The following is a 110,095-nucleotide window of genomic DNA, read 5'->3' as shown; positions in this document are numbered from 1 at the left end:
AGTTTACTGGCTGAGACAGAACGTTCTAAGGAGGAGGCAGTCTGCGAGGGAAGAATGTGGGCAAGATGGAACTTCAGAAGGAGGAGCAGAGAAAAAGATTATTTTTAAACTGTGAGAAACTGGTGTGTGAAATGATCACCTCTTGCCAATTCCCATGGACTCGCCTCAGTGCATCCGAGGTTGGCAGAACTGTGGAGACCTGCAGGAGAACGCCGGGAGGAGGTGGACAGATATCTTCAGCACCCAGGGGATCCTGCAGCCTTACCCAAGTGGTCAGCCGACACTGCTGTTATTCTAATGAACATTGTGGGAATGCTGTGTCGGAGCCAGATTGTGTGGCGACGCTAGTGGGCTGCCCCAGCACATCCTTGGCACAAACAACGTATTCCCTGTGTGTACATGATTAAATAAACCTGAATCTGATTGTGACCCAGTCACACAGGAGGTCGACCCTCTTCCTGGGCAACTTGCTGCAGGTGGTCCAGAAGCCAAACTCTGTCCGGACCGCATTGTACAATAACATCGTCTGTGACTTATTTCACCTGCAAGGTTCTGGAGGAGAGATCACACTGAGTATCAGGAATCAGACACCAAAGCTCTACAAACATCTGGAAAACTTACATGAAACTTACAGACCAATCACTCGGCCCCTTGCCCTGTGTTGAACCATCACCCGGCCAAGACATAATTTCTTGTGACCGTGTCGTCATTTTCTTAATCACAGAGGTACAGCATGGAAATAGGCCATTCAGCTAATGCCCACGGTCACTTCATTAATGCTAATCCTACACTAACCCCCACGTTGCAGATCAACTCTTGAGATACTATCACTTACCTACACACCAGAAGCAATTTCCAGTCATTCCAACTCTCCCCTTTTCTGTAAGCCCCCAGCACTGCCAACACTGCCAACCCTTCCTGTCTCAGTAAACCCCTCCTCTCTCGACAACCCTTCCTGTCACTGAAAACCCCAGCAGCACCTTGACCTCTCCCTATCTCTGTAAACCCCTCCAATCCTTATAGCTCTCGCTTGCTCTGTAATCCTTCCATGTCTCAGTAAGCCCCTCAAGCCCAGATTGCCCTCCCCGTCTCTGTAACTCACTCTAAACCCTACACCCCTCCCTGTCTCTGTAACCCACTCCAGCCCCGACAACCCCTCCCTGTATCTGTAACCCACTCTGGATTCAACACCCCTCCCTGTCTCTGTAACCCACTCTGGATTCAACACCCCTCCCCATCTCTGTAACCCACTCTGGATTCAACACCCCTCCCTGTCTCTGTAACCCACTCTGGATTCAACACCCCTCCCTGTCTCTGTAACCCACTCTAGATACAACACCCCTCCCTGTCTCTGTAACCCACTCTAGATTCAACACCCCTCCCTGTCTCTGTAACCCACTCTAGATTCAACACCCCTCCCTGTCTCTGTAACCCACTCTAGATTCAACACCCCTCCCTGTCTCTGTAACCCACTCCTGATTCAACACCCCTCCCTGTCTCTGTAACCCACTCTAGATTCAACACCCCTCCCTGTCTCTGTAACCCACTCTAGATTCAACACCCCTCCCTGTCTCTGTAACCCACTCCTGATTCAACACCCCTCCCTGTCTCTGTAACCCACTCTAGATTCAACACCCCTCCCTGTCTCTGTAACCCACTCTAGATACAACACCCCTCCCTGTCTCTGTAACCCACTCTAGATACAACACCCTTCCCTGTATCTGTAACCCACTCTAGATTCAACACCCCTCCCTGTCTCTGTAACCCACTCTAGATACAACACCCCTCCCTGTCTCTGTAACCCACTCTAGATACAACACCCCTCCCTGTCTCTGTAACCCACTCTAGATTCAACACTCCTCCCTGTCTCTGTAACCCACTCCTGATTCAACACCCCCTCCCCTTCTCTGTAACCCACTCCAGCCTCTACTCCCCTCCCAATCTCTGTAACCCCTTCCCTTCTTGACATCACAGACCTCTGTAACACCCCCACCTTCCTCACCTACACCCTCCGTATTTCTAAAACCCCCTCTGGCCCCTACTCCCCTCCCTCTCTCTGTAAACCACTCCAGTCCCTATATCCCCCATCTCTGTAACCCCCTCCAGTCCCTATACCCCCATCTCTATAACCCCCTCCAGTCCCTATACCCCCATCTCTGTAACCCTCTCTATCACCGACAGTCCTCCCTATCTCTATAGTTCCCACACCCAACCCCGTCTCTAACTCCCTCCAGTCCCTATACCCCCATCTCTATAACCCCCTCCAGTCCCTATACCCCCATGACTGTAACCCTCTCTATCACCAACACTCCTCCCTATCTCTATAGTTCCCACACCCCACCCCATCTCTGTAAACCCCTCCAGTCCTTATACCCCGTCTCTGTAACTCTCTCTCTCTCTCTCACCTTCACTCCTTCCTATCTCTGTAATTCCCACACCTCTCCATGTCTCTGTAACCTCCCCCCCACACACTGCTACTGCACCCTCCCTGCCATTCTGTACCATCTAGGAATGGAGGCGAGCGAGAGAGAATTCAGAAATACAAAGAATTTATGAAAACTATCCAGAAACAAAGACTGACAACGAAGGTGTGGAAGGAAGATAAACTGAGCAATAGTGAGAACAAGTTGTCAGATCCTTGAAGGTGAGCCTGTTGGCTATGGAATCGATTCAGTGTTGAGCTGAGTTGTTCTGGAGCTTGATGGCTGCAGGGTAACACAGTGGTGCTAGAAAGCCTGTGAACTCCACAGAATTTTCTCTATTTCTGCATAAGTATGACCTAAACTGTGAACACATAAGTCCTAAAATTAGATAGAGAACCCAATTAAATAAATAGCACAAAAACATTATATTTGTTCATTTATGCATTTATTTTCCTCAATAATTAAATGAATAAGTTAAATTATTTTTGTGTTATTTATTTGATTGGGTGCTAGCTTCAGGACTTACGTGAAGATCTGATCACATTTTATGTCATATGTAGAAATAGAGAAAATTCTGCAGGGTTCACAATCTTTCTGGCACCTGAACCTGGTTGTGTGGGACCTAAGGCTCCTATACCTCCTGCCCGATGGTAGTGGTGAGAAGAGAGCCTGGCTCAGTATGTTACAGAGTCAAAGCAATTGAATAAGGCCCATATGTGAGATCTGGCCCGAGTGAATTGTACTCAAGACTTGGACGGTAAAGGTATATCTGAACAATGGGAGGCCTTTAAGGTTGAAATGTTCCAGTTCACTTCCTACAAGGCTAAGGGATTGAATGAATCTTTCTCCACATCTCTCCCTTTCACCATCTCGTTCTCATTCTCTCTCCCTCTATCTCCCCTCTCTCTTACCCCTCCCTCTCCCCCTCTCCTCCTTTCTCTCTTCCGCCTCTCTCTTTCTCTCCAGTCTCTCTCTCTCTCTCATTCTCTATCTCTTCTTTCTCTCTCACCTCTCTCTCTCTCCTTCTCTGTCTCTCTGACTATCTCATTAATCCATTTAAAAGGTGGCTCCATTGACTGGTCACCAGGAAAATCCAGGACTCAGTCAATCAGAGATATTCTTGTTGCCCTGGCCACCCTCATTGGATAACTCGGGCTTCCCTCAGTCAATCAGAGATATTCTTGTTGCCCTGGCCACCCTCATTGGATAACTCGGGCTTCCCTCAGTCAATCAGAGATATTCTTGTTGCCCTGGCCACCCTCATTGGATAACTCAGGCCTCCCTCAGTCAATCAGAGATATTCTTGTTGCCCTGGCCACCCTCATTGGATAACTCGGGCTTCCCTCAGTCAATCAGAGATATTCTTGTTGCCCTGGCCACCCTCATTGGATAACTCAGGCCTCCCTCAGTCAATCAGAGATATTCTTGTTGCCCTGGCCACCCTCATTGGATAACTCGGGCTTCCCTCAGTCAATCAGAGATATTCTTGTTGCCCTGGCCACCCTCATTGGATAACTCAGGCCTCCCTCAGTCAATCAGAGATATTCTTGTTGCCCTGGCCACCCTCATTGGATAACTCAGGCTTCCCTCAGTCTATCAGAGATATTCTCATTGATCTATCTATCCTTGTTGGATAACCATCCTGGCATACTCCTTTCTCCCAGATCTGATAAAGGATTTTCAAACTGGAACATTATTTTTCTTCTGTAGTGGATGCTGAGGCCAAACCTAACAAGTTTAGAAGAGAATGAGAAGCATAGACAAAGTAATCTGTCGATAGCTTTACCTCAGGGTCGGAGTTTCTGATACCAGAGGACGTGTATTTAAGATAGGAGGTGGCAAGTTTAAAGTAGTCCCGGTGAAGAGTCTCGGCCCGAGACTTTAACTCTTCATTCCTTCCCCTGAATGCTGAGTCCCTCCAGCATCTTCCGTGTTACTCTGAATGTTACTCTTAAGACAAACATTTGCATCTTTTGTTGGACTGGGAGATGCCGCTGTGACCAAGCACATCACCGTCTTACCAGATGGGATTAATGGCATTAGTTTAATTAGTTTGGTGCAATACCATGGGTCAGGGGGCCTGTTCCTGTGCTGTACCATTCTATGTTCTGTCTTCTATGATCTATGTTCTGTAAATAACAGGGATGTGGATAAAAGAGCCTTAATGGACTGAATGGCCTCTGTTGTCTTGAAATGTCCCCAGTTCTTAGTATGTTGAACGAAGACGGATATTGTGGTGATGTTCTGTGGGCTATGTACAAAACTTCTTTTGAAAGGGTCCTTACATTTAAATCAACAAAAATCCAAATAAATTCACTTCTCCATTGCAGGTTTGTTGTCATAGGCATACATACCCAGGGTATAAATATCAAGAAAATTAGATTGTTGTAGCATAAGCAGCAGGACAGTACATTTTAGACACAACAAAGATGGTCTGAAGGGTCTGTTCCCGTCCTGTTCTGTGTTCCATGTTGCAAGTACTGTGTAATATGTTCTAGATGTTGTGTAATATGTTCTAGATGCTGTGTAATGTATTCTATGCGCTGTGTAATGTATTCTATGTTCTTTCCACAGATTCTGACCTGCTGAGTGTTTCAAGTATTTTCCATTTTTGTCTCAAAATCATTTTCAGACAAGGATAGTGTCTGCAGTCTGGTCAGCTACTTACAGGAAAGATATCAATAAGATTGAAAGAGTGCAGAGAAAATTTACAAGGATGTTGCTGGGTCATTGAGGACCTAAGACCATAAGATTTAGAAGTCAGCCATTTGGCCCATCAAGTCTGCTCCGCCATTCAATCATGGGCTGATCCAATTCTTCCAGTCATCCCCACTCTCCTGTTTTCACCCCATACTCTTTGATGCTCTGGCTAATCAAGAACCTATCTATCTCTGCCTTAAATACACCCAATGACTTGGCCCCCACAGCTGCTCGTGGCAACAAATTCCACAGATTTACCACCCTCTGACTAAAGTAATTTCTCCGCATCTCAGTTCTAAACGGATGTCCTTCAATCCTGAAGTCGTCCCCTCTTGTCCTAGAATCCCTTACCATGGGAAATAACTTTGCCATATCTAATTTGTTCAGACCTTTTAACATTCAGAATGCTTCTATGAGATCCCCCCTCATTCTCCTGAACTCCAGGGAATACAGCCCAAGAGCTGCCAGACGTTCCTCATATGGTAACCCTTTCATTCCTGGAATCATTCTTGTGAATCCTCCCTGAACCCTCTCCAATGTCCGTATATCCTTTCTAAAATAAGGATCCCAAAACTGCACACATTACTCCAAGTGTGGTCTCACGAGTGCCTTATAGAGCCTCAACATCACAACCCTGCTCTTATATTCTATACCTCTAGAAATGAATGCCAACATTGCATTCACCTTCTCCACAATGGACTTAACCTGCAGATTAACTTTTAGGGTATCTTGCACAAGGACTCACAAATCCCTTTGCACCTCTGCATTTTGAATTCTCTCCCCATCTAAATAATAGTCTGCCCATTTATTTCTTCCACCAAAGTGCATGACCATATACTTTCCAACATTGTATTTCATTTGTCACTTCTTTGCCCATTCCCCGAAGCTATCTAAGTCTCTCTGCAGGTTCTCTGTTTCCTCAACACTACCTGCTCCTCCACCTATCTTTGTATCATCGGCAAATTTAGCCACAAATCCCATAATACTGTAGACCAAATCATTGACATACATCATAAAAATTAATGGTCCCAACACAGACCCATGTGGAACTCCACTAGTAACCGTCAGCCAGCCAGAATAGGATCCATTTATTCCCACTCTCTGTTTTCTGCTGACCAGCCAATGCTCACCCATGCTAGTAACTTCCCTGCGATACCACGGGCTCTTATCTTGCTAAGCAGCCTCATGTGTGGCACCTTGTCAAAGGCCTTCTGAAAATCCAAGTACACCACGTCTACTGCATCTCCTTTGTCTGCCCTGCCTGTAATTTCCTCAAAAAATTGCAGTAGGTTTGTCAGGCAGGATTCTCCTTTTAGGAAACCATGCTGGCTTTGGCCTGTCTTGTCATGTGCCTCTGGGTATCCCATAATCTCATCCCTAACAATCGATTCCAACTATTTCCCAACCACTGATGTCAGGCTAACAGGTCTATAGTTTCCTTTCTTCTGCCTCCCACCCTTTTTAAATAGCGGAGTAACGTTTGCAATTTTCCAGTAATCCAGAACAATTCCAGAATCTATCGACTCTTGCAAAATCATTGTTAATGCCTCTGCAATCTCTTCAGCTACTTTCTTCAGAACCTGAGAGTGCATTCAATCAGGTCCAGGAGATTTATCCAACCTCAGACCATTAAACTTCCTGAGCACCTTCTCACTTGTAATTTTCACTGCACAAACCTCACTTGCCTGACCCTCTTGAATGTCCGGTATACTGCAGACATTTTGTTCTGTGAAGACCAATGCAAAATACACATTAAGTTCCTCTGCCATCTCTGCATCTCTCATTACAATATCTCCAGCATCATTTTCTATTGGTCCTATATCTACCCTCGACTCTCTTTTACCCTTTATATACTTAAAAAAGCTTTTAGTATCTCCTTTGATATTAGTCAAACCTGAGTTATAAGGAAATGTTGACTTTATTCCCTGGAGCGTAGGAGAACGAGGGAAAATTCAGTGGAGGTATACAAAATTTTGAGGGGTATAGATAGGATAAATGCAAGCAGGATCTTTCCACTGAGGTTGCGCAAGGCTACCGAGGGTCATGGGTTAAGGGTAATTTGAAGGGGAGCTTTTTCACTCAGAGATTGGTAAGTGTGTGGAATGGGCTGCCAGTGGAAATGGTGGATGCAGGTTTGATTTCAACATTTAAGAGAAATTTCGTTAGGTTATGGTTGGGTGGGTTGTGGAGGACTATGGTCTGGGTACAAGTCAGATTAATGGTTTGGCATGGACCAAATGGGCCCGTTTCTGTGTCGTTGCGTTCTATGACTCTATGACACTTTGAAAAGTGCTGCAGATGAGAAAGCTCATCTCCAGTGAACAAGCTGTCCATGAGTGAGTGTTGAATAGCAACATGCGAAAGACCGAGCTCTACAGCAAAGTGTCTTCAACGGATGCCTATCCTGGAGAAGTTTAAATCCTCTCTTCGACAGGTGTTTCGTGAGACCCACTCTCACTGCTCCCTCTCTGTGGCCCTCCGACTCTTTGATCACGTGCTCACCCAGACTCACTACCACAGCCATATGGAACAAGATGGCAGTGAACTGGTATTCACCACCATCTTATTCCATGTAGTTTCTAGCTCTGTTTTCAGGCCCCCCAGTTTAGACGCATGGAGGATCCCAGGTACCTGCATTTGATTCCCCACTTTGGCCTCTTACCTCCTCTCCTCACTTGCCTATCACCTCCCCCTAGTGCCCATCCTCCTTCTCTTTCCATTATGGTCAGCTCTCCGCTCCTATCAGATTCATTTCTATTAGCCCTTTGCTTTTTCCACCTATCACCTCCCAGCTTCTTACTTTATCCCTTCCCTGACTCACCTGGGTTCACCTATCACCTCCTAGTTTGCCCTCCATCCCCTCCCCCAACTGGGTCTTACCCCTTCCTTTCCAGCCTCAAGAAATCGACTCGGCCCAAAATGTGGACTCTTATTCATCTACAAAGATTCAGTCTAATTTGCTGAGTACCTTCAGTACTTTGTGTGTGTTGCTCCAGACTGGAAAGAAGTAATTTAAAATGAATTGGAATTCTGAGCAAGAAAAGAGAATTAAAGCAGAGAAAATTGTTCCTTCTGGTTACAAGGTGATATTGAACTTGTGGTTGATAATGAACATTATCCATTACCTATTTCACAAGCTGTTGCTAAGCTGCAACAGTAGTGAATTAATAAAGCTGTTTATTATTGTCACATGTAATGCTCTATGGCTCTGAGCGTTGTTTGATATAGCTGTATGTGTGTGTGTGTGAGTGTGCACGTGTGTGTGTGTGTGAGTGTGTGTGAGTGTGTGTGAGTGTGTGTGTGTGTGTGTGTGTGTGTGTGTGTGTGTGTGTCAGTGTGAGTGGTCCCCGTCTTTAACCCAGTGTATGGTGGATCACACTGCCCCCTGCTGGACATTCAAAGTTATTGTTCCATTTCAAACCAACACCATTAAGTCTTGCATAAAGGCAGAAACTACATTTCTGGTTTTGATTTTCAATTTAGCATCAGAAGGTCAACCCCTCTCTGCAGAGCCTCATGCCATTGGTTATACACAATGGTATCCACATCATCGTCGGTAGGTCCAGTTGGCGGACGATTTCACTTTGACGTATTGGGAAATCACATACGTGGCAAGTTACAGCAGTGGTGTTTGCCTTTTCATTCTGCCGGGTGAGTTTTTTTAAAAAAAAGAGATCACCAGCTCTTAGCCCAGCACAGATGGAGAGGGTGCAAGGGAGCTGGCCAGATTTGAGAATTTGGGACCTCTCGCCCCAAAGTCCAGCACCGATGCCTCTAGGTTACATCCACATCAAAGAAACATAGAAACCCTACAGCACAATACAGGCCCTTTGGCCCACAAAGCTGTGCCGAACATGCCCTTACCTTAGAAATTACCTAGAGTTACCCACAGCCTTCTATCTTATAAGCTTCATGTACCTACATAGGAGTCTCTTAAAATACCCTATCATATCTGCCTCCACCACCATTGCCAACAGCCCATTCAACACACTCACCACTTTCTGCGTAAAAAAAAACTTACCCCTGACATCTCCTCTATACCTATTCCCAAGCACCTTAAAACTGTGCCCTCTCGTGTTAGCCATTTCAGCCCTGGGAAAAGCCTCTGACTATCCACACAGTCAATGTCTCTCATCATCTTATACTCCTCTATCAGGTCACCTCTCATCTTCCGTCGCTCCAAGGAGAAAAGGCCGAGTTCACTCACCCTATTCTCATAAGGCATGCTCCCCAATCCAGGCAATGTCCTCGTAAATCTCCTCTGCACCCTTTCTATGGTTTCCACATCCTTCCTGTAGTGAGGCGACCAGAACTGAGCACAGTACGCCAAGTGGGGTCTGACCAAGGTCCTATATAGCTGCAACATTATCTCTCAGCTCTTAAACTCAATCCCACGATTGATGAAGGTCAATGCACTGAATACTTTCTTAACCACAGAGTCAACCTGCATAGCAGCTTTGAGTGTCCTATGGACTCGGACCCCAAGATCCCTCTGATCCTCCACACTGCCAAGAGTCTTACCGTTAATGCTATATTCTGCCATCATATTTGACCTACCTCGCACTTATCTGGGTTGAACTCTATCTGCCACTTCTCAGCCCAGTTTTGCATCCTATCAATGTCCTGCTGTAACATCTGACAGCCCCCCACAACACCCCCAACCTTTGTGTCATCACCAAATTTACTAACCCATCCCTCCACTCACTTCCTCATTCAGGTCATTTATAAATATTAGGAAGAGCAAGGGTCCCAGAGCAGATCCCTGAGGCACGGCACTGGTCACTGACCTCCATGCATAATATGACCCATCTACAACAACTCTATGCCTTCTGTGGGCAAGCCAGTTCTGGGTCCACAAAGAAATGTCCATTTGGATCCCATGCTTCCTTAGTTTCTCAATCAGCCTTGCATGAAATACCTATCAAATGCCTTGCTGAAATCCATATACATGAACTCTACTGCTCTATCCTCAGTGTGTTTAGTCACATCCTCAAAAAATTCAATCAGGCTCATAAGGCAGGACCAGCCTTTCACAAAGCCATGCTGACTATTCCTAATCATATTATGCCACTCCAAATGTTTATAAATCCTGCCTCTCAGCATCTTCTCCATCAACTTACCAACCACTGAAGTAAGACTCACTGGTCTATAATTTCCTGGGCTATCTCTACTCCCTTTCTTGAATAATGGAATAACATCCCCAACCCTCCAATCCTCTCTTGTCCCCACTAATGATGCAAAGATAATTGCCAGAGGCTCAGCAGTCTCCTCCCTCACCCCCCATAGTACCTGGGGTACATCCTGTCCAGACCTGGTGACTTATCCAACTTGATGCTTTCCAAAAGCTCCAGCACATCCTTTTTCTTAATATCTACATGCTCAAGCTTTTCAGTCCACTGTAAGTCATCCCGACAATCGCCAAGATCCTTTTCCATAGTGAATACTGAAGCAAGGTACTCATTAAGAACCTTCACCATCTCCTCCGGTTCCATACACACTTTTCCATTGTCACAATTGATTGGTCCTGCTCTTATCCTCTTGTTCTTCACATACTTGTAGAATGCCTTGGGGTTTTCCTTAATCCTGTCCGCCAAAGCCTTCTCATGTCACCTTCTGGCTCTTCTAATTTCTTTAAGTTCCTTCCTGCTAGTCTTATAATCTTCAAGATCTCTATCATTATCATGTTTTTTGAACCTTTGATACGCTCTTTTCTTCTTGACTAGATTTACAATAGCCTTTGACAACCATGGTTCCCATACCCTACCATCCTTTCCCTGTCTCATTTGAACGTACCTATGCAGAACTCCACACAAATATTCCCTGAACATTTGCCACATTTCTTCCATACATTTCCCTGAGAACATCTGTTCCTGCCTCATATTTCCCCTTATTCCAATTAAATGCTTTCCTAACTTGTCTGTTCCTATTCCAATGTTATGGTAAAGGACATAGAATTATGATCACTATCTCCAAAATGCTGTCCCACTGAGAGATCTGACACATGACCAGGTTCATTTCCCAACACCAGATCAAGTACAGTCTCTCCTCTTGTAGGCTTATCTACATATTGTGTCAAGAAACCTTCCAGAACACTCCTAACAAACTCCACCCCATCTAAATCCCTCACTCTTGGGCGATGCCAATCAATATTTGGGAAATTAAAATCTTCCACCACGACAACCCTGTTATTGTTACACCTTTACTGAATCTGTCTCCCTATCTGCTCCTCGATGTCCCTGTTACTATTGAGTGGTCTATAAAAAACACCCAGTAGAGTTATTGACCCCTTCCTGTTCCTAATTTCCACCTACAGAGACTCCATAGACAATCCCTTCATGTCTTCTTCCTTTTCTGCAGCTGTGACACCATCTTTGATCAACAGTGCCAAGCCCCCACCTCTTTTGCCTCCCTCCCTGTCCTTTCTGAAACATCTAAGGCCTGACACTCAAAGTAACCATTGCTGCCCCTGAGTCATCCAAGTCTCCATAATGGCCGCAACATCATTCAAATATGTTGACTAAAGACTAATGAAATTTGGCAAGGTGCTATTGACTTTCACTAACTTTTATAGACCTACCAGAGACAGCATCCTGTTCGGATGCACCACAGCCTGGTCTAAGACTACTGTAAACTGCAGAGAGCTGTGAATACCAGCTTCATCCCCATGGACTCTGTCTACACTTAGACCATAAGACATAGGAGCAGCATTAGGCCATTCAGCCCATCAAGTCTGCTCCACCATTCCATCATGGCTGATCCCAGATCCCACTCAAGTCCATACACCTGCCTTCCCGCTATACCCTTAGATGCCCTGACCGATCAGGAAATGATCAACTTCCGCCTTAAATATTCTCATGGACTTGGCCTGAAGACCTGACAGAGCATTCCACAGATTCACCACTCTCTGGCTATAAAAAAAAATCCTCCTTACCTCTGTCTAAAAGTCGACCCTCAATTTTGAGGCTGTTCCCTCTAGTTCTGGATACACCCACCATAGAAAACATCCTCTCCATATCCACCTTATCTAGTCCTTTCAATGTTTTTGTTACACGGGAGCGACGGAGGAGAACCCAAGTGCAGGACACTGGCACATCGACTCAGTTGGGGAGGCTGGCGTAGACTTGAACGTAGAGCTGGAAACCAGAGGGGAAACAAGGAGATGGGATTCACAGGGACTCTCCAGAAACTAGAGTGGAACTTAGAATCACCGGTTCTAATCAGAACAGGGAAAGAAGTATCACATGACAATTGACCAACAAACTGGCAACCTGTGATAGAGTTGACATTGTATTCATTTCCCAGTCTCTGATGAGAGCCAGATGTACGGTAATTGGGTAACTAGCAGCAATTGACTGAAATTGGGGCATAATGGGGGAGAAAGTAGTGTTAAAAGGGAACGGCCAACCAGAACCATGACAGTTTGGTACGGTTCAATGAGATTCTTCTAAATTCCATTGAGTCAGGCCCAAAGCTGCCAAATACTCCTTATATGTTAACCCCTTCATTCCTGGAATCATCCTTTTGAACCTCCAATGACAACACGTCCTTTCTGAGATATGGGGCCCAAAGCTGTTGACAATATTTGAAGTGTGCTTTACTAATGTCTTACAAAGCCTCAACGTTATCTCCTTGTTTTTATATTCTATTGCCCTTGAAATAAATGCCAACATTACATTTGCCTTTTTCACCACTGACTCAACCTGGAGATTAACCTTTACGTTGTCTTGCACAAGGATTCCCAAGTCCCTTTGCATCTCTACATTTTGAATTCTCTCCCCATCTAAGTAATAGTCTGCCCATTTATTTCTTCCACCAAAGTTCATGACCATACACTTTCCAACATTGTATTTCATTTGCCACTTATTTGCCCATTCCCCTAAACTATCTAAGTCTCTCTGCAAGCCCTCTGTTTCCTCAATACTACCCGCTCCTCCACCTATCTTTGATCATCGGCAAATTTAGCCACAAATCTATCTTGCTAAGCAAGATAAAGGCCTTCTGAAAATCCAAGTACACCACGTCTATTGCATCTCTTTTGTCTACCCTGCTTGTAATTTCCTCAAAGAATTGCAGTAGGTTAGTCAGGCAGGACTTTCCTTTCAGAAAACCATGCTGGCCTTGGCCTATCTTGTCATGTGCCTCCGGGTATTCCATAATCTTATCCCTAACAATCAATTCCAACAACTGCCCAACCACTGATGTCAGGCTAACAGGTCTCTCATTTCCTTTCTGCTGCTTCCCACCCTTCTTAAATAGCGGAGTAACATTTCCGATTTTCCAGTGGTGTGAGTGTAGAATGAGCTGCCACTGGCTGTTGCGGTTGCAGGTTCATTTGTAACGTTGTGAGAGGAAATTGGGCAGATAGACGGATAAATGAGGTATCGAGGGCCATGGTCCGGGTGCACATCAATGGGTCTTGGTAGAAGGTCAGATCTGCATCGACTAGATGGGCCAAAGGGCCTGTTTCTGTGCTGAAGTATCCTACAAACACCAGTGAAACCTGTGACATTGCACATTTTAAACCAAGTTCTTTTCTGTGCACTTTGAACATAACACGCTGGGTAAAGGTTGATCTTGGGGGACGTGGAGTTGCAACCAAAAAGACCTGATCTCACTGAATAACCCGAACTCTCACCGTTCATTCACCCACCCGTCTTGTTTGCTGATCTGTACTGGCACATTCTTATCTTGTTGTTCAAATTCTTTCACTGACCTCCCTCCCAATGTTACAACTGTCAAGTATACAGTACATATGTTTAGTTGCTCGCAATTTGAATGTGCCGTGTATGTTTTGCACCTTGGCCCCAGAGGAACGCTGTTTCATTCAGCTATGGTTGATCGATAATTAAACTTGACTTTGATTTTATTTGAAATACACTTTTTGGACCATATTGGATGAAGATTCTGGGGGAGTTGCAGCTTAAAAATAGAACATAGAACATTACGGTACAGTACAGGCCCTTGGGCCCACAATCTTGTGCCGCCGACCTTTAAACTTACTCTAAGATCAATCTAACCCTTCCCTCCCACATAGCTCTCCATTTCTCTATCATCCATTTACTGATGCAAGAGTCCTTTAAATGTCTGCAATGTATCTGCCACTACCACCTCCCCCAACCCTACCCCCAGCTCCAGCAGTGCATTCCACACACCCACCGCTCTCTGTGAAAAAACAGCTACCTCTACCATCGCCCCTGTGCTCTCATCCAATCACCTGATATTAGCATTTCGGCCCTAGCTGTCCATTCTACCTATTCCTTGTATCTTGAACACCTCCATCAATCACCTCTCATCCTCCTTCGCTACAAAGGGAAAAGCCCTGGCATGCTCAACCTTTACTCATAAAACATGCTCTCTAATCCCCACACAGCATCCTGGAAAATTCCTTCCACACCCTCTCTGAAGTTTCCACATCCTCCCTGTAATGAGGTGACCAGAACTGAACACTATATTCCATCTGTGGTCCAACCAGGGTTTGCCCCACTTCATCAGACGCAACTTTCTCATCCAACCAGCACATCTCTACATTCCTGCTCTCCTCTTGCCTTTAAGGTTAAGAGAAGCTTCCATTCCATGTTGCAAGGGTTACAAATCCCAGAGAAGGTACTAAAACTGGCACTTTGGATGTTAGATTTAATCAGAATAAGCTTTATCATCATTGACCAATCGTGAAATTTGTTGCTATGTGGCCACAATACAGCACATGACATTGCTGGCCAGGAAGGACTACAGACTGCAAATCAGTGAATTCAAATGAATCAAGAACAGTTGAAGCAGATGACCAATTGCCTTTGTTCTTGCCATGAGGGAGGAGATGGAGGCGGCCATTTTATGAAGAAGACTGGGTTCTCCATTTTGTAAGTCAGTCTCTTGACTTGATCAATGTCTTAAAGGAGACATGATGCCTCAGGTAATCTGCTGAACTGGGGATCATTTCCAAATCATTTGTCACTTTTAACAACCTGACTAACCATGAACCTATCAACTTCCATTCTAAATACACCCATTGACTTGGTCTCCACAGCCATCTGTGGCAATGAATTCCACAGTTTCACCACCCTCTGGCTGAAGAAATTGAGGAAATTCCTCCTCGGCTCTGTTCTAAAGGGACGCCTCCTATTGTGAAGCTGTGCCCTCTGGACCTAGACTTTCTCCACTTTCGGAAGCGTCGAGCGGGCAGCGGAGTCCGTGGAAGCAGAGTCCTGGGCTTTGGCTAAGTGGAGTCCGTGGAAGCAGAGTCCTGGACTTTGGCTAAGTGGGCTTCGGCGTAAGGGGACTTCGGTAAGCCTGTGTGATTGCTCGCTGAGGGGAAGAAGGTAAGGTCGCTAGGTGCTTTTTAGACTTATTCTATTAATCCAGTTCAGGTAATGGGGGAGACAGTCAGAGCAGTGGTGTGCTCCGTATGCAGTATGTGGGAAGTCAGGGTCAACACAGTTGTCCCTGATGACCACACCTGTAAAAGGTGCGTCCAGCTGCAGCTCCTATCAGACCGAGTTAGGCAGTTGGAGCAGGAGCTGGATGAACTACGGATCATTCGGGAGGTGGAGGCAGAGATAGATAGGAGTTATCAGGAGGTAGTCACACCAAAAAACCAAGATTTAGGCAGATGGGTGACGGTCCAGAGAGGCAGGGGGAGCAGGCAGAGAGAGCAGAGCACCCCTGCGGCCATTCCCATTAACAATGTATACTGTACTGGATACTGTTGATGGGGATGACCTACCAGGAATGAGTTGCAGTGGTCCTGCCTCTGGCACAGAGGTTGAACCCTCAACTAGAAAGGGGAGGAGGGAAGAGAAGAGAGCGATAGTTTTAGGGGACTCTATAGTTAGGGGGGCAGATAGGAGATTTTGTGGGGCAGATCGGGAGTCTCGGATGGTATGTTGCCTCCCTGGTGCCAGGGTCCGGGACATCGCAGATCGGGTGCAGGCTATTCTTGAGAGTGAGGGCATGAACCCAGATGTAGTGGTCCATGTAGGGACCAATGATGTAGGTAAGGTGAGTGAGGGGGTCCTGCTTAGAGAGTTCAGGGAGTTAGGAGGGAAGCTGAAAGGCAGGACCTCCAGGGTGACAATCTCAGGATTGCTACCTGTGCCACGTGCGAGTGAGGCAAAGAATAGAATGATTATGCACATTAATACGAGGCTGAGAGCATGGTGCAGAAAGGAAGGGTTCAGGTTTTTGGATAATTGGTCTTTGTTCCAGGGACATTGGGATCTGTTTTGAAGGGACGGTCTACATCTGAACCGGAGGGGTACTAACATTCTTGCAGGAGTGTTTGCCAGTGCTGCTCGGGGGGGTTTAAACTAGATGTGCAGGGGGCAGGGATCCAGATTACGAGAGAAGGTGATATGATGAAAGATAAGGGACAGGTGGGGAATACACGTTTCCCAAATATTAATTGTGTAAAGGTGAAAGGTGAGACAGAACATGTGTTGGAAAAGTTACATGTACAGAGAGTTGGTCAGAAGGAGCATGAAGTTAAATGTGTAGAAGGTTTGGGTGATCTTGAGAAGGTCATCAAAATTCAAGGTGCAATTAGCCCGATGGAAGTTCAAGGAGCTGGGTTAGGTACAATAGACAGTGTTTTAAGCAAAGAGAGGAGGAATGGGCTAAGAATTCTATACTTGAATGCGCGTAGTGTCAGAAATAAGACAGATGAGCTTGAAGCTCAGATGAAAATGGGGAACTACGATATTGTTGGGTTAACGGAGACATGGCTGCAAGGGGATCAGGCCTGGGAATTGAGTGTACCAGGGTATACGTGCTATCGTAGAGACAGAAATATGGGAAGAGGGGGTGGGGTGGCCCTGTTGGTGAGGAATGAGATTCAGTCCTTAGCAAGAGGTGACTTGGGAACAGGGGAAGTAGAGTCTGTGTGGATTGAGCTGAGGAACAGTAAGGGTAAAAAGACCCTAATGGGTGTTGTGTACAGGCCTCCAAACAGTAGCTTGGATATTGGGTACAAGTTGATTAGGGAGTTAACATTGGCATGTGCTAAAGGTAATGTAGTCGTTATGGGAGATTTCAACATGCAGGTGAACTGGGAGAATCAGGTAGGTGCTGGACCCCAGGATAGGGAGTTTGTGGAGTGTCTGAGGGATGTATTTTTGGAACAGCTTGTGCTTGAGCCAACCAGGAACGAGGCTATTTTGGACTTGGTGATGTGTAATGAACAGGAATTGATAAGTGATCTTGAAGTAAAGGAGCCATTAGGAAGTAGTGATCATAACATGATGTTTTTATCTACAATTTGAGAGGGATAAGGGCAGATCAGAGGTGTCAGTGTTGCAATTAAATAAAGGAGACTACGGAGCCATGAGGGAAGAGCTGGCCAAAGTTAAATGGGCGGATGCCCTGGCAGGAAAGACAGTGGATCAGCAGTGGCAAATATTCTTGGGGATAATACAAAAGATGCAAAAGCAGTTCATTCCAATGAGAAGGAAGGATTCAAAGAGGGGGAAGGGGCCACAGTGGTTGACAAAGGAAGTCAGAGATTGTATAGCATTAAAGAAAAAGAAGTATGACAGGGCTAAGATGAGTGGGAATACAGATGATTGGGAAAGTTTTAAGGAACAGCAGATCTTAACTAAAAAAGCAATACGGAGAGAAAAAATCAGGTATGAGCTCAGTCTAGCCAGGAATATAAAAGGGGATAGCAAAAGCTTTTTTAGCTATGTGAAGAGAAAGAAGATAGTTAAGAACAATGTTGGCCCCTTGAAGAATGAATTGGGAGAAATTGTTATGGGAAACAGGGAAATGGCAACAGAATTTAATGCGTACTTTAGATCCGTCTTCAGCAGGGAGGACACAAGCAATCTCCCAGATGTATGGATGGGCCAGGGTCATAAGATATCAGAGGAATTGAAACAGATTGACATTAGGAAAGAAACTGTGATGAGTAGACTGGTAGGACTGAAGGCTAATAAATCCCCGGGTCCAGATGGTCTGCATCCGAGGGTTCTAAAAGAGGTGGCTCAGGAAATTGCGGATGCATTGGTAATCATTTTCCAATGTTCCTTAGATTCAGGATCAGTTCCTGAAGATTGGAGAGTGGCTAATGTTATCCCACTTTTCAAGAAGGGAGGGAAGGAGAAAACGGAGAACTATCGCCCTGTTAGCCTAACGTCAGTCGTGGGGAAGATGCTTGAGTCCATTATTAAGGACAAAATAGTGGCATATCTTGATGGCAGTAATAGGATTAGGCCGAGCCAGCATGGATTTACCAAGGGCAAATCATGCTTGACTAATCTGTTGGAGTTTTTTGAGGGTGTAACAGGGATGTTAGACGAGGGTAAGCCAGTGGATGTTGTGTACCTAGATTTTCAGAAGGCATTCGATAAGGTGCCACATAGAAGATTGGTGAGTAAAATCAGAGCTCATGGCATTGGGGGCAGGGTTTCAACATGGATAGAAAACTGGTTGGCAGATAGAAAGCAAAGGGTAGCAGTGAATGGGTGTTTCTCGGACTGGCTGGAGGTGACTAGTGGGGTACCACAGGGCTCTGTATTGGGACCACAGCTCTTTATGATTTATGTCAACGATTTAGATGAGGGCATTGAAAACTATATCAGCAAGTTTGCTGACGATACTAAACTGGGTGGCAGTGTGACATGTGAAGAGGACGTTAGGAGAATACAGGGAGACTTGGATAGGCTGGGTGAGTGGGCAGATACTTGGCAGATGTCATTCAATGTGAATAAATGTGAAGTTATCCACTTTGGAAGCAGGAACAAGAGGGCAGAGTATTGTCTGAACGGTGTAGAGTTAGGTAAGGGAGAAATGCAAAGAGACCTAGGAGTCCTAGTTCATCAGTCAATGAGGTGAATGAGCAAGTGCAACAGGCAGTGAAGAGGGCAAGTGGAATGTTGGCCTTTATTACAAGGGGAATTGGGTACAAGAGCAAGGATGTCCTTTTGCATTTGTACAGGGCCCTGGTGAGACCACACCTGGAATATTGTGTACAGTTTTGGTCTCCAGGTTTAAGGAAGGACATTCTGGCAATTGAGGAAGTGCAGCGTAGATTCACTAGGTTGATTCCTGGGATGGTAGGGCTGTCTTACACAGAGAGGTTGGAGAGATTGGGCTTGTACACGCTGGAATTGAGGAGATTGAGAGGGGATCTGATTGAAACGTCTAAGATAATTAAAGGATTTGATAGTATTGAGGCAGGAAATATGTTCCAGCTGTTGGGAGAGTCCAGTACCAGAGGGCATGGATTGAGAATAAGAGGTCAGTTATTTAAAACAGAGTTGAGGAAGAGCTTCTTCTCCCAGAGAGTTGTGGAGATGTGGAATGCACTGCCTCGGAAGATGGTGGAGGCCAATTCTCTGGATGCTTTCAAGAAGGAGCTAGATAGATATCTGATGGATAGGGGAATCAAGGGATATGGGGACAAGGCAGGGACTGGGTATTGATAGTGAATGATCAGCCATGATCTCAGAATGGCGGTGCAGACTCGAGGGGCCGAATGGTCTACTTCTGCACCTATTGTCTATTGTCTATTGTCTAAGTGTCCACATAGAGGTTGATGTAGCCAGTGATGCAATCAGTAAGTCCATTGATGTCCTCCCCACATGGTTCACAAAGCACATTTCAGTCAGTAACCTCAAAGCAGCCCTTCAGGTGTCAATGGGCTTTGGAAACCATTTCTTTACTATCTTGGTGGTAGTTAGCTGTTGTTGTACTTTGGGCTTGTACAGGTTGTGATCTGACCTTCCAAGTGGTGGGGGGAGGGGGGAGCTGTGTGAGTATTTAACATTTGCAAACAAGATCCAGTGTTTTATTTTCTCTTCATCTATTACTCCTGAGTGAGTTTTGTTGATGAGCTCCTCTCTCTTCAATATTAAAAAAATTCCATGTTTTTGCAGTTGGTAGAGGTGGTGGGTTTGAAAGGTGATGTCTCAGGCAGCACGTACGGATTCAATCAAAACCTGTTGAATACTGAAAAGTCTAGATTGAGTAGATGTGATGATGTTTCCTATTGTGGGGAATCTAGGATCAGAAGGCAGAGCCTCAGAATAAAAGGACGTTCTTTTAGACCAGAGAAGAGGAGAAAGGAAGTGGTGAATCTGTGGAATTCATTGCCACAGACAGCTGTGCAGGCCAAATCATTGAGTATATTTTAAGCAAAGGTTGATAGGTCCTTGATCTGTCAGGGCATCAAAGGTTACAGAGAGAAGCCAGGAGAATGTGTTTGAGAGGGATAATAAATCTTCCATGATGGAATGGCGGAGCAGACATGATGGGCCAAATGGCCCAATTTGATCCTATGTCTTATAATCTCACATCTGGTCTTGTTACCAACTTGCCAAGCTGTGTCAATTATTTTCTCACTTTACCACCTCAGAAAAATAATCATTTGAAGCAGCCATCAGATTTCCTAGTCAGTGTAAAGAGCTCCAGTTCTTTTATTGTAGTCCAGGTCAGTTACATTCTTCAATGATCAAGTGTACTCGCCATGTATGTTTACCCTTGTGTAAGGGTGGCCTTACTGAAGTACCTCTGTGGTCACTGAGTCATTGTACAGAGATGATCCACCCGCAAACAATCTAAACCTTTCAGACTCCCTCACTCCCTGACTACCACCTTGACTGTACACCCTGAAATGCTTTTTCTTCACAACCACCAACGAGAACAGAGGAGTGCCCCAAAGAATGAATGACAGTTAAATGTTAGAACCCCAAAGCCTCCTCAGCTCCCCCCTCCTGCGCGTAAGCGGCAGTGAACAACCATCCCCCTCCCCCCAGCAGCAAAAGAAAAGTGCCCCTGTTACCAGCACTCAGGCGTGAGCAAAGCGATAGACTTGCAGTTACCCCAAAGACTACATTGTTCACCCGATAATTCGACATCTGCAAGAAGGTGGGGGAGTGGTCGGAGAGGAAGAGGAAGAAGTACTCGGTGGTAGGTGATAGGGGTAACTGGGGGGAGGGTTAAGTGAACAGCTGGGAAGTCATTTGCTGAACGAGATGAAGGGCAGAAGATATGAAAGCACGGAAATACGTACCACCAGACTCAAGAATAGCTTCTATCCTGTGGAAATGGAATTTAAATTGGTTCATTACTGCCACATATACAAGTACAGTGAAAATAACACACACAAAATGCTGAGGAAATCAACAGGTCAGGCAGCATCTATGGAGGAAGATGAACAGTCGATATTTCAGGCCAACACCCTTCATCAAGACAGGTTTCGGCCCGAAACATCAACTGTTTATTCCTGTCTATAGATGTTGTCTTACCTGCTGAGTTCCTCCAGCATCTGTGTGTGTTTCTCTGGATTTCCAGCATCTGCAGAATCTCTTCCAGTCTCTCCAGAACCTGATCATGATTCAAGTCCTCCTGTACCCACAGCCTCTCACTCTTATCACACCCCCTTAACTCATTTTCCAAAAGATGTTACACAGAACAGTTAAGAACTTCACGATGAATCCAGTAATCACTCATCCAGTTGGGAAATACAGAGGAGGCTTGGCCCAGAGGCAGAGCAGAGGAGATGATTTAATGGTTAGTGATGACTTTATTAATTGACAGCAAAATAACAAGCCATGAGGGGGCACAAAACAGGAGGGACAGATACTAAACTAAACAGATACTAAAGAATATTAAAGAATGAATTGCCCTCACAGCTTATCACTGGAAGCAAATCCTGACGTCATGTAAATGGTGAAGATGGCAAGGAGCTGTAATGTCCATCAATGTTTTGGCTTGAACTTGGTTGCGTTTTAGGTTCGTGGGGATGGTTTTGAGGGAAGTGTGAGGAATTCTATTCAAGATTATTTATCTCATGTACATCAAAACATACAGTGAAATATGTTGTTTGCATTAACAACAAACACACCTGAAGGTGTACTGGGGGCAGCCTGCAAGTGTCGCCACTCATTCTGGCGCCAACACAGCATTCCCACAATGCACGACAAAACAACAAACAACACAACAAGCATCAGAACAACACAGAACACAACAAACATCAAAACAACAACAATGAAAGAAGCCCCGTTCCTCCCACCCACACACACCGTCCTCCAGACCCAGGACAGTCCATATTCTTCAGCCTCAGATTCACACTCACACTCCGGGGTCGGTTAGCATTTAGGGACAGGGGCCGAGGGGAGTTAGAGGTCAGGGGCAGTAAATGAGGAACGGGGGCAGGAACAGCAGTTTGGAGTTTGTCTGCCAGTCCCAGGTCAGAGGTCAGTATGGGTGGGAGATATGAGGATTGATGCCACCCCTCCCACCTCCCACCTCCCCTCAGGCCACCAATGTCATAGGTCAGTGCAGTTTTGGAAGTTGAGGCCCAAAGGTCAAACCCATGAGCAATGAGTCCTGTCGCTGATATCCAACTCAGCTAAAATCAGAGGGCAAAGGGCAGGGTTCATCATGTGGAGACAGAGGCCCAAAGGTTGAAGTCCTGACTGGGTTGGCTTGTCTGCAATTTAGAGATCAGATGCCTGGGAGTTTGTCCCAGGGACTGAAAGTCGCAGACCCAATGTCTGAGAGTCTGGGGACAAGGTTTGGAGGCCTGGGGATGACCTGTCCTTGCGTTGGAGGCCTGTCTGTCTGAGTGGGTGAGTGGTGGGGAGGGTGGGAAGGGGCTTGCTTTGTCTTTTGTTTTGTTCTTGTTCTGTTCTGTTGAACATTGTGGCCATGCTATATTGGCACCAGAACCTGTGTTGACACTTGCAAGCTGCCCCGAACACACTCTTGGGTGTATTGGTTGTTAAAGCAAACAACACATTTCCCAGAAGACATGGTCCATTCAGCCCATCGAGTCTGTCCACCATTCCATCATGGCCGATTTATTATCCCTCTCAACCCCATTCTTCAGCCTTCTTTGGTGTCCTAATTGATCAAGAACCTATCAAACTCTGTATTAAATACACCCAATGACTTGGCCTCCACTGCAGCCCATGGTAATAAATTCCACAGACTTCACTGAATGTCTGAATGTACATGTGACAAACCTGAATTTGGTTCAGATCTGTGGTGGCAAAGTCCATGAATGTATGATAATTCATGTTTGTCCCACTCCCATCGGGGAGGAGGCTGCGTAGCGTCCACGCCTGGACCACCAGACTCGAACAGTAACCAGTACCATCAGGAAGAATCCCAGCCACCCTGCTCATGGACTGTTTGTCCCTCTCCCATCAGGGAGGAGGCTACGTAGTGTCCACTCCAGGATGGCCAGACTCAAAAACAGTTACTTTGATCAACACCCCCGCCCACTAATCCGCCCCTCCACACCCCCAGATACCACCATCTCTCTTCACCAGGAGACATCCCTCTTGCCTGGCTGGTGTCAGTGGTCTTTATCACCACTTTATCACTTCCTGCCGGTCACCTGACGTACAGACACTCCTGCGCCCAGCGTCACTTTATGGACATACAATCAGACTGTGTATTTAAGCTAATTGATGTATTTACATTGACTGTGTTTTATTATTATTATGTTGTTCTTTATTTTTTTGTGTTTCTTGTTCATTATCGGGTCGGGAGTAACAATTATTTTGTTCTCCTTTACATAGATAGATAGATAGACAGATACTTTACTCATCCCCAAGGGGAAATTCAACATTTTTCCAGTGTCCCATACACTTATTGTAGCAAAACTAATTACATACAGTATTTATATGCATCTAAAATCACCCTCCCAAAAAGCATTAATAAATAGCTTTTAAAAAGTTCTTAAATAGTTTACTAAAGTGCATTGAGTGGTAACTTAAGCTCAGTTCTAACCCCGGCACTTAACATGTCTTGCCTGGTGGTTGAATTGTAGAGCCGAATGGCGTTGGGGAGTAATGATCTCTTCATCCTGTCTGAGGAGCATTGCATTGACAGCAACCTGCCACTGAAGCTGCTTCTCTGTCTCTGGATGGTGCTGTACAGAGGACGTTCAGGGTTTTCCATGATTGACCGGAGCCTACTCAGCGCCCTCCGCTCTGCCACCGATGTCATACTCTCCAGTTCTGTGCCCACGACAGAGCCCACCTTCCTTACCGGCTTATTAAGACGTGAGGCGGCCCTCTTCTTAATGCTGCCTCCCCAGCACGCCACCACAAAGAAGAGGGCTCTCTCCACAACTGACCGATAGAACATCTTCAGCATCTCACATTTGTGTGTTTGTTTACTGGAAGTGTCTCTGAACAATCTTGAAACGTGAATCTTTTGTGTGTGTGTGTGAGTGTGTACGTATATGTTACAATTGAAGGCTATTTTTGAAATAAAATTGAAAACTGAAAGTTTGCTCGTTTTGCAAAGTCCGTTCCCCTTTCACAATCGTCCGTTTCGGACTTTGCCGGGTCCAGCTTTGGGGACTGTCTCTAAGTGTTTTCGTTTTCGGCTCCGTGGTGAGCGCTGGCGTTTTTCGTCGGCTGACAGAACAAGATTATGCCGACGCTCCCTCCCGGGCCGGTATATCATCCGCCGCCGAAGCCGGCCACCTGCAATCGGCGAGATGCTGTCCGGCTGGTCGGTGGCGCTGCTCGGCGTCCTGGTGGTGGCTTCGGCCGCAGGTGAGGGGTGAATCCAGCGGGGAGCGGACGCACCTTCACCTCTTTGCTCCTCAAGGGCCCCGAGCAGGTCTGCGGGCATTCGTCCTGCTGGTTCGAGCAGCCTCGTTGTTGACTTGCTGGGGTCCGAGGCGGGTCCGGTGCGGTGGTGTGAGGGGGTGATTGTTGAGCTGACGGGCCCGGGTTGGCATGCAGTTTACTCTGGAGGAGTTATTGAGTATATTTAAAGCGGGGTTGATAGATACTTGATTAGTCAGGGCGTCAAAGGTTGCGGGAAGAATGGGGTTGAGAGGAATAGTAAAGAAGCGCTGATCGAATGATTGAGCAGTACTGATGGGCTGAATGGCCTAATTCTGCTCCTATCGCTATGGTGGACTGGGAGTAAAATCGGAAACAATCCGAATGTTTTTTTCGGAGTTCAGAGTCAAAAATCAATATTGGATAATGGGATCAGCTGGCAGAGAGCCCCAGCGTGGGGATAGGAACTCACTTGTGTCTAGGTCCCAGCAGGGCACTGGTGAAGGTTGGGGTCTATTCCCAAGGTTCTGTCATTGCCTTCAACTGAATTCTGGTCTCACCTTGCAGTCCTGGTTGCCCATGACAGGAGAGAGTGCAGGGGAGTTTTATCAAGATTGCTGGGCATTATTGGCGGGGTGGAGATATGCCTCTACCAAAGGGAATTTAAGGTGCTCTTGCCCTCCGTAAGCCTGCAGGTCACACCTGAGCACCTGCTTAGCCCCTACCCCGATGAGAGTCAGGTGGTGGATGGTCATATGAGTAGCTAGTGTGCCTCACAAGTCCTGGTTATGCGACCACTGACACCAGGCAGACAATCTCTGAAGCGTATTGATAATGGTTGGGTCCTCCGTCACTGACCAGAAGAAGGCAATGGCAAACCACTTCTGTAGAAAAACTTTGCCAAGAATAATCGTGGTCATGGAAAGACCACGATCGGTCACGTCATACGACACGGCGCGTAATAATAATGATGATGATGATGATGATGCATTGTTTTTGTAACTTGTCGTATTTTTCTCTTGCACTGTACTGTCACACAAACAAACTTAGCAGTGACAGTAAACCTGATTCTGAATTTCCTTTCACTTTCAACTTCAAGCATCATTGTAGATTAGAAAGCTGATGGAATCCCAGATTCCTTTCTTTGAGAAAAATAAACTAACCTGTTCCTGCACACCTCCCTTAAACTTAACGAATTTGCCCTTTCAACCCAGGGAAAAGTACTATCTGCCTACTCTATCTATGCCTCTCATAAGCTGAAGAGGGATCTCTCCCGGTGAAGAGGGATCTCTCCCGGACAAGAGGGATCTCTCCCGGACAAGAGGGATGTCTCCCGGACAAGAGGGATGTCTCCCGGTCAAGAGGGATGTCTCCCGGTCAAGAGGGATGTCTCCCGGTCAAGAGGGATCTCTCCTGTTTACTTGGCTCGGATGAAGAGTTTTATTTCCTAACGCACAAGATTGCAAAATCACTGCTTGGCAGTTCTACGTGTTCTCTCGTTTCACGAAGGCCTAAAGTTGTTTCTGGCAAATGTTCAGCTTATGTTTTGTTTTGTGACAGCAGTACATTGCAATGCAGGATAATAATTACAAAATTTAATTACAATAACATATATAATTAAATAAAGTGAGTAGTGTGAAAGGAGAATAAAACAAGTAAAAGTAGTGAGGGAGAGTTCATGGGTTCATTTTTCATTCAGAACCTGATGGCGGAGGGGAAGAATTTGTTGCTGAAGTATTGAGTGTTTCTCTGGGCTCCTGATGGTGCAGGAGAAGAAGACGCGTCTCACTCAGTGTCTTCGAAAGCCTCCTGTGAATGAAGTGTGGAATCATGGCCTTTCCGTCTCGTGTTTCCAGACTTCTGTTACCGAAAGTTTGTGAAATCACTTCTTGAAAACTGAACAGACGTAGCAGGATGCACTCATCATCACGGGAGAGCAGATTGCTATGTTAGATTTTTAGGAAGTTCCTCAATAGTTACAGGAGGAATCAAGGATTGGTTTCAATCTGTTTCGGGAAACCAACGACTATTTCAGAGTCCCAGGAGTTTGCTGTACAATTGTGCAAAAGTCATCCCATTCTTTTCCTTCCTGGTACAGGTGAATTTCCTGCTGTGAGAACAAACTCTCACCTCTACTCTGAACTTTCAACAACTCGTGTTCTCTGTCTGTGTCTATCTATTTTTCTATATGCATTTTGTCCTTTGCTTATTGGTTGTTTGTCCGTCTTTGTGTGTCATGTCATTAATTTTATTGTGTTTCTCTGTTGTAATGTGAATGCCTCTAAGGGTAGAATATGATGGCTTTGATAATAAATTTACTTTGAACTATGAAATTAACTTTGTAGATGAAAACACTGATTCAAAAAATTGGAAACTGGCTTCTGTAGCATCTGCCTGAACTAACTAACCCGTTCGCCAGGCCCATGGACCACCGTTGTTGTTCTTGTCCCGCCGATACGTGACAGACACGTTTCACTGCGGAAGTTCGGAAGCATGTTGACGGGAATGCTGGGAGGATGAGGTCAGATTTGAAGGTATTTGCCTTCTGTCCGGGACGGAGGCCGAATGGCTCTGATTCTATTCTTTGCATTTCAGATTCAAGTTACCGTCAGCAAACTCGACGGGCTGAATGGCCTAATTCTGCTCCTAATTCTTATGGTCCGATAGGATAAATGCCGTAAAAATGTGATTTCTCCCAGCAGTAGTACAGTACATCACAAATATGACACTTATAAATGACATCAACTGAACGTAAATTACGCACATACAACATAATATATAAAAATATAGGTTACGGGGACATTCCTATGAGGAGAGGTTACGTGAGCTGAGCCTTTTCTCTTTGGAATGAAGGAGGATGAGAGGTGACGTGATGGAGGTGTACAAGATGATATTGGGCGTAGGGCAGCCAGAACGGGAGTCTCTAACCCTGTCCTGGTCTCTCAGATGCAGATGATGGACCTCCGATTGTCGTCACCAAGTACGGAGCCCTGGAGGGGAAGCAGGTGTCGGTGAAGGGAATGGCCAAGCCCGTCTATAACTACCTCGGTATCCCTTTTGCGAAGCCGCCAGTTGGTCCCTTGAGGTTCTCCGTCCCGCAGACTCCAGAGACGTGGACAGGAACACGAAAGGCGACGACCTTCGCTCCAGGGTAAATATTACAGATCAGTTTTATTTGTCAGATGTACATCAAAACATACGGTGAAATGTGTTGTTCACAGTGAATTAAATCAGCGAGGATCGTGCTTGGGGTATCCCGCAAGTATCGCCATGCTAAGGCAAAGTAGCGTGTTCACAACTTACTGACCCTAACCAGAATGTGGGAGGAAGCTGGGGCGCCCAGAGGAAACCCACACAGTCACAAGGAGAACGTACAAACTCCCTACAGTGGCACGGATTGAACCCCGGTCCTACAGCTGGCATTGTAAAGTGTTGTAGTCTCCACCTTGCTACCCTGCTGACAGGGTTGGCAGCAGTGGGAATGGCCCGTCATTGCCAGCTCTTGCCATGAAATCTCACCAACACCTCGACTTCCTCCGGGAGCTGAAGAAATTAGGCAAGTCAGTGTCGACCCCACCAATTTTTCATTGGTGCACCATAGAGAGCATTCGATCTGGATGTATAATACAAGGGGCATAATTTTAATGTGATTGGAGGTAAGTGTCGGGGGACGTCAGAGGTAGTTTTCTTACATGGTACATTCTGCCAAGGGTGCTGGTGAAGACACTTAAGAATCTCCTAAATAGGCACATAAATAAAAGAAAACTCGTGGGCCATGTGGTGGGTGGGGGTTAGTGTTTGATTGATCTTGGAATAGGTTAAAAGATCAGCACAGTATCTTGGGCTGAAGGGCCTGTGTTGTGTTGTACTGTTCTAACAGTACGCACAAAAAGACCCCAGGAGGAGGGTTCGGCCAGTCGGTCTATTGTGCCTGGTCTGCCATTCCATCACATCAGATTTATTGCCTTCTCCCTGTAACATTTGACCCATAACCCAGGTTTCTCAACCGGGGTTCCGCAGAACTCCAGGCTTCCATGAGAGGTCGCTCGAGGTTCCGCGAGAGATCATGATTTTTAAAAAAAAACATTTTTTTGAACTTCGTGCATCACGCAGTACTAGCGCTCGCCCTCTAACTTATGGGAACGAAGAAAGTTTACCGGTGTAGTATGAAGTTGGAGGTAAAAGAAAATTTTACGCGCCGTGACTCAGCTCAGGATCTGCCACTTTGCTGCTGTTGTAAACATTGCAAAGGGTGGATTGTGTAGGTTTGAAGTGAATTGCATTGTGAAGTTTTCGTACTTTTGTGGTTTTGTCCTTTAGTTATTCATAATGCCGCTTTTAAAATATTTTATTAACCCCTGCATTCTTCAGACATGTCTAACGGTCCAATGTCTAATGGTACAAACTTCTGGGTCATTAGCTGGTGCAACAACGGGGAAGTCCCTCTTCACAATGACAACTACTGATCAATGCAGTTTACATGACCCAAGCTGCCCAATTCCAATGTGCCTAGTCTGTGGCAAACAGCTTACAAACGGCTCCAACAGAATTGAAAAGATACTAAACAGTAAATCACAGCCGTATGATATGTAAAAGTGCTGATCATTTTAACTCAAAACCAAGTAAAGTTTTTGTTAATAAAGTCACAGTCAATAAGTCTCAGGAAGCAAGTTGTTTAGTAGCAGACTTATTACCCAGAAAAGGAAAAGTCACACAGTTAATGAGAACCCAATAATGTCAGCAAGTAAAATTATAGTGGATAAAATAGAACCATAGAACCATAGAACATTACAGCACAGAAACGGGCCTTTTGGCCCTTCTTGGCTGTGCTGAACCATTTTTCTGTCTAGTCCCACAGACCTGCACCTGGCTCATATCCCTCCAAACCCCTCTGATCCATATACCTGTCCAAGTTTTTCTTAAATGTTAAAAGTGAGCCCGGCAGCTCATTCCACACTCCTACCACTCTCTGTATGAAGAAACCCCCCCACCCCAATGCTCCCTTTAAATTTTTCCCCCTTTGCCCTTAACCCATGTCCTCTGGTTTTTTTCTCCCCTAGCCTCAGTGGAAAAAGCCTGCTTGCATTCACTCTCTCTATACCCGTCATAACTTTATATACCTCTATCAAATCACCCCTTGTTCGTCTACACTCCAGGGAATAAAGTCCTAACCTATTCAACCTTTCTCTGTAATTCAGTTTCTCAAGTCCCGGCAACATCCTTGTAAACCTTTTCTGCACTCTTTCAACCTTATTAATATCCTTCCTGTAATTCGGTGACCAAAACTGCACACAATACTCCAAATTCGGCCTCACCGATGTCTTATACAACCTCACCATAACATTCCAACTCATTACACTCAGTGCTTTGATTTATAAAGGCCAATGTAGCAAAAGCTCTCTTTACTACCCTATCTACCTGTGATGCCACTTTTAGGGAATTTTGTATCTGTATTCCTAGATCCCTCTATTCTACTGCACTCCTCAGTATCCCACCATTTACCTTGTATGTTCTACCTTGATTTGCCCTTCCAAAGTGCAATACCTCACACTTGTCTGTATTAAACTCCATCTGCCATTTTTCAGCCCATTTTTCCAGCTGGTCCATATCCCTGTGCAAGCTTTGAAAACCTTCCTCACTGTCCACTACACCTCCAATCTTTGTATCATCAGCAAATTTGTTGATCCAGTTTACCACATTATCATCCAGATCATTGATATAGATGACAAATAACAATGGACCCAGCACTGATCCCTGTAGCACACCATTAGTCACAGGCCTTCACTCAGAAAAGCAACCCTCCACTACCACTCTCTGGCTTCTCCCATTGAGCCAATGTCTGATCCAGTTTACAACCTCACCATGTATACCTAGCGACTGAATCTTCCTAACTAACCTCCCATGTGGGACCTTGTCAAAGGCCTTACCGAAGTCCATGTAGACGACATCCACTGCCTTCCCTTCATCCGCTTTCCTGGTAACCTCCTCGAAAAACTCTAATAGACTCTAAAATGCTTGGATAAGATGCAAAACGAAAAATTGAAAAGGTTTCACACCCAAACATGCTGGTGGTTGGTTCTTCGCTTGTGAAGATCAAGAGGGAAGACGAGTCCTGAGGAGCAGTGGAAAGATTGTTGATGACTGTAGAGGTCAATTTTTGATCTGCAGACTCTAGAACAGTAGGGACACGGGAACAGTTGAGATGCAGGTGCTTGAGTAGTAGGATCCTTCTCTACAGAAGTCTCGTCCCTGGATTGCTCAAATTTCTTGTCTGTTCCCTGGATCAGCATTCTCCAGCGGACTCTGTCACAAGCCGGCTGCTGCCAGTGATTGGCCTCAATACCTGCCTGAGAGAGCTGCTGCTTAAGTTGGTCTTTGTAGCTCTTGCGCGGGATACCACGATCTCTCTGGTACTGAGAGTGTTGTACTGCTTTCGTAACCTGGCGTTGTCTATGCGAGACACGTGGCCAGGCCAGCAGAGTTGCCTGAGCACAGAAGTGGCTTCAGTGCTTGAAAGTTGAACCTTCGCCAAGACCTCGTTGTTAAAGGCAAGATCCTGCCAGCTGATACCCATGATGGAGCAGAGAGATGACTTGATAGAGGTGTATAAGATGATGAGAGGCATTGATCATGTGGATAGTCAGAGGCTTTTCCCAGGGCTGAGATTGCTGGCATGAGAGGGCAAAGTTTTAAGGTGCTGGGGAGAATGTACAGAGGAGATGTCAGGGTAAGTCTTTTACAGAGAGAATGTGAGTGTGTTGAATGGGCTGCTGGCGACTGTGGTAGAGGCAGAAACGATAGGGTCTTTTAAGATACTCCTGGACAAGTACATGGAGCTCAGAAAAATAGAAGGCTATGGGTGACCCTAGGTAATTTCTAAAGTAAGTACATGTTCAGCACAGCATTGTGGGCTGAAGGGCCTGTATTGTGCCGTAGGTTTTCTCTGTTTCAATGTTTCTATGTTAAATCTACCAAGCCTATCCTAGAAAAATTAAATCCCATCTTGGCTTAAGCCAGTTATTTAACAGAAATTTATTATGTTTGCCTTATGAGTTCTTAAAATTTATTAAAGATTAATTTCAAGAAAGGTAAGCTAAGCTTAACTATTTGCTTTGAAGAAAGCTTGGCTAAAAATTTATTCTCTACTCAACAGAGCATTGACAATTATTTTTGGATGATTATATCTGCGACTTACTGATCACACTAACGCACCATGAGCTGTAGATATAATAATTTTACGCAGGGGTTCCCTGAGATGTTAAAATTATTTCAGGAGTTCCTCCAGGGCAAAACATGGTGAGAAAGGCTGCCTTAACATATCAATTTCTGCTTTAAATGTGAACAATGACTTGGCCTCCGGAACTGTCTGTGGCAATGAATTAATACAGTGATTCCCTTTGTCTATTTGGGACACTGTGCACTTAATTGGGACAGGGGACTGTTGCCGACAGTTTCTAACTAGCATCAGTTGTGTCCACTTGTGTGACTATTTGACACTACGCTGTGCATTTTCAAATAGTGTCTGTTGTGTGTGCTTGTGTTGTGTTATCCATTTGGACTGATGGATGCTGATTCAAAAAGCAGCGATTTTTGACTTTTTTTGTTATTTGACTTTATTCAGAAAGGCGATGAAGGCCGTCCATATGTGTACGAGGTATTTGTGCTGATTTTGTTCACTTACTGTCGATCAAAAGAACACGGCAGTGTACACTGGATGAATTCCTCCGTGGATAACTATTAGGAACTAATGCACAGGTTTATAGTACTGTAGTAGTTTAGGTAGTATTCTGATTTGTCACTTGTTACTCAGTTAAATAGGAGTTTGTCTTTGTGTTTTAACTGTTTTAAAGAAATTTCGGCTAATTGGGTCAGCCGCTTAGTTGGGTCAGAACGTCCTGATGTGTCCCAATTAACTGGAATCCACTGTATTTATTAAGAAAATAAAGACAAACAATAAAAGATTCACTGAAAATTAAGTTACATAGATGCTTATCTAAGTGTGCACATGGGCCCTTTCTCTGCAGCACATTTCTGATCTTTCTGTGTCACTGGTCGCAACCCCAGTCCGTGGTGAGCCCCCGAAACAAGAGCGAGTGCTCCCATGCGCTATATTTATACTACAGCGGTACTTGGACGCAGGAAGCGGTGCCAGAAGTGTTCTTTAAACAGGCCACTCAAGAACTAACATGGCGGCAGTGGCTTTGGACCGGCAGATGATGTTAAACCTTCCCACTAAAACAAGGTAGATTGGAGATCAAGTTCATTTTCACAGCAGGATAGAAGCTGTCCTTGAGCCTGGTGGTATGTGCTTACGGACTTTTGTATCTTCTGCCCGAAGGGAGAGGAGAGAATGTCCAGGGTGGGAGGGGTCGTTAATTATTTTGGCTTCTTGACCAAGGCAGTGGGAAGTGTAGACAGTGTCCATGGAGGGCAGGCCGGTTCCTGTGAGGCGCACAGCTGGGTGCACAACTCTCTATTACCATGTGAAGCTGAGACGCGTCTGGATAGGATGCTTCAATAAATATTGGTGAGGGTCACAGGGGGCATGCAAAGGATGTGAAGAGGGGTAACGACACACCTACTGAGATTCCAGAAAATGGGAATCAATGGGGAACAAGCTGGGGGTACCCAGTGCCAATTTGTGCACAGCAAGCTCCAGCAAAGTTGAGAGTAAATTTATTATCAACGTACATCTATGTCACCATATAGAACCCTGAGATTCACTCTCTTGTGGGCATCCACAGTAGAAAATAGAAATAAAAATAAATCAGTGGAAATCTACAAAAACTGACAAACAACTGATATTCAGAAGAAGGCAAACTGTGCAACTACAAAAAGAAACTAAAAATAATAATAAGTACGTAAATATTACAGAGAACACGAGTTGTCAAGTTGTTGAAAGTGAATCCATAGTTTGTGGAGTCAGATCAGAGTTGAGGTGAGTGAAGTTATCCACACCAGTTCGGGAGCCTGGCGGGGTAGGGAATAATTTCCCAATCCTCAGGCTCTGTACCTCCTCCTGACAACAGAGATGAGATCTCGGCCTGTTACCGTATCCATGGAGACGAGGCCGGTTTCTTTGATGTGCCCACAACACTGCAGCTCCTTGCGGTCTCAGGCAGAGCAGTTGCCATAACCAAGCCGTGAAGCATCTGGATGGGACGCTTTCTGGGGGAAAGTGGTGAGGGAGGAGGGGGACTGGGTAGAAAGCAGTGATATGAATGATTCATTGTAATGGCCAGCCAAGGTTAACATGATGGCCACAGATTGGCAGCTCCTGGTTATTTGGCAGGCTGAACTGGGTTATTTTACTGACCTCCACTCGTACTCAATCCACTCCTCTCTCTCTCTCTCTCATGTCCCAGATGTCTACAGAATTCAACTTTGATGGAGCTCATGTCAGAATTCCTGAGTATTAATTCAGGACCAGCAATGTACAGTGAGGATTGCCTGTACCTGAACGTGCACACACCTGTCCGGCCCAGTGACAACAAGACAAAGCTTTCCGTGAGTACTGTATGGGGTTTGTGATGCTGTTGGGTCCGCTGACTGTGAATCTCTAAACTCAGACGAAGATCTTACGTTCTATTGGACATAAATAGCAATGGGTATCCTCACTAACGGGAGGTTATACTGTGACTATCCAATCTACAAAGACTAGTCCACTTCCTGTTTATTCTCCACACTGACTTCAGCTGTCAGTACCCACTATTGGAATGGTGGATCCCCTCACCCTACTTACAGCTAACAAAATAGTTTAAAGCACATTTCATTTATTTTCATTGATACGTGTTTAAGTTCAGACAACATGGTTCCAAAAAATGTGGGTTTTTTGTCCGCTTTTTTCTAATTTTATCCTCAATTGGACTGCCCAATCTTTCTTTTTCTTTCCTTTACTTTTTTTCTTCTTTCTCTTTTTTTTCTTTCAGTTTAGTTAGTGGGGTTTTTTTTCTTATCAATAAAATTTCCAATCCTTTTTTTTTATGATTACTATAAGGAGTAGTAGTTTTTTTTAACCATTGTATATATAACAGCATAATATTTTACTGATTTGATTTTGACATTATATACTTTCTGTTTTTACTATTGCTGTTTATATGTCTTTTATATTATCTACTTGTTAAACTCCTCTTCCGATTTGTATATTCTTTATTTGGAAATCAATAAAAAAAATTGATAAATAAATAATTAGATAGAGAGATAGGAGAAAGCCTACAGCACAATACAGGCCCTTTGGCCCACAATGCTGTGCCAAACATGTATTTACTTTAGAAATTACCGAGGGTTACCCATAGCCCTCTATTTTTTTAAGCTCCATGTACCTATCCAGGAGTCTCTTAAAAGACCCTATTGTATTCGCCTCCACCACTGCTGCCAGCAGCCCATTCCACGCACTCACCACTCTCTGCATAAAAAAAAATTACCTCTGACATCTCCTCTGTACCTATTTTCAAGCACCTTAAACCTGTGCCCTCTCGTGCCAGCAATTTCAACCCTGGGAAAAAGCCTCTGACTATCCACGTGATCAATGCCTCTCATCGTCTGAGACACCTCTATCAGGTCATCTCTCATCCTCTGCCACTCCAAGGAGAAAAGGCCGAGTTCACTCAACCTACTCTTATAAGGCGTGCTCCCCAATCCAGGCAACATCCTTGTAAATCTCCTCTGCACCCTTTCTATACTTTCCACATCCTTCCTGTAGTGAGGTGACCAGAACTGAGCACAGTACACCAAGAGGTGTCTGACCAAGGTCCTGTATAGCTGCAACATTACCTCTCGGCTCTTAAACTCAATCCCATGATTGATAAAGTCCAGTGCACTGTATGCCTTCTTAACCACAGAGTCAACCTGCATATCAGCTTTGAGTGTTCTATGGACTTGGACCCCAAGATCCCTCTGATCCTCCACACTGCCAAGAGTCTTACCATTAATACTATATTCTGTCATCATATTTGACCTACCAAAATTAACCAGCTCACATTTATCTGGGCTGAGCTCCATCTGCCATTTTTCAGTCCAGTTTTGCATCCTATCGATGTCCCACTGTAATGTCTGACAGCCCTCCACACTCCACAACACCCCCAACCTTTGTGTCATCAGCAAATTTACTAACCCATTCCTCCACTTCCTCATCCAGGTCATTTATAAAAATCATAAAGAGTAGGGGTCCCAGAATAGATCCCTGAGGCACACCACTGGTCACCGGCCTCCGTGCAGAATATGACCCGTCTACAACCACTCTTTGCATTCTGTGGGCAAATCAATACTGGATCCATCAAGCAATATCCCCTTGGATCCCATGCCTCCTTACTTTCTCAACAAGCCTTGCATGGGGTACATTATCAAATACCTTACTGAAATCTATATACACTACATCTACTGCTCTTCCTTCATCAATGTGTTTAGTCACATCCTCAAAAAATTCAATCCATGCTGACTATTCCTAATCATATTATACCTCTCTAAAAGTTCATAAATCCCACTTCTCAGGATCTTTTCCGTCAAGTTTCCAACCACTGGAGTAACACTCACTGGTCTATAATTTCCTGGGCTATCTCTTCTCCCTTTCTTGAATAAGGGAATAATACCTCCAATCCTCCAGAACCTCTCCCGTCCCCATTGGTGATGAAAAGCTCATCGCCAGAGGCTCAGCAATCTCCTCCTTCACTTCCCACAGTAGCCTGGGGTACATCTCATCTGGTCCCGCTGACTTATCCAACTTGATGCTTTCCAAAAGCTCCAGTTTTTTTCTTTTCTTTCTTTTTCTTCCTTCCTTCCTTCCTTCCTCCCTATTCAATCCGCTGCAAATCATCCCTACATTTGCCAAGATTCTTTTCTGGAGAGAATACTGAAGCAAAGAATTCATTAAATACTTCTGCTATCTCCTCCTCTCATGTCACATCCTCTTGCTCTTCACATACTTGTAGAATGTCTTGGGATTTTCCTTACTCCTTCTTGCCAAGGCCTTCTCATTGTCCCTTCTGGTTCTCCTAATTTCAATCTTAAGCTCCTTCCTGCTGGCCTTATAATCTTCAAGATCTCTAGCATTACCTAGTTTTTTGAACCTTTCGTAAGCTTTTCCTTTCTTTTTGAGGAGATTTACAATAGCCTGTGTACACCACAGTTCCTGTAGCCTACCATTCTTTCCCTGTCTCATTGGAACATACCTACGCAGAATTCCATGCAAATAACCCCTGAACATTCGCCACATTTCTGCCATACATTGGGAATATCTGTTCCCAATTTATGCCTTCAATTAACTGCCTGAGAACCTCATATTTCCCCTTACTCTAATCAACGCTTTCCAAACTTGTCGGTTCCTATCCCTTTCCAATGCTATGGTAAAGGAGATAGAATTGTGATCACTATCTCCAAAATGCTCTCCCACTGAGAGATCTGACACCTGACCAGGTTCATTTCCCAACACCAGATCAAGTACAGCTTCTCGAGACTCTTGTAGGCTTATCTACATACTGTGTCAAGAAACCTTCCTGAACACACCTAATAAACTCCATGCCATCTAAACCCCCCTCTCTAGTGACATGCCAATCAATATTTGGGAAATTAAAATATCCCACCACAACAATCCTGTTATTATTACACCTTTCCAGAATCTGTTCCCCTATCTGCTTCTCGATGTCCCTGTTGCTATTGGGTGGTCTATAAAAAACACTCAGTAGAGTCCTTCCTGTTCCTAACTTCCACCCACAGAGACTCCATAGACAATCCCTCCATGTTTTCCTCCTTTTCTGCAGCCATGAAACTATCTCTGATCAACAGTGCCACGCCCCCACATATTTCGCCTCCCTTCCTGTCCTTTTTGAAACATCTACAGCCTGGCACTTTAAGTAACCATTCCTGCCCCTGAGCCATCAAAGTCTCTGGAATGGCCACGTCATCATAACTGCAAGTACTGATCCAGGCTCTAAGCTCATCCTCTTTGTTCATAATACTCCTTGCATTAAAATGGACACATCTCAAACCATTGGTCTGAGTGCATCCCTTCTCTATCACCTGCCTATCTTCCCTCTTGCACTGTCTACAAGTTTTCTGTATTTGTGAGCCAACTGCCTCTTCCTCCATCTCTTCAGTTCAGTTCCAACCCCCCAGCAATTCTGGTCTCCCCAGTAGCTGTAACGAACTTCCCTGCCAGGATATTGGTCCCTCTTGGATTCAAGTGCAACCCGTCCTTTTTGTACAGGTCACTCCTGCCCCAAAAGAGGTCCCAATTATCCAGAAATCCATGCCCCTGCTCCAATCCCTCAGCCACGCATTTATCCTCCACCTCATTCTATTCCTATTCTCACTGTCACGTGGCACAGGCAGTAATCCCGAGATTACTACCTTTGAAGTCCTGCTTCTCAACTTCACTTGTAACTCCCTGTAGCCTGTTTTCAGGACCTCTTACCTATGTCATTGGCACCAATATGTAACACAGCCTCTGGCTGTTCTCCTTCCCACTTCAGGATATCGTGGACACGACCAGAAACATCCTGGACCCTGGCACCTGGGAGGCAAACTACCATCCGTGCTTCTTTCCTGTCAGAATCAACTGTCTGACTCCCTGACTACCACTGCAGCCATCCTCTTCCTTCCCCTACCCTTCTGAGCTGCAGGGCCAGACTCTGTGCAACAAACTCTGTTGCTTCTCCTAGGTAGGTCCCCCCCCCAACGTACTCAAACAGGAGTACTTGTTAAGGGGGACAGCCACAGGGGTACTTTCTAGCATCTGACTCTTCCCCTTCCCTCTCCTGACTGTTACCAACTTATCTGTCCCCTGAGGCCCCGGTGTGACTACCTGCCTATAGGTCCTCTCTATCACCTCCTCACTTTCCCTGACCAGACGAAGGTCATCGAGCTGCATCTCCAGTTCCCTAACGCGGTCTCTAAGAAGCTGCATCTCAACGTACCTAGTGCAGATGTGGCCATCCCGGAGGCTGGGAGTCTCCAGGACTTCCCACATTTGACACCGAGCACAGAACACCGGCCTGTATTCCTGTCTGTATTCTACACAGGCAGCCTACCTCAACTTGACCCATTATCGCTGAAGCCCCATTGAGCCAAAGCATTCCTACTCTGTCTCCCTCTACTCCATCGCCCGCTCCTCTGACACCCGCCTATAAAGTCATCTCCTTTGTAGTGCTGAGGAAGAAATGTGATTGCAGCAGGACTTAGACAATTGGACGAATAAGCAATAAAGTGGCAGATAGAACACGATATTGGGAAATGTATGATAATACATTTTAGTAAAAGGAAAAATCGTGCAGACTATTTTCTAAACGGGGAGGAGGTTCAAACATCAGAGGTGCAGAGGGACTTGGGAGTCCTCGTGCAAGACTCCCAGAAAGTTAATTTACAGGTTGAGTCTGTGGTAAAGAAGGCAAATGCAATGTTGGCATTTATTTCAAAGGGAATAGAATATAAGAGCAAGGAGATAATGCTGAGCCTTTATAAGACATTAATGAGACCACACTTAGAGTATTGTCAACAATTTTGGGCCCCATATCTCAGAATGGATGTGTTGTCATTGGAGCGAGTCTGGAGGAAGTTCACAAGGATGATTCTGATAAAGCGGTTTACAAATGTGGAGTTTTTGGCAGATGTGGGCCTGGACTCATTGGAATTTAGAATAATGCGGGGAAATCTCATTGAACCCTTCTGAATTTTGAAAGAACTAGATATGGTGGATATCAAGAGGATGTTTCCTGTGGTGGGTATATCTAGAACTAGAGGGCACAGCCTCAAAATTGAGGGGATGACCTTTTAGAACAAAGGTAAGGAGGAATTTTTTAGTCAGAGGGTGGAGAATCTGTGGAATTCTCTGCCAGACTGCAGTGGAGGCAAAGTAGATGGGGTACAGCAGCAGAAGACCATGAACATACACTCAGCGGCCACTTTATCAGGTACAGGAGGTATCGAATAAAGTGGCCACTGAGTGTATATTTTTAACAGTCTGTGTGGAAAAACTTGCCCCTTGAAGTTCAACATCAATTCATTCTCAAAGTAAATGTCACTGACCATACCTTGAGATTCATTTTCCTGCAGACATTTACTGAAAAAAGAAATACAATAGTTTATGAAAAATTATAAAGGCTGACAAACAACCAATTTTCAAAATAATACAAATTGTAAAAAAAATAAAAATGAATAATACTGAGAAAGGGTTGTAGAGTTTGTAGAACTAGCTCAGAGATAAGTTGAATAAAGTAATCCAAACTGCTTCACGATTGCTGTAGGTTATAATTTTTTCCAAACCTGGCAGTGTGGGACCTTGGAACCACCTCTAGATCTTTCCTCTCTCACCCTAAACCAAGATACCTGTGAAGGATCACTGTGCAGAAACAAAGCCATTTGAACCAAATGAGCCTTGTCTCTCTGCTGGCTCTCAGCTGCTCCTGCAGCCAGTTAGTGGAGGCCCAGGTTCTAACCACAGGCTGCTTTGCCCTAGGTTATGGTCTGGATCCATGGCGGGGGCTTTGTGGCGGGGAATGCATTACTCTATGACGGATCTTCACTTGCAGCTTACGAGGACGTGGTGGTTGTGGTGATCCAGTATCGGCTGGGAGTTCTTGGATTCCTCAGGTGAATGGCCTCTCCTCCTCTACAAGCCTTTCTTCATCAACTCCCCCTTGCACTGCTTAATCCCCAAGTAATGGAACAAGGTTCCTCTCCCTCCACGTCCTCCCGTCACACACTCAGGGTCAGACTGAGTGAAATTCCTCCACATCCTCCCGTCACACACTCAGGGTCAGACAGTGAAATTCCCTCCACATCCTCCCGTCACACACTCCGGGTCAGACACAAAGTGAAATTCCTCCACATCCTCCCGTCACACACTCCGGGTCAGACACAAAGTGAAATTCCTCCACATCCTCCCGTTACACACTACCGGATTCAGACCCAGAGTGAATCTCCCTCCACATCCTTCCGTTACACACTCCCGGGGTCAAACCCAGAGGGAATCTCCCTCCACATCCTCCCATCACACATTCCCGGGATCAGGCACAGAGTAAAACTCCCTCTACACTGTCCAATCACACACTCCCGGGGTCAGACCCAGACTGAATCTCCCTCCACATCCTCCCATCACACACTCCTGGGTTCAGACCCAGAGTGAATCTCCCTCCACATCCTTCCGTTACACACTCCCGGGGTCAGACCCAGAGTGAATCTCCCTCCACATCCTCCCGTCACACACTACCGGGGTCAGACCCAGAGTGAATCCCTCCACATCCTCCCGTTACACACTCCCGGAGTCAAACCCAGAGTGAATCTCCCTCCACATCCTCCCGTTACACACTCCCGGGGTCAGACCCAGAGTGAATCTCCCTCCACATCCTCCCGTTACACACTCCCGGGTCAAACCCAGAGTGAATCTCCCTCCACATCCTTCTGTTACACACTCCCGGGGTCAGACCCAGAGTGAATCTCCCTCCACATCCTCCCGTCACACACTACTGGGGTCAGACCCAGAGTGAATCTCCCTCCACATCCTCCCGTTACACACTCCTGGGGTCAGACCCAGAGTGAATCTCCCTCCACATCCTCCCGTTACACACTCCCGGGGTAAGACACAGAGTGAAACAGACAGGAGCCGGCAGATGCACACTAGAGAGACCATAGGAGCAGTATTGGGCCATTTGGTCCATCGAGTCTGCTCTGATATTTCATCTTGGCTGATCCATTTCCCTCTCAGCTCAATCTCTTGCCTACTCTCCATTGCCCTTCCTGCCCTGACCAATCAAGAATCGATCAACCTCTGCCTTAAATATACAAACAACTCCACAGCTGCCTGTGACAATGCTTCCACAAATTTACCATTCCCCGGCTAAACAAGTAATTCATTCCACCCCTCTGTTCTGAGACTATGTCCTCTGGTCCTAGACTCTCCCACCATCAGAAGCATCCTTTCCACATCCACTCTATTAAGGCCTTTCACCATTTGATAGGTTTCAATTAGATCACCCCCATTCTTCTGAATTCTAGTGAATACAGGCCCAGAGCCATCAAACGTTCTTCATATTACAAGCTGTTCAAAGCTGGAATCATTTTCATGAACCTCCTTTGAACCCTCTCCAGTTCAGCACATCCCTTCTAAGATGAGGGGCCCAAAACTGCTCACAATGCTCCAAGTGAGGCCTCACCAGTGCTTTATAAAGTTACAACATTACATCCTTACTTTTAACTTCTCGTCCTCTTGAAATGAATGCCAACATTGCATTTGCCTTCCTCACCACAGATTCAACCTGCAAATGAACCTTTAGGGAGTCCTGCACAGGGACCCCCAAGCCCCTTTGCACCTCAGATTTTGAATTTTCTCTCCATTTAGAAAATATTCTACCCTATTTTTCTTCGACCAAAGTGCCTGACCATACACTTACTGACACGGCAAGTTGTTCCTTCAGCTCAGCGGACGAGCATATGCCGGCAAACCTGGGAATGATGGATCAGATTGAAGCGCTGAAGTGGGTCCAAGAAAACATCAAGAGCTTCGGAGGAGATCCCAACTCGGTCACCATATTCGGGGAGTCTGCTGGAGGAATTTCTGTATCATTGCTCGTAAGCTATTTGCCTTCCAATGTTTTGAGTTAGTTGACATTTCCCCTGACTGGCCCAGGCCAAGGGAGTTCACTGGAATCTTTCTCACTGAACTCTCTCTTCACTCCTGAACAACACACACAAAATGCTGAAGGACTTCACAGGTCAGGCAGCACCTATGGAGGGGAATAAGCAGTTGACATTTCAGTCCAGACTGCAGAGGAAGGAGGAAGATGCCAGAACAAGAAAGTTGGTGAGAGAAAGCAGTACAAACCGGAAGGTAATCAGTGAAAATACCATCTCTGGTGTTTTGTTTCCTAAAAGTCCTGCTCTTAACTCCTTAATAATGCAGTTCTTCTTCTTCTTGTCTTCCTTCCTTCCTTCAGTAGTAGCATTGAGTTCGCAGTTTTCCAGTCCTCTGACACCTCTCCAGAATCAAGGCAATTTCAGTCGATTCCAATTAAGATTCCATTATCTATCACATATATCCCATTACAGCCACTGGGAAATCCTGCTCCAGTGTATCTTAGTACAGCAGTAAACCAACTTAACGTGAGTGGAACAGCGATGCAGCCTGACAGCTCTACATCCCAAGTCAGCCTCTGCTGGTCTGAGGCTGGGACCCAGTTTCTGGCCTGATGTCTCACCTCACACCAGCCACTCACTGTGAGATTCATCCTACAGTAAGAACCAATATTTCACCAGTATCATTGACTGAGGACCCTTGCCATCCAGGACGTGCCCTCTTCTCATTACTACCATCAGAGAAGAGGTACACAAGCCTGACGACCCACGCCCAATGTTCAAGGAACAGATTCTTCCCCTCTGCTGTCAGATTTCTAAATGAACCATTGCACATGACCCCATTACTCCTTTGTTTTAGCAATATTTATTTTGTAATTTATAATAATTTTACACCTCATTGTACTGTCGCTGCAAAGCAACAAACAGTCTGAATGTTGATTTGGATGCTGCCTGACCTGCTGAGTTCCTCCAGCATTTTTGTGTGTGTTGCTTTGGATTTCCAGCATCTGCAGAATCTCTTGTGTTTAAAATGTCATGTCATATAAGAGAATGATTAAAACACCATATTCTAATTCCATATGGTTAGAAATTCCGCTGACAGCAGCCGACCTGAATCCCATCACCACTGCAGTGTTGTGAATCCTGCTGCGATTGTTCCCCCAGGCTGGGAAGGGACACTTTCGGTGTAGTCTGAGCTGCTCGAGGCTCCCTGGTTGGGTTCAACAATGGATGCCGCATCCTAGCAGCCTTATACAGGCCAGTACACAAGCCAGGGCAGTACAACATGGAGAGCAAGAGGGCTGCCCTTCTCCATGCAGCCGACGAATGGCAGAGAAATCTCTGTTTCGCACCAGCAGTGTCACAGGAGTCGCTAGTCAGTGTTGAACGCGATGTATGACTGCCTGAGGCTCTCCAGCTCCAGGTTTTATTTTCGGGGTTTGCTCCTGAAGCCTTCCCCATGAGTTGATACAGTTGCAAGGCTGCAGAGGTTTGAGTTCAGTTGTCCTTCTCCTTGATAAGCTGCCAATCATGGCTGACAAGCCCCATCTCCCTGAAGCAACTTGCGTTAAGACGCCGGTAACCTGCCTTTGCCACTTCTCCTGTCTATAGAAACAGTTCAGCTGGGCTTGGTAGTTCATCCAGGAGCTGGATTTAATTGTCAGAGGCTATATGAGGCAGACACCATTGGGAGCATTTAGTAGGGAGTGAACTTATCCCCACTATCCACTGCCCCACCCACCGCTCTGGCTGACAAAGAACCACCTGAACTGATTACATCTGTTGCTTCCACAGCTTGCTTCCCCCTTGGCGACAGGTCTGTTCCACAAGGCGATATCCGAGAGTGGCACTGCTCTCTACAATGTACTTTTTAACCCTGATCCAAATGCGACAGTTCAGGTAAGTAACTTCTTTCAGAGGTCAGGTTCAGATTGATTTCTCACAGGTACATTCAGTAAAATACACACACATCCGGTGCTCCCAATGCAGTATCCTCTACCCACCCAAAGATTTCCCTTGTCTTTTTATAAAAATGATACATTTTTCAGAGGCACCATTTTGGCTTCTTTATTCTTTTTGTCTGTATTCATTCTACCTCTTAACGTTTGCAGAGTATCTGATGTTTGTTTGTACTCTAAAAGAAACTGAAATCCAGAAGAACTTGCAGAATCAGAAACCAGAGATCAAACAAACCTGATGTAGATGGTGGACACTCTCACATTTCTGGCATTTTGCTAGTGTCTTCCACAGAGACTGTCACAAAATATTTATTAAGTTCTTCCACCATATCTTTCTCCCCCATTACCACCTCTCCAGCGTCATTTTGCATCAGTCTTAAATCCACTCTCATCTCCCTTTTAAGTATCTGGAAAAGAAAATCGGTATCTTTTTTATATTATTGGCCAGCTTACCTTCATATTTCATCTTTTTCTGCTACTGGCTTTTTTAGTTGCCTTCTATTGGTTTTTAAAAGCTTCCCCATCCCCCACCTTCGCACTAATTTTTGCTCTATTATATGCCCTCATTTTTGCTCTATTATATGCCCTCATTGATACATACAATTTATCTGCTTCTCAAACTGAAGGATAAATTCTATCATATTTTGATCTCTGACTCCAAAGGGTTCCTTTACCTTAAGCTCCCTAATCAATTCTGGGTCTTTTCATAAAACCCAGTCCAGAATTGCCATTCCCCTCATGAGCTCAACCACAAGCTACTCTGAAAAGCAATCTCTCAGACATTCTACAAATTCCCTCTCTTGGAATCCAGCACCAGCTGGATTTTCCTAATCCACCTGCATATTGAAATCCCCCGTAATTATTACAGCATTGCCCCTTTTACATGCCTTTTCTATCTCCCATTGTAATTTGTAGCCCACAACCTGGCTACCATTCGGAGGCCTGTGCATACCTCCCATCAGGGTCTTTTTACCCTTACAGTTTCTTCAATCTAGCCATAAGGATTCTATATCTTCTGATCCTATATCAGCTCTTTCAAGGATTTGATTTTATTTTTTACCGATAGTGCCACACAACCTGCCTATCTGCCTGTCCTTTTTATAAGATGTACATGTTGAATGTTAAGCTTCCAAATATAGTCGTCTTACAGCCGTGACTCAGAATTGCCCACAATCTCATCCCTACTACAACAGCAGTAGGTAACCTGCTAACGGCGCAACAAGATCATCTACCTTATTCCACATTCTACCTCCACCCTTTGTGATTTTGCCCCCTATTAAACTTTAACATCCCACTGTCTGCAACTTTGCCCTATCATCTGTCTGTGCTTCCTGACAGTCTCGCTACAGATCGCACCTGGATGCAGCCCCATTGTCAGCCCTATCATTCTGGTTCCCATCTCACTGCCAATTTAGTTTAAACCCTCCCCAACTGCTGTAGCAAACCTGCATGCAAGGGCACTGGGTTCAGGTGTACCCCATCTTCTTGTGGCAGGTCTCACCTTCCTCAAGACATCCCAATGTTCCAGAAATCTGCAACCCTGCCCCCTGCACCAATGCCTCAGCCACGCTTTCATCTGCCAAATCATCCTATTCTTACCCTCACTGTGCCAAACTATTACTCTGCCCAGTCCCATTGACCTGCACCCAGACCATAACCCTCTGTACCCTTCCATCTGTGTACCTATCCAAATTTCTCTTCAATGTTGAAATTGACCCCACATTCACAGCTCCTTCTGGATTATCACCAACCTCTAAGTGAAGAAGTTTCCATCACGTATTCCTCTTAAACATTTCACACTTAACTCAAGTCCTCAAGTCCTGGCAACATCGTCATAAATTTCCTCTGTACTCTTTCAAACCTATTGACAGATAAGTTTCTGTCCTTTATCCAACTGACTAATTGTCAATCTCTCTGCAGTGGATCGCAGGCAAGGTGGGCTGTGGTCTGAGCACCTCACTGGAGGTTGTGACTTGCCTCAGGAACAAGTCTGGAGTAGAAATAATTAACCTCACCGGGACCAAGGTAGGTGAAAGGCACTCTCTCAGCCTCTTTGCTTTGTGAATGTTTTCATTTGTGTATCTACTGTAACATCACCAGGCTCACACATTCTCGGTCTCCAGAGCATTATCTCTGAGACGGGTTGTCCAGGTCTGTATCTATATCCTGTTGTGATTTGGACACCATATCTTTATGACTGTTTGGGAGTCTGTATACAACTCCCATCAGGGTCTTTTTACCCTTACAGTTCCTACCTCTATCCACAAAGTTTCAACAACTTCCGACCCTGTGTCACCTCTTTCTAATGATTTGTTTTTTTTTTACCAACAAAGCAATGCCACCCTCTCTGCCTGTTCTTTTAATACAATGTGTATCCTTGAGCATTAAGCTCCCAGCTGTAATCGTCTTCCAGCCATGATTCAGTGATGCCCAGAACATCATACCTACAAGTTCATCTACCTTATTCTGTACACTGCGAGCATTTAAATATAACACCTTCAGTCCTGTATTCACTCTTTACAATATTGTCCTTCTTTTACATTGTAACTCAGTCTGACTGTCTACAGCTTCTCCTCACTACACATTGCCTCTGTTCGTTAACCAGTTACGTCATCTTTAACACTATCCTAAAATACCTTTTCTGCGATACTTCTTGCATTGAAATATACATAGCCCAGGACACTAGTCACACCGTGCTCAACCTTTTGATCCCTGACTTTGTCTAAACTCTTACCAACATCTGCCTTCACAACCTCTCCACTAACTGTCCTGGCACTCTGGCTCCCATCCCCCTGCAACTCTTGTTTAAACCCCACCGTGCAGCTTAACAAACCTTCCCACTAGGATATTAGTCCCCCTCCAGTTCAGGTGCAAGCCATCCGTTCTGTACAGGTTCCACCTTCCCTACAAGAGAGCACAATGATCCAAAAATCTTATGCCCCCCCCACACCAACTCCTTTGCCGTGTATTAAACAATATAATGTTCCTAATTCTGGCCTGTGATACGGGTAGCAATCCTGAGATCAGAACCCTGGAGGCCCTTCCCTTCAACTTGCACCTAACTCCCTGAACTCACTTTGCAGAACCTCGTCACTCGTCCTACCCATGTCACTGGTATCTACATGGACCACGACTTCTGGCTGCTCGTCCTTCCAGTTAAGAATGCTGAAGTCTCAATCTGAGATATCGGGGATCCTGGCACCCTGTAGGCAACATATCATTCAGGACTCTTGTTCTCATCCACAGAACCTCCTATTTCCCTAACTAATGAATCCCTTATCACCACAGCATGCCTCATCCCCCTTCCCTTCTGAGTCACAGAGGCAGACTCAGAACCAGAGACCCAACCACTGTGACTTTCTTCTGTTAGGTCAGCCCCCCCAGCAACAGTTTCCATAGTGATATATGTGTTATTGAGGGGATGGCTACAGGGGGGCACTGTACTGGTCTTTAACCCCTTCCCCTTACTGGCTGTCACCCAGTCTCCTGCACCTTGGGTGTAACTACCTCTCTCTATAATTCACACATAACACAAAGTATTATTACCACAAATATATTAACAAATAAGAAGATGGTGTAAGACACAAGTTTAAAAAGTAAACAGTTTAACACGACTGTGCTGAGGCCTGAGTGGTGGTAGTGAGTTGAGGTGTCTCACGGCCTGGGGGAAGAAGCTGTTTCCCATCCAAACAGGTCTTGTCCTAATGCTACTGTACCTCCTGCCTGATGGTAGGGGGTCAAAGAGACTGCTGGATGGATGACAGACAGACAGACATGCTTTATCGATCCCAAGGGAAATTGAGTTTTGTTACAATTGCACCAACCAAGAATAGTGAAGAAATATAGCAATATAAAACCATAAATAATTAAATAATAATAATAAGTAAATTATTCCAAGTGGAAATAAGTCCAGGACCAGCCTATTGGCTCAAGGTGTCTGACACTCCGAGGGAGGAGTTGTAAAGTTTGATGGCCTCAGGCAGGAATGACTTCCTATGACGCTCAGTGTTGCATCTCGGTGGAATGAGTCTCTGGCTGAATGTACTCCTGTGCCTAACCAGTACATTATGGAGTGGATGGGAGACATTGTCCAAGATGGCATGCAACTTGGACAGCATCCTCTTTACAGACACCACCGTCAGAGAGTCCAGTTCCACCCCCACAATATCACTGGCCTTACGAATGAGTTTGTTGATTCTGTTGGTGTCTGCTACCCTCAGCCTGCTGCCCCAGCACACAACAGCAAACATGAGAGCACCGGCCACCACATCCTCATAGGATGGGAGGGATCATTCAGAATGTTCAGAGCCCTGTGTACGTAGTGTTCCTGATGAATATCTCTGATGGGTAGAAACGATGTAGCGTAGCTGTTAGTGTGATGTTATTACAGCTTGAGGTGTTCTGGGGTTCAGCGTTCAATTCTGGTGCCATTCTGCAAGGAGTTCTGTACGTCCTCCCCGAGGGAGAAGTGATTTTTCTCTGGGTCCTCCGGTTCTCGTCCGACCCAACCCCACCCCAGCCCAAAGACATACTGGGTAGGTTAACTCGTCGTTGTAAGTTGTTCCATGATTGTTTTTTGCAATTTATTTTTTATTGAAGTTCATTATCAAACAAACATTTCCATAAGATATATTTCAGATACTGTACATGTATATCATATAGTCATGTATGCCACAAATCTCCACATAATATTTATCTGAGGTATAGAAATGAGAGGAAAGAAAGAACAAGAAAGGAGAAAACTGTGTACAAGTAGGGAGTGGTCTTTTTTTCACAACATATTCATTGATTTGTGGGGATAAAATCAGGCCAATGAGGTGTTATGTAGTTAAACCATTTTTCCCCAGTATGAATGAAATTCTTCCAACTTATGAATAACAGATGCTGTTATCTCCTCCATTTTGTAAATGTCCATTGTAATTTCCATCCATGCATTTAAAGTTGGGCTCTCCTGTATTTTACCAGCCACCAGCAGTATATTCATTAAATATTTATCTCTTTTCAACCATTCTTGAGGTATATACCCAAAATATATGGTCTTACTTTCTAAGAGTATTTCACATTTAAAAATGTCTTGTAGGGCATTGTATATCCCACTCCAATAGTCTTTGATAACGGGGCATTCCCAGAAAATATGATAATAGTTTGTATTTTGATTTCCACAATTTCTCCAGCTAATGGACATTACTATCATAACGGGATTTCTGGGAGGGCGTAATAAAATATATTATCAAGTTTTTCCATCCAAACTCCCTCCATTTCTGTGAACTGGTACACCTCCATTGATATCTCCATATTATTGTCCATTCTTCCTCAGATATAATTATCCCTCCTCCCTTCTCCCATTTTGTTTTAATGTATGAAGTCGAATGTGTTTTAAGATTTGACAAACCCTTATGCACACTTGAAATAATTCTACTTCTGTTATCTGAATTATGCTTTTCTAAGTAGCTCTTCCAAACATGTTCTTGCCTTGGTTACATTTTTAACCATCTTATTAACATATTGTCACATCTGTAAATACCGATAAAAATATTGTTTTTCTATTAAGTGTTCCTTTCATTATATTGCAAAGAACTGTTATTCCTTTAGCTGTCCAGTCCTTAAATCTAGCATCCAGTTTATTTGGTGTAAATTCCAAGTCATATGCACACCATTTAAGAATAGCAGTATCTCCTTCTAGTATATATTCTTTTATAATAGTTTTCCATATTTTAAGAATCCATTTCACGCAATGGCTATCAATAGTATTTATGTACTTTTGTTGGTTGTTGTCAGTCAAAATTGCCTAAATGGGGGTGGGAAGTATCCCCTCCTCAATGTTGTTCCTTTGAGCATCATATAATGGGTTGCACCAACATATCACAGCTCTCAACTGTGCTGCAAAATTAAAATCTCCTTTTCCTTGGCTAATTACAAAGTTTGAGATGAACTCTAGGCCTTTTACCTTGCCAAGTATATCTTGATAACATTTTGTTCCATTCATTGAATTGATTTTGATTAATCTCTATTGGTAGGGTCTGAAAGAGATATTGTGGCGACCCATTTCCTGGCGCATCCGAACCGACTCACAATTAGATAGCCTACGGGGGTTTGCGAGCACAGAGCTTTGGAGCCTCTGCGCCATGGGGGGCCGGTTGAGGGAGGCTTAAAAGTGAGGCTGAAGTTTTCGAATAAAGTTTTTTCCTTCAACTGCAGTTACCGACTCCGTGTCGTAATTTTAGCGCTGCGTGTAGCACACCGCTACAATTGGTGACCCCGATGGTCCAAACGATTTTTGGACCAGAAATGACCGACGCCGCCTCTGTTCATGCGGTTTCATTGAAACTGCCGGGTTTCTGGACACAGCGCCCGGACCTATGGTTCCAGCAAGCCGAAGCCCAATTCCACGTTCGCCAGAACACCTCAGAAGACACCCGCTACTACTACGTGGTGAGCTCCCTCGACCAGGACACAGCGGCCCAGGTCGCGGAGTTCGTACAGTCGCCCCCGGCAGACGGCAAGTACACGGAATTCAAAGCCCTGCTCCTCAGGATTTTCGGACACTCACGGCGCGAGCGGGCTGCCCGTTTACTGCACCTGGATGGCTTGGGCAACAGACCTCCATCAGCTTTAATGAATGAGATGTTGTCTCTCGCCGACAAACACACACCCTGCCTCATGTTTGAGCAGGCATTCCTGGAGCAGCTGCCCGAGGACATACGCCTGCTGCTGTCTGATGCGAATTTCAGTGACCCCCGGAAGGTGGCAGCCCGGGCGGACTTGCTGTGGAACGCCAAAAAGGTGAACGGGGCGTCCATCGCACAGATCACCCAGCCACGCTCCCAGCAGCAAACCAGTCCAGGCCCGGCCACAGAGCCCGCCAACCTCCGGCCCAATGAACACTGGTGCTTCTACCACCAGCGGTGGGGCGCAGAAGCCCGCCATTGTCGCCCGCCCTGCAAGTTCTTGGGAAACGCCAGGGCCAGCCGCCACTGATGGCTACGGCGGCTGGCCATCGGGATAGCCTCCTGTATGTGTGGGATAGAAGGTCGGGACGCCGGTTTTTGGTCGATACTGGGGCTGAGATCAGCGTTTTACCTCCGACGAGTTACGACACCCGCAGCAGGGCACCGGGTCCCCCCCTGAGGGCCGTGAATGGCAGCACCGTAAGGACCTATGGCACCCGTCAGGTGCAGCTACAGTACGGCTCCAGCCAGTTCACGTGGGACTTCACACTGGCCGCTGTAGCCCAACTGCTTCTGGGTGCGGATTTTTTGCGGGCTCACAGCCTGCTGGTCGACCTGCCCAGGAAGAGACTGGTACACGCCGAGACCTTTCAGACGTTCTCCCTGGGTGCAGCCCAGTTGCCAGCCCCTCACCTCGGCTCCATCACGCTGTCCGACAACGACTTCACCAGGATCCTGGCGGAGTTCCCATCGGTTCTGGCACCGCAGTTCACAGCGGCCATGCCCAGGCACGGCGTACAGCACCACATCCCGACCCAGGGACCACCCCTCCATGCCCGTGCTCGGTGGCTTCCCCTGGACAAGCTCCGACTGGCGAAGGAGGAGTTCCAGAGGATGGAGGAATTGGGGATCATCCGGCGGTCTGACAGCCCATGGGCCTCCCCCCTGCACATGGTGCCCAAAGCGACGGGGGGCTGGAGACCGTGCGGCGACTACCGCAGGCTGAACGAGGCTACCACACCAGACCGCTACCCTGTGCCGCACATTCAGGACTTTGCAGCAAACCTGCACGGCGCACGGATCTTCTCCAAGGTGGACCTCGTCCGAGGGTACCATCAAATCCCGATGCATCCTGACGACGTCCCCAAAACGGCTCTCATCACCACGTTTGGCTTTTTCGAGTTCCTCTGCATGCCGTTCGGCCTGAAGAATGCCGCACAGACGTTCCAGCGGTTAATGGACGCGGTGGGACGGGACCTGGACTTCGCGTTCATCTATTTGGATGACATCCTCATAGCCAGCGGCAGTCGTCAGGAGCATCTGTCCCACCTCCGTCAACTCTGCGCCCGACTGAGTGAGTACGGTCTTACAATCAACCCCGCCAAATGCCAGTTCGGACTCGATACCATTGACTTCCTGGGCCACAGGATTACTAAAGACGGGGCAACCCCTCTGCCCGCTAAGGTAGATGCGGTCCGCCTCTTTCCCCGACCCACCACGATCAAGGGCCTTCAGGAATTCGTAGGTATGGTCAATTTCTACCGCCGCTTCCTCCCTTCAGCTGCCCGGATCATGCGCCCCCTGTTCGCCCTGATGTCGAGTCCGAGCAAGGACATTACCTGGGACGAGGAGTCCGCCGCCACTTTCGTTCAAACGAAGGAAGCTTTGGCGGACGCCGCAATGCTAGTACATCCCAGAATGGGCGCCCCTACCGCCCTCACAGTGGACGCATCAAACACGGCAGTCGGTGGGGTGCTGGAGCAACTCATCGCAGGTCGCTGGCAACCCCTGGCGTTTTTCAGCAAACACCTGCGACCACCCGAGCTTAAGTACAGTGCTTTCGACCGGGAACTGTTGGCGCTCTACCTGGCAATCCGGCATTTCAGGTACTTCCTAGAAGGTCGGCCCTTCACCGCGTTCACGGACCACAAACCGCTTACCTTTGCGTTTACGAAAGCGTCCGACCCCTGGTCGTCCCGCCAGCAATGCCACCTGTCCTACATCTCTGAATACACGACGGATGTCCGGCACGTCTCAGGTAAGGACAATGTCGTGGCGGATGCACTCTCTCGCCCTACCGTTCATGCCCTTTCCCAAGGGGTAGACTTTGAGGCACTGGCAGAGGCGCAGCAGGCGGATGAGGAGATTCCGAGTTACAGAACCGCAGTCTCCGGTTTGCAGCTCCAGGACCTCTCCGTAGGCCCAGGTGAGAGGACCCTACTCTGTGACGTCGCCACCGGCCAGCCCCGTCCCGTCGTCCCGACAGCCTGGCGGCGCCGCGTTTTCGACTCCATTCATAACTTGGCGCATCCCTCCATCCGGACAACTGTCCGGATGGTTTCCAGCAGGTTCGTTTGGCACAGACTCTGCAAACAGGTCAGTGAATGGGCCAAAACTTGTATGCACTGCCAGACGGCCAAGGTGCAGCGGCACACCAAAGCCCCACCACAGCAGTTCCATCCCGCCCACCGGCTTTTCGACCACATTCATGTGGATATCGTGGGCCCCCTGCCAGTGTCGTGCGGAGCGCGGCACCTCCTGACTATCGTGGACCGGTTCACAAGATGGCCAGAGGCGGTCCCGCTCACCGACACCACCTCCGAATCTTGCGCCCGAGCCCTGATCGCCACCTGGATATCTCGCTTTGGTGTACCAGCCCACATTACCTCCGACAGAGGCGCCCAGTTCACCTCCAGCCTGTGGTCAGCTATGGCCAGCCTTTTGGGGACTCAGCTGCACCACACAACTGCCTACCACCCACAGACGAACGGTCTAGTGGAGCGTTTCCACCGTCACCTGAAGTCGGCCCTCATGGCCCGCCTGCGAGGAGCCAACTGGGCGGACGAGCTTCCCTGGGTCCTACTCGGCATCCGCACAGCGCCCAAGGACGACCTGCACGCCTCATCGGCCGAGTTGGTATACGGCGCGCCCCTGGTCGTCCCCAGGGAGTTCCTACCAGCCCCAAGGGGGCAAGAGGAAGAACCCGCAGCAGTCCTGGGCAGACTACGCGAGAAGCTCGGTAACCTGGCCCCCATACCCACTTCACAGCACAGGCGGCACCCGACCTGCGTACCCAAAGACCTACAGAACTGTAAGTTTGTGTTTGTACGAAGGGGCGGGCATCGGCCACCGCTGCAGCGGCCATACGAGGGGCCGTTTATGGTGCTCCGGAACAACGGGTCCACGTTCGTGCTGGACGTTGGGGGGAAGAGGAGGTTTTCACGGTGGACCGCCTCAAACCGGCCCATGTGGACCCGGCGCAACCGGCCGAGTTTCCGGCGCCTCGGCGCAGAGGCCGACCTCCCAAGCAGGTTCTGGCCCAGACTGTGGACATTGGGGGGTGTATCGCCGGTTCTGGGGGGGGGGGGGGGGTTTATGTGGCGACCCATTTCCTGGCGCATCCGAACCGACTCACAATTAGATAGCCTACGGGGATTTGCGAGCACAGAGCTTTGGAGCCTCTGCGCCATGGGGGGCCGGTTGAGGGAGGCTTAAAAGTGAGGCTGAAGTTTTCGAATAAAGTTTTTTCCTTCGACTGCAGTTACCGACTCCGTGTCGTAATTTTAGCGCTGCATGTAGCACACCGCTACAATATAATAGTCTGGGCAGTATATTCATTTTAATAGATTCAATCCTTGAACTGAGACTGAAAAAAGGTTCCATCTTGTTATGTCTTCCTTGATTTTTTAACATATAGGCTGATAATTGCATTCTGATAATTTTGCCAAATCTTTTGGCATAATGATGCCCAAATATTTGAAAGACTCTGTGTGCCATGCCCAGGGATATCTACTTTCAATTTCTCTTGGTGGGCTATAGTAATATGAAAGTAATTGGGTTTTATCTATGTTGATCTTGTATCCTGATAATTGATCATATTGTTCAAAGAGTTGCATCAATTTAGGTAAAGAGTATGTTGGTTGCCCTAGATAGATCTGCGTAACAGCCAATTTATGCTCTGTCCCTTCAATAGTAATTCCCCTGATATCTTCATTTTGTCTGATGTATTGAGCTAATAGTTCCAGATATAATGCGTAGCGGCGACCATACACAACCATGTCTCATGCCCCTTTCTAGGGTAAAACTGTTTGATAAGTATCCATTGATTTTAATCCTAGCAGTAGGTGCCTGTATAGTTTTAATAATTGTGTCATGGAAACCAAATCTATGTAAAACTCTGTAAAGAAAATTCCAATTAACCAATTGAGACCACACCTGGAGTATTGTGTACAGTTTTGGTCTCCAGGGTGAAGGAAGGACATCCTGGCTGTAGAGGAAGTGCAGCGTAGATTCACAAGGTTAATTCCTGGGATGTCTGGACTGTCTTACGCAGAGAGGTTAGAGAGACTGGGCTTGTACACGCTGGAATTAAGGAGATTGAGAGGGGATCTGATTGAAACATATAAGATTATTAAGGGATTGGACAAGACAGAGGCAGGAAGTATGTTCCAGATGCTGGGAGAGTCCAGTACCAGAGGGCATGGTTTGAGAATAAGGGGTAGGTCATTTAGGACAGAGTTAGGGAAAAACTTCTTCTCCCAGAGAGCTGTGAGGGTCTGGAATGCACTGCCTCGGAAGGCAGTGGAGGCCAATTCTCTGGATGCTTTCAAGAAGGAGCGAGATGGGTATCTTATGGATAGTGGAATCAAGGGATATGGGGACAAGGCAGGAACCGGGTATTGATAGTAGATGATCAGCCATGATCTCAAAATGGTGGTGCAGGCTCAAAGGGCCGAATGGTCTACTTCTGCACCTATTGTCTATTGTCTCAATCAAATGCCTTTTCAGTGTCCATACTTAACACTATTGCTTCAATTTTACTTTTTGTATCTGATCCATAATGTGAAGTATCCTTTGTATATTGTCTTGTGTTTGGCGTTGTATAAAACCTGGCTGATCGTTATGTATCAGTATGGGTAGAAACTCTTCTAATTGTTTGGCCATGAAGGAGGTAAATAATCTGTATGAAGTTGTCCCAGGATTTAGCTCGGGTTGTCAAGGGTTGCCAGGCGGCAAGGTTCAAAGGTCTGTAGGGCCTAATCCATAGTGTATCGCTGAGGAGCTCAATCTATGATCCTCTCAGGAGTCCTTTCAACCCTTTGTAGGGACTTGTGTTCAGATGCCTTGCAATTCCCAAACCAGACGGCGGTACAGCTGGTCAGGACAGTCTCGATGCTGCCCCTGTGAAAAGTGGTTCAAATGGTGTTGGGGGTGGGGGGAAGGCACCTTCTATGTCTCAATCTCCTCAGCATGCTATTGTGCTTTCTTGACCAAAGGAAGCTTCATATTCAGGGAAGTGTGTAACTCCATCTCACTGTTTTTGACACTGATTGCCCCAGTTAAACTTTTCTGCCTTATTTTTCCAAACAGATGTTTGCACCTATAGTGACAGATGGGATCTTCCTAACGAAAAATGCCGAGCAGCTCTTTGAAGCCAAAGAAATCACTGTGGTCCCCTACTTGTTGGGTATCACTAATCACGAATGTGGTTGGTTAATATCAAGGGTAAGATCAAATTTATCAATTTAACCTCGTTGTAGGATTGCTACCCGAAACATTTACCATCCCTCTGCCTCCACAGATGCTGCTTGACCCACTGAGTTCCTTCAGCATTTTTTTGCTCTACGTTTCAGCACCTGCAGCATTTTGTATCTCCAGATCAGTTTAAGTCCAGATACAGTCTGACCTCTACTGTCACAATGAGGCCAAACTCAGTTTGGAGGAGCAGCACCTCGTATTCCACCTGGGTAGCCTCCGGCCCGATGGCATGAACATTGACTCATCTAACTTTCAGTTATTTTTATACCCCCCCCCCCCCATGTTGCTCTGGTCCTTCCTGTTCCCTCACCTCTCCCTTCCCCTTTTCCTGACCATAATTCCCTTCTCCTTGACCCCTTCCAGCTCTCAGTCCATATTAGTCACCCAATATCAAAATCATGTCTATCATCACTCACACATTCATGAAATTTGTTCTGTTTTTTGCAACAGTATCCTGCAAAACAGTAAATTGCTGCAGTACTCTTCGAAAGTCTCAGGTACTCTAGCTCTGTATGTGTCTCAGACTTTTGCACAGTACTGTATGTGAGAAATGAAACCACTCTTTAAACAAAAGCTGGATCACTGGCACAGTAAAGTGTTAATTAACCGCTTTGCTACTGTGCCACCTCTGCCACGGTGGGTAGTACTGGCTGTCATCTGTTGTCATCCCCGACTTAACCGGCACACACCGAATTTTCTCAAACGTCAACATGCAGTCAATGAAGGACTCACATTCTACCCTTTTTCATCCTCCCAAGTCCATCAGCCCTGTGGGATTAACACCCAAGTACATCACCCCTATCAGTTTCACTTCAAGTACATCACCCTTGTCGGATAATGTTCCAAGTCCATCGCCCCTGTGGGATTGTGTTCCATCACCCCTGTCGGATTAACTCTCAAGTCCATCGCCCCTGTGGGATTGTGTTCCATCAGCCCTGTCGGATTAACTCTCAAGTCCATCGCCCCTGTGGGATTGTGTTCCATCACCCCTGTCGGATTAACTCTCAAGTCCATCGCCCCTGTGGGATTGTGTTCCATCACCCCTGTCGGAATAACTCTCAAGTCCATCACCACTGTGTGATTAAGTTCCGTCTATCGTTTCACTGCCCATTTATTCATTATCATTTGTATCTTAAGTGAGAGTTCCAGTTTGAGATCTAGTGTTCAGGTCCTGTCATTGATGAGTTCAGCCTTTGAACCCTGGAGTTCAGACTTCATTCAGGTTCAATCAGAAGTTCAGATCAGAGCCCAAAAGTTGATCAGAAGTCCAGAAATTGAGGCCCAATGGCTAGGTCTGTGATTTTCTGAGAGACTGCTGGAGAAGTTGAAGGCTTATTTTCTGCCACTCTGCGAGTTAACTGTAGGCTGAAGGCAGAGATGCCTGGAATGAGAGGGGGAGAGAGAGAGAAAGAGAGAAAACGTGGTTTGTTTTGTTGTTCTTTTGCTTGTTATACAAACAGAAAAATCGAAAACCTACAGCACAAAACAGGCCCTTCGGTCCACAAAGTTGTGCTGAACATGTCCCTACCTAGAAATTACTAGGCTTACCTATAGCCCTCTATTTTACTAAGCTCCATGTACCTATCTAAAAGCCTCTTAAAAGACCCTATTGTATCTGCCTCCACCACCATTGCTGGCAGCCCATTCCATGCACTCACCACTCTCTGAGTAAAAAACTTACCCCTGACATCTCCTCTGTACCTACTCCCCAGCACCTTAGACCTGTGTCCTCCGAGTCCTCATTTCAGCCCTGGAAAAAAGCCTCTGACTATCCACACGATTGATGCCTCTCATCATCTTATACACACCTATCAGGTCACCTCTCATCCTCCATCACTCCAAGGAGAAAAGGCCGAGTTCACTCAACCTATTCTCATAAGGCATGCTCCCCAATCCAGGCAACATCCTTGTAAATCTCCTCTGCACCTTTTCTATGGCTTCCACATCCTTCGAGTGGTGAGATGACCAGAACTGAACACAGTACTCCAAGTTGGGTCTAAACAAGGTCTTATATGACTGTAACATTACCTCACGGCTCTTGAACTCAATCACACAGTTGATGAAGGCCAACACACCATACGCCTACTTTAAGTGTTGGTTGTTAATGCAAATGACACATTTCACTGTATGTTTCAATGTACATGTTGTGGCGACCCATTTCCTGGCGTATCCGAACCGACTCACAATTAGATAGCCTACGGGGGTTTGCGAGCACAGAGCTTTGGAGCCTCTGCGCCATGGGGGGCCGGTTGACAGAGGCTTAAAAGTGAGGCTGAAGTTTTCGAATAAAGTTTTTTCCTTCGACTGCAGTTACCGACTCCGTGTCGTAATTTTAGCGCTGCGTGTAGCACACCGCTACAATGTGATAAATAAATCTGAATCTGAAGTTTATTGGCAATTTTGTTGTCGTTTTCATCAGGAATTCTTTGCTTGTTGCTGAGAGCCCGGCTGTGATTCCCACCCCACAGTTCTTTCATCGGCTGAGGCAGTGAAACTTAGCCAGCTTTGGATCAAGCCACTGTCCTTGATCACTGGCGGCATTCTGTCATCTATGCCCACCAGGACCACCAAACTCAAAACGGTTACTTTCCCCAAGCAGTAAGGTTGATCAACACCTCCACCCACTGACCCACCCTTCCACACCCCAACAACCACTACTTTATCATTTCCTGTCAGTCACCTTATGTACAGATACTCCGGTGCTTAGTGTTACTTTATGTACATGGAATCAGTCTATGTGTATAAGCCATCTGATGTATTTATATTTATTGCGTTTTTTTATTCATGTATTTTTTTATCTTACTTGTGTGTTTTTATGCTGCATCAGTTCTGGAGTAAAAATTATTTTGTTATCCTTACACTTGTGTCCAGGAAATGACATTAAACAATCCTTGAATGTTGAAGTTAGCAATGTACACACTGGTCATCAATTTTCACCGTTCTCTCCTTACAGATGATGAGTCCACCAGGTTGGAAGGACGGACTGGACAGGGAGACCTCCAGAATGATCATACGTGCAACACAATTAGTGAGCTTCTATCCAATCTCATCTCTGGACTTCACTCACTTCAACTCCTGAACTGTTTCCAAAACCTACAGACTCACTTGGAACTCACCTTCTCAGTATTTTTTTATTTGCGCAATTTGTCTTCTTTTGCACAAAGTTGTATGTCAGTCTGTGTTTAGACCATAAGACATCAGAACAAATTAGACTATTCAGTCCATTGTCTGCTTCACCATTCCATCATAGCTGATTTATTATCCCTTTCAATCATGTTCTCCTGCCTTCTCTCCATTCCTTTGACATCCTGATGAATCAAGGATCTATCAATCTCCACTTTAAACATACCCAATGACGTGGCCTCCACAGCTGTCTGTGACAATGAATTCCATTCTAAATGCACCTCCCTCTAGTCCTTTTGTCCTACACTCCCCCTCTCCATGTCCACTCTATGTAGACTCTTCAATCTTCAAGTTTCAGCGAGATCCCTCATTGGTTGAATAGAGTTTTCATTAGCGGCCAATCTATATATCTGAAATTTGAGGGAACAGGATTTCACTGAAGTCCACTGCCCAAATAGGAAAAAGCAGCAGCAGGTCACGGCAGAGTAATAGAGTTTTCACCAGTGACCAATCTAGACATTGGAAGTTTGAGAGGAGGGGATTCCACCCATTTCCACTGCTCAAGTAGTAAAAGGCAGTAGGAGGACATGCCAGCGTAATAAAGCTTTGACCAATGATCGATCCGTGTTTGGGATTGATTAACAAGAGGAAATTAAAGGAATGCAGAAGCAAGCACAGTGGCTATCATCGAAGTGGTTGTCATCTGTGTGGACAGAGTCTGTGTGGTGATATTGAGGCTTCTGCAAAGAGAGGCTTCAGTCAGAGAAAAGCTTGACATTAACTTTTTGTTGTTCCCTTCTTTATATCTGCTCAGCTAGGACTTTAGAGATGCCAGGTAGGATAGTGGAATGACCATAAGATATAGGAGTAGAAGTAGGCTATTTGGGCCATTCAATCATGACTGATCCATTTCTTCCAGTCAGATCTAAATGGATGCCCTTCAATCCTGAAGTCTTGCCCTCTTGTCCTGGACTCCCTTACCATGGGAAATAACTTTGCCGTATCTAATCTGTTCAGGCTTTTTAATATTTGAAATGTTTCTGAGATCCCCCTCATTCTCCTGAACTCCAGGGAATGCAGCCCAAGAGCTGCCAGACGTTCCTCATATGGTAACCCTTTCATTCCTGGAATCATTCTCGTGAATCCTCCCTGAACTCTCTCCAATGTCAGTATATCCTTTCTAAAATAAGGAACCCAGAACTGCACACAATACTCCAAGTGTGGTCTCACGAGTGCCTTATAGAGCCTCAACATCACATCCCTGCTCTTATATTCTATACCTCTAGAGATGAATGCCACATTGCATTTGCCTTCTTCACCACTGACTCAACCTGGAGGTTAAACTTTAGACTATGCTGCACAAGGACTGCCAGTTTCCTTTGTATCTCTGCATTTTGAATTCTCTCCCCATCTAAATAATAGTCTGCCCGTTTATTTCTTCCACCAAAGTGCACGACCATACACTTTCCAACATTGTATTTCATTTGCCACTTCTTTGCCTAATCCCCTAAACTATATAGGTCTCTCTGCAGGCTCTCTGTTTCCTCAACACTACCCGCTCCTCCACCAATCTTTGTATCATCGGCAAATCCATTGATCCCATAGTCCAAATAATTGACAGAGATTGTAAAAAGCAGTGGTCCCAACACCGACCCCTGTGGAACTCCACTGGGAACTGGCAGCCAGCCAGAATAGGATCCCTTTATTCCCACTCTGTTTTCTGCTGATCAGCCACTGCTCCACCCATGCAAGTAACTCTCATGTAATTCCATGGGCTCTTATCTTGCTAAGCAGCCTCATGTGCGGCACCTTGTCAAAGGCCTTCTGAAAATCAAAGTACACCACTTCTACTGCATCTCCTTTGTCTACCCTGCTTGAAATTTCCTCAAAAAAATTGCAGTAGGTTAGTCAGGCAGGATTCTCCTTTTAGGAAACCATGCTGGCTTTGGCCTGTCTTGTAATGTGCCTCCGGGTATTCAGTAATCTGATCCCTAACAATCGATTCCAACAACTTCCCAACCACTGATGTCAGGCGAACTGGTCTATAGTTTCCTTTCTGCTGCCTCCCACACTTCTTAAATAGCAGAGTACCATTTCCAATTTCCCACTCATCTGGTACAATGCCAGAATCTATCGATTCTTGAAAGATCATTGTTAATGCCTCCTCAATCTCTCGAGCTACTTCCTTCAGAACCTGAGAGTGCATTCCTTCAGGTCCATGAGGTTTATCCAACCACAGACCCTTAAGCTTCCTGAGCACCTTCTCAGTCATAATTTTCATTGCACAAATTTCACTTCCCTGACACTCTTCAATGCCCTGTATGCTTCAGATGTCTTCCACTGTGAAGACTGATGCAAAATACACATTCAGTTTCTCTGCCATCTCTGCATCTTTCATTAGAATATCTCCAGCATCATTTTTTTTTGTCCTACATCTACCCTCAACTCTGGTTTACCCTTTATATACTTAAAAAAAAAGCATTTAATATCTGATTTGATATTAGACACCAGTTTCTTTTCATAATTCATCTTTTTCATCCTTATGACCTTCTTAGTTTCCTTCTGCAAGTTTTTAAAAGCTACCCAATACTCTATCTTCCCACTAGCTTTGGCTTCCTTGTATGCCCTCTCTTTTGCTTTTACTTTGCCTCTGACATCTGTTGTCAGCCATGGTAGTGTCCTTCTTTCATAAGAAAATTTCTTCTTATTTGGAATATATCTGTCTTGTACTTCCCTCAATTTTTGCAGGAACTCTTTCCATTGCTGCTCTGCTGTCCTCTCTGCTAGTGTCCCTTTCCAGTCAACCTTGGCCAGTTACCCTCTCATGCCATTGTATTTATTCCACTGAAATACTGACACATTGGAATTTAGTTTCTCCTTTTCAAATTTCAAAGTGAACTCAATCATATTGTGATCACTGTTCCCTCAGGGTTCCTTAACCTTAAGCTCTTTTATCACTGACAGATCATTGCACAACACCTAATCCAGCCAGTCGATCCCCTAGTGGGCTCAACAGCAAGCTGTTCTAAAAAGCCAACCCTTACACATTCTAGAAATTCTCTAACTTGAGGTCTAGTACTGGCCTGGTTTTCCCAATCCACTTTCATGTTAAAATGCCCAACGATTATCATGACATTGCCCACTTGACATGCCTTTGCTATCTCCTGCTGTAATCTGCAATCCGCATCTTGTATACAACTGTCATTAGGGTCCTTTTACCTTTGCAATTTCTTAACTCAACCCGTAGAGACTCTACACCTTCTGATCCTATGTCATCCCTTTCTAATGATTTGATATTTCTTATACACAATGCCACACTGCCCCCTTTGCCTACTAATCTACCTTTCTGCTACACCATAAATCCTTGTACATTCAACTCCCAATGGCAGCCATACTTTAGCCAAGTTTCAGAGATGGCCACAACGTCATACTTGCCAGTAGGTAAATGAATTTCAAGATCATCCATTTTACTTCTTATGCTGCATGCATTCAAATAAAACACTTTCAGTCCAGTATTTGTTGCTTTCTGTTTTAACTCTACCATGCCTCTATTGTCCTGTAACTCATCCCACTGGCTGTGATTATGCCTCATCTCCTGTCTCTTTCTTCTATCATCTCTGTAGCACACTATCTTTGATTTATTTCTGTTTTCCCCTTCCTCAGCCCTATCACTCTGGTTCCATTACCTCTGCCAATTTTTTTAAACCCTCCCGAACAGTTCCTTTGGCAGTATGTGGGGAGGTAGGGAGACCTGCAGTATCCCTGACCGCTACAACTGTGAGAAGTGCATCCTGCTGCAGCTTCTCATGGTCCACGTTGAAGAGCTGGAACTGGGTGAAGTCCGGATCATTCAGGAGGCTGAAGGGGTGATAGATAGGACAAATAGAGAGGCAGTTACACGCAAGGTGCAGGAAACAAGAAACTGGGTGACAGTCAGGAAAGGGAAAGAGGTTAAGGAGCCAGTGTAGAATACCCCTGTGACCATCCCCCTCCACAACAGCTACATCAATTTGGATACTGTTGGGGGGATTGACCTAACAGAGGAAAGTCACAGTGGTCAGGACTCTGGTACTGAGTCTGGCTTTGTGAGCCAGACAGGAAGGATGGAGAAGAGGCACACCGTGGTGACAGGTGATTCATCAGTTAGGGGAATAGACAGGAGGTTCAGTGGGCGAGAATAGGTTTCCCAGATGGCATGTTGCCCCCCGGATGCCAAAGCCCAGGATATCTCAGATCAAGTCATCAGTGTTCCTAAGAGGGAGGGTGAATAGCCAGAAGTTGTGGTCCATGTAGATACCAATGTCATGGGTAGGACAAGTGATGAAGTTCTACAAAGTGAGTTCAGGGAATTAGGTGGAAAGTTAAAGGGTAGGACCTTCAGGGTTGTGATCTTGGGATTGCTACCCATGCCACATGCTCGTGAGGCCAGAACTAGGAAGATTATACAGTTCAATACGTGGCTAAGGAGTTGGTGTAGGAGGGAGGTCATAAGATTTCTGGATCATTGGGCTCTCTTGCAGGGAAGGTGGGACCTGTACAGAAGAGTTGGGTTGGTCCTGAACTGGAGGGGGACTAATATCCTAGTGTGAAGTTTTGTTAATTCTGCATGGTGGGGTTTAGACTAGAGTTGTAGTGGGGTGGGAACCAGAGTGCCAGAACAGTTACTGGAGAGGTTGTGCAGGCAGATGTTGGTAAGACCTCAGAAAACGTCAGGAATCAAAAGGTTGAGCCTGGTGTGACTAGTGTCCTGAGATGCATATATCTCAATGCAAGAAGTATTGTAGGAAAGATGGGTGAGCGTCAGGCTTGGATCAACACCAGGAATTATGACGTTGTAGCCATGAGTGAGACTTGGTTGAGGAGAGCAGGACTGGAGGCTCATTATTGCAGGCTTCTGTTGTTTCAGAGTGGAAGGGGTTAAAGGAGGAGGGGTGGCGTTACTCGTCAGAGAAAATGTTACAGCAGTCCTCAGTCAGGACAGTCTGGAGAACTCATCTAGTGAGGCGTCATGGGTACAACTGAGGAATAAAAGGATATGACCACCTGCCGATAACACCTTTCTATCACCTCCTTGCTCTCCCTGACCAGACGAAGGTCATCGAGCTGCATCTCCAGTTCCCTGACTCGGTCCCTTAGAAGCTGCAGCTCGACACACCAGGTGCAGATATGTCCGTCCGGGAGGACGAAGGAAAGAAACTGAGATGGTAGTTTGCCTCCCAGGTGCCAGGGTAGGGATGTTTCCGATCGCATCCAAGATATCCTGCAGTGGGAGGGAGGACAGCCAGAGGTCATGGTACATATTGATACCAATGACATGGGTAGGAAAAGGGAAGAATCAAGTCAAGTCAAGTCAAATCACTTTTATTGTCATTTCGACCATAACTCCTGGTACAGTGTATAGTAAAAATGAGACAACGTTTTTCAGGACCACAGTGTTACATGACACAGTACAAAAACTAGACTGAACTGCGTAAAAAAACGCAGAAAAAAAAACTACACTAGACTACAGAACTACCCAAGACTACATAAAGTGCACAAAACAGTGCAAGCATTGCAATAAATAATAAACAGGACAATAGGGCAGTAAGGTGTCAGTCCAGGCTCTGGGTATTGAGGAGTCTGATAGCTTGGGGGAAGAAACAGTTACATAGTCTGGTCGTGAGAGCTCGAATGCTTCGGTGCTTTTTCCCAGAGGGCAGGAGGGAGAAGAGTTTGTATGAGGGGTGCATGGGGTCCTTCATAATGCTGTTTCCTTTGCGGATGCAGCGTGTAGTGTAAATGTCCATGATGGCAGGAAGATGGACCCCGATGATCTTCTCAGCTGACCTCACTATCTGCTGCAGGGCCTTGCGATCCGAGATGGTGCAATTTCCAAACCAGGCAGTGATGCAGCTGCTCAGGATGCTCTCAATACAAGTGGTCTTGAAAACAGACTACAAGGAGTTAGGAAGGAAGTTGAGAAGCAGGACTGCAAAGGTAGTAATCTTGGGGTTATTGCCTGTGCCACGTGACAGTGAGAATAAGAATAGAAGGAGGTGAAGGATAAAGCGTGGCTGAGGGATCGGAGCAGAGGGCAGGGATTCAGATTTCTGGATCATTGGGACCTCTTTTGGGGCAGGAGTGACCTGTACAAAAAGGACGGGTTGCACTTGAATCCCAGGGTGCCCGATATCCTGGCAGGGACGTTTGCAAGGGCTACTGGGGCGAGTTTAAACTAGAATTGTTGGGGGGTGAGAACCAAACTGAAGAGACTGGGGAACAGGTGGTTCACTCACAAACAGAGAAAGCTTGGCGACTGTGTGTGAGGGAGGATAGGCAGGTGATAGAGAAGGGACGTGCTCAGATGGACGGTTTGAGATGTGTCTATTTCAACACAAGGAGTATTGTGAACAAAGCCGATGAGCTTCAAGCATGGATCAGTACTTGGAGCTATGATGTGGTGGCCGTTACAGAGACTTGGATGGCTCAGGGACGGGAATGGTTACTTCAAGTGCCAGCTTTAGGTGTTTCAGAAAGGACAGGAAAGGAGGCAAAAGAGGTGGGGATGTGGCACAGTTGATCAGAGATAGTGTCACACCTGCAGGAAAGAAGGATGTCATGGAGGGATTGTATACAGAGTCTCTGTGGGTGGAGATTAGGAACAGGAAGGGGTCAATAACTTTGCTGTGTAGTTTTTATAGGCTGCCCAATAGTAATAGGGACATCGAGGAGCAGATAGGGAAACAGATCCTAGAAAGGTGTAATAATAACAAAGTTGTTGTGATGGGAGATTTTAATTTCCCAAATATCTATTGGCATCTCCCTAGAGCAAAGGGTTTAGATGGGGTGGAGTTTGTTAGGTGTGTTCAGGAAGGTTTCTTGACACAATATGTAGATAAGCCTACAAGAGGAGAGGCTGTACTTGATTTGGTGTTGGGAAATGAACCTGGTCATGTGTCAGATCTCACAGTGGGAGAGCATTTTGGAGATAGTGATCATAATTCTATCTCCTTTATAATAGCATTGGAGAGAGATAGGAACAGACAAGTTAGAAAAGCGTTTAATTGGAGTAAGGGGAATTATGAGGCTATCAGGCAGGAAATTGTAAGCTTAACTTGGGAACAGATGTTCTCAAGAAAAGGTATGGAAGAAATGTGGCAAATATTCAGGGGATATTTGTGTGGAGTTCCGTATAGGTACGTTCCAATGAGACAGGGAAGTTATGGTAGGGTACAGGAACCGTGGTGTACAAAGGCTGTAATAAATCTAGTCAAGAAGAAAAGAAAAGCTTACATAAGGTTCAGTGAGTTAGTTACTGTTAGAGATCTAGAAGATTATAAGACTAACAGGAAGAAGCTTAAAAAGGATATTAGGAGAGCCAGAAGGGGGCATGAGAAGGCCTTGGTGGGCAGGATTAAGGAAAACCCCAAGGCATTCTACAAGATAAAGAGTCCTTAAAGTGAAACCATTGGTTGTGGGAACACCAGAAGTAGAATGAGTGTAGTAAATCGCTTTTTGTTCAAGAGCTGATGGCTGGGGGGTAGTAACTGTTTTTGAAGCTGGTGGTGCGGGATCCTGAGGTACTTTCACCTTCTCCCTGAGGACAGCAGAGAGAAAAGAACATGGCGTGTGTTGTGTGGAAGGCCATGTCTAACCAATGTTACAGAGTTTTCTAAGGAAATTACCAGGAAAGTGGATGAAGGCAAGCCAGTAGAGATTGTCTACATGGACTTTAGTAAGGCATGTAACAACATCCCACATGGGAGGCTGGTCAAGAAGGTTCAGTTGTTCAGCATTCAGTATGAGGTAGTAAATTGGATTAGACATCGGCCTTGTGGTAGAAGCCAGATAATGGTCATACAGGGTTCCCTGTCTGACTGGAGACCTGTGACTAGCAGTATGCCGCAGAGATCGGCGCTGGTCCTTTGTTGTTTGCCATCTATATCAATGATCTGGATGATAACTGGATCAGCGAATTTGCAGAAGACACCAAGACTGGGAGTGTAGTGGACAGTGAGGAGGGCGATCATGGCTTGCAGTGGGATCTGCGTCAGCTGGAAAAATGAGCTGAAAAATGACAGCTGGAATTTAATGCAGACAAGTACAAAGTGTTGCACTTCAGGAGGACCAACCAGGGTAAGTGTTGCAGAGTGAACAGTAAGGCACTATGGAGAGTGCTAGAACAAAGAGATCTGGGAATACCGGTACATAATTAAATGACATCGCAGGTAGATAGGATCAGAAAGAAAGCTTTTGACACGTTGGCCTTCGTAAATCAATGTTCTGAGTACAGGAGATGGGATGTTCTGTTGAAGTTGTATAAGGCCTAATTTGGAGTATCGTGTGCAGTTTTGGTCGCCCACCTACAGGAAAGATGTAAGCAAGGTTGAGCGAGCACAGAGAAAATTTACAAGCATGCTGCTGGGTCTGGAGAACCTGACTTCTAAAGAAAGATTGAATAGTTTAAGTCTGTGTCCTTTAGAACATGGAAGATTGAGAGGAGGTTTGCTGGAGGTACACAAAATTATGATGGCAACAGAGAGGGTAAATGCAAGCAGGCTTTTTCCACTGAGGTTGGGTGGGACTACAAGCAGTGGTCATGGGTTAAGGGCAAAAAGTGAGACGTTTAAGGGGAATCCCAATTTTCACTGTGGGTGGTGCGAGTGTAGAAGGAGCAGACAGCACAAGTGGCGCATGTGAGCTCAATTTCAATGTTTAAGAGAAGTTTGGATAGGTATATGGATTGTAGGGATGTGGAGGGCTGTGGTCCTGGTGCAAGTTGATGGGAGTAGTCAGTTTAAATAATTTCAGCATGGACTAGATGGGCTGAAGGGTCTGTTTCTGTTCTGTATGACTCTATGGTTTCAATGAGATTGCTCGTTGGTTTCAGCGAGGCCTCTGACGGTTTTGAGACCTCTGATGGGATTCAGCAAGATCGCTGACCGGTTTGAGATCTCTGGCGGGTTTCAGCGTGGCCTCTGTACATATTTCATAGTATATATGTTAAGTTATGTTGTCTTTCTTAATTTTCCTGTAAATGCCTGTAAGGAAGTGAATCTCAAGGAGGTATTTGGAAACATGTACATACTTTGATCATAAATTTACTGCATGAAGAAGTTTGTTTATTTGTTTAGAGATACAGAGAGGAACAGCCCCTTCTGTCCCAATGAGCTTCACTGCTCAGCAGCCCACCTCTATTAACCCTAGCATACTCACAGGACAATTTGCAATGACCAGTTAACCTACTAACCGTCTCTGAACTGTGGAAGGGAAAAGGAGCAGCCAGAGGAAGACCGACAGAGTGACAGGGAGAACGTAGAAACTCCTTACAGATGGGGCTGGAATTGAACTCCGAACTCCGGAGTTGCACCAGCCACTTCGCCACCGTGGCACCCAGTTGCCCGTCAGGTCTTCTTTCAATCTTCATCCCTTCTTAAATCACACCCTCTAGTTTTTGGTTCTCTTTCGCTGGGAGAAAGGCCATGCATTCAGCCCGTCTGTGCCCCAGTCTGTTAGGAGACTGAGATTTACAAAGTTCTGCTGTACGATGGCAGTTCAGCTGTATGTACACTATTGTTTTGTGAATTTGCTCTGCTAGAATTAACTGTGGCTGTATTGTTCCCTTTCTGAGGGCAGCTGACGGACGAGGAGGTGCAACGAGTCCAGGAAGAGTACATGGGAGACACACAGGACAGGATAGAGATCAGAGATCTACACCTTGAGTTGCTGGGAGATGTGTTTATGTTAGAGCCTACAATCCGAGCTGCAAGATATTTCAGAGGTAGAAGATCCAAACAAGTATCCTGTCTTTAAGTGTCGCACTGTGAATACATAGAACACAAAAGAGTACAGCACAGGAACAGCCCTTCGACTCACAATGTTATGCCAAGCCAATTACGTAAATCATTAATTATCGTCTGCCTGTACAATGTCCATATCCTTGCATTTCCCTCATATTCATCCTAACAAAAAATGTCTCTTTAATGCCCCTAATGTATCTGCCACCACCCCAGACAGCGCATTCTGGGCACGCACCACACATTGTATATAAAAAACTTGCTTCCCTTATCTCCTTTGAAATTTCCTCCTCTTACCTCTCTGTGTGAGAACTTAACGCTGACATCGGCCCTCCCCCACGGAACTGACTGTAGTTAGAAACTGTTCAGCAACACTCTCCTGACACAAGTCAGTGGCACAGTGTCCCAAATAAACAAAGGGAATCCTGGCTATTTTCTCAATTTGTGTTTGTTCTTTCAGAGTTCTCCCAAATGAGCAGTTGCCCTGATTAATCAATGGCTAATTATTTGGAATCCACTGTATTTATAAAAAAAACTTACCCCAGACACTTCCATGAAGCTTCTCCCCTCTCACCCGAAGCCTAAAACCTCTAATATTTAACGTTTGGGAACCTAACCTGGGAAAAACACTGACCGTCTCAAAGAACAAAGAATACAGCACAGTACAGGCCATTCAGCCCACAATGTTGTGCCGACCCTTAAACCCTGCCTCCCATATCACCCTCCACCTTAAATTCCTGTCTATATAAACCTGTCTAGTAGTCTCTTAAATTTCACTAGTCTAATTTAATTACACCAAGCTGAGTGTCTCCACTCAGCCTCCGGCACTTCAGAGGAATTTTTATCCACATTTATTCAACCTCTCCTCACAACTTATACCCTTTGATCCAGGCAACATCCTGGTGAACCTCTCCTGCATCCTCTCCAAAGCTTCCACTTTCTTCTTGTAATGAGATGATTGGAACTGTGCACAGTACTCCAAGTGTGGCCTAACCAAACTTTTATACGTGACTTGAAGTGAAGTTGAGTGAAATTATCCCCTTTGGTTCAAGAGCCTGATGGTTGAGGGGTAATAACAATTTCTAGTTCTAAAAAGAGAATGCACAATATAGTGCCACAGTTACAGAGAAAATACAGGGTGGGCAGTATGCTTGGCACAAGGGCCACAACAAAGTATATTGTGAGGTCAAGAGTTCATTATTATCCATCTGTTTAGACTTATATTTAATGTCAGAGACTGTATATGGTACACAACCTGAAATTCGTACTCTTCACAGACATCAATGAGACAAGAGACCCTCTCAAAGATCGATAGAACATTAAGTGTGGCACGTGGCCAAGTGTTTAAGGGGTTGGTCTCGTGATCTGAAGGTCGCTAGTTGGAGCCTCGGTGTTGTGTCCTTGAGCAAGGTACTGAACCACATATTGGTCTGCGACGACACTGGTCCCAAGCTGTTTTGGCCCTGGCCCTTCCCTGGGACAATGTCGGTGGCATGGAGAGGGGAGACCTGCAGCATGGGCAACTGCTGGTCTTCCATACAACCTTGAAAATCATTGGACAGCCGAACAGAAGGTAGAACATCAAAGCCCTGAAGGTTCCTCTTCCCCCCACCAACTCCTCCCTCCCCCTCCCTACACACCAGAAAAAGCATCAACCCCCCCCCCCCCCCACCCAGAGAATGCTGGAGGAACTCAGCAGGCCAGGCAGCAGCATCTGTGGAAAGAAGTACAGTCAGCGTTTGTGGTCAAGACCCTTCAACAGGACTCTCCCACTCCCCCGATATGTAAAACACAGCAGCAAAGCCTCTAAAGAGACCTTGATCCAGCATTCATAAACCGTTCCTGGAGAGAGCAAGGCGTCAGGCCAGCATGGATCTGAAAGGGTGGAGGGACATGGACCAAATGTAGGCAAATGAGACCAGATAAAGTAGACATCTTGGTCAGCACAGATTACTTGGGCAGAAGGGCCTGTTTCTATACTGTATAACTCCATGACTATGACACTTTGCTGTCCATAGTAAAGAGTCCAATTGCTGCTTAGAATTGTAGATATTTATGGCCATTCAGCCCACACCTGCTAGCTCTACAGGGACGTGTTCAGGAACAGATATTACCAATCGACCATCAGGCTCCTGGACCAGAGGGGATAACTTAACTCATCCCGACACTGAACTGATTCCACAACCAATGGACGTGCTTTCAAGGACTCTACAACACATGTTCTCAATATTATGTAATTATGTTCATAAGTATTTGTTTATTTATTATTTGTTGTGCCTTGTTTGCACATTGGTTGTTTGTCCATCTTTGTTTGTGTGAAATTTTTAAGCTAAAGAAATTTCTTTGCATCTCTACTTTGAAAGAGCACCCCTCTATCCTGAGGCTGTGCCCTCTTGTCCAAGACTCTCCCACCATGGGAAACATCCGTTCCACATCTACTCTGTCTAGTCCTTTTAACATGCAAAAGATTTCAATGAGATCCCCCCTCATCCTTCTAAACTCCAGTGAGTACAGACCCAGAGCCATGAAACGTCCCTCGTATGATAATCCTTTCATTCCTGAAATCATCCTTGTGAACTTCCTCTGGACCCTCTCCAATTCTAGCACATCTCTTCTAAGATGAGGAGCCCAAAACTGTTCACAATACTCAAAATGAGGCCTCGCCAGTGTCTTATAAAGCCTCAGCATCACATCCTTGCTCTTGTATTCCAGACCTCTTGAAATGAACGCTAACATTACATTTGTCTTCCTCACTGCTGACTCAACATCCAAGTTAACCTTGAGGGTGTTCTGCACAAGGACTCCCAAATCCCTTTGCATCTCAGATTTTTGGATTTTCTCCCCATTTTGAACATAGCTCTCACATTTATTTCTACTACCAAAGTGCATGACCGTGCATTTTCCAACATTATATTTCATTTGCCACTTTCTTGCCCATTCTTCTAATCTATTTAGATCCTTCTGAATCCGATCTGTTTCGTCAACAATATCTGCCCCTCCACCAATCTTCATATCATCTGCAAACTTGGTAATAAAGCCATCTATTTTATTATCTAAATCATTTATATACAGCATAAAAAGAAGTGTTCCCAACACCAACCCCTGCGGACAACCACGAGTCACTGGCAGCCAACCACACAAGGATCCTTTTATTCCCACACACTGCCTCCTACCAATCAGCCAATGCTCTAACCATGATAGTAACTTTCCTGTAATACCATGGGCTCTTAACTTGGTAAGCAGCCTCATGTGTGGCACTTTGTCAAAGGCCTTCTGAAAGTCCAAATATACAACATCCATTGCATCCCCTTTATCTATCATAGTTGTAATCTCAAAGAATTCCAAAAGGTTCGTCAGGCAGGATTTTCCCTGAATGAAACCTTGCTGACTTTGTACTACCTTGTCCTGTGTCACCAATTACTCTATCACCTTGTCCTTAACGATTCACTCTAACATCATCCCAATCACTGAGGTCAGACTAACTGTCTATAATTTCCTTTCTGTTGCCTTCCTCCTTTCTTAAAAAGTGGAGTGACATTTGCAATTTTCCACTCTTTTGACACTATGCCAGAGTCCAGTGATTTTTGAAAGATCATTTCTGATGCTTCCACAATCTGTACTGCTACCTCTTTCAGAATTCTAGGGTGCGGTTCAACTGGTCCAGGTGACTTACGTACCCTTCGGTCTTTCAGCTTTTTCAGCACCTTCTCCCTTGTAATAGTAACTGCACCCACTTCTCTTCCTTCACACACAACATCATCAGGCATACTACTCGTGTCTTCCACAGTGAAGACTGTTGGAAAATACACATTTAGTTCATCTGCCATCTCCTTGGCTCCATTATTTCTTCTGCCTCATTTTCTAGCGGTCCTGTATCCACTCTCAGCTCTCTTTTATTTTTTATACATTTGCAAAATCTTTCAATATCCTCTTTGATATTATTAGCTAGCTTGCTTTCATATTTCATCATTTCCCCTCTAATGATCCATTTACTTACTTTGTTTTTAAAAACTTCCCAATCCTCTGTCATCCCACTAATTTTTGCTTTGCTGTCTGCCCTCTCTTTTGCTTTTACGTTATCTTTGACTTCCCTTGTCAGCCACAGTTGTATTATTTTGTCATTTGTCATTTTGTCACTATTTTGTATGTGAAGAGCAAGAGGATAAGACGTGAGAGAATAGGACAGTTGAAAAGTCTGTATAGAATCAGAGGAAATGGCAGAGGTACTTAATTAATACTTTGTTTCAGTATTCACTATGGAAAAGGATCTTGGTGATTGTAGGGATGACTTACAGCAGACTGAAAAGCTTGAGCATGTAGATATTAAGGAAGAGGATGTGCTGGAGCTTTTGGAAAGCATCGAGCTGGATACTAGACAACAGGTGCAGGAGTAGGCCATTCAGCCCTTCGAGCCAGCACCACCATTCACTGTGATCATGGCTGATCATCCACAATCAGTACCCCGTTCCTGCCTTCTCCCCACATCCCTTGACTCCGCTATTTTTAAGAGCTCTATCTAACTCTTTCTTAAAAGCATCCATAGAATTGGCCTCCACTGCCTTCTGAGGCAGAGCATTCCATTGATCCACAAATCTCTGGGTGAAAAAGTTTTTCCTGAACTCCGTTCTAAATGGCCTACCCCTTATTCTTAAACTGTGGCCTCAGGTTCTGGACTCACCCAACACCGGGAACATATTTCCTGCCTCTAGTGTTTCCATTCCCTTAATAATCTTATATGTTTCAATCAGATCCCCTCTCATCCTTCTAAATTCCAGTGTATACAAGCCCAGTCACTCCAATCTTTCAACATATGACCGTCCCGCCATTCCGGGAATCAACCTCGTGAACCTACGCTGCACTCCCTCAATAGCAAGAATGTCCTTCCTCAAATTTGGAGACCAAAACTGAACACAATACTCGAGGTGTTGTCTTATCAGGGCCCTATACAACTGCAGAAGGACCTCTTTGCTCCTATACTCAACTCCCCTTGTTATGAAGGCCCACAAGCCATTAGCTTTCTTCACTGACTGCTGTATCTGCATGCTTACTTTCAGTGACTGATGAACAAGGACACCTAGATCTCGTTGTACTTCCCCTTGTCCTAACTTGACACCATTCAGGTAGTAATCTGCCTTCCTGTTCTTGCCACCAAAGTGGATAACCTCACATTTATCCACATTAAACTGCCACACCCAACCCGTCCAAGTCACCCTGCATTCTCCTAACATCCTCCTCTCATTTCACACTGCCACTCAGCTTTGTGTCATCTGCAAATTTGCTAATGTTACTTTTAATCCCTTCATTTAAATCATTAATGTATACTGTAAATAGCTGCGGTCCCAGTACCGAGCATTGTGGTACCCCACTAGTCACTGCCTTCCATTTTGAAAAGGACCTGTTAATCCCTACTCTTTGTTTCCTGTCTGCCAACTAATTTTCTATCCATGTTAATACCCTACCCCCAATACCACGTGCTCTAATTTTGCCCACTAATCTCCTATGTGGGACCTTATCAAAGGCTTTCTGAAAGTCCAGGTATACTACATCCACTGGCTTCCCCTTCTCCATTTTCATAGTTACATCGGGACCAGATGGGATGTACCCCAGGCTACAATGGGATGTACCCCATTGCTATTCCAACACTGCAGGACATGATATTTCTGAAGAAAAGTGAGGGAGAAGTGAGGGAGGAGATTGCTGAGCCTCTGGCGATGCTCTTTGCATAATCAATGAGAATGGGAGAGGTTCCAGGGGATTGGAGGGTTGCGGATGTTGTTCCCTTATTCAAGAAAGGGAGTAGAGATAGCCCAGGAAATTATAGACCAGTGAGTCTTACTTCAGTGGTTGGTAAGTTGATGGAGAAGATCCTGAGAGGTAGGATTTTTGAACATATGGAGAGGCATAACATGATTAGGAATAGTCAGCATGGCTTTGTCAAAGGCAGTTTGTGCCTTACGAACCTGATTGAATTTTTTGTGGATGTGACTAAACACACTGATGAAGGTAGAGTCATAGATGTAGTGTATATGGATTTTAGCAAGGCATTTGATAAGGTACCCTATGCAAGGCTTATTGAGAAAGTAAGGAGGCATGGGATCCAAGGGGCATTGCTTTGTGGATCCAGAACTGGCTTGCCCACAGAGGCAAAGAGTGGTTGTAGAATGGTCATATTCTGCATGGAGGCCGGTGACCAGTGGTGTGCCTCAGGGATCTGTTCTGGGACCCCTACTCTTTATGATTTTTATAAATGACCTGGATGAGGAAGTGGAGGGATGGGTTAGTAAATTTGCTGATGACACAGAGGTTACGTGTGTTGGGGATAGTGTGGAGGGCTGTAAGAGTTTACAGTGGGACATTGATAGGATGCAATACTGGGCTGAGAAGTGGCAGATGAAGTTCAACCCAGGTAAGTGTGAGGTGGTTCATTTTGGTAGGTCAAATATGATAGCAGAATGCAGCATTAATGGCAAGACTCCTGGCAGTGTGGAGGATCAGCGGGATCTTGGGTTCCGAGTCAATAGGACTCTCAAAGCTGCTATGCAGATTGACTCTGTGGTTAAGAAGGCATACGGTGCATTGGCCTTCATCAATCGTGGATTGAGTTTAAGAGCCGAGAGGTCATGTTGCAGTTATATAGGACCCTGATGATACCTCACTTGGAGTACTGTGCTCAGTTCTGGTTGCCTCACTCCAAGAAGGATGTGGTCAATGTTTAAGGATCTCTTGCAGGATGTTGGGGATAAATTTGTCCTGATGAGGAAGATGAAGAATGGTAGGGTGAAGGAACCATGGGTGACAAGTGAAGTGGAAATCTAGTCAGGTGGAAGAAGGCAGCATACATGAGGTTTAGGAAGCAAGGATCAGATGGGTCTATTCAGGAATATAGGGTAGCAAGAAAGGAGATTAAGAAGGAGCTGAGAAGAGCGAGAAGCGGGCATGAGAAGGCCTTGGCGAGTAGGGTAAAGGAAAACCCCAAGGCATTCTTCAATTATGTGAAGAACAAAAGGATGACAGGAGTGAAGGTCGGACCAATTAGAGATAAAAGTGGGAAGATGTGCCTGGAGGCTGTGGAAGTGAGCGAGGTCCTCAATGAATACTTCTCTTCGGTATTCACCACTGAGAGGGAACTTGATAACGGTGAGGACAATATGAGTGAGGTTGATGTTCTGGAGCATGTTGATATTAAGGGAGAGGAGGTGTTGGAGTTGTTAAAATACATTAGGACGGATAAGTCCCCGGAGCCTGACGGAATATTCCCCAGGCTGCTCCATGAGGCAAGGGAAGAGATTGCTGAACCTCTGGCTGGGATCTTTATGTCCATGGGATCGTTGTCCATGAGAATGGTACCGGGGGATTGGAGGGAGGTGAATGTTGTCCCCTTGTTCAAAAAAGGTAGTAGGGATAGTCCAGGTAATTATAGACCAATGAGCCTCACGTCTGTGGTGGGAAAGCTGATGGAAAAGATTCTTAGAGACAGGATCTATGGACATTTAGAGGATCATGGTCTGATCAGGGACAGTTCTTTGAGGTGTTCTTTGAGGAGGTGACCAGGCATATAGATGAGGATAGTGCAGTGGATGTGATCTACATGGATTTTAGTAAGGCATTTGCCAAGGTTCCACATGGTAGGCTTATTCAGAAAGTCAGAAGGCATGGGATCCAGGGATGTTTGGCCAGGTGGATTCAGAATTGGCTTGCCTGCAGAAGGCAGAGGGTTGTGGTGGAGGGAGTACATTCAGATTGGAGGGTTATGACTAGCAGTGTCCCACAAGGATTTGTTCTGGGACCTCGACTTTTTGTGATTTTTATTTACAACTGGATGAGGGGGTAGAAGGGTGGGTTGGCAAATTTGCAGACGACACAAAGGTTGGTGATGTTGTAGATAGTGTAGAGGATTGTCGAAGATTGCAGAGAGACATTGATAGGATGCAGAAGTGGGCTGAGAAGTGGCAGATGGAGTTCAACCCAGAGAAGTGTGAGGTGGTACACTTTGAAAGGACAAACTCCAAGGCAGAGTACAATGTAAATGGTAGGATACTTGGTAGTGTGGAGGAGCAGAGGGATCTGGCGGTACATGTCCACAGATCACTGAAAGTTGCCTCACAGGTAGATAGGGTAGTTAAGAAAGCTTACATAAGTGTTAGCTTTCATAAGTCAAGGGATAGAGTTTAAGAGACGCGATGTAATGATGCAGCTCTATAAACTCTGGTTAGGCCACACTTGGAGTACTGTGTCCAGCTCTGGTCGCCTCACTATAGGAAGGATGTGGAAGCATTGGAAAGGATACAGAGGAGATTTACCAGGATGCTGCCTGGTTTAGAGAGTATGGATTATGATCAGAGATTAAGGGAGCTAGGGCTTTACTCTTTGGAGAGAAGGAGGATGAGAGGAGACATGATAGAGGTGTACAAGATATTAAGAGGAATAGACAGAGTGTACAGCCAGCGCCTCTTTCCCAGGGCACCACTGTACAGTACAAGAGGACAAGGCTTTAAGGTAAGGGGAGGGAAGTTCAAGGGGAATATTAGAGGAAGGTTTTTCACTCAGAGAGTGGTTGGTGCATGGAATGCACTGCCTGAGTCAGTGGTGGAGACAGATACACTAGTGAAATTTAAGAGACTACTAGACAGGTATATGGAGGAATTTTAAGTGGGGGTTATATGGGATGCAGGGTTTGAGGGTCAGCACAACATTATGGGCCGAAGGGCCTGTAATATGCTGTACTATTCTATGTTCTTTGTTCTATGAAACCATAGAAAGGGTGCAGAGGAGAATTACAAGGATGTTGCCTGGAGTGGGGAGGATGCCTTATGAGAATAGGTTGAGTGAACCCGGCCTTTTTTCCATGAAGCGACGGAGGACGAGAAGTGACTTGATAGAGGTGTACGAGATAACGAGAGGCATTGATCATGTTAATAGTTAGAGGCTTTTTCCCAGGGCTGAAATAACTAGTACGAAAGGGCGTAGTTGTAAAGTGCTTGGAATTAGGTACAGAGGAGATGTCAGGGGTAAGTTCTTTACGCAGAGAGTGGTGAGTGCATGGAATGGGCTGCTGGTGGTGGAGGCAGAAATGATAGGGTCTTTTAAGAGACTCCTGGATAGGTACATGGAGCTTCAAAAAATAGAGGGCTAGGTGGTTCCAGGTAAGGACATGTTCGAGACAGCTTTGTAAGCTGAAGGGTCTGTATTGTGCTGTAGGTTTTCTATGTTTCTATGAGTATTTCTTCATTTTTGGAATACACATGTCCTGCACCTTCCTCATTTTTCCCAGAAACAAATGCCATTGCTGCTCTGCTGAATTCCCTGCCAGCATCTCCTTCCAATTTACTTTGGCCAACTCCTCTCTCATTCCAACCTAATTTCCTTTACTCCACTGAAATACTGCTACATCACCGATCTTACTTTCTCCCTATCAAATTTCAAGTTGAACACAATCATATTGTGATCACTGGCTCCTAAGGGTTCTTTTATTTTAAGCACCCTAATTGCCTTGGGTTCATTACATAACACCCAATCCAGTATAGCTGATCCCCTAGTAGACTCAACAACAAACTGCCTTAAAAACTATCTCTTAGGCATTTATCAAACTCACTCTCTTGAGATCGATTACTAACTAGATTTTCCAATCGACCTGAATGTTAAAATCTCCCATGATTATCATAACATTGCCCTTTTGACACGCCTTCTCTATTCCTTATTGTGATCTGAGGTCCACCTCCCGGTCACTGTTGGGAGGCCATCAGGGTCCTTTTACCCTTGCAGTTTCTTAACTCAGCTCACAAGGATTCAACATCTTCTAATCTTCTGTCACATTTTCCTATCCCTTCCGATTTTCCGATCCTCCACTCTTTTCATTAATTTATTGTATTTCATTGAATCTACTGTGAATTCCTACAAGGAAATTAATCTTGGGGTAGTGTATGGAGACTTTGATAATGAGTTTACTTTGAACTTTGACTGGGTAAATCCCACTTCCAGGGTGTCAATCTGTGGTCTTTGAAATGTGCTTTCCAAGTGATCCCTCACTGGGGAGCGTTTCTACCTCCCTTCATCACCCATTCGGGCAGAAAGTTCCAGAACCTCACTACTCATTGAAGTCTGTCCATATTCACATCTGCCAGCAAATGTAAGTCAGTACTAACTGCTCTTCCAAGGGGCCGATGTCTTACCTTTTCATCATGTTTCAGTGTCCCCATTCCCTGCCCTTCCTGGGGGGTTAGTTCTTATTTTGAGATACAGCACAGAAACAGGCGGGGAGGCCCACAAGACCACACCGTCCAAGTACACACACATGACTAATTGACGTAACCCGTACGTCTGTGGAATGTGGGTGGAAACCAGAGCACTGGAGGCAATGCATGCCAGGAAGGGGAGAACATACAGACTCAGTGCTGACAGCAGAGGGAGTCTCTTAATCACTGACCTAATCTCTACCCAGCATCTGGTTAGCAAATGTGCAGTCACTGGAGAACAGAATTGAGCACCTGAGGGCAAGATTGCTGTATCAGAGAGAAATGAGTTGATTGTAATAATACTCTAATTTTCCTCTGTCTTCCCTCCGCAGATGCAAGGTGTCCGGTCTATCTGTACGAGTTCCAGCACAAAACGAGTATCCTTAGCAAGAGCCGCCCTGATTTTGTGAAGGCTGACCACGGAGACGAGATTGGATATGTCTTTGGTAGTGCTTTCTGGGATGGAGACATTTTGATAAACGGTGAGAAAACCCTTCAGTGACATTGAATGGATGGCACGGTGGTGTAGCGGTTAGCGCATTCGCTTTACAGCTCCAGCGACGTGAGTTCAATACCCGCCACTGTCTGTAAGGAGTTTGTACGTTCTCCCCATGACAGCATGGATTTCCTCCGGCTGCTCCAGTTTCCTCCCACGTTCCAAAGACATACGGGTTAGTAGGTTAACTGGACTCGTGCTGCAATCGGGCTCATTTGGCTGGAAGGGCCTGTTACAATGCTGGGCCTCTAAAGGAAAGAAAATTAAAAACATCAACCCTCCGTTCTCAGTCCGACAGTTCTGTGTACTTTCCTATTACCTGGTGAGGAGCTGAGGTCTGTTAGGAATCTGCGGACTGTTTTGTACCTACGGATTTTTTAAATATATAATATAAAAGTCTTATGCTGATGGCGTACTGTGAACACGTCAATCTGAATCGCTGTGTCCAGAATGAAGGTTTTAACCAAGATTCCATGAAACAGCAGACACAAATGGTCCTAATGTCCCTCTGGTACAGCGCCCTAGCTCTGAGATCTTATTTACCAGAACTGTATTTGCCAGCAAGGTGGTTGGCATTGGGAGCCGAAAACCACATTTCCTTGAATGAACCTTTAGCCCAGCTCGGCATCCTCTCTTCTGCCATCCTAAAAGGGAAGTGAGTCAGCACCGGTGACCAGAGTCCATTCCAGTTCCATCGGTTTTCAGTAGTGATAGATTTTTTTAGTCCCATTAAAATAACGTTACTGACTGTACAGACCTTCGATGTAGTTGTGGTTCTCAGCTGTAGCAGACTGAGACTGGAGTATTTGATGTTGTCCAGCGTAGCTGCAGGCACGAGTCACCTTCTCGGTGGCACCCCAGAAGTAGAAACGGAAAAGGCTCAAGAAAGTGGATAAGGCCCGATCCATCACAGGCAATGCCCTCCCCACCACTGAGCACATTTACGTGGAGTGCTGGCCCAAGAAAGCAGCATCCATCATCAAGGGACACCACTGTCCAAGCCATACTCTCTTCTAGGTATAGGGGCCTTGTGTCCCACACCACCAGGTTCAGGAACAGTTATTCCCCAACAACCATCAGTCTCCTGAACCAGCGTCAATAACTTCACTCAGCACAACTCTGAACTGATTCCACAATCTACAGACTCTACAACTCACGTTATCAGCATTTTTAAAATATGCACGTTTTGCCTTCTTTTGCACATTGGTTCTTTGTCAGTCTTTGTTTATGTGTAACCATGACAAAGTCTGCAGATGCTGGAAATCCAAAGCAACACACACAAAATGCTGGCGGAACACAGGGGGTCAGGCAGCAACTCTGTAAAGGAATAAATAGTCGACATTTTGGGCCAAGACCCTTCTTCTGTCCAGTGTGTTGCTTTGTTTATGTATAGTTCTTTTTAATAAACACTACTGTATTTCTTAATTTTCTGTAAATTCCTGCAAGAAAATGAATCTCAAGGTAACACAGGCCATTTGGACCATCGAGTCTGCTTCACCATGTGATCATGACTGAATCATTTTCCCCCTCAGCCCCAATCTCCTGCCTTCTCCCTGTATCCCTTTGTGCCCTGACTAAACGAAAATCTATCAACCTCTGTCTTTAATATACCAATGACTTGGCATCCACAAATTCTCTACTCTTTTCTTTTGAATGCTGCTTACATAATGCTATGTGCCTGTGATCAAAGTTTAAAGAAACGTTATTGTCAAAGTACGTATATGTCACCATATACAATCCTGAGATTCATTTCCCTGTGGGTGCGCTCATTAAATCAATAGAATAATAACCATAGCTGAATCAATGGAAGACTGCACAAACTTGGGCATTCAACCAACGTGAAAAAGATAACAAACTGTGCACAAACAAAAAGAAATTATCAATAAATAAACAAACAAACAAACAAAAATAAATATGAAGAACATGAGACAAAGAATCTTTGAAAGTGAGTTCACTGGTTGTGGGAACTTTCCAATGATGGGGCAAGTGAAATTGAGTGGTTATCCCCTTTGGCTCAGGAGCCTGATGGTTGAGGGATGATAAATGTTGCTGAAACTGGTGGTTGAGTCTTGATGCTCCGGTCCCTTTTTCTTGATGGCAGCAGCGAGAAGAGAGCATGATCTGGGTGGTGGGGCCCCTGAAGATGGATCTTGCTTTTCTGTGACAGCGTTTCATGGAGACGTGCTCAATGGTGGGAAGGGCTTGACCCGTGATGGACCCACAATGCTGCTGCGTAAACTTTTCCATTGCATCTGTGCACACATTTTGTGTGCATTTGACAATGACTTTCACTTTGAGAGAGTTCTGGGATTTCTACCCAGCGATGATGAAGCATTGGTGATATATTTCCAAGTCAGGGTGGTGTGAGACTTGGATAAGAGAGTATCCAGTGCATTTTGGAGACAGCGTGCACTGCAGCCACAGTGTGCCAGGGTGGAGAGGGTTGTGCTCAGGGAGGTTGAGGGAATGCCAGTGGGCAGGTTAATCTGTCCAGGCTGGTGTTGTGTTTCTAGAGAGTTGTTGGTACTGCCCTGATACATTACTTCCCCTTCCCTCACTCTCCTCCCCATTTGCTCTGCATAGTCATAGGACACTATAACATAGAAACTGGTCCTTTGGCCCATCTAGTCCATGCTAAACTTAGTCCCATTGACCTGCAGCTGGACCATAGCCCTACATACCTCCCCCATCCATGTACTTATCCGAATTTCTCTCAAACGTTGAAATCGAACCTGCATCCATCGCTTCTCCTGGCAGCTCATTCCACACTCTCACCACCCTCTGCTCTGAGTGAAGAAGTTCCCCCTCAAGTTCCCCTTCAATATTTTATCTTTCACCCTTAAACCATGACCTCTCCTCAGTGGAAAAGCCTGCTTGCATTTACCCGCTCTACTGCATAACCCACATAACTTCTCTGTCAAATCTCCCACATTCTTCCACAAATAATGTCCAAACCAAATTAGCCTTTCCCTATAACTTGGGTCCTCAAGTCCTGGCAACACCACTGTACAATTTTTTTGCAAGTACTAGTCTCACCCATCCTGACTGGAGAAAGTCTGCTTGCATTTACCCTGTCTATACCCCTCATGACTTTGTTTACCCTGACTGCACTTGCGGGACCTAGCATCCCCACGTTGTGTTAATGTCATCCCCTGCGGATACGCTTAAAGGTGACTGACCTCGATTGCTATCAGTTTCTCAGTGTCAGGCACTGCCCGAGCCTCCGAGATCTCATTGATGGTGTGACTTTTCCAGGGAGTGTGACTGCTGAGGAGATGGAATTGAGCAGAACTATAATGAAATACTGGGCCAACTTTGCCAAGACTGGGTAAGCAACATGTTTGATCTCGAGGGCTTGGTGGGATGGACAACCTGGGGTCTCTTTCTATACTGCAGTGCTCTAGGCTCTCAGCTCCCCTCTCATTGGGGAGCTACTGTCAGAGTCCCCTGGGTGGCAAACCGCAGTGCGTTTTGTAGGCAGTGTTGGGTGTGCAGTGTGGCGGAACGTCTGCGGAACCTGAGCTGTTTGCCATGGTTGAGTGCTTCACAGTAAATCACACAAAAAAAGGCTGGAGGAACTCCACAGGTCAGGCAACCTCTACGGAGAGGAATAAACATTCTTGGGCCAAGAACCTTCATCCGGACTAGAAAGGAAGGGGGAAGAAGCCAGAATTAGAAGGCAAGGCGCTGGGGGTAAAGGGAAAGCTGCCAGGTGATAGGTGAGACCTGGTGAATTGAATTGAATTGACTTTATTTCTTACATCCTTCGCATACATGAGCAATAAAAATTGTTATGTTATGTCTCTGTCTGAATATGCAATGTGCAATTTATAGTAATTTGTAATAAATAGTTTGTACAACAGAACAGTCAATATAGCATAGAAATACAGCTGTATTAGCATGAGTTAATCAGTCTGATGGCCTGGTGGAAGAAGCTGTCCCGGAGCCTGTTGTCCTGGCTTTAATACTGCGGTACTGCTTCCCGGATGGTAACAGCTGGAACAGTTTGTGTTTGGGGTGATATAGATCCCCAATGATCCTTCGGGCCCTTTTTACACGTTAAAAATGTCTCTGAATAGTGTGAAGTTCACACTTACAGATGCGCTGGCTATCCGCACCAGTCTCTGCAGAGTCCTGCGATTGATGGAATTACAGTTCCCATACCAGACAGTGATGTAGCCAGTCAGGATGCTCTCAATTGTGCCACTGTAGAAAGTCCTTAGGATCTGGGGGCCCATACTTCAACTATCTGAGGTGAAAGAGGCGCTGTTGTGTTTTCTCACCACACAGCCGGTACGTACAAACCAGGTGAGATCCTCGGTGATCAAAATGCTGAGGAACTTAAAGCTGTACAACCTCTCACCCCCAGATCCATTAACGTCTCCTTTCCTCCTGTAATCCACAACCAGCTCCTTTGTTTTTGTGACATTGAGGGACAGGTTGTTTTCTTGACACCACTGTGTCAGGGTGGTGACTTCTCATTATTATTTGAGATAAGGCCAATCAATGTAGTATCTTCAGCAAATTTAATTAGCACTGAGTGGTGATACCGTCATGGGTGGACAGAGAGTAAAGGAGGGGGCTTAGGACACAGCCCTGAGGGGCTCCTGTGTTGAGAGACAGAGGGGTGGAGGTGAGGGATCCCACTCTTACCACCTGCCAGCAATCTGACAGGAAGTCCAGGATCCAGCTGCACAAGGCAGGGTGAAGGCCGAGGTCTCTGAGCTTCTTGTCGAGCCTGGATGGAACTATGGTGTCGAATGCTGAACTGTAACCCAAGTACAGCATTCTCACATAAGCATCCTTCTTCTCCAGATGCGTAAGGACGGAGTGTAGACCTGTGGCTATTGTGTCATCTGTCGATCGGTCGTGTCAGTAGGTGAATTGTAGGGTGTCCAGTGTGGGTGGTAGCATGCTGCAGATGTGGTCCTTGACCAGACTTTCAAAGCATTCGCTTATTATTGAGGTGAGTGTGACAGGACGTCAGTTGTTCAGAAATGTTGCCTTGGTCTTTTCGGGTATTGGAACAATGGTGGATAATTTGAAGCAGGAGGGAACTCTACACTGGGAGAGGGAGAGATTAAAACTGTCTGTGAACACACTTGCCTGTTGTGCCCCACACATCCTGAGTACCCGCCCTTGGATGCCGTCAGATCCCGCAGCCTTGTGACTGTCCACTTGGAAACATCTGTGTACCTCAGCCTCAGAGATGACCAAGTGCAGGTCACATCGGCAGCTCGCCTCAGGGGCTCAGTGTTAGTGACATTAAACTGAGCATAAAAAAGATTCAGCTGATCTGGGAGAGAGGCTGTGAGGTTGGCAGTGCCACTGTGTTTAGCTTTGATGGTGTGCAGACCTTGCCATAAGCTGCGTGTGTTGGTGGAGAGTTGTGTCTGGATCTTGTCCCTGTATTGTCGTTTCGCTGCCTTGATGACTTTGCGCAGATCGTAGCCACGTTTCTTGAGTTCCTGGTGGTTACCTTCAGCGAAACCTCTGTCCCTCGCGGTAAGTGCTGCTTGAACGGAACTGTTGATCCTGGGTTCCTGGTTTGGATATACCCTGACCGATCTTTAGGGGACAAAGTCACAATGCACTTCCAAATGAAACTCGTGACCCTTTCTGTGAACTCAGAGACATCCTCATCATGAAAGACATTCCAGCTGATGTCATCAAAGCAGTCCTGTAGCATGGAGACTGATTGGTTGGATCAACAGTGGACGGTTTTAACTATGGACGCCTCTTGTTTCAGCTTCTTCCTGTACACGGGCAGAAGTAAGACAGAGGAGTGATCGGATTTTCCAAATGACGGACGGAGGAGCGCTTTGTAAGCGTTGCGGAAGGGAGAGTAGCAGTGCTATCTCCCCGTGTGCTCACCTGGATATGTTGACAAAACTTCAGATAGCGACACTCTGTTGAAGTCTCTGGCAGCCTTCGGGTGTTCTGTCTTCCAGCATGCTGATGTTCCCGTACAGGTCCTTCCGAGCCGGTTCAGTATCAGCCTGCAGTGGAATGTGCTCAGCTCTGATAATAACAGCCGTGAGTTCCCTAGGTAGCCAAAAAGGTTTACACAGCAGCACCAAGTACTCCAGTTCCAGGAAACAAAAGGATTTGAGAGCATGCACATTCTGGGGGTCACACCAAGCATTCGTCAGCATGAAGCACACCCCACCTCTTTTATCCTTCCCAGAGGTTTTTAGACCTGTTCACCTGGAGCGAACTCCAGCCAGCTCCCTTGCACGCTCTCCATCCGTGCCTGGGTTGAGTGTCGAGCCAGCAATTCGATCTCGTATAAAAAAGGCCTGGAGATGGATGGGCTCCACCAAGTCGCAGATGCCCAAGACGCACTGTGCGATGAGCCATCACCAAAAGATTCGTGCAAAAAGCTTGTGCTGACGCGCCCCGACGACTCCGCCAGGAGTTAAGGGGGCATACACCCCCCCGGAAGAGGGGCATCCAAATGGCTCAAAGGTGTTATCCGGTATCTCCTCCATCAGCCAGGACTCCACATTCCTTTGTTCCTTTGATAGGAGATTCTAGCTCTCAGTTCACACAGCTTGTTGTCCAGGGAATGAATGTCAGCCAAGAGCAGGCTAGTGAGCAGCGGCTGATTTGCATGCCGTCTCAACCTCACCAGGCGACATCCCTTCTCCCTCACCTCTGGTGCCACATCCGAGGTAACTGTGATGTAATAAATGAGCCTCCCATGGATCACAGAAGTTGGGGTTCCCAGTGTAGAAAAGGAAGCACGTAGCAGGTAAATGTCATCTTCCCGATGTTCAGAGGAGTCACTCAGTCGTATCCGATGTGACTATCAGCTTCTTCAACAAGGAATATGAAAGGAAGTGCAGAAATTAGCAGTACACTGTGAAGCTGGAACGGCGCTCGCAACACGGCTGCCGTACGCAGCACCGTCTTGGGGAAGGGAACCGGAGTGGATGGGAGAGATTGTTCAATGTCATTTCCAGCACACAAGTGTAAAGGAGAATGAAATAATTGGTACTCCGGATCTGATGCAGCACAAAAAAATCAATAAGATACATCACTCAATACTAATACAAACACAATAAATATGAATACATAAAATACGTGATATACATTGATCGATTGTGTGCCTATAAAGTGACGCTCAGCACAGGAGTGTCAGTATATCAGGTGACTGACTGGAAATGATAAAGTAGTGGTGGTGGGGGGTGTGGAGGGGTGGCTTAGTGGGTGGAGGTGTTGATCAGCCTTACTGCTTGGGGAAAGTAACTGTTTTTGAGTTTGGTGGTCCTGGTGTGGATGCTATGTGGCCTCGTCCCTGATGGGAGTGGGACTAACAGTCCTTGAGCAGGGTGGGTGGGACCCTTCATGATGTTACTGGCCCTTTTCCAGCACCTTTCTGTATCTATGTCCTTGATGGCGGTTAGGCTGGTGCCAGTGATGCATTGGGAAGTTCTGACTAACTGTTGAATCTTGAGTGAACCATACCTCTAATGTGTAAGTTACTGCTTGCAGGAACCCCAATGGCGAGGGACTGGCACTGTGGCCACTCTATGATCAGAGTGAGGGCTACCTGCAGCTGAACCTGAAGCCGACGGTTGGGATGAAGCTGAAGGAACATCGAATGAAAATCCTGACCAAAGTCTGGAATCCCCAAGCTGGGAGCGAGACCACACAAACCCCAGAGAACCTTGCTGGGGCAGAGACCGAGCAAAGCTCGACAGGTGATAAAGACCAGAGAGTAGAACTGCAGCCTCCAGCAAGCACACTTTAAACCCCCGGCTTAAATGAACTAACTCTGTGAGCCTGCTTCCAGCTGGGTATCCTCAATGCCACTGGAATGGTTACGCCAATCCGGTTAAGCAAAATGAGGGGTGCAGAAGCCTTTCAGCTGATCTAACCCAACTCATTCACTAACAAATTCTCTTCAACCCATCTCCCCTACTGGGGCATAGGCAATCGAAAGCTGCTCGCTTGCCAGGTCGTCTGTCCTGAGCCAGTCTTCCAAGTTGTCTCCAGGAGTAGCCCATCTTCGAAGATCCTTCCTCTCCCAGGAATGAGATTTTTGAAGATTCTGTTGGCGTTTCGGTGGCAGTGGGATTTTATGGAAAGGAGATGTTAGCCCCATGCATGACCTTCCTCCTTTTGCAGCCAGGCTTGGTGAGGTACACTAACAAATCAGTAACAGGTAAAAGCACCTTGCTGTCCTTGCAATAACCCAATGGCCGATGTTCCCCTTGTCTCACTCACTGACCCACTCCCACCTTCTCTGCCACTGCTTGCTTTCTCTCTCACACAAAACGCTAGAGGAACTCAGCAGGGCAGGCAGCATCTATGGAGGGAACAGAACAGTCAAAGTTTCAGGCTCAGATCCTTCGTCAGGACTCGGAATACTAAAGAATCTGTTGAATCTCTGGTGTTGAAGCTTCCTCCCTCGGTTTGCAGGAAGGATCACCTGGTCTGAATCATTCCAGTTTCTCTCTCCACTTCATCTTGGAAGTCTCGACAGTACTTCTCCTATAGATGCTGCCTGGCCTGCTGTGTTCCACCAGCATTTTGTGTGTGTTGTTGTTTGAATTTCCAGCATCTGCAGATTTCCTCGTGTTGTCTCTCTCCAGGGAGACTGCCTTACTAACTTCTTCCATGGCCTCCTCTTCTACTATGATGAGGCTATTCTCAGTTGGAGGAGCACACCTCATATTCTGTCTAGGTAGCCTCAACCCTTAAGCTGGCCTCTTACCTCTTGTCATCACCTGCCTCTCACCTGCCCCTGGTGGCCTTCCTCCTGCCTTTCCTTCTGTTTGCTTAATATTTCTTTATGATTTGATGCCTCCACCCTGCCATGGGTGTGTGGGTGGTGTCTCTGTGTGTGGTGTGTGGGTGGGTGGTGTCTGTGTGGGTGTGGGTGTGTGGGTTGTGTGTGTGTAGGTGGGTGGGTGGTGTCTGTGTGTGTGTGGGTGGGTGGGTGGTATTTGTGGGTGTGGGTGGGTGGTGTGTGGGTGGGTGGTGTCTGTGTGGTGTGTGGGCGGGTGGTGTCTGTGAGTGTGTGTATGTGTGGGTGAGTAGTGTAGGTGGTGTCTGTCTGTGGGTAGTGTCTGTGTGGGTAGGTGGTGTCTGTGTATGTGTGTGGTATCTGTGCGTGTGTGGGTAGTGTGTGGGTGGGTGGTTGTGTGTGGGTGGTTGTGTGGGTGCATGGTGTGTGTGGTGTATGTGGGTGGGTGGGTGGTTGTGTGTGTGGTGTATGTGGGTGGGTGGTTGTGTGTGTGTGGGGGTGGTTGTGTGGGTGCATGGTGTGTGTGTGTGTGGTGTATGTGGGTGGGTGGTTGTGTGTGTGGGTGGGTAGTGTGTGTGTGTGTGATGTATGTGGGTGGGTGGTTGTGTGTGGGTGGGTGGTTGTGTGTGTGGGTTGTGTGTATAGGTGGGTGGTGTCTGTGTGTGTGGGTGGGTAGTGTGTGTGTGTGGGTGAGTAGTGTAGGTGGTGTCCGTGTGTGGGTGGGTGGTTGTGTGTGCGTGGGTGGTTTGTGTGTGTGTATGGGTGGATGGTTGTGTGTGTGTGTGATGTATGTGGGTAGGTGGTGGTGTGTGGGTGGGTGGTTGTGTGTGTGAGTGGGTGGTTGTGTGGGGTGTATGTGGGTGGGTGGTTGTGTGTGGGTGGGTGGTTGTGTGTGTGTGATGTATGTGGGTGGGTGGTTGTGTGTGTGGGTTGTGTGTGTAGGTGGGTGGTGTCTGTGTGTGTGGGTGTGGGTGAGTAGTGTAGGTGGTGTATGTGTGTGTGGGTGGTTGTGTGTGTGTGGGTGGGTGGTTGTGTGTGCGTGGGTGGTTTGTGTGTGTGTATGGGTGGATGGTTGTGTGTGTGTGATGTATGTGGGTAGGTGGTGGTGTGTGGGTGGGTGGTTGTGTGTGTGAGTGGGTGGTTGTGTGTGGTGTATGTGGGTGGGTGGTTGTGTGTGTGTGGGTGGGTGGTTGTGTGTGTGTGTGGCTGGTGGTGTGTGGGTGGGTGGTTGTGTGTGGTGTATGTGGGTGGTGGTGTCTGGGTGTGGTGTATGTGGGTGGGTGGTTGTGTGAGTGTGGGTGGTTGTGTGTGTGTGGGTGGGTGGTGGTGTGTGGGTAGTGCATATTTGATGTATGTGTGATTAACAGGTGTGGAAACATGGTTTGCATTTAGATCACCTCAGTGTCACTGTAACCTGAATATTGACCTGTTCACCAATCCCAATCCGTATTTCAGATTCAGATTTATTTATCACATGGACATGGAAGCACACAGGGAAATGCATCATTTGTTGGTTAACAACCAACACAATCTAAGGATGAGCCGCCATGGTAGCGTAGCGGTTCGTGCGACCCTATTACAGCTCGGGCGTGCATTTCGGATTTCAATTCTGGTGTCCTCTGTAAGGAGTTTGTACATCCTCGATGTAGAGTGCTCTGGTTTCCTCCCACAGTCCAAAGACGTATCAGTTAGAAGATTAGTTGGACATTGTAAATTACCCTGTGATTAGGCTGGGGATAGATCAGTGGGGTGCTGGCAGTGCAGATTGAAGGGCCAAATCAATCAATCAATAAATAAGTAAATAAACGTGTTGGGGGCTGCCCGCAAGTGTCGCCACAATTCCGGTCACAACACAGCATGCTCACCACAAACAACTGATCCTCCACCATTTTAGCAGCCAAGTGAATAATTTGCATTAATTTTCATTCACTGCAAGTCATGGTAACAGCTTTTTTGAGGGGGACATTATCAAGAGCCAGTGGAGGTCTGTTAAATATCCACTGACCTGGTTGCCTCTTCCAAAACTTTACTCAGGCTGAACAACCTCTGTAGGCCCAACCTCTCGCTGATCACCTGAAAATTATCATGGAGGTCTAATAGACAATTTCCTGACCACAGATACCAAGCTAACCAGTCTCTGTTGTCTGCTCTCTCAAACAATTTTCTTCAATAGTGGTGTGAAGTTGTGCAGTTTTCCAAATAGAAGGAACGGCTTTTGGATCAAGAGCTTCAGAAGGTAACGCTTCACGTATTCTGCAGTGTTGTGGCCGGCTTGTTTTCAAAACTGCTGTTGGAAACCATCTGGACCTGTGGGTTTGTCATCACCATTGCTGTTTCTTTCATCATGATCCATTTAACAAATGTAACATTGGGAAATAATGTACCATTAATCCTCTAAAGTAAAGGACAAGCTGTATCATTCAACTTGTCCGCATTTTTTTCTGGTTTGAAGGAATAATCCTGTTAGAACACCGAGCATTAGAGCACGGTACAGGCCCCTCGGCCCAGGAATAATCGTCGTTAGAACACCGAGCATTAGAGCACGGTACAGGCCCCTCGGCCCAGGAATAATCCTCATTAGAACACCGAGCATTAGAGCACGGTACAGGCTTTTCGGCCCAGGAATAATCCTGTTAGAACACCGAGCATTAGAGCACGGTACAGGCCCCTCGGCCCAGGAATAATCCTCATTAGAACACCGAGCATTAGAGCACGATACAGGCCCCACGGCCCAGGAATAATCCTGTTAGAACACCGAGCATTAGAGCACGGTACAGGCCCCTCGGCCCAGGAATAATCCTCGTTAGAACACCGAGCATTAGAGCACGGTACAGGCCCCTCGGCCCAGGAATAAACCTCGTTCGAACACCGAGCATTACAGCACGGTACAGGCCCCTCAGCCCAGGAATAATCCTCGTTAGAACACCGAGCATTAGAGCACGGTACAGGCCCCTCGGCCCAGGAATAATCCTGTTAGAACACCGAGCATTAGAGCACGGTACAGGCCCCTCGGCCCAGGAATAATCCTGTTAGAACACTGAGCATTAGAGCACGGTACAGGCCCCTCGGCCCAGGAATAATCCTGTTAGAACACCAAGCATTAGAGCACGGTACAGGCCCCTCGGCCCAGAAATAATCCTCGTTAGAACACCAAGCATTAGAGTACAGTACAGGCCCCTGGGCCCAGGAATAATCCTCGTTAGAACTTCGAATATTAGAGCACGGTACAGGCCCCTCGGCCCAGGAATAATCCTCGTTAGAACACCGAGCATTATAGCACGGTACAGGCCCCTCGGCCCAGGAATAATCCTGTTAGAACACCGAGCATTAGAGCACGGTAGAGGCCCCTCGGCCCAAGAATATTCCTCATTGGAACACTGAGCATTAGAGCACGGTACAGGCCCCTCGGCCCAGGAATAATCCTCGTTAGAACACCGAGCATTAGAGCACGGTACAGGCCCCTCGGCCCAGGAATAATCCTCGTTAGAACACCGAGCATTAGAGCACGGTACAGGCCCCTCGGCCCAGGAATAATCCTCGTTAGAACACCAAGCTTTAGAGGACGGTACAGGCCCCTCGGCCCAGGAATAATCCTAGTTAGAACACCGAGCATTAGAGGACGGTACAGGCCCCTCGGCCCAGGAATAATCCTGTTAGAACACCGAGCATTAGAGGACGGTACAGGCCCCTCGGCCCAGGAATAATCCTTGTTAGAACCCCGAGCATTAGAGCACGGTACAGGCCCCTTGGCCCAGCATGTTGTTCTGATCTTTTAACCATCACTAAGATCAATCTAACCTTTCCCTCCCACAAAACCCTCCATTTTTCTGTCATCCATGTGCCTTTCTAAGAGTTATTTAAATGCCCCTAATGTATTTGCCTCTATCACCACCCCAATATGGCATTCCACACACCCACCACTCTCTGTGTAAAAGTAACAACTACGTCTAACATCTCCCATAAACTTTCGTCCAATCACCTTAAATAATTGCCCCTTGCATTACCCATTTCCTCCCTGGGGAAAAGTCTCTGGCTGTCCACTCAATCTGTGCCTCTTATCATCTTGTACTCCTCTCTCAGGTCACTTCTCATCCCCCTTTGCTCCTGAGGAAAGCCCTGACTCTCATAACCTATCCTCATGACATGCTCTCCAATCCAGGCAACATCCTTGTAAATGTCCTCCACACCTTCTGGATCTTCCAGATTCTTCCACCAATGAGGCAACCAGAAGCGAACACAATACTCCCAACTCGGCTTTTATAAAGCTGCAACATTACCTCACAACTCTTCAACTCAATCTCAATCACCCGACTGATAAAGGCCAACATTCTATACACCTTCTTAACTACCCTAACAAGTTGCATAGCAACTTGACCCAAAGATCCTTCCTTTCCTCCAGAGGTCCCTTGGTGTCTCCAACGTCCCTCTGTGTTTCCAGAGATCCCTCTGTTCCTTCAAAGTTTTTATTGAAAACTTTTATGTGGCAAAAGTTTTCACGGGGGAGATGGAATGTCCCCTCAATCCTGCCGGCCTATCAATAAGAGCACAGCTTGATTTTGCTGCACTCACTCCTTATCTCTGAATTTCTCTAAGGAAGTCTTGCAATATATATTATAAAGGGTGTATAGAGAGAGGACAGGAGGATGAACAGAGGGCCTTGGTGGAGGACTTTGTCAAATGGTGCAAGCTGAATCATCTGCAGCTCAACATCAGTAAGACAAAGGAGATGTTGATGGACTTCAGGGAGACAAGGCCTGCACAGCTCCCTGTTACTATTGATTGTGAGGACGTGGATGTGGTGAGGACCAACAAGTACATGGGGGTGCACCTGGATGACAGACTTGAGCACAGCACCAACACAGAGGCAGTGTAGAAGAAGGGCCAGAGTCACCTCTACTTCCTGAGGAGATTGAGGGTCCTTTGGAGGATGTAGGACTCTCCTTCACAAATTCAATCAGTCTGTTGTTGCCACTACAATCTTCTATGCGGTGATGTACTGGGGTAATGGCATCAAGACGAGTGATGCCAACAAGCTCAATGAACTGATTAAAAATGCTGGCTCTATTATTAGAGTCAAACTGGACACACTGGAGGCTGTGGTAGAACAAAGGATCCAACAGAAAATTCTGGACAATGTTTCTCACCCTCTGCACGCCACCTTGGCTGAACAGAGGAGCACTTTTAGTAATAGACTAAGACAACTGCACTGCTCCAAAGAGCACTATATGAGGTCATTCTTACCCTTGACCATTAGGCTCTATAATGAGTCAACCTATAGCCAGGGAAGTGATCATCCCCTTCTATTAGGCTGTTTGGGTCACTTATTTTTTATTCCTTTTTACTTCATTTCTAATATTTATATCTGTGCACTAGTAATGCTACTGTGACACTGTAAATTCCTTTGGGATCAATAAGGCATCGATCTATTTATTATACTTCTGGTAGCAAACTTCTTGCATTTCTTTTACCTGAGAAGGCAGGATTTCACCCAGATTTTGTCTTAGTGCTTCCCTCCGTTTATACCGCCTGACTGGTTTGTTTCATCGCTCTAGAGCTCTTCCCCATGGGAATCTACTCTGGTTCCATTCCACAGTGAGTAGCTTGTCGATATCTCTCCCTATGTTTTGCCCATGAGCGGATTTTCTCAGATTCCTGTTGATCGTCCCTGTCATCCTTGCATACTCCCCTGAAATCGAGAATCTCCACGATGTCTTTTACATCCCTTCCAGTGGAGCATTACACTGCACCTGAGAACATTATAAAGTCATAAACACAAGAGATTCTGCAGATGCTGGAAAAACAGAGGAACTTTTGCAAAATGCTGCAGGAACTCAGCAGGTCAGGCAGCATCTATGGAGGGAATAAACAGTCAATGTTTCAGAACAAAACCCTTCATCAGGATTAAAAGGAGGGGGGGGGGGTGAAGCTAGAATAAGATGGTTGGGGGGGAGGAGTGCAAGATGGCAGGTGATAGGTGAGATCAGGTGGGGGTAAAGGGCTAAAGAAGAAGGAATCTAAGAGGAGAGGACAGTGGACCATGGAGGAAAGGAAATGAGGAAGGGAACCAGAGAGAATGATGGGCAAGTAAGGAGAAGGGTACCAGAATGGGGAATGGAGAAAGAGATGGCCAGGGGAAATGATATCCAGAAGTTAGAGAAATCGATACTTGTCCCATCAGGTAGGACGCTAGTCTGGGTGGACTCCAACCTGATGGCATGAAAATCAATTTACATTAGAAAGTCAAACCAGTGTAGGACTAGTGATATTAGTAAATGTGTACTAAAGAGTGTCATGGAATAGAGATAGCTCAGAGTCCAAGTGCATAGTTCATTGAAAGCAGTGTTACACATAGACAGGGTGGTAAAAAATGCTTACATGGAGTTGGCATTAGAGTTGCACATGGGAGTTGAGACATTATGTTGAAGTTAAGTTATTGGCAAACAGTTTTTGTCATCTTGTTATAGGAAAACATGGTAAAACCAGAAAGGTTGCAGAAAAAATGTACAAGGATGTTCAAGCAACACACATAAAATGCTGGTGGAATGCAGCAGGCCGGGTAGCATCTATAGGGAGAAGTACCGTCGACATTTCAGGTCAAGACCCTTTGTCAGAACTAACGGAAAAAAGAGATAGTAAGAGATTTGAAAGTGGGAGGGGAGGGGGAGACCCGAAATGACAGGAGAAGACACACAGAGGGAAAGGGATGAAGCTAAGATCTGGGAAGTTGATTGGCAACAGGAATACAAAGCTAGAAAAGGGGGAGTTTCATAGGACGGAAGGCCATGGAAGAAAGAAAAGGGGAGGGGAGCACCAGAGGAAGATGGAGAACAGGCAAGGAATTATTGTGAGAGGGAAAAAGAGAACGAAAAAAATAGATATAAAAAATAAAAATAAATAAATAGGGATGGAGTAAGAAGGGGAGGAGAGGCATTAACGGAAGTTAGAGAAATCAATGTTCATGCCATTAGTTTGGAGGCTACCCAGACAGAATATAAGGTATTCCTCTAACCTGAGTGTGGCTTCATCTTGACAGTAGAGGAGGCCATGGACTGACATATCGGAATGGGAATGGGACATGGAATTAAAATGTGTGGCCACCAGGAGACCCACTATCCCTCTCATCTCCTACTCAGTCCTCAATTTGATCATCTGCCTCCAAACATGGATCTCGCATCTTCATTCATGGCTCTGATGGCCCTGGATGCTTCCAGACGAGTGTCATAAATGTCGCCAATCTCAGTTCCAATGACTGCGATGTCCATAAGATATAGGAGCAGAGGCAGGCCATTCGGCCCATTGAGTCTGCTCTGCCATTCAATCATGGGCTGATCCAATTCTTCCAGTCATCCCAACTCTCCTGCTCTCACTCCAAACACTTTGATGCCGTGGCTAATCAACAACCTATCTACCCCTGCCTTTAATACAGCGAATGATCTGGCCTCCACAGCCACTTGTGGCTACAAATTCCGCATCTCTGTTCTAAAACAACATCCTTCAATCCTGAAGTCATGCCCTTTTGTCCTAGAATCCCTTACCATGGGAAATAACTTTGCCATATCTTACCGGCTCAGGCCTTTTAACATTTGGAATGTTTCTATGAGATCCCCCCTCATTCTCCCAAACTCCAGGGAATACAGCCCAAGAGCTGCCAGACATTCCTCATACGGTAACCCTTTCATTCCTGGAATCATTCTCGTGCATCTTCCCTGAACCCTGTCCAGTGTCAGTATATCCTTTCTAAAATAAGGAGCCCAAAATTGCACACAATACTCCATGTGGTCTCGCAAGTGCCTTATGAAGCCTCAACATCACAACCCTGCTCTTATATTCTGTACCTCCAGAAATGAATGCCAACATTGCATTCGCCTTCTTCACCAGTGACTCAACCTGGAGTTTAACCTTCAGGGTATCTTGCACAAGGACTCCCAATTCCCTTTGCATCTCTGCATTTTGAATTCTTTCCCCATCTAAATAATAGTTTGCCCGTTTATTTCTTCCACCAAAGTGCATGACCATACACTTTCCAACATTGTATTTCATTTGCCACTTCTTTGCCCATTCCCCTAAACTATCTTAGTCTGTCTGTATCTGCCATTTGTTTCCTCAACACTACCGTCTCCTCCACCTTTCTTTGTATCATCAGCAAATTTAGTTAGAAATCCATTAATCTGATAGTCCAAATCATTGACATACATCGTAAAAAGCTGCAGTCCCAACCCCTGTGGAACTCCACTGGTAACCGGCAGCCAGCCAAAATCGGATCCCTTTATTCCCACTCTCTGTTTTCTGCCAACCAGCCAATGCTCCACCCACGCTGTAATTGCATGGGCTCTTATGTTGCTAAGCAGCCTCATGTGTAACACCTTGTCACAGGCCTTCTGAAAATCCAAGTACACCACGTCTATTGTATCTCTTTTGTCTACCCTGCTTGTAATTTCCTCAAAGAATTGCAGTAGGTTAGTCAGGCAGGACTTTCCTTTCAGAAAACCATGCTGGCCTTGGCCTATCTTGTCATGTGCCTCCGGGTATTCCATAATCTTATCCCTAACAATCAATTCCAACAACTGCCCAACCACTGATGTCAGGCTAACAGGTCTCTCATTTCCTTTCTGCTGCTTCCCACCCTTCTTAAATAGCGGAGTAACATTTCCGATTTTCCAGTGGTGTGAGTGTAGAATGAGCTGCCACTGGCTGTTGCGGTTGCAGGTTCATTTGTAACGTTGTGAGAGGAAATTGGGCAGATAGACAGATAAATGAGGTATGGAGGGCCATGGTCCGGGTGCACATCAATGGGTCTTGGTAGAAGGTCAGATCTGCATCGACTAGATGGGCCAAAGGGCCTGTTTCTGTGCTGAAGTATCCTACAAACACCAGTGAAACCTGTGACATTGCACATTTTAAACCAAGTTCTTTTCTGTGCACTTTGAACATAACACGCTGGGTAAAGGTTGATCTTGGGGGACGTGGAGTTGCAACCAAAAAGACCTGATCTCACTGAATAACCCGAACTCTCACCGTTCATTCACCCACCCGTCTTGTTTGCTGATCTGTACTGGCACATTCTTATCTTGTTGTTCAAATTCTTTCACTGACCTCCCTCCCAGTGTTACAACTGTCAAGTATACAGTACATATGTTTAGTTGCTCGCAATTTGAATGTGCCGTGTATGTTTTGCACCTTGGCCCCAGAGGAACACTGTTTCATTCAGCTATGGTTGAACGATAATTAAACTTGACTTTGATTTTATTTGACATACACTTTTTGGACCATATTGGATGAAGATTCCGGGGGAGTTGCAGCTTAAAAATAGAACATAGAACATTACGGTACAGTACAGGCTCTTGGGCCCACAATCTTGTGCCGACCTTTAAACTTACTCTAAGATCAATCTAACCCTTCTACAACGTTCTCCTTCGCGTGTAACGAAACGCCGAATTAAACGTCGAGATAAACCACAGTCAATAAGAAGCAGATCGCAGTAAGATTCACCATTTACTGTTCACTCTTCACATTAACATATGGTGAAAACTGTTGATAAAACAATACAAGATTGATACAGTATTTGTTCCTTCCTTAATATCACATTTCAATTGTAAATACTTGCAAAGGTGACTATAACTACATTACACTAAGGTGCAGTATACAGGCAGAGTTTACCTGCTCCATTGACTACTTTAAATACACTTCCATGCAAACTATCCGCGACTCTTTAACTAACGAAAGCATAAACATTATCGACCGTCGTTACTTCTAACAGGATCGGCATTAACATCTTAGTTCAACATATCGATTATCTATTAACTTACAGCGTTGCTCTCACTGTGATTTTTCATGCCTGCAAAACTGCTTCTGCTCAGGTGTGCCTCGTGGTGAGCCCCCACCCTCGCGCTAATTCCAAACTGGTGTTTTCCCACAAGACGCGGCGAAACCGGATGTGACGTCATCGCATGCCGATATATTTTACATGCAATGAATATACTTTCAACACTTCTAATTCTAACTAGAAAATACTATTGAATGAATTACTAAGCGAAAATATTATAAACTAAATAACTGTCGTAAAGACAGCACACCTTCCCTCCCACATAGCTCTCCATTTCTCTATCATCCATTTACCTATGCAAGAGTCCTTTAAACGTCTGCAATGTATCTGCCACTACCACCTCCCCCAACCCTACCCCCAGCTCCAGCAGTGCATTCCACACACCCACCGCTCTCTGTGAAAAAACAGCTACCTCTACCATCGCCCCTGTGCTCTCATCCAATCACCTGATATTAGCATTTCGGCCCTAGCTGTCCATTCTACCTATTCCTTGTATCTTGAACACCTCCATCAATCACCTCTCATCCTCTTTCGCTACAAAGGGAAAAGCCCTGGCACGCTCAACCTTTACTCATAAAACATGCTCTCTAATCCCCACACAGCATCCTGGAAAATTCCTTTCACACCCTCTCTGAAGTTTCCACATCCTCCCTGTAATGAGGTGACCAGAACTGAACACTATATTCCATCTGTGGTCCAACCAGGGTTTGCCCCACTTCATCAGACGCAACTTTCTCATCCAACCAGCACATCTCTACATTCCTGCTCTCCTCTTGCCTTTAAGGTTAAGAGAAGCTTCCATTCCATGGAGCAAGGGTTACAAATCCCGGAGAAGGTACTGATTCTGGCACTTTGGATGTTAGATTTAATCAGAATAAGCTTTATTATCATTGACCAATCATGAAATTTGTTGCTATGTGGCCACAATACAGCACATGACATTGCTGGCCAGAAAGGACTACAGACTGCAAATCAGTGAATTCAAATGAATCAAGAACAGTTGAAGCAGATGACCAATTGCCTTTGTTCTTGCCATGAGGGAGGAGATGGAGGTGGCCATTTTATGAAGAAGACTGGGTTCTCCATTTTGTAAGTCAGTCTCTTGACTTGATCTATGTCTTAAAGGAGACATGATGCCTCAGGTAATCTGCTGAACTGGGGATCATTTCCAAATCATTTGTCACTTTTAACAACCTGACTAACCATGAACCTATCAACTTCCATTCTAAATACACCCATTGACTTGGTCTCCACAGCCATCTGTGGCAATGAATTCCACAGTTTCACCTCCCTCTGACTGAAGAAATTGAGGAAATTCCTCCTCGGCTCTGTTCTAAAGGGACGCCTCCTATTGTGAAGCTGTGCCCTCTGGACCTAGACTTCCTCCACTTTCGGAAGCGTCGAGCGGGCAGCGGAGTCCGTGGAAGCAGAGTCCTGGGCTTTGGCTAAGTGGGTTCATGGAAGCAGAGTCCTGGGCTTTGGCTAAGTGGGCTTCGGCGTAAGGGGACTTCGGTAAGCCTGTGTGATTTCTCGCTGAGGGGTAGAAGGTAAAGTCGCTAGGTGCTTTTTAGACTTATTCTATTAATTCAGTTCAGGTATGGGGGAGACAGTCAGAGCAGTGGTGTGCTCCGTATGCAGTATGTGGGAAGTCAGGGTCAACACAGTTGTCCCTGATGACCACACCTGTAAAAGGTGCGTCCAGCTGCAGCTCCTATCAGCCCGAGTTAGGGAGTTGGAGCAGGAGCTGGATGAACTACAGATCATTCGGGAGGCAGAGATAGAGATAGATAGGAGTTATCAGGAGGTAGTCACACCAATAATCCAAGAAGTAGGCAGATGGGTGACGGTCCAGAGAGGCAGGGGGAGCAGGCAGAGAGAGCAGAGCACCCCTGCGGCCATTCCCATTAACAATAAGTATACCGTACTGGATACTGTTGATGGGGATGACCTACCAGGAATGAGTTGTAGTGGTCCTGCCTCTGGCACAGAGGTTGAACCCTCAACTAGAAAGGGGAGGAGGGAAGAGAAGAGAGCGATAGTTTTAGGGGACTCTATAGTTAGGGGGGCAGATAGGAGATTTTGTGGGGCAGATCGGGAGTCTCGGATGGTATGTTGCCTCCCTGGTGCCGGGGTCCGGGACATCGCAGATCGGGTGCAGGCTATTCTTGAGAGTGAGGGCATGAACCCAGATGTAGTGGTCCATGTAGGGACCAATGATGTAGGTAAGGTGAGTGAGGGGGTCCTGCTTTGAGAGTTCAGGGAGTTAGGAGGGAAGCTGAAAGGCAGGACCTCCAGGGTGACAATCTCGGGATTGCTACCTGTGCCACGTGCGAGTGAGGTGAAGAATAGAATGATTATGCACATTAATACGAGGCTGAGAGCATGGTGCAGAAAGGAAGGGTTCAGGTTTTTGGATAATTGGTCTTTGTTCCAGGGACATTGGGATCTGTTTCGAAGGGACGGTCTACATCTGAACCGGAGGGGTACTAACATTCTTGCAGGAGTGTTTGCCAGTGCTGCTCGGGGGGGTTTAAACTAGATGTGCAGGGGGCAGGGATCTAGATTACGAGAGAAGATGATATGATGAAGGATAAGGGACAGGTGGGGAATACACGTTTCCCAAATATTAATTGTGTAAAGGAGAAAGGTGAGACAGAACATGTGTTGGAAAAGTTACATGTACAGAGAGTTGGTCAGAAGGAGCATGAAGTTAAATGTGTAGAAGGTTTGGGTGATCTTGAGAAGGTCATCAAAATTCAAGGTGCAATTAGCCCGATGGAAGTTTAAGGAGCTGGGTTAGGTACAATAGACAGTGTTTTAAGCAAAGAGAGGAGGAATGGGCTAAGAATTCTATACTTGAATGAGCGTAGTGTCAGAAATAAGACAGATGAGCTTGAAGCTCAGATGAAAATGGGGAACTACGATATTGTTGGGATAACGGAGACATGGCTGCAAGGGGATCAGGCCTGGGAATTGAGTGTACCAGGGTATACGTGCTATCATAGAGACAGAAATATGGGAAGAGGGGGTGGGGTGGCCCTGTTGGTGAGGAATGAGATTCAGTCCTTAGCAAGAGGTGACTTGGGAACAGGGGAAGTAGAGTCTGTGTGGATTGAGCTGAGGAACAGTGAGGGTAAAAAGACCCTAATGGGTGTTGTGTACAGGCCCCCAAACAGTAGCGTGGATATTGGGTACAAGTTGATTAGGGAGTTAACATTGGGATGTGCTAAAGGTAATGTAGTCATTATGGGAGATTTCAACATGCAGGTGAACTGGGAGAATCAGGTAGGTGCTGGACCCCAGGATAGGGAGTTTGTGGAGTGTCTGAGGGATGTATTTTTGGAACAGCTTGTGCTTGAGCCAACCAGGAACAAGGCTATTTTGGACTTGGTGATGTGTAATGAACAGGAATTGATAAGTGATCTTGAAGTAAAGGAGCCATTAGGAAGTAGTGATCATAACATGATAAGTTTTTATCTACAATTTGAGAGGGATAAGGGCAGATCAGAGGTGTCAGTGTTGCAATTAAATAAAGGAGACTACGGAGCCATGAGGGAAGAGCTGGCCAAAGTTAAATGGGCGGATGCCCTGGCAGGAAAGACAGTGGATCAGCAGTGGCAGATATTCTTGGGCATAATACAAAAGATGCAAAAGCAGTTCATTCCAATGAGAAGGAAGGATTCAAAGAGGGGGAAGGGGCCACAGTGGTTGACAAAGGAAGTCAGAGATTGTATAGCATTAAAGAAAAAGAAGTATGACAGGGCTAAGATGAGTGGGAATACAGATGATTGGGAAAGTTTTAAGGAACAGCAGATCTTGACTAAAAAAGCAATACGGAGAGAAAAAATCAGGTATGAGCTCAGTCTAGCCAGGAATATAAAAGGGGATAGCAAAAGCTTTTTTAGCTATGTGAAGAGAAAGAAGATAGTTAAGAACAATGTTGGCCCCTTGAAGAATGAATTGGGAGAAATTGTTATGGGAAACAGGGAAATGGCAACAGAATTTAATGCGTACTTTAGATCTGTCTTCACCAGGGAGGACACAAGCAATCTCCCAGATGTATGGATGGGCCAGGGTCATAAGATATCAGAGGAATTGAGACAGATTGACATTAGGAAAGAAACTGTGATGAGTAGACTGGTAGGACTGAAGGCTAATAAATCCCCGGGTCCAGATGGTCTGCATCCGAGGGTTCTAAAAGAGGTGGCTCAGGAAATTGCGGATGCATTGGTAATCATTTTCCAATGTTCCTTAGATTCAGGATCAGTTCCTGAAGATTGGAGAGTGGCTAATGTTATCCCACTTTTCAAGAAGGGAGGGAAGGAGAAAACGGAGAACTAACGCCCTGTTAGCCTAACGTCAGTCGTGGGGAAGATGCTTGAGTCCATTATTAAGGACAAAATAGTGGCATATCTTGATGGCAGTAATAGGATTAGGCCGAGCCAGCATGGATTTACCAAGGGCAAATCATGCTTGACTAATCTGTTGGAGTTTTTTGAGGGTGTAACAGGGATGTTAGACGAGGGTAAGCCAGTGGATGTTGTGTACCTAGATTTTCAGAAGGCATTCGATAAGGTGCCACATAGGAGATTGGTGAGTAAAATCAGAGCTCATGGCATTGGGGGCAGGGTTTCAACATGGATAGAAAACTGGTTGGCAGATAGAAAGCAAAGGGTAGCAGTGAATGGGTGTTTCTCGGACTGGCTGGAGGTGACTAGTGGGGTACCACAGGGCTCTGTATTGGGACCACAGCTCTTTATGATTTATGTCAACGATTTAGATGAGGGCATTGAAAACTATATCAGCAAGTTTGCTGACGATACTAAACTGGGTGGCAGTGTGACATGTGAAGAGGACGTTAGGAGAATACAGGGAGACTTGGATAGGCTGGGTGAGTGGGCAGATACTTGGCAGATGTCATTCAATGTGAATAAATGTGAAGTTATCCACTTTGGAAGCAGGAACAAGAGGGCAGAGTATTGTCTGAACGGTGTAGAGTTAGGTAAGGGAGAAATGCAAAGAGACCTCGGAGTCCTAGTTCACCAGTCAATGAAGGTGAATGAGCAAGTGCAACAGGCAGTGAAGAGGGCAAATGGAATGTTGGCCTTTATTACAAGGGGAATTGGGTACAAGAGCAAGGATCTCCTTTTGCATTTGTACAGGGCCCTGGTGAGACCACACCTGGAATATTGTGTACAGTTTTGGTCTCCAGGTTTAAGGAAGGACATTCTGGCAATTGAGGAAGTGCAGCGTAGATTCACTAGGTTGATTCCTGGGATGGTAGGGCTGTCTTACACAGAGAGGTTGGAGAGATTGGGCTTGTACACGCTGGAATTGAGGAGATTGAGAGGGGATCTGATTGAAACATCTAAGATAATTAAAGGATTTGATAGTATTGAGGCAGGAAATATGTTCCAGCTGTTGGGAGAGTCCAGTACCAGAGGGCATGGATTGAGAATAAGAGGTCAGTTATTTAAAACAGAGTTGAGGAAGAGCTTCTTCTCCCAGAGAGTTGTGGAGATGTGGAATGCACTGCCTCGGAAGATGGTGGAGGCCAATTCTCTGGATGCTTTCAAGAAGGAGCTAGATAGATATCTGATGGATAGGGGAATCAAGGGATATGGGGACAAGGCAGGGACTGGGTATTGATAGTGAATGATCAGCCATGATCTCAGAATGGCGGTGCAGACTCGAGGGGCCGAATGGTCTACTTCTGCACCTATTGTCTATTGTCTACTGTCTAAGTGTCCACATAGAGGTTGATGTAGCCAGTGATGCAATCAGTAAGTCCATTGATGTCCTCCCCACATGGTTCACAAAGCACATTTCAGTCAGTAACCTCAAAGCAGCCCTTCAGGTGTCAATGGGCTTTGGAAACCATTTCTTTACTATCTTGGTGGTAGTTAGCTGTTGTTGTACTTTGGGCTTGTACAGGTTGTGATCTGACCTTCCAAGTGGTGGGGGGAGGGGGGAGCTGTGTGAGTATTTAACATTTGCAAACAAGATCCAGTGTTTTATTTTCTCTTCATCTATTACTCCTGAGTGAGTTTTGTTGATGAGCTCCTCTCTCTTCAATATTAAAAAAATTCCATGTTTTTGCAGTTGGTAGAGGTGGTGGGTTTGAAAGGTGATGTCTCAGGCAGCACGTACGGATTCAATCAAAACCTGTTGAATACTGAAAAGTCTAGATCGAGTAGATGTGATGATGTTTCCTATTGTGGGGAATCTAGGATCAGAAGGCAGAGCCTCAGAATAAAAGGACATTCTTTTAGACCAGAGAAGAGGAGAAAGGAAGTGGTGAATCTGTGGAATTCATTGCCACGGACAGCTGTGCAGGCCAAATCATTGAGTATATTTTAAGCAAAGGTTGATAGGTCCTTGATCTGTCAGGGCATCAAAGGTTACAGAGAGAAGCCAGGAGAATGTGTTTGTGAGGGATAATAAATCTTCCATGATGGAATGGCGGAGCAGATATGATGGGCCAAATGGCCCAATTTGATCCAATGTCTGATTATCTCACATCTGCTCTTGTTACCAATTTGCCAAGCTGTGTCAATTATTTTCTCACTTTACCACCTCAGAAAAATAATCATTTGAAGCAGCCATCAGATTTCCTAGTCAGTGTAAAGAGCTCCAGTTCTTTTATTGTAGTCCAGGTCAGTTACATTCTTCAATGATCAAGTGTACTCGCCATGTACGTTTACCCTTGTGTAAGGGTGGCCTTACTGAAGTACCTCTGTGGTCATTGAGTCATTGTACAGAGATGATCCACCCGCAAACAATCTAAACCTTTCAGACTCCCTCACTCCCTGACTACCACCTTGACTGTACACCCTGAAATGCTTTTTCTTCACAACCACCAACGAGAACAGAGGAGTGCCCCAAAGAATGAATGACAGTTAAATGTTAGAACCCCAAAGCCTCCTCAGCTCCCCCCCCCTGCGCGTAAGTGGCAGTGAACAACCATCCCCCTCCCCCCAGCAACAAAAGAAAAGTGCCCCTGTTACCAGCACTCAGGCGTGAGCAAAGCGATAGACTTGCAGTTACCCCAAAGACTACATTGTTCACCCGATAATTCAACATCTGCAAGAAGGTGGGGGAGTGGTCGGAGAGGAAGAGGAAGAAGTGCTCGGTGGTAGGTGATAGGGGTAACTGGGGGGAGGGTTAAGTGAACAGCTGGGAAGTCAATTGCTGAACGAGATGAAGGGCAGAAGATATGAAAGCACGGAAATACGTACCACCAGACTCAAGAATAGCTTCTATCCTGTGGAAATGGAATTTAAATTGGTTCATTACTGTCACATATACAAGTACAGTGAAAATAACACACACAAAATGCTGAGGAAATCAACAGGTCAGGCAGCATCTATGGAGGAAAATGAACAGTCGATATTTCAGGCCAACACCCTTCATCAAGACAGGTTTCGGCCTGAAACATCAACTGTTTATTCCTGTCTATAGATGTTGTCTTACCTGCTGAGTTCCTCCAGCATCTGTGTGTGTTTCTCTGGATTTCCAGCATCTGCAGAATCTCTTCCAGTCTCTCCAGAACCTGGTCATGATTCAAGTCCTCCTGTACCCACAGCCTCTCACTCTTATCACACCCCCTTAACTCATTTTCCAAAAGATGTTACACAGAGCAGTTAAGAACTTCACGATGAATCCAGTAATCACTCATCCAGTTGGGAAGTACAGAGGAGGCTTGGCCCAGAGGCAGAGCAGAGGAGATGATTTAATGGTTAGTGATGACTTTATTAATTGACAGCAAAATAACAAGCCATGAGGGGGCACAAAACAGGAGGAACAGATACTAAACATAACCGGCAACAAGCTAACTGAAGCCGAGGAGCAACTGGTTAAGGCCAGCTGGTTCAATGAATAACAAAGTCTGGGGTTAAATAGGCTGCAGGTGATGAGCCTGGAATGAGCGGCATGTGAAACTTTTCAGCTGGGCAGAGACTGTGAGGTGCCGACATGTAAAAACCTGACAAAAGGATATTAAAGAATAAATTGCCCTCACAGCTTATCACTGGAAGCAAATCCTGATGTCATGTAAATGGTGAAGATGGCAAGGAGCTGTAATGTCCATCAATGTTTTGGCTTGAACTTGGTTGCGTTTTAGGTTCGTGGGGATGGTTTTGAGGGAAGTGTGAGGAATTCTATTCAAGATTATTTATCTCATGTACATCAAAACATACAGTGAAATATGTTGTTTGCATTAACAACAAACACACCTGAAGGTGTACTGGGGGCAGCCTGCAAGTGTCGCCACTCATTCTGGCGCCAACACAGCATTCCCACAATGCACGACAAAACAACAAACAACACAACAAGCATCAGAACAACACAGAACACAACAAACATCAAAACAACAACAGTAAAAGAAGCCCCGTTCCTCCCACCCACACACACCGTCCTCCAGACTCAGGACAGTCCATATTCTTCAGCCTCAGATTCACACTCACACTCCAGGGTCGGTTAGCATTTAGGGACAGGGGCCATGGGGAGTTAGAGGTCGGGGTACTATATATCGACGACCCTGGCACCAGGGAGGCAACAGAACATCCGGGATTCTTGATCTCACCCACAGAACCTCTTATCTGTCCCCCTAACTATCGAATCCCCTATCACTACTGCTCTCCTCTTTTCCCTCCTTCCCTTCTGAGCTGAGGGTTCAGTCTCAGTGCCAGAGACACAACCACTGCAACCTGTCCCTGGTAGGTTGTCCCCACCAACAGTATCCAAAACGGTATACTTATTGTTGATGGGAATGGCCACAGAGGAGCTCTGCCCTTTGTGTCTATTCCCCTTCTCATTCCTGACAGTCACCCAGCTTAACTGTCTCCTGACTTTTAGGGGTGACTATCTCCCCGAAACTCCTGTCTATTTCTGCCTCTGCCTCCCAAATGATCCGAAGTTCATCCAGCTCCAGCTCCAGTTCCCTAACACGGTTTGTCAGGAGCTGCAGCTGGATGCACCTTTTGCAGGTGTAGTCATCAGGGACAATTGTGTTTGCCCTGACTTCCCACATCCTGCAATCGGAGCACTCAACTGCCCCAGCTGCCTCCATTACCTACTTCTAAGTTAATTAGAATAATTAATTGTCATGGTCTAGTCCATGAAGTCTGCGTTCCGATTCACGGTCTGGTTGGTAGACTCCGGACTCCAGGTCTTCCAGCTGTCCTTTGTTTCAGTTGGGCTTAATCATAGGCACCTGATGTTCATCTTCGGGCTGGGAATATAAGTGGCCCTGAGTTCGAGTGCAGGTGCTGGTTTTTCTCGTCAGTATCCCATCCTCGCCTATGTGGGGTAAGTCAGGCTGTCTTTGCTGTTACCCTGTGGTTGGATCTGTCCCTTCCTGTCCTTGCCTCCATTGGGTAAGCCAGGCTGTCTTTGCTGTTACCCTGTGGTTGGATCTGTCCCTTCCTGTCCTTGCCTCCATTGGGTAAGTCAGGCTGTCTTTGCTGTTACCCTGTGGTTGGATCTGTCCCTTCCTGTCCTTGCCTCCATTGGGTAAGCCAGGCTGTCTTTGCCATTACCCTGAGGCTGGACTCTTCCCTTCCCTTCCCCTTTTTTCTGTAGCCCTTGGCTGGAGCCTTGCCTGCGTCCTCACCTATTCTCGCTGTCAAGTTCTACAGCTGGAGCAAAACCGGAGCCTTGTTGTGTTCAGATAAGGAATCGCCTGCATTGTTTGGAACTGTCTCTTTGTGGCCTCACCTTCGCTAGGTAGGTCCAGCCGTTTGCCACTACCTAGTGTTGGGAATGGTCTTGTCGTGTTCAGCTTTCTGTGTATGAGTCCCGGCCCTACGTTCTGTTCCCAAGGAGGGGTTCTGGCTCTCTGTTCTGCATTCCCGTCTCCCCAAGACCAAGGCTCCGTGTCCCGCGATTCCATCTCCCCAAGACCAAGGCTCCGTGTCCCGCGATTCCATCTCCCCAAGACCAAGGCTCCGTGTCCCGCGATTCCATCTCCCCAAGACCAAGGCACCGTGTCCCGCGTTCCCGTCTCCTCAAGACCAAGGCACCGTGTCCCGCGATTCCATCTCCCCAAGACCAAGGATCCGTGTCCCGCGATTCCATCTCCCCAAGACCAAGGCTCCGTGTCCCGCGTTCCCGTCTCCTCAAGACCAAGGCTCCGTGTCCCGCGTTCCCGTCTCCTCAAGACCAAGGCACCGTGTCCCGCGATTCCATCTCCCCAAGACCAAGGCTCCGTGTCCCGCGATTCCATCTCCCCAAGACCAAGGCTCCGTGTCCCGCGATTCCATCTCCTCAAGACCAAGGCTCCGTGTCCCGCGTTCCCGTCTCCCCAAGACCAAGGCTCCGTGTCCCGCGATTCCAAGTCCCCAAGACCAAGGCTCCATGTCCCGCGATTCCATCTCCCCAAGACCAAGACACCATGTCCCGCGTTCCCGTCTCCTCAAGACCAAGGCTCCGTGTCCCGCGATTCCATCTCCCCAAGACCAAGGCTCCGTGTCCCGCGATTCCATCTCCCCAAGACCAAGGCTCCGTGTCCCGCGTTCCCGTCTCCTCAAGACCAAGGCTCCGTGTCCCGCGATTCCATCTCCTCAAGACCAAGGCTCCGTGTCCCGCGTTCCCGTCTCCTCAAGACCAAGGCTCCGTGTCCCGCGTTCCCGTCTCCCCAAGACCAAGGCTCCGTGTCCCGCGATTCCATCTCTCCAAGACCAAGGCTCCGTGTCCCGCGATTCCATCTCCCCAAGACCAAGGCTCCGTGTCCCGCGATTCCATCTCCTCAAGACCAAGGCTCCGTGTCCCGCGATTCCATCTCCCCAAGACCAAGGCTCCGTGTCCCGCGATTCCATCTCCTCAAGACCAAGGCTCCGTGTCCCGCGATTCCATCTCTCCAAGACCAAGTCTGAGCTTCATGTCCTCATCCAGCCCAGGAGTCCTGCGTCCTGACCCCACGTCCAGTCCTGTTGCCTTGCCACGTCTTATCCTTGCCTAGATCCGGAGTCCGAGCCTGAGTCAAGACCCAGGTTCCGGGTTCCTGTCCAGTCTCTGGCTCGGAGTCCTTGTCCAGGTTTCTAGTTCCTCGTCCAGGTCCCATTTTCCTTGTCCAGTCCTAGCCCAGGCCCTGTATCGTAGTCTCGACCAGGGCCTGTGTCTTGTCCAGTGTCGTTTCCTCCCCACTTCCCCTGCTTTCTTGCCACTCCTAGTCCTGTCTCTCGTACTTCAGTGTCTGTCTCTTGCATCTGGGTCCATTCTCAACGCCCACCTTATGACATTAAACGATCTTACCCGGCCTTGCCTCACTGGGAGCAAGCTCATCCTCAGCCTCTGCTCACTGAAGCCTCTCGAGCCAAAGCCTTCCTACTCTGCCTCCCACTACTCCATCACCCGCTCCGACGACACCCACTCCGTTAATCTGCTCGCTTTTTAAACTCTCCCGCTGTTCTTCCAGGCTGACCTTCACGTGTTTTCTGTTTTGTTCTTGTTCTGTTCTGTTGAACATTGTGGCCATGCTATATTGGCACCAGAACCTGTGTTGACACTTGCAAGCTGC

General features: G+C 46.2%; 2 protein-coding genes and 1 long non-coding RNA gene across 5 annotated transcripts in view; 1 reads left to right on the top strand and 2 right to left on the bottom strand.

Annotated features, from left to right (window-relative positions):
- Positions 1–305, bottom strand: part of LOC132406640 (carbonic anhydrase 7-like) — a 31,907-nt gene extending 31,602 nt beyond the window's left edge. The window contains exon 1 of the mRNA XM_059992442.1: positions 266–305. Within this exon, the coding sequence (XP_059848425.1) occupies positions 266–305 (40 nt within the window). The remainder of the gene's footprint in view (positions 1–265) is intronic.
- Positions 306–1,327: 1,022 nt separating this feature from the next.
- On the bottom strand, positions 1,328–2,489 carry LOC132407059 (uncharacterized). Its single transcript, XR_009516365.1, has 2 exons — positions 2,357–2,489; positions 1,328–2,164 (listed from the first exon to the last, which is right to left on the bottom strand). It is a non-coding gene; the product is annotated as an uncharacterized LOC132407059 (long non-coding RNA).
- Positions 2,490–24,532: 22,043 nt separating this feature from the next.
- LOC132407058 (fatty acyl-CoA hydrolase precursor, medium chain-like) lies at positions 24,533–91,162 on the top strand. 3 transcript variants are annotated; one of them, XM_059993305.1, is made up of 14 exons: positions 24,533–24,631; positions 27,593–27,797; positions 34,012–34,153; positions 40,095–40,228; positions 42,052–42,205; positions 44,003–44,107; positions 46,087–46,191; positions 56,205–56,339; positions 59,326–59,400; positions 69,111–69,255; positions 79,836–79,985; positions 83,255–83,327; positions 87,497–87,705; positions 90,928–91,162. In XM_059993305.1, the coding sequence occupies exons 1-14, from the start codon at positions 24,574–24,576 to the stop codon at positions 90,933–90,935; spliced, it is 1,698 nt and encodes a 565-aa protein (XP_059849288.1). In that variant the 5' UTR covers positions 24,533–24,573; the 3' UTR covers positions 90,936–91,162. The 3 variants fall into 3 exon arrangements, with proteins under 3 accessions (XP_059849288.1, XP_059849287.1, XP_059849289.1); XM_059993304.1 differs by lacking the exon at positions 90,928–91,162 and having other exon boundaries at positions 87,497–88,847; XM_059993306.1 differs by lacking the exon at positions 90,928–91,162 and having other exon boundaries at positions 24,585–24,698; positions 87,497–88,847.
- The last annotated feature ends 18,933 nt before the right edge of the window (positions 91,163–110,095 follow it).

Source organism: Hypanus sabinus, chromosome 17 (assembly GCF_030144855.1).
Source record: "Hypanus sabinus isolate sHypSab1 chromosome 17, sHypSab1.hap1, whole genome shotgun sequence".
NCBI classification, from domain to species: domain Eukaryota; kingdom Metazoa; phylum Chordata; class Chondrichthyes; order Myliobatiformes; family Dasyatidae; genus Hypanus; species Hypanus sabinus.
The sequence above is the reverse complement of the archived record's forward strand: the minus strand, read 5'-3'. Positions and strand labels throughout refer to the sequence as shown.

What these genes read in the sequence shown, in the direction of transcription:
- LOC132407058 (XM_059993304.1), top strand. Translation starts at nt 24,574, where the DNA reads ATGCTGTCCGGCTGGTCGGTGGCGCTGCTCGGCGTCCTGGTGGTGGCT. An exon ending in GGAGTTCTTGGATTCCTCAG is followed by an intron (nt 40,229 to 42,051) that starts GTGAATGGCCTC and finishes TTGTTCCTTCAG; the next exon opens with CTCAGCGGACGAGCATATGC. An exon ending in TGGAGACATTTTGATAAACG is followed by an intron (nt 79,986 to 83,254) that starts GTGAGAAAACCC and finishes TGACTTTTCCAG; the next exon opens with GGAGTGTGACTGCTGAGGAG.